Below are 144179 nucleotides of genomic sequence, written 5' to 3'. Positions count from 1 at the left end.
TCCCAGACCAGGGCTCGAACCTGTGTCCCCTGCCTTGGCAGGTGGATTCTTAACCACTGCGTCACCAGGGCAGTCTGGAAAGAGAGGTTTAAAGAAGCTTTTTAAAAATTCTAGAGGCTTGTAGGAAGTGGGCAGGTAAAATAGCTTATTAGAGTGGCATAAGCATTATTTAACTTTTCTATGTTAGTATAAAAATAAAGGTTGCTGGTTAAAGATGGAAAATGAAGCACATAATTTTACTCTGTTCTCTACCAAGTCCTCACTAAAAGCTACCATAAATGGCTTTTTTAAAAAATTGTAAACCCACGAGGACAAAGAGAATAAGAAAGAGAAGACTGAAACCTAATTTTCTGAGCTGAAATGTAGAAAGATGAGCAGTAGTTGATTGCGAGCCACTGCTATAAACTAATGGAATTGTAAGCATTTGAAGCCTACAGCAATGAAATGACCCCCCCTTATATCTTTCATGTTTCCTAACAAAGGCATTGTCACATAACAGCTTACTAATAAATTTTTTTAATGAAAAATATAGTTAAAGAGGGAAAAGTAAATACTAGTGGAATTCAAAAGCCTAGAAGAACTTCCAGAAAACCAGGGTCTGGAATGAGGAGGAAGTGCTGTGAAAGTAGAGAAACTTGACCAAGCCGGTAAAAGTAAAGAGAATAGAAGGAATGAGCAATTGAAATAATTAATAATTCTAAAATGAGGTGACAGGGATGAAACCAAGTGAGATATCATAATGAAGAAAATGATGCAGACCTGGCTTAAGATGGAGACACCAGTAGAAGGTAACAGTCAAACACATCATGTATGCCCTGTAGGGAATGGGAAGATTTCTTGGAAAACCCATGAGTAACTGAAATTTCCTTTCCAGTATACCTTCTAATCTTATGTTCATTGCTTATTTACAAAAATTGGTCATATAATTGATCAGAAAGACAACCTTAATAAACTCTGAAATATATTGTTTTTATAGATTAATTTCTCTAACTATAAGCTAATAAAATTATAAGTCAACAACAAAATTATGACTAAAAAAACCTTAAACAATTGGGAACTTTTAAACTCTTTTGAAAACAAAACAAAATTAAACACTTTGGTCAAAGAGAGAAATCAAAACTGAAAAATTACATGGAAATTAACAACAAGGAAAATATATCATATCCAAGCTTATAGGCATAGGTAGTGTTATACTCAAATGGAAATGTATAGCCTTAAATGCTGTCACTATTTTAAAAATCTGAAAACAAATGAAATATGTGGTCAGTTTTAAGAAACTAGAATGAGAATAAAATAAAGTAGGAGAAGGTAATTAATAAAGATAAAAGCTAAAATTAATAAAATAGAAAATAAAAGACAATAGAAAGTATTCTAAACTTATTTTTGAAAGAACATTAAATGTTAATAAATAAGTTAATTAAATAATTAATTATTAGCAAATCAAATCCAGTTGTATATTGAAAGGATTGTTATACCACTTCCATGTCAATTTTATTTCAGCATTGCTAGAATGGCTCAACATTATGAAATAATATATCAGTAAAATTTATTGCATCAATTTAAAGAAGAAAACTATAACTATATCAATAAATGCCAGCAGGACTGACCAGAGACACCAGACTGCATTCAGCACTCCTCTGGTTTTGAAGCTTATTTATCATACCTAATTCTGTTCTACAAGTGAGATGACAATTCTCCTAGTGATAATAAGAGCAGAATGCTTGTGACTGCAACCTCCCTCACTTTCCCTTTCCCACCAGGAATATTTCTTATAAAACAATAAGTGCATATTGTTTTAATTTAAATGCTATCTCCTCTAGTTCCTTCATCATAAGTCATCTCAGGCATGCAGTGAAGCATTCTCCTGCAAATACAAATCACCATATGGGCCCTCTGACTTGTGCACAAGAGATTCTAGAAATCTATAAATGGGGAGAATGTGTATCTCAGTAAACGACACCACCATTCATCCATATACTCAGGCCAAGAAACTAGTGAGCACCGCGCCTTGACTCTCTCCACCCCAGCCCCTCATCGGACACATCAGTGTCTTAGCTCCGGCTGCCATAGCAATATACCATAGAGTGGGTGGCTTAAACAGAAATTTATTCCTTGCAATCTGGAGATGGAAATCCAAGATCAGGGTGCCAGCCTGGTTGGTTAGGGTGATAACCCTCCTCCTGGCTTGTGGAAGGCTCACTTCTTGCAGCTTCCTTACACAGTGGTGAGAACAAGTTCCTCTTATAAGGGTATCAATCCCATCATGGAGGCTGGACCCTCATAACCTCATCTAATCTTAATTACTTCTCAAAGGCCCCACCTCCTAATACCATCACACTGGGGGTGGGGGTGGATGTTAGGGCTTCAACATATGAACTTGGGGAGACATAAACATTCAGTCCATAACAATCAGCAAGTCCTAAAGCTCTGCCTTCAGAATACATCCCCAGATCCAGCTACTTCTCACCACCCTCACACTGGTCCAAGTCACCATCAACGCTCTCCTAGATCACTGTAGTGCCTCTTCACTGGTCCCCTGCTTCCACTCTTTCCCCAACTGCAGTCAGAGTGATCTTTTTAAAACAAAAATCAGATTCTGTTGCTTTTCTGCTCAAACCCTTAAATGCTTCCCATTGTGCTCAGACACCCTTCTGGGCCTCTGATCTCACCCCCTATCGCCCGTCACCTTGCTCACTCCACTCTGCCATCCTGGCCTTCCTGCTGTTTCTCAAAAACCCAATGCTCATTCCCACCTTGGGCCTTTACATTTTAGGTGACTCTGCTGGGAATGCTCTTCTCCCAAATCTTTGCACTGCTGACTTCCCTTGGGTCTCTGCTTTATGTTGCCACCTCAGAAAGGCCTTCCCTGAAGCATCCTATGGCAGCCCCACCCACCCCAAAACTCTAAGCTTTCACCCTGCTTTGTTTCTCTTCAAGTGTATATCTCTGCCTAATATATTAAATTGTTGTTTGTTTTTGTCTGCCTCCCACTAGAAAGTTCTCCAGAATGTAGACACTTTTCTTCTTCACTGCTCTATTCTTAATGTCTAGAAAGGACTTGGCTCATAATAGGTGCTCAATAAATAATTGTTGGATGAATAAGTGGAGATTTCTCCATTGTCATTTCCATAGATTGCCAATCCTTAGTTAGGTCTCCAGTTCTGAGGCTTGAGTGGTATCTCAGGTTAGGTTCCCCAGGAAGCAGACTCTGAGATGGAGATGAGCATGCAGGTTGTTTATCAGCACCAGTGGGAGGAAGGGAAGAAAGCAGGATTGGGCAGTGGGAGAAGTTGAGCTGTGATGCAGTCTTAGTAGGAGCTTCAGCCAACCCTATAAGAAGTTCTGAAGACAGATGGACCCTTGGAAGCTTTCCCAAGGGGACAAGGCAGTCCTCTTAGCTGATGCCATCTCAACAGCTGAGGATTTAGTCATCCATTTCTGAGTGGCACAGCAAAACATCTTCCACAGATGGGAGGATATGTGGTTTAATCATGGTAATGCCAAGGAAATCTATGACTCTTTACCTAGAGACCTCATAATGTGGCATCTGATTCCTTGGCGATGTTACAGCCCTCCAGGGACTGGTTCATGGTCTGCCAAATCCAAAACCCTGATGCTGTGAGCATATAGAAAATGGACCTGTCTCAGAGGTGCACTCACATTAACTCAGGTTCACAGATAGCAGTGCATACAACTGGATGACAATATATTTTACGACTGACGTAACTTCCACTAAAACTGCAGGTATCAGCAAGACTTGTCCCTTCTTTCCAGAGCCACCTACATACAGCTTCCCAGGCTGCGTAGTGCAGAATGCTAGGGGCTGCCATTCATGCAGACTGCAGTGAGACTGGTGCAACCTCCACTCCCACAGCTGTGCAGTGCACCAGCCCTGAATAACCAATATGTTGGTTGTTAAACATGCAACCAGGTGAGGAGAGTCAGGTAGGGAGACTTTAGAAGTGGCCCTCCGATAACAAGGGAGGGAAGAATGCAGTGAGGAGACAGTCCTCCTCACTGCAAAGATAATCTTGCCAGTAGAACCACAATATTACATGAAGTCTGTTGGCCAAGGTTCCATCCCAGGTGTAGCTTTTGAATGAGACCTCCCTTTAATCACGTTTATAACCAAGAGAAGAGGGTGCACTCCACAAGCTAATTCATTGCCTCTCTGCATATAATACAGTTTAAATAACTAAATACTAGCTAACTAAATAACTAAAATAAGCTAAAGCTTATTTTAGAATATTGTTCCAATAAGGTTTAAAAAATATTTTTGTATTTTTCAAAAGGCAACAACAAATATGTCAATATATACTATATTCCTTATGGTCCTTGGTATGTAAAACTCTTCTGTGCTAATTTAGGTAATTAGGAGATACAAAAAGTTTGCATTTGGTTTATGAATGAAAACTCTAGTTCAGTAATCAGACAGTCCAGTTCAAGTCCCATCTCTGTCACTTAGCAGCCTTGTGATCTGGGGCAAGGTACTTGGTCCTCTAAGCCTCAGTTTCCTTATCTATAAAATGTCAATAATAACAATCAATAACAACTAATGCAGAGTGTAGCTTTGAATATAAAATAAAATTACATGAAACAATGCATACAGAACGACACAACATCTAGTACTTATGTTCAAAAATGTTAAATATTATTGAGTAGAATCAGGCAAATTTTTTCTGTAAAGGGCCAGATAGTAAATATTTTTTGGCTTTGAGGGCCATTATGTCTCTGATCCAACTATTCAGCTCCATTAGTGTACTGCAAAAGTAGCCACAAATAACATATAAATGAATGGGCATGGCTATGTTCCAATAAAATTTTGCCTACAAAAACAGGCAGTGGACTAGATTTGGCCTAAGACCATAGCTTGCCAACCCCTGGACTGGATAAACTGATTGATTTCGTGGCACAATAGTAATATCTATGCAATACTTTTCCTATCCCCTTTGTTGCAGACTCCTGAATTGATACTCAGTGATTCCAAGAGAATCTGCCTCTCCTTGCTTCTTCCTTAATGAACATGAAATATCAACAGCTCTAAGGGGAAAAAAAAAAAAAAAAAAAAAGGCTTCTAACCCTACTCATTCAACTCAGGCCTTCAAAGCCCAAGAGAAAAATAAAGTTGCCGATTGTCCTTGCTGGGCTCAACATATCCAATGTATTTGAATGGCCATTTTGCATTTTCAAAAGTGCTAACAGATACCACATAATTAAGTGTATTATCCGTGATATCACATGTTATTCTGCATTTTGTGTTGTTACCTCCGAGCTCTGCCAATTGTGGATCTTAGCAACCAGTGGGTGGTGGCATCTCCATTTAATATTGATACTGAATACTCACCTAGTCTCAGCCCCTTACTTTAGGAAATAAGACCCCTCTCAGGCGTTTCAAAATAGTTATTTGTAATTTGTAATGACAAAATAATCATTTCCCCTCTTAGAATTCCATCCAGATCGCATTTATAAATGTATTTAAATTAGTCTATGGTGGATTGAATTGTGCATCCCCCCAAAAAAAAGTTTTATCCACACCCTAATCTCTGCAACCTATGAATGTGACCTTATTTGGAAAAAGAGTCTTTGCTGGTGTAATTAAGTATCACAAGATGAGATCGCCATGGATTATCTGGGGAATTACCTAAAACCATTGACAAGTATCCTTAGGAGAGACAGAAGAGGAGAAGACACAGGGAGAAGAGAAGGCCATGTGAAGATGGAGGCCAAGATTAGAGTGATGCAGCCCTGTGCCAAGGAAAGCCTGGAGCCACCAGAAGATGGAAGAGGCAGGGAGAGATCCTCCCCTAGAGCCTTCAGAGGGAGCGCAGCTTGCCAACATGTTGCTTTTGGACTTCTGGCCTCCAGAACAGTGAGAGAATAAATTTCTGTTGTTTTGAGCCACCAAGTTAGTGGGGATTTGTTATGGTATCCCTAGGAAACTAACACACAGTCCAAAAAAATCAAATGGAGTCAAAAGCAAGGCAGATTGTTTAACAAAATCATGGCATTTCAAACTCAACTACTTAACTAAAATATTCAGCCCACTAAACTATAGATCTTCTATGCATATATCACTTTGAACATGGATGTTCTTATCATTTGTGAGATAGAATTATATTGGAAACCTGTATTTTGATTTCCCCAAGGAAAACAAACCTTGTCTCTTTTCTAAGATCATACCCCTCCCATACATCATTCAGGAACAATGAGGTATTCAATTGTCCACGACAACTTTTCCAAGTGCAATGTTAGAAACCAAGCAGGGACCACATAAAGGCACAATACAGCATCTCTGAATAAGCCATTCTTGTCTTATTTATTATGACCTCGCATAGGACTCATTCAGATGCATTCAGCAAGCACTTACTGTGTGCCTAGCAGATGCTGGACTCACTGCTAGGTGCTGAGCAGTCAGAGATGAGTCAGATATAGTTCTTGTGGTTTAGTTGAGAAAATCAAAGTTGACTGAGACAGACAAATAAGGAGTCAGGTATGGTGTGTGTGACAAGTGAGAAAGCATAGTGGCGATGGGAGGCCAAATAGAGGTGCCCCTGACACATGGGCACAGGAGGAGGAGGAGGAGATGGAACCTGGACTGAATTTTGAAAGCGTGGTTGACTGGATTCTGGGCTGGGACACATAGCATCAGGGAGCAGCGAGTGAGAGCATGGAGGCCTGGGAAACTGCCAGAGGGTTGGTATATCTGGATTAGAGAATTTATTACAGAAAGGCTGAAGACGCAAACAGACCTGTGATGGTGAAGGGCCTTGGCGAGGGTTCAGATTTCATCCTTAAAAACATTAGAGTGCCATTAAAGCAGCAGTCCGCATCCTTTTTGGCACCAGGGACCGGTTTCATGGAAGACCGTTTTTCCACAGATGGGGGGTGGGGGGGGATGGTTCAGGCAGTAATGCCGGCGATGGGGAGCAATGGGGAGCGGCAGAGGAAGCTTTGCTCGCCTGCCTGTCGCTCACCTCCTGCTGTGCGGCTGGTTCCCAGCAGGCTGCGGACCGGTATCAGTCCACGGCCCAGGGGTTGGGGACCCCTGCGTTAAAGGCTTTTGCATCAGTTACTGAATGATAGGATCAGATTGCTTTCTGGAAATGTTCACTTTCTGCTGTGAGGATGTTGGATCCGGATGGGGCAGGAGCGGTCAAGGAAACCATGTAGAGAGGCTGTTGCCACTATCCATCCAGGCTTTCAGAAAACCTGGCAGTAGCAATAGGGGTGGAGAGGACCACAAGGTCTGGAGAGGGTATTAAAGGGCTAGTTTTTAGGGCTAGCTATAGGGTCGGGGTAGGCGAAGGAAATGTAGTTTTTGAAAATTACTCTCTCTCTCAAGTTTTTGAACTCCAGAAGGATTAAGCACTGTCTTTTTATTCATCTCTGTACCAGCCCGGCCACCTGTACAAAATAAGTCTTCAATTTGTTAGTAGTTGAATCAAATTTCCCAGGTTTCTATTAGAAACTGAGGTTCCAGGTACTTTCCGCAGTGCTCTCAGAATACCCTTCACTTTCAAGTATATAAAGCTATTATGAGAGATAATTTATGGCTCTCAGAAGGGCCTCCTGTTTTTGTTCATCTGCCCATTTAGCAGCCTCTTACTGGATTAATGGCCTGGTGCATGAATCATGGCGACAACCCGCACAGAATTAAGCGCTAACAGGAGTTTCCAGGAGAGCCATCTCTGATGCCTCCTAGAGCCCCAATCAAAGGCCAGCTGTGGTTGAAACCCCCATCCCAACCCAACCCACCCCCAGGTCTCTCATTGGCATCCGTAGCATACACATTTATACTCATTCTGTAGAAAGGCCCATGTTCATGTCTCCCTAGCTGCAATCTCTAAAGAAATTCCTACAGCACTGCCTATGGAAGCCTTTTAAAATCATTTTATGCCTGACTGAGCAAGCAAAACACTGTGCTTCTGAAGTGCTGGATACAACTGAATAGCAGACTGGCTTCCTGAAGGCAGAGTGCCTCCAATATGCTTCGACAGATAGGCTTTTACATCAAGAAGAGAAGGAAACCAGAGAAAGTAAGACTGAAAAGCTACTCAGGAGTTGGCGGGGTAGCAATGGCATGGAGTCATTCAAGAGGGAGAGGTGACTTGGGGCTGGGTTGCAGGGATGACTTGAGCTGCGTCTCTAAAGACAGTTAGGATTTAGCCAAAGTTTTGGAGGGAGTGCTGTTGACAGTTTGGGGCTGGATGACTCGTTCATGCTTCATGCATGGCATAATTCTTAGCACCCCTGACTCCTGCCCGCTACGTACCAGGGATCCAAAATACTCCCCGACATATACGTTTCCAAATACCCCCTGGAGGGCTGAACTTTACTGGGTGTGTGAACCACTGATGGATAGCGAAGGGGAATGTGAGAGGGTGATTCAAATGGAAGAGACCAAGGTGTGGAGAAGGACACATGAGACATTCTCAGACCACTGGTAGAGCATTGTGACCGTGGTAGAGGATTCGAGAGGAAAACAACTTTTAAAACAAGCTAAAAATGAGGTTTATCATTAAATTCTATTCACAACATGTCCAAATGGCCCCCAAAGACCATGTTAAACACTAATGTCGGATTCAGTTAAGAAGTCAAAGGCATGTAGTAGATGGAATATGAGCTCTGGCCTCAGACCTAGTTTGAATCCCAGCCTCACCACTTACTAGCTGTTTCCCTGGGCAAGTTACTCATGGTCTCTTGGCCTGCTTTAACAACTTCAAAAGGAAGATCATACTTCCTCAAAGCATTGTTGGAATCTCATCATGTTTGAGGAGGTCATTAAGAGGACATGACCCCAGTTGACCTTCAAGCTGGACCCAAGCAATCAGAGGCTTCTCACTCCCTGCTCCCCTGTCCTTGGAATGTACATTCTGCCCACTGTACCTGCACTAGGAGCCACTTAAAGGACACAGCTTTGACAGAGCAATGTATTATTGAGAACATCTAGACAGTATACATGACTGAACCCCATTAAGGCTTCTACACAAACTCTTAAGATTCTGGTGGGTAGGTGGAGAGATCTACTCATGTTGCAGCCACCCAAGACAAACCTCGTATGTAAGGTCTCTTGCTTATTAAAACCGCCATCTACCAATCTGCAATGATCTGCCTCTTTCTTTGGTCTCTCTTTGTTCTCCACGTGAGGATACCAATTCTGAATTTTACCAGGGAACTCCCAAGGATGCAAACCAACACATCAATCTGACATTAAAAACATTTGAGCCTTGAAATAACTACTTTGCAAATGAATATATGTTCTACCAGTGTATCTATTTTTTTTGTAAGTCCTCTAAATTTTGGTTGTATGTTGTTCACAGTTAGTTGGAAGTTTTTTCCTCCTTTTTGTTAAGCAAGGTAATATTTACACTAACTTCAAGTGTCCAATTTGGTGAACTTTTGTAATTTTGTACAATCATTGAACCACCACCACAATCAAGAAATAGAACGATTCTCTCACCCTAAAAAGTTTCCTCACCTCATACCCAGCATCTCCCCTCACCCTGGCTCAGGCAACCATTGTATCATTATAGTTTAGCATATTATAGAATTTCATATAAATTGACTCATACAGTATGGAATCTTTGTGTTTGACTTCTTTCACTTAGCGTAATATTTTTGAGATGTATCCATATTGTTGTCTATGTTAGTATTTCCTTCCTTTTTATTGCTGAGTAGTTTTCCATGGTATGGATACAACACACTTTGTTTATCCATTCAAAGGCGATGGACATTTGAGTTATTTTCAGTTTGGGGCTATTACAAATAATGCTGCTACAACCATTCATATACATGTTTTGTCTGGACATATATTTTCATTTCTCCTGGGTGAATACCCAGAAGTAGAATTTCTGGTTGTATGGTAATGAATCTTTAACTTTTTAAGATAATGCCATACTGTTTGCCAAAGTGACTATATTCCCACCAGCCATGTCTGAGAGTTCCAGGTGCACCACATCCTTGCCAACACTTGGTAGCGTCAGTCTTTTTCACTTCCTCCATTCTAGTGTATAGTGGTATCTCACTGTGATTTTTAATTGATATTTCTCTGATGACCAATAAAGTTGGACACTTTTCGTGTGCTTATGAAAATGTTTAATCAAAATATCTATCAAATGAAATGCCAAAATGCAGTTATTGGAAGCAATAACTTCACGAGCACAGGAGCTACTGAACAAATTAAACAATGAGCCCCTAAATGGTATACAATATTGATATTGAAATTCTGTAATTGCATTTTGGGATATCTCAACTTGCAGAATGAAACATTTGCTGAAGTACCTATTTTTAATTGGGTAAATTTATGTTCTATACTGGAATGAAATGAAATTTAGGAGGCCTATAATTATGCAGAATCATAAGTAGAGACAACTTATTTGATGAGGTTTTTCTTATGAAATATTTGTTGAAGAAAGTCACTCTGAATGAAGGCAAAAAAAAGTCAGCATCTGTGAAAATATTTGGGCTGAAGTATTTACACATTTCAACATGCAAAAACTTAAAATTGTGAATTTCCTTGTTTTAGTTTGCTAATGCTGCCATAATAAAATACCACAGACAGGGTGGCTTAACAGAAATTTATTTTCTCTCAGTTCTGGGAGCTGGAAATCTAAGAGGAAGGTGTCGACAGGTTTATTTTCTTCTGAGGCTTCTCTCCTTGGCTTACAGATGGCTGACTTCTGGCTGTGTTCTCACGTCTTTTTTGTGTGTGTGCTTGTACCTCCCTGGTGTCTTTCTGTGTCTAATTTCCTTTTCTTATAAGAACATCAATAAGATTGGATTAGGGGCCATTCTAATGACCTCAACTTAACTACTCTTTAAAGACCCTATGTCCAAATATGGTCTTGGGTGTATTTGGCGCTAGGGGTCAAGGCTTCAACATAGGAATTTTAGGGGGATATAATTCAGCCCACTACACTCTTCCATTAAGCAGACCAGTTCTGACATCCCTTTTACTTCCACATAACACAGGACAAAACATGAACGCTGGCATCTACTGAAGGGTATAAATGGGCCAGAGAGTAAACACCCTCTGCCCTGTAATCTGCAGTCACCCTCGTGCTCTGTGCTTTCCACGTGTCAGCATGGACCTGCCAGGCTCCAAAGTCCACCTGTTTAGGCCAATAATATCTACCTGACCCTCTCACACTGGCACATTTAAAAAAAATAGTTCTGTTTCTTCTGTTTATAAAAGTAATATATGCTCATTGGGGGAAAAAAAAAAGATCAAACACTGGTGAAGTATATAGAAGAAAATAAGATCACCTCCAAAAATACACACCCAGAGATAGCCACTGTTAACTACATTCATTGTATGTGCATCAGAATGTTTTGTCTATGCAAGGACTTGTGTGCTTTTTAATATAAAAAGTAGAAATCATAACATATATAATTTTTCAGCTTTGTTTTTTCTACTTAATATATTCTGGACATATTTCCCTTTCTATAAATAGCTATCTTAAGACCTGTCAAAATTCAGCCTGGCCAGCTGTGCCGCCACCCAGGCCTAGGTTTTACTTAGACTCTTTGGAATGAGGTAGAAGTTTCAGGGCCAAGAGAGTCAAAGACCACTCAAGTTTAAGCAAAGTGCAGCCTTTAGTCCCATACTGTTCCAACCTTCTTCCTGAAGGTGGGATGCACAGATTACCAAGTGATGCTGGGCCCAAGTCAGGGAGGCTCGGGGAGTGATTTGGGAGCTGATGTCAAGCAGCCTCTGATGTCCTGCAGGCTTGAGGAGAACTGCCTTTCTAAGGTGGAAGCTGCCCTTACCTCTTTTATTAACCTTCCTCCAGGCTGAAATTGTGACCCTTAGCCACTCCCAATCACACTTCTGTTCTCTCATTTGGGACACTGAGGGGCATCTTTCTTCCCCCAGTTCCCAAATAGACAACCTAGAAAGCAATTCAGCACAACCTCCAACAAACAGAAACTATCGAAAAGAAATTTACAAGTATCACACATTCTCCTCCTTTGCTTCAAATACACAGTCCATCTTCTGGGAATTGGGCCCGGAGGTGGATAAGAAATATAGATGTTTGTCCTAGTCTGTTCATTCAATCTCCACAGGAAAGAAAAAAAATTACAGTGTAAGAGAGTCATCAGCCCAGCCACATAATATCCTTTTAAACAAGTGCTAGGAATTCCACTGCCTAAAAGAAACCATATCAGAACTTATTTCCTATTAATAGATATCATAGGTTATTTCCAAATTTACTAAACAATACTTCAATGAACATCTTAGATATATATTTTGTACTCTTGCCTTAATATGTTTCCTTAGAATATATTCTGAGGGGTGGAATGTATGGGTTGAAGGGTATGTATTTTTCAAGTTGTGATAACTATTTCTAATTTGCTCTCTAGAAATGTTATTGCAGTTTATATCATTTCAATGACCTTGGTTATATACCTAGGAGTGAAATTGAGTCTCATTTTGCAAACCTATGTTTAACTTTTAGAGTAACTGTCAGATGGTTTTCCAGAGCAACTGCACGTTTTTATATCCCATCAACAATGTATGCAGGTCCCAGTTTCACCATATCCTCATCAACACTTATTATCTGTCTTTTACTATAGCTGTACTAGTAGGTGTGATGTGGTATCTCAGCGTGGTTTTGATATGCATTTCTTTGGTGACTAATGCTGTGAATATTTTCTCATATGTTTACTGGCCATTTGTCTATATTCTTTTAAGAAATGTCTATTCAAATCCTGTGCCCATTTTTTAAATAGGTAAATTTTCCTTTTAATGTTGAGCTATAAGTGTTCCTTACATATTCTGGATAGTACTAATTCCTTATCAGATATATGACTTGAAAAAATTTTCTCCCATTCTATGGGTTGTCTTTTCACTTTCTTAATAGCGTCCTTTGAAGCCCAAAAGTTGTAAATTTTGATGAAATCCAATTAATCTATTTTTTCATTGGTTGCTGAGCTTTAGGTTTCATGTCTAAGAAACCATTGCTTAATGCAAGGTCAAGAAGATTTACCCCTATGAGTCTTATAGTTTAAACTCTTACATTTAGTGCTTTGGTTCATTATTAGTTCTTTTTTGTATATGGTATGAGGCAGGGGTCCAACTTCATTCTTTTGCATGTGGATATCCAGTTGGCCCAGCACTATTAGAAAAGACAAATCTTGGGACTCCCTGGCGGTCCAGTGGTTAGGACTCCACACTTTCACTGCAGGGGACACGGGTTCGATCCCTGGTCGGGGAACTAAGCTCCCTCATGCTGCAAGGTGCGGCCAAAAAAAAAAAAAAAAAAGAAAGAAAGAAAGATGAATCTTTCCCCCACTGAATTGTTCTTGGCACTCTTGTCAAAAATTAATTGACCATAAATTGGTTTATTCTTAATTCTTTTCTATTGATCGGTATTCTATCCTCATGCCAGTACCACATAGTCTTGATTAAAATAGTTTTGTAATAATTTCTGAAATCAGAAAAGGTAAGTTCTCCAAAATAGTTGTGTTTTTTTTTTTAATGAGTGTTTTGGATGTTCTGGGTCCCTTGCATTTCCAAACGTATTTTTCTACTATTAATTCAAAAAGTACTTTCTATGTTAAGGATAGTAACCCTTTATTTATTAAACATATTACTATTTTCCCTTGTAAATTGTTTATTTTTTCTATTTAGTAGTTTTAATGTTTAATTAGTTTATTAATCTATGACGCTTTCATTCACAGTTTGGGGATTTGGCTATAGCTAACTTTTTGGAACCTCAATCTTTATTCTGCCTAGACCTACGACAGTCATTTAATCCTCCCATCACTGATCACTATGAAACTCAGACTCGACTCTACCTGAGTCACAGTATTTGTTAGTCTCTTCTTATGTAAATCGCGTGAAAGATTGAAAACGGCCAAGAACTCTTTGACACTCCTCTCATCAAGCGATAGGGTTTGTGTCCCCTCCCCTTCAATTTAGGTGGGCTCTGTAACTGTTTTCCTCAACAGAATATGGCAAAAGCTCACTCTGTGCCTGGGCTTAGGCATTAAGAGACTGGAAGCATTCACCTCCTGTCCTTGGAACATTCTCTGGAAGCCCTAAGCTGCCATGTAAGTCTGACTGCCCTGAGACCACCATGCTGGAGAAGCCCTGTGTGGGAGCGTCCCACAGCCAAGGGTCCCAGCTAAGCCCAGCCTTTCAGTCATCCCTTCCAAGAAACTGTACAAGCTAGTGAAGCCTTTCAGAGCAGTCATCCACAAGCTAAACACCATCAAGTGACCCCAGTTGATACTCACGATGGAGAATTATCACCCAACTAAGCCTGCCTGAATTCATGACCCAACGAATCATGAGATAGAATTAAATGGTTGTTGTTTTAATTGTGGCAGTAATTTGTTACAAAGCAATAGATAACCAGAAATTAACCTGGGCTAATAGCCACCCATGTACTGGTAAGACAGGTGGAGTAAAAAGAAGCATATAATCCTTAAAAGAAAAAAAACTTTTTCCTTTTAGAAAAGAGGAGGAAAAGTAATGGTTGAAAATCAAATGTGGAAACTCTTCGAGCTCTGTCCTCTTTGCAGATTCTGGATGAGAGATTAAGACTATATAGGAGGTGAGTGGTATAAAAAGATGAGGCTTTGAGGAAGTCAGATAAGGGTATGGCTTACTCCTTTATCATGGTTGATCTCTCTGAATAGTCCTCCCCCTATATAATCGAGCAAGAAGATCCTTCTTAGTGCCCACATTTCTATGATGGAAGAGATAATGGGAAGAGTAGACCATGGCTAAATTTTAAAGTGCCCCTTGTGAGCTTTCAATGCAGAATCTATTTTAAAACTGCTCCAGCTGTTGGTGAGAATATGAAATGATGCAGCTGCTAGGGAAAACAGTATCGTGGTTCCTCACAAAATTAAACATGGAATTACTATATGATCCAGCAATTCTACTCCTGGATACATATCCAAAAGAATCGAAAGCAGGGTCTTAAAGAGGTGTTCGTATACCCATGTTCAGAGCGGTACTCTACACGGTAGTCTAAAGGTGGAAGCAATCCAGGTGTCCATTGATAGGTAAATGAATAAACAACATGTTAGGTGATTAGGTAGAAAATCATTATGACACAGGCTACAACATGGATGAGCCTTAGGACATTATGCTAAGTCACATTAAGCCAGTCACAAAAAGACAAATACTATCTGATTCCACTTATATGAGGTATCTAGAGTAGTCAAATTCATAGAAACAGTAGAATGGTGGCTGAGAACCAGAGAAGCTCATTAGGAGACCACCTGAGGCCAGATTAAAGGAGTGCAGGCCCTGCACACGCCCTGATCCTTATCAGCAACTCCACCCTTGAACCATTGCTATAAAACTCCTCAGCAAATCCTCCCAGGTGGGGACACACAGTTTTCTAGAGCACAAGCTTGCTGTGTCCCCCTTTGCCTGGCAAAGCAATAAAGCTATTCTTTTCTACTTCACCCAAGACTCTGTCTCTGAGGTTCAATTCGGCACCAGTGCACAGAGGCCAAGTTTTCAGCATCAATACCCAGAGGTAGCCAAACTAGAAAATTTGAGGGCACAGCCCCCAAGACTGTCCTCACTTCTGACATCAACTGCAAGTTCAGGGGTCCCCCAAACTAACCTCAGGTTCAATAATTCACCGAAGGACTCAGAACTCACTGAAAGCTATTATGCTCAGAGTTACTGTTTATTACAAGGAAAGGGTACAGATCAAAATCAGCTAAAGGAAGAGACATGTAGGGCAGACTCTGGGAAGGTTCCAAACACAAAGCTATGCTGTCCTCAGGATGCATTCCTCTGCCGGCATCGGTATGTAACAATACACACAGAATATTGCTGACCAAGGCAGCTCACCTGAGCTTCTGTGTCCAGACTTTTTATGGGGTTACAGAGGCATGATTGAGGGAATGATTATCCACACGGTTGAACTCAGTCTCCTGAGTTGAGATAACACATGACTCAAAGACACCCCCCTGAACCCCATGGGTGGTCTTTCTGGTGTGACTAGCCCCTACACTAACCAAAGACACTCCTACCCGGTATGACATTGATTACCTCCTAGTAGCTGATGGCAAAGTCAGTTTTTTCTTTGGGCAAGGCCAAATTCCTTACTACATAGCATATGTCAAAACACACATTGGCTTTTAAAGCTTCTACTCAGAAGTAACACGTGGCATTTGCTCTCACATCTTTGGCTAAATCAAGTCACAAGGCCAAGCTTGACTTCAAAGGGGGTGGTGAGGTACATTCTTCCCATAGCTGATTAGGTATAGGTGATTAGAAATCCTGTCTACCACGTAAGTGTTTTTATGTGTATTAATTCATTTAATTCTCTCGACAACCCCCTATTACTACCTTCATTTTCCAGATAAAGAAACTGAGCCACAGAGAGGTTAAGTGACATACCCAAAGTGGCACAGGTAGTAAGGGAAGAGCTACGATGCCAGGTTTCAAGCCCAGGAACTCTACCTCCATAGCTCATGCTTTTTAAGACAACTAAAGGAGAAAAAATCCTATAGCTTCTTCAAGTTTCTTTTTTCCTACATTCAAATAATACTTGATGAATACTTCCGAAGCACTCCAGGCACTGGACTATGATGTGCTGGAAATTAATGGTGAATTAGACGTTAGGCACTTGCCCTAGTGAAGCTGAAGTTTTTCCTACTTTCTTCTTGGACAAAGGGATTTGTGGTGGAAAACAGGAGCTGGAATAACCAGGCCCCACTCCTCAAACACACAATCACCACTACTACAACTACATCACACTCATTCCCCCAAACTAAGATCAAATCTTACCCACCCACTTCTTGAGACTTTGGAGGAGCAAAGAAAGAGGTAAGGGAAAAATAAAAATGAAAATGGATGAAATGAAGTAAAAGCTATTAAAAACCCAACTGGATGACTCTTTGCCACTTCTCCTTACTTCAGATTAGTTAACAACAGGTACAGCATAGGCACTGCCCAATTGATGGCAATGATAAACTGTTGTCCCATCTGTAAGCATCAACCCTGTCCTTACCCCTCATCCTCCAGAGTGGACACATTCTCTTGGAACTATTGAAGAAAGAATGTGTTTTTTTCTGTTGGGTTTTCTGAGAAGACAAAAGGTTGGCAGCTCTCTTGTCAGCACTAGAGATCAGCCTGTCTGAGAATGGAGCCACTATAGAGGAAAGCAGGCAAGACCCGAGACATGTGAATCAAGCCTTTGACAGCATTTGAGCTCCTGGATCCAGCCATGCCTGAAGTCAAATGGCCTAGACTTTTCAGTTATGTGAGTCAATTAATTCCCTTTTTATGGCAAAGAAGTTGAGTGTCTGCTACTGAAGTCAAAAAGTCTTAATACACCTATATATTTATCCTCTTTTTAAAGTTCCAATGCCAAAGAAGCCATCTTGTGCCCTTCACAGGAAGGGGAAAAGTTCGTCTTTAAGAAATGAGAAAATAAACCTAAGGAAGGCTGGTGTGGAAAGCTTGGCCTCTCTGCACAGGTGCCAAATTGAATCTTGGAGACAGAGTTTTAGGTGAAGTAGAAAGGAATAGCTTTATTGCTTTGCCAGGCAAAGGGGGACACAGCAGACTCCTGCCCTCGAAAACTATGTGTCCCAGTGCTTGAGGATTTGATGAAGAGTTTTATAGCAATAGTTCAAGGGTGGGATTACTGACAAGGTTAGGGTGTGTGCAAGGCCTGCATTCGCTTAATGTCATCTCAGGTGGTCAGTCTCCTAATCTTGATCAGCTTCTCTGGCCTCTTTAATCTTTTTTTAAAAACTAATTAATTATTTATTTATTTTGGCTGCGCTGGATCTTAGTTGTGGCACGCGGGATCTTCATTGCTGCATGCGAACCCTTAGTTACAGCATTCATATGGGATCTAGTTCCCTGACCGGGGATCGAACCTGGGAGCGCAGAGTCTTAGCCACTAGACCACCAGGGAAATCCCTGGTCCCTTTAACCTTGCCTCGGGTGGGAGCTTGGCTGCTCCTTCCCTGATTAGCAACTGTTCGAATCCGCCCTTTGGAACTCAGGGAAGGTCGTGGAGGCTGGAGTCTTGCCTACAAGAAACGGGGGACAAAAAGGCTTCTGTGCCCAGGAGTCCCACAGGGTCCTTCTTGGTTTCAAGTCAAATGAAGCTCATGGGGGATGATACCAATTTCCTAGGCACCAACTGCTGAAACTGTCCCCCTTCTACCAATACTTATAGCCCGCAATTTCTAGGAAAGCATGAATAGCAACAGAAGGAGGAATTGGCTACCAGGATGCATGGAGAGACACCAGCAAACTGAGTATCGTATCTCCACTAAAAAGATTTAGTACTAGAAAGCTGCAGTGAAGTCTCATATCTCTAAAATTCATTGCAGCCATAAAAAGCACCACCATATTTTCACAAGCTATTAAAACAGTTAAAAATAAAGCCCATTTGGTATCCAGTATCCTTCACATGATCATATTTTTTCATGTATTTGTGAAGCAATGAAATTTGGTTAACTGCAATACATCTCCTTCTAACTGATTCAGATTTCCACATTCTCTTTTGCATCCTAAAATAATAAGCTACAATTTCTCTAGCCATATAATTTATAAATTACATAGACATATCACAACAGGAAATACATGTTCTTTGTTTTTCCTCTTCACCTTTCTCAACTGGTTTTTCATTTTAACAATTCTTGATGAAATCTCCACAAACATTGAGTGGCATGGGCATAAGGATAGTATAAACGGAGGGCCTTAACATTTATTCGGAACCTATTATGTGCCCATCTCATCATATTTTATTTCATTTAATACTAACCCTAACCTTTAAATCAGGTGTCATTGCCCCCATTTTTCTGATGGGAAAGCCTCAAAGAGGGGAAGTCATTTACCCAAGTTTAAATAGCTATAAAATATCTATGGCAGACACTGTTGACTGCTTGTGCATAACTATTTCCTTCCTCTTTGCTGCTTGAACATACTTCTCATTAAAGAAGTTGAAAATGCTGAATACACTTTATCCCAGACTTCTTTGCTGCTAGGGCATGAGCTTTGATGCAACCTAGCCAATGGGGCCTGAGGGGAAGTCTGCTGGGGATTTGGGGGAAAGTTTTCTCCCTGATTAAAAAAATAAAAAACACATGCACAAGAAGGAGGCTCTTTCCCCCTACTTTTTGTTTATGGATAAGGTCTTATAGTGATGTGATGCCTGGAGCAGTCACAGCCTTCTTGAGACTATGAGGACACAAACCTGAGGATGAAGTTGAATACTCTAAAACACTCTAAAGATGGTTAAAAGGAAAAGTGGTCCTTAATGACATCTTTGAACTTCTCCTGCACCTCAAGACTTAGAACAAGTGCCTGGTGCGTATTAGGCACTTAACAAACAGCTATTGAATGAATAAATGAATTATTTTAACTTTTCAAAATTTGTCTTCATAAAAGATAAAAGGAATATCTACCAAAGCTTAATCTTCATCTACCTCTGACCCAGCAATTCCACTCCTGGATATATATATGTAAAAGTGTTATGTGTCCACAATAGACATGCGAAACAGTGTTCATAGTAGCTCCAAACTGGAAACAACTCAAATGTCTATCAACAGAAGAACAGACAAATAAATGTTGTAATATTCATGCTTTGGAATGCTATACAGCAACATAGAAGAGCAAACTGTTAATACTCACAATGGCATGAATGAATCTCACGGACATACTATTGAGCAAAAGACAATATACACACAAGTACATACTATTTGCTTGCATTAAATAAAGTTCAAGAACAGAAAAAACTAATCCATGGTGATAGAACTATCAGTGGTTACCTCTGGGAAGGGTGAATAATTATTGAGGAGTAGGGACATAAGAGAATCTCTTGAGGTGATGAAAATGTTCTACATCTTGATCTGAATTGTGGTTATACGGGTTTATACACATAAAAAATTAATCTGGGGCTTCCCTGGTGGTGCAGTGGTTGAGAGTCCACCTGCCAATGCAGGGGACACGGGTTCGAGCCCTGGTCTGGGAAGATCCCACATGCCGCGGAGCAACTGGGCCCGTGAGCCACAACTACTGAGCCTGCGCGTCTGGAGTCTGTGCTCCGCAACAAGAGAGGCAGCGATAGTGAGAGGCCTGCGCACCGCGATGAAGAGTGGCCCCCGCTTGCCGCAATTTTTTTTTTTTTTTAAATGAAAGCTTCTTTCTTTCTTTCTTTCTTTTTGGCTGTGTTGAGTCTTCGTTTCTGTGCAAGGGCTTTCTCTAGTTGTGGCGAGCGGGGGCCACTCTTCATCGCGGTGCGCGGGCCTCTCACTATCGCAGCCTCTCCCGTTGCGGAGCACAGGCTCCAGACGCGCAGGCTCAGTAGCTGTGGCTCACGGGCCTAGTTGCTCCGTGGCATGTGGGATCTTCCCAGACCAGGGCTCGAACTCGTGTCCCCTGCATTGGCAGGCAGATTCTCAACCACTGCGCCACCAGGGAAGCCCATGTGAACATATTTTACATGAAAATGTGCCACCAATAGCACTGCTGAGAGCAGGGTCTGGACACATGAGTAAGTGTGTATTGAATGAAAGAATGAATGACTATATCCTACAAGATAACATTACCCCCATTTGTCTTAGTCCTTTCAGACTGCTATAACAAAATACTATAGACTGGTTGGCTTATAAACAACAAGCATTTATTTCTCACAGTTCTAGAGTCTGGGAAGTCTAAGATCAAGGCACTGGTATATTCAGCGCCTGGTGAAGTCTCACTTCCTGATTCGTAGATGGCGGTCTTCTTTTTTTTTTTTTAATTTTTATTTATTTTATTATTATTATTATTATTTTTGGCTGTGTTGGGTCTTCGTTGCTGCGCATGGTCTTTCTCTTGTTGCAGTGAGCGGGGACTACTCTTCATTGCGGTGCGCGGGCTTCTCATTGAGGTGGCTTCTCTTCTTGTGGAGCACAGACTCTAGGTGCGCAGGCTTCAGTAGTTGTGGCACGAGGGCTCAGTACTTGTGGCGCACGGGCTTTGTTGCTCCGCGGCATGTGGGATCTTCCCGGACCAGGGCTCAAACCCTTGTCCCCTGCCTTGGCAGGTGGATTCTTAACCACTGCACCACCAGGGAAGCCCCGATGGCAGTCTTCTTGATGTAACCTCACATGGCAGGCAAGATGAGGGGGATCTCAGGGGTATCATTTATAAGGGCACTATTCCCATTTGTGAGGGCTCTACCCTCATGACCTAATCACCTCCCAAAGGCCCCACCTCCTAATACTGTCATATCGGTGGTTAAGATTTAACATATGTATTTGAGGGGAAGGCCACAAACATTCAGATATATAGATAGAACCATTTTACAGGGGAGGTATCTGAAACTCCAAGAGGGAAGGTGACACTCCTGAGGTAACAGAACTTATGCCAGACAGAACTGGAAAGAAAGAGAACTTGGGACAGCCAACTTTGTATTTTTACCCACCATACTAAACTACCAACTTTTGCTGTATTTAGAGACCAAGCCCCAAGGACAAGCCCCTAGAGATAATTTATGTGACAGCTCTTCTCTAGATATTATACAAAGATGCTATAATAGGAGGAATATTGAATAGGAGTTGGCAGCAGTGATTTGCTATTATAGTGTTTTATTGAAAACAATTCATTTTACTGAAGACTTACTTCCAGAATCCTTAGTCTGATTAATGACAACCTTCTGGAATGATTTTTTTTTTTAATAAAAAAGATTTTGCTTCCTTAAAAATTCACATAATATAGTATGTGACAGATCACCATAGTCATATATTTAGATCCACAATTACTAGATACAAATATAAGAGAGCTGGAGAGAAGACATCATACATGCTTTTAATCAGGAAAGAAAAAGACCTCTCTAATCAATGTCTTGCAAAATCATTAACCAAAGTCATAAACTGAAGCTCAAATAATTGAAAAATGAAAATGATCCATCTACTCATGACAGGGAGATTGCAGTCTAATAAAAAAGTTGAATGCATATATGGATGAAAAGGATTGACACTGCCATTTGGTTAATTGGCTAACAGTCATAAACAAATGGAAGAAATAACCAAGTTGAAAGCAGACGTCAGAATTTTCCCCATCATCTTTAAGAGGTCACAACACATTGATCTAGAATTTTGATGCTCAAATCATTAGTTATGTGGAATAGAACTGACAATGGCAAAAGGCATTACAATTCATCCATCCATCGTCATTCATCCATCCATCGTCTGTCCGTCCATTCATTCATCCAATCATCCATCCACTCATCTATCCATCCACTAGGTTTAACAACATGAAATTGCCATTATTTGATCATTTTTGACTTACAAGAAATGCAACTTCTTGTGGTTCAATGTAAAATATTCAATTAATACTTATTGAACATACTGCCATGTTCAATGCACTATGCAAGGCTTGGGGAGTAAAGGTTGAATAAGAAATACGCCCCATTTCTGAAAATCTCTACTGGGAGAAACATACACCAACTACTGTTTATAAGAGAGTTACAAAGTGCTATGGGTTTATATTGATTACTGTACATGCATAGAAAGAACATACAGCAAATTGTCAGTAGAGACGTGGTTGGTGGGAGTTTATAAAATTCTTTTTCCTTTTGCTTATTTCTACTTTAAAACTTTTTATTCAGTGAACATGCATTATTTTCATAATCAAAAGTTTTTTGAAAATGTACCATGAAGGCTGAAAAATTGATGGATATTAATAGATATGTATAAGATAAAGGATGTAAAACTTAAAATAGATGAAGCAACCTAGGTAAATAATAAGTGAGAAACTGAATATACAAACAGACAATGGTCAGACCATATACAAAAATAGAGCTCTGACCCACAACCTGTAGCAAGCAGCCTGGGAAACCAATCTATTATTTATAGTAACCAGACTGGAAAGCCAGTCTTCTCTCTATAAGTCAGACTGCTATCTCTATCAACCAGCCCAGGAAGCTAAATAATAATCGCTATAACGGTTGGCCCCAAATCAAGCCAGGACTTGATTAATAACTGAACTTTCCTAATATTTGTCCCCACTTTGAACTTAGGACCAATCAGACACAGCCCAATATGCACCCCTAACCAATCACACAGGATGCCCCACTTCTAGTTAGCGCACCTCCAGGTTCTCCAAGCCAACAGGCTCCGATCAGGGCATACCCGAAGCCTTCGCTTTGTTTCACTATAAAACTTTCCCACTCCTCTGCCTGCCTTTCAGTCTCTGCCAAAAGTCAAGTAATGGTGGCTGACTCCCTTGCTATAGCAAACTCTAAACAAAGACATCTTGCCCGTTCTCATTTGGTTGGTCTTCATTTATTTCCACAGAAGAGAAAGAGAAATGAACTTGGGAATGAGCTTAGCGCACAGAATGCCAATGACAAAGGCATATACATTTATGAAAAATGAGCATTACAGCAACTGTCCGTACCCCACTGATCACAGGGACTAGCTGGGTTCTGGTTAAGCTGCAGGAAGATGAAGTTGTTTTACTTCTTTGTATTTCCTTTTCCACACCCTCTTTCAGCATGCTTTACTCCCTACTCCTTAACCTGAAAAGGAAAATCTAGAGCTACCGTATGCCTCTAATTTGGTTTGACCTTTGAAGGCTGGCTCTGAATCAGGAAGACCTTAGGCACCAGATTTTATCACTTAGAATATCAACTCCATGAGGGAAGGGAGCAAGCATGTCTGTCCAGCCCACCTCCATGTGCCCAGCTGAATGACTGAAATAAACATGTGGATGCATTCAGGGTATAAGCACTATGTGGTACATGCAGGAAGACAACTCAAATGAATAGCTTGTGTCAAAAACCTATTTTGCTTCCCTGAAGTTATTGAACCAAAGCACATTCAGAGAACACCTATGGTCCAACACACCAAATGTGGTCTAAATAGACTAGCCACACAGGAGCGGAAGATTGGGGTCATCACTCCATAGTAATTTGTCCTATGATGTTCAGTGCTTAGTTGGATACAGCTGCATTTCTAACTCTTTCTTTCGTGTTCACTGGATAGTAAACATGACTCACTATTAATAATAATTTTCCACCGCACGTCCAGAACAATCCATCCAGAGAAAATTGGAACTTCTTTGCTGAGGTCCAGTCCCATCAATTTGATGCTCATTTTATAGAAAGGCCATTGAGCAAAATTAATGTACCCAAACAAATAGAGTTTGTCCTTGTAACTGATTCCGAGTATGACAGGAAACAAAAGGGCTGCCTTAATGGCCTCCTCTGAGAAATTTATTTTCAGAACATTGAGTTATTTTCTTCTACTTGACCAGATTGGATTAAAATTTTTATAAAAAAAAAAAAAAAGAAAGAAAGAAAAATAAAACTTAGTTGTCTGTTTCATAGAAATCATTTAGAGATCTAGCTTCATTTAAATTCACTTGTTATTGTCCAAATCAAATAATGTTATAATCTTCGGGTTATTTTACTTCTTTCCATTTGACACTGTTTTCCCCATTTCCTTCACACTGCCCCCAGCATGTTTTACTCCCAGCCTCTTAACCTGAAAAAGAAAATCTAGAGCCACCATATTGCCAGAAATGAGGGAGACTGAGCCTCTTTAAAATACTACTATACCTTGCCAGGAGGTAACACTTTATACTATTATCCAAAAACTCTGGCCATCCTTTTTCTGCGGTATTGGACAGATCAGTGAGGGTACCTGCCTCACTCTCAGATCCTGGGGAAAAAAAAAAAAAAAAGGCCTCCCCCACAGCCTCTGGAATGTTCTTTTCCATGTGATCTGCCTGTCTCCTGACCTCCTCCATCACAACCAGTTGGACCAATTGGGAAGCTCTATCCAAACAGGAAGGGTAGGAAGAAAAGACGCCAACCAGAGTGCCTTGGTCAGAAATTAGATCTAGAAAGTATGAAGAGAGAATCAGCTGGGTTCAAGAAGAGATTCTGAAAACTTGCAAAGAGAAGGCATGAGTGAGCCCGTGTTACTCATAAACAGCTGCCACAAGGTCAGGAAGGTGTGGACAGATAGGAAGTTGTTCGTGGGTAGTAACAGGAGAAGAGCAGAAGAGATGGGGCAGAGCTGAATCAGCAGAATGGCAGGGAATTGGTGACTCCTTGCTCCTGAGGTGCAAGGAGAGAAGCTAGTTCCTTATCAGGTTTCCCTCCAGTTCAGCTGGACCGCAGCTTGTAAACTCAAATAACATTTCGGATTATATAATAAGTATCATGGGAAGCCACAGAATATATAAGCAGAGGGGGAACACAATTGGAAATGCAAGTTAGGAACATCACTCTGGCTGCTCTACAGAAAAGAGATTTGGGTGGAATGCCTGGCTGATACCTTTGGTTGCTTGTCAAATACCTTCTCCTCCCTTACCTCTTGCAGACAGAATTATAATTTGGTCTGGTGTACATCTATTCAGGGTGATTCAGGATAATGGGATTATATTCCCAACTCCAAGGGTAACTTCTGATTGGTCCAAGTCAATATGATGGTCCTATTCTCCATGTCAGTGATTGGTTCCATAGTAGACATGTGAACCAGTTCTGACTTATGAGCTTTGAGGGGAGGCCTGTCGTGGGAGACTTCTGGGAATGGCATCTTCATTTGTAGGAATGCACTAGGAGACAGTACCTTTCTGCTTCTGGATGTGGCTGTGTCTGGCTATGAAGCTGCTGACAACACCTGCAGTCATCATTCACCCATGAGAGTGGCAGCCTGAGAGTGAAGCCAACAAACTAAGCGTGGATGAGCTAAAGGATGAAAAGAACCTGGGTCTCTGGTGACCCTGAGTGAACCAGCTCCCAAACGTGCCCTCTTGTTGGCCTTTCTCCTAAGTCAGATAATGAATTTCTTTTAAACCAATTTGAGTTAGGATTTCTGTTTTTGCTGCTTATGACTTCTTAACTATTTAGGGGGCTAGAGTACAAGTGAGAGTCCAATTAGGAGATTGTTGGAGTGGTCAAGACAGAGATGATGATGAACAAGGGTGGCAGTGGTGAAGAGAGAGAGAAGTTGATGATTCAAGAGATATTTCAGAAGTAGAATCAATAGGGTGAGGGGTGGATGAATGGAAGGATGGTTAGATTAAATCATTAAGAAAGTTCCGTGCCATATCCCATGTTGACAATGTCTGTCTTAGTCTATTTGGGACGCTGTAACAGGAATACCATACGCTGGTGGCCCATAAACAATAGAAATTGATTGGAGGCTGGGAAGTCCAAGATTGTGGTGCCAGCAGATTTGGTGTCTGGTAAAAGCCTGCTTCCTGATTAATAGGTGCCCATCTTTTCACTGTGTCCTCACATGGTAGAGGAGGGCAAGAAAGCTCTCTAGGGTCTTTTTAAAGAGTATTAAATCCATTCATGAGCGTTCCACGCCCACAAGCTAATCACCTCCCAAAGGCCCCACTTCCAAACACCATCATATTAGGGATTAGATTTTAACATACGAATTTTGGGGGAAACACAATCTATGGCAATTACTTAATAGTTTAATATGCCCTTTGAAAATTTCTTGTGGACCAGAAATGATTGCAGTTGTACTTCGGAGGTTCTTCTGCATCTCATTCATTGGCCAACAGTACAAACTCTGTGATAGAAGTTAAAAATAGTATCAGCATATAAGTTGGTTTGTTTGTTCATTTGTTTTTTAATCTGTGCCAGAGTCCAGAAGTGTAATTCTGGGAGCAGAAACGACTTTGCAGCCACTCTCCAGTGTTTTCTCAGAACCAAGAGTAACAAATTCCAATTGCTAGAGCTTCCTTAAACAAATAAAGATTTCCTTTATTCTGAGGCCAGCTTGACAGGAAAGCCTAGCAGAGAAGCAGTCTCCAGAAGCGAGTGGCCAGAGGTCATTTTAGTGTAGCTGGGGCGTCTTTGTGGGTGGCTTGGACAGTTCTGGATATGGTTACATGCATGTGCATCCTGTCATCTGACTGCATCTGGATCCTTGCAGGTGGGCCTGTCACACACCCAGTGCGGAAGGGACTGTGTGAGGAAGCTCAGAGCACATTCAAGACACCCCAAAGAGTTAGTGGAACCACATTCAGCATATGGTGCTTCATAGGCAGATTTTCTGGCAGATTTCCATCAACAAAGAGCTTTCATTGTGAGGTTTGGAATCATGGTCTTTTCATCCATGGAAAAGCATTAAATCTGGTCATGTATAGGAAGAAATTTTCCTTATCTTTTTTCTGACCACTTCTTAGGTTTGCTCAGTGGTTTCCTTTTTTTGATAGTCACAGATTCCAGGAAAGCTATGCTAATAGACACATTGAGGTTTTGGTAGGGGACCTTCCATCTAATAATGACAGATGCAAGTTACTGCAATGGGGTTTTATAGTGAGTTGAATAGTGTCCCCTGTTTAAAAAAAGAAAATATCATGTCCATTCAAAACCTCAAAATGTGACCTTATTTGGAGATAGGGTCTTCACAGATGTAATGAGTTAAGACGAGGTCATCCTGGATTAATGTAGGCCCTAGATCTAATGACTGGTGTCCTTATAAAAAGAGGAGAGGACAAGCAGAGATACACAGAGAGGAGCAGGATATGTGATGTTGAAGCAGAGATTAGAATGATGTGTCCACAAGGCCAGGGATTTCTGGGAGGTACCAGAAGCTGGAAGAAACAAGGATGGGTTTTCCCCAAGAGCCTTTGGAGGGAGCATGGCTCTGCTGACACCTTGATTTCAAACTTCTTGCATTGAGAACTGTGAGAGGATAAATTTCTGTTGTTTTCAGGCACCCAGTTTGCGATGGTTTGTTCGGGCAGTTCCAGGAAACTAATACAGGCTTCAAAGGCTGAGCCCCAGATCTCTTTGCAGGCCCACGCCTGCTGACCCCATTTCTTCCTCTCCACCAGGGGCTTAAGGATGACCTATTTTCCTTTTCTTTCAGCAACTGTAACCACCCGCTCGCCTCCCCTCACCCAAGCCCAGCAGCGGAGTGGTACCCAATTTTCCCAGGTCCTCCTTTTCCTGCTGATAAGCTCATAGTCCTCTCTTTGCTGTCATTACTTTTTTTTTACTAATTACTACAGACAGGCAACCACACAAGTAAGAATGTGGGGGTAATTGCAAGGTTTATAAAACTTGTTAAACCACTGCTCTTCTGGTCTATCTTGTTCCTGGAGTTAGCTAGCGTCTGCAATTAAATTGGCACTTGGGTATTTTTCCTTTCTGTTAAAACAAAAAACAAACAAAAATTGAATTGTATACTTCTCTACAGTTATAAAATTTTTAAAATATTTCCTAAAATTGATATAAACTGCACAAATCGGAAGTACCAATGCATTTTCATCAAGTACCTATATTTTTAACCACCACCACAGCCTTGTATGCCATGAACCCATCCCCATCTCCAACCAGGATTTTGGAAAAGAAAATCTGGCAAGTTTTTGCTTAACTCTCTTCTGAGATGGCCTCTGAGGAACTAGGCTTCTGTCCTTCATGTTCATTCTGGAGTGTGGGGCTGGCCAACCCTTTCCCTCTTTTCTTGTTGAGATGTACCCTTTCCTTTGGGAGCTCTTCTCATTTGGCAGATGTGATCATCACTGAAGAGGTCGTCATGGCCCTTGACTGACATCTGGGAACTTTGGTTCCCACCATTCCTGATAAGAGTGGCTCACTATGCCTAAAATGTTTGTGCAAACAATATGGTTTATGCTGAACACGTGCTTTGTTTCTAGGGATGTGGAATTTTGGTAGATGCTAGGCAGGGGGTGCCTGCATGACTAGCCCCAATAAAAACCTCGGACACTGAGCCTCTAATGAGCTTCTCTGGTAGACAACATTTGACACGTGTTGTCCCAACTTGTAGTCTAGGGCGGTAAGAGTGTCCTGTGGTGCCTCTACTGGGAGAGAGCTCTTGGAAGTAAGGGCCTAGTTTTTCCCAACTTCATCTCAGGTGCTTTTTCCCTTTGCTGATTCTGCTTTGTATCCTTTCGCTATAATAAGTCATAGATGTAAATATGACTATATGCTGAGTCCTGTGAGTCCTCTTAGTGAATCATCAAACCTGGGGATGCCCTTGGGGACCTCCCAACACAGGCTTTCTCTGTGACATTTGGGGAGCAAATATCAATACTATCAAAGAGAAGCGGAGGGTTGATGGCTTTCACTACAAAGTTTATTTACATAACTCCTTTAAATCTAATTTTACTTATTCATTCATTTGTTCATGAATTTATATGCTTTGTCAAGCACACATTATGTTCTACTCACTCTCCTAGGAACTGGAGGGAGTGAGAGAGAAATACAGAGAGAACATCACATCCTTCCCTGCAAGGAGCTCACAGTTTCACAGCACCTTTGAATAGAGAAATAATTAAACTTCAGTGGGAGAGGTGCCACTGGAGGAAGTCAGAGCAAGGATTTGGGGAGAATACAGGACAGAGACATGGTGATCTCTGCTTAGGAAAGTGGGGACAGTGTTCCAAAGGAATTGGCATTAAACTGGGATTTAGAGGTCAGGTAGAGGTTGGCCAAGTGGAGAAGAGGGTAGGGATATCCTGTCAGCAAGAATAAAGCCACAGAGGCATGAAATAACTGGTCCTAGGAATAGGGAGATGCTCAGGATGGCTGCAGCTGGGACGAGGTCAACCGTGGGGTTGATGTGAGCAGTTAGAGCCCAGTCTGGGAGGAATTACATGCAGTGATAATTTTTTTTAAAAAATAAATTTATTTATTTATTTATTTTTGGCTATGTTGGGTCTTCGCTGCTGCGCACGGTCTTTTCTCTAGTTGCAGCGAGCGGGGGCTACTCTTCGTTGCGGTGTGCGCGTGGGCTTCTCATTGCAGTGGCTTCTCTTGTTGCAGAGCGTGGGCTCTAGGCGCACAGGCTTCAGCAGTTGTGGCACGCGGGCTCAGTAGTTGTGGCTTACGGGCTGAGTTGCTCCGTGGCATGTGGGATCTTCCCAGAGCAGGGCTCGAACCCGTGTCCCCTGCATTGGCAGGCGGATTCTCAACCCCTGCGCCACCAGGGAAGTCCCTGCAATGGTAAATTTTTAGGTTTGTTTTTGTTTTTGTTTTTCGGTGAGCAATGGGATAACATTAGAAGTTAGTGACTGTCCATCAACAGATGAATGGATAAAGAAGATGTGGTGTATATATATATATATCTCAATACAATGGAATATTACTCATCCATAAAAAAGAATGAAATAATGCCATTTGCAGCAACATGGTTGGACCTAGAATTTATCATCTTAAGTGAAGTAAGTCAGACAGAGAAAGACAAATATCACATGATATCACTTATATGTGGAATATTAAAAAGAATGGTACAGATGAACTTATTTACAAAACAGAAATAGATTCACAGACATAGAAAACAAACTTATGGTTACCAAAGGAGGGGAGGGATAAATTAGGAGTTTGGAATTAACAGATACACACTACTGTATATAAAATAGATAACCAACAAGGACCTATTGTATAGCACAGGGAATTATATTCAGTATCTTGTAATAGCCTGTAATGAAAGAGAATCTGAAAAAGAATATATATATACATATATATAACTGAATCACTTTGCTGTACACCTGAAATTAACACATTTAAAATGAACTATACTTTAATAAAAAAAAAAAAAAAACTATCTCCTAAAAAAAAAAAAAAAAAAAGAAGTTAGTGACAATGATCAGACCTGTGATTTAGAAAGAACCTTCCATTGGTTTCCTAAGTGAAGAGAGGCTGTATAATAGAATGGCTAAAAGGGTGGAGCCAGACCACTGGCGTTCCCACATTAACTCTGCCACTTACAGCTGGGTGATCTGGGACAAATCACTTCACCTGTATATACCTTAGTTTCCCCATGTGTAAAGAGGGGATAATAAGAACCCCTGCCACAGTGAGCTGTTGTGAGGGTATATAAGCTAATAAACTCAAAGCATGTGGAACAGCATCTGGTTCTCAATAAGCTGTAGCTTTCATTATCACTGCATAAAAGCAGCATTTGTTTCACAAGCATTTTATCTGCATGTAAGTTTTTGGGAACAGATTCTGCTTAAAGCAAGATCCAGTATTAGTGTAAGATAAATTTGGGAAATGACCGAAAACTGGGAATCAGGATTTTCTTTAATATATCTGTATTCAAATCACAACATATACATGTAAATATTGAAGTGGAGCAGAATACAAAGATACAAAGTGCTCTTCTGGAGGATCTTTGTGTTTCTTCAAGACAATGATAATTCCCCATGAAGTAAAAGCCCACTGCAGCTAGCTAAACAAAGCCAATATAGATTATCAACCAAGTGGCTATTATCAGATTTATAATATTATGGTATTTATAATATATCAGAAAGGCTAGTGTTCCTTCTGTTTTCCATGGTTACACATGGCATATCAGTTGAATCATAACCTTAAAAATCAACCTCATCTAATTAAGACATTCACCTAAGTCAAGTAGTCTTTGTTTCTTTTTTCCCCCATTGCTATAAAAACCTTGTAATGCACTAAAATCATTTTAATGTAACTTTTTAGTAAAAAAAAAAAAAAAAACACAAAAATTGAAACATTGCCAAAAACATATACAGAAGTAGAAGCTCCAGAATTTTCATATAGAAGGGATTTAGAAGTAACCAGGTATTCGGAACATTCTTATCCCATAGCCTAATAGCTATCACTTTCACCCTCAATTCTGTCTTTGAGCGTTTGACTATTGTATTAGTTTCTTGCCGTTGTTGGCATTCCTTGGATTCCATGGCTTGTGGCCACATCACTCCAATCTGTGCCTCATCTTCACATCTGCCTGAAGTGTGTCTTCTCCTCTTCTGTCTCAAACTTCCCTGTGCCTTTCTTTTATAAGGACACTTGTCATTGGATTTAGTGCCATCTGGGATGATATCATCCCCAAATCCTTAACTTAATTACATCTGCAAAACCTTTTTTTCCAAATAAGATAATATTCACAGTTTCCAGGGATTTGACAAGGACATTATCTTTTGGGGGAAATCACCATTCAACCCACTTCAACCACCCTGTATGAAATAGCACCCACCCATTTGTACTACCATCATTCTGTACTCCTCACCCTGCATTATTCTTTTTCATAACATTTGTCATCATTTCACATTCTAATATTCTCTTGGCTACTTTTTATCGTTTATCTCCCCCAGGAGAATGGAAGCCTCATGAGAGCAGAGGTGTGTTCACTCCTCTCTTCCCAGCACTACAATAGCACTTGGCGCAATTTATTTGTTGAATGTATGGAGGAACTAGGAAACTTTCTTGAGTCCATGTTTGCTCAGTAAGGATGGTTTTCTACTTAGGGGTGAAAATAAAGATCATTTGGGGTACCTTGGAGGGAGGAGGGCTGTTGATGGAGCCCAACCAGTACCACTAGCGAAAAGCAGCAACCAGATTGCTGAAAAAAAAAAGATCGGAAATTTCAGGTGGGATTTTACTCCAGCCAAGTCTCTTCCCTGCCCCTGGATTCTCTTTCTTAACCCTTTTTCCTGATCTTGGCCCCTCTTATATGCTCTCATAGCAGCCTGTACTTCCTCCACATAGCTACAGCATACTGTATTGTAACTGCCTGTTTATTTGTTTGTAATTTCCATCTCATCATACTCTCCCTTACGGCAAAAACCTTGAGATCTTTGCTGAGTTCTGTGAGTTGTTCTGGCAAATTACAGAACCTGAGGAGGTCATGGGCCCCCCAAATTTATAGCCAGTTGGTCATAAAAGGGGGTGGCCTGGGGACCCCTGAAGTGTAGCTGGCATCTGTAGTAAGGACAGTCTCATGGAGAACTGACCCCTTAACTTGTGGGATCTGTGGTAACTCTGGGTGGTTAGTGGCAGAATTGAATTGTAGTATGCCAGGTGGTGCTGGAACGCCTATCCTGAATCTTCCAATGGCTCCTTGCTCCGGGGTGTTAGAAAACCTGAGGCTCTCAACAAAGACTGGATTTGAAATACAGATGTTGACACAGCCTCCATTAACAAAAGCCCCATCAAATAGCAGCAGCGCTCTGTGTCTTTTCTTATTAAAGGAGCATTATTTTACAGGTGATGGTGACATTGGACATGGTGCATTTAGGCCTGTGTTAGGATGTTCTGAATACATAGGTATTGTAGAGTGATGTTGTACGAGTGATGCCAAGTTTCATTTAAAGATCTTGCATCTTCTAAACCCTGACTCTTATTGAAGAATGGACTCCTAAGGGAATATTCCATGGGAACAAAATTAAGAAATATCTGTGAGAAACACTGGAGGCAGCAGAGCCTTAGAATTCAAAACTGAGATGCTGACACAGGGATATATTTTACCATGTTTACGAGAATTGAAAAAAAGTCTGCTTTGTCTGATTGATTTGGTAATAAACATTGGCTTTACCGATCAACTTTTAAGTTAGATTTTTTACATACATTGAATGAGCCAAATCTGCAGTTCTAAAGTTTTGGCAAAAATATACCTAAAACTCATGATAAGATAAAAACATTTTAACAATAATATTGTATTGCCAAAGGTCTATAGAAATGTTAATGTTCTTATTTTCTCAATTCTGAGTTAAAAAATAAAGTGCCTTGAAATGAAAGGGTTACAGTACAATTATTAATTACTGATAAGTCTTTTAAAAGCCTTTTTGGTATACTTCCCAGAGATTGACAAAGTGAATAACTCAAACAAAGGAGGACCTAAATGAATTGCCTTATGATAGATCATAAAAAATAATTTTTGATGATAGAGTGCTATATGACTTTTAGCATTTATCTTGGAAGATCAAAGATCTGAGTGACATTGCTATTACAAAGTATTCACCATAAGCATCTATTTATTTGAACATATTTTCTCAGTGTTTATAAAAACTAAAACTATGAATAGAACTGATGCTGAATCCTGTCTTATCTAGCAATAAGTAATATTCCTCTACTAACATGTGAACTATGGACAAAAAAATAGCACCATTCACCTCACTAAAAGATACATTTCCATAAAAATATGTTATAGGAGATTATATCAGACTAAGCCTTTTATAGATAAAAGTTATAAACTTTGGATAAAATATAAAAACAATTATTTGAAGACGCTGGAAAGTAACCAAAAGCTGGCAGGCAGGATTTTAAGGGATGGCTACTCTTCAAAGAATTGAAATATAATGAGTGTGATTTATGCTCATACATCTTTTTATCTGAGGGCACTACGCTGTCTGCACTGTGAAAAGCAGCGGGAACTCAGAAAGCCACAATCTTAATGGCTTAAGGAATTAGAGAATGGAGCCTGGGGCTCCCAGAGCAGCTGAAAGTTGAGGATGAAACTCCTGAAAAGGAAGGAGTAATAGAGGGAGAGAGCTCCAAAATCTACACATACACTCTGCCCAAATCCTTGGTTGACTCCTGAACTCTGTGTGCATAGGATAAAAGTTAACTACAGTAAGTCCCCTACATACGAATCTTCAAGTTGCCAGCTTTCAAAGATGTGAACGTGTATTCGTGTCCAATCATGTAAGTTAGTTCACGTGTCTGCTGTACATTGTCACGTGCGTGCATCCTCTACAAGTGGTTGCCCTTTTGTGTATTTTACTGTACAGTACTGTATAGAGTACAGTAGTACAGTATCTTTATTTCAAGCCCAGGATGTCCGGAAGCAAGCGTAAAAGCAGTGGTGATGTAGCTGGTACCGCTAAGAAGCTCCAGGAATTGGAGGCCCAGAGAAAGGATGAAGAGAGACAAGAGGAAGAAGTAACTGCAGAACCGAAGAGATTCACAATGCAGGAAATGGCAAGGGGATTTTCTTTATGTGAGGAGGCATTGTTACTTTTGGAGGCACAGGACCTGAACGTAGCACAGTACACAAAGTTTCCAGTAGCCGTTCAGAATGCAATCCAGTGCTACCGTGTCATCTACAATGAGAAAAAAATAGCTACCCAGACATCACTGGATCGTTTTTTTCAAGATGGTAGATAGAATTGTATCCAGCTAGGACCCAGAACATGTGCCATCAACGTCAGGCGTGAGTGAAATTGCACCTTGCCCTCTGTCTCCTATTGCTGATGATCCTTCACCTCTACCATCCCCACCTCCTCTTCCTCCTCCAGTCAGTAACTCTTCTTGCCTGTTCACTCGATGCCAGCCCTGTATGCCAGCTGTTGTTCTATACTACTGTACTTTTCAAGGTACTGTACTGTAAGATTAAAAATGTTTTCTTTATATATATATTTTTTTTTTAATTTATTTATTTATTTATTTATTTTTATGGCTGTGTTGGGTCTTCGTTTCTGTGCGAGGGCTTTCTCTAGTTGTGGCAAGCGGGGGCCACTCCTCATCACGGTGCGCGGGCCTCTCACTGTCGCGGCCTCTCTTGTTGCGGAGCACAGGCTCCAGACACGCAAGCTCAGTAATTGTGGCTCACGGGCTTAGCTGCTCCACGGCATGTGGGATCTTCCCAGACCAGGGCTCGAACCTGTGTCCCCTGCATTGGCAGGCAGATTCTCAACCACTGCGCCACCAGGGAAGCCCTCTTTATATTTTTGTGTTTGTTCATGTATTATTTGTGTGAGAAGTATTATAAACCTATTACAGTACAGTACTATATAGCCGATTGTGTTAGTTGGGTACCTAGGCTAATTTCGTTGGACTTACAAACAAATTGGACTTATGAATGTGCTCTCGGAACAGAACTCATTCGTATGTAGGGGACTTACTGTACATGCAAGAATACATCAACAATTATCAGAGGAAGATAACAGAATCTAGAGACTCTACAATGTATCACCTACAATATCCAGTACACAATAAAAAACTAACAAGAATATAAAGGAACAGGAAAGTTTTGGGGTTTTTTACTTAATTTTTATTGGAGTATAGTTGCTTTACAATGTTGTGTTAGTTTCTGCTGTACAGTGAAGTGAATCAGCTATACATATACATATATCCCCTCTTTTTTGGATTTCCTTCCCATTTAGGTCACCACAGATCACTGAGTAGAGTTCCCTGTGCTATACAGTAGGTTCTCACTAGTTATCTATTTTATACATAGTAGTGTATATATGTCAATCCCAATCTCCCAATTCATCCCATCCCTCCTTTCCCCCCTTGGTGTCCATATGCTGTTCTCTACGTTTGTGTCTTTATTTCTGCTTTGCAAATACGTTCATCTGTATCATTTTTTAGATTCCACATATAAGCAATATTATACAATATTTGTTTTTCTCTTTCTGACTTACTTCACTCTGTATGACAGTCTCTAGGTCCACATCTCTGTAAATGGCACAATTTCGTTCCTTTTTATGGCTGAGTAATATTCCATTATATATATGCACCACATCTTCTTTATCCATTCCTCTATTGATGGGCATTTAGGTTGCTTCCATGTCCTGGCTATTGTAACTAGTGCTGCAGTGAACATTGGGGTCCATATATCTTTTTGAATTATGGTTTTTTCCAGGTGTATGCCCAGAAATGGGATTGCTGGGTCATATGGTAGTTCTATTTTTAATTTTTTAAGGAAACTCCATACTGTTCTCCATAGTGGCTGTATCAGTTTACATTCCCACCAACAGTGTAAGAGGGTTCCCTTTTCTCCACACCCTCTCCAGCATTTATTGTTTGCAGATTTTTTGATGATGGCCATTCTGACCAGTGTGAGATGATACCTCATTGTAGTTTTGATTTGCATTTCTCTGATAATTAGTGATGTTGAGCATCTTTTCATGTGTTTGTTGGCCATCTGTATGTCTTCTTTGGAGAAATATCTGTTTAGGTCTTCTGCCCATTTTTTGATTGGGTTGTGTGTTTTTTTGATATTGAGCTGCATGAGCTGTTTGTATATCTTGAAGATTAACCCCTTGTCAGTTGCTTCGTTTGCAATATTTTCTCCCATTCTGAGGGTTGTCTTTTGGTGTTGTTTATGGTTTCCTTTGCTGTGCAAAAGCTTTTAAGTTTAATTAGGTCCCATTTGTTTATTTTCATTACTCTAGGAGGTTGGTCAAAAAAGATCTTGCTGTGATTTATGTCAAAGAGTGTTCTGCCTATGTTTTCCTCGAAGAGTTTTATAGTGTCCAGCCTTACTTTAGGTTTTTAATCCATTTTGGTTTATTTTTGGGTATGGTGCTAGGGAGGTTCTAATTTCATTCTTTTACATGTAGCTGTCCAGTATTGAAGAGACAGTCTTTTCTTTTGTCTGTTCTTGTCTCCTTTGTTGTAGATTAGGTGACCATAGGTGCGTGGGTTTATCTCTGGGCTTTCTATCCTGCTCCATTGTTCTATATTTCTGTTTTTGTGCCAGTCCATACTGTCTTGATGACTGTTGCTTTGTAGTATAGTCTGAGATCAGGGAGCCTGATTCCTCCAGCCCCATTTTTCTTTCTCAAGATTGCTTTGGCTATTTGGGGTCTTTTGTGTTTCCATACAAATTGTATTCTAATTCTGTGAAAAATGCCATTGGTAATTTGATATGGATTGCACTGAATCTCTAGATTGCTTTGGGTAGTATAGTCACGTTCACAATACTGATTCTTCCAATCCAAGAACATGGTATATCTCTCCATCTCTGTTTGTGTCATCTTTGATTTCTTTCATCAGTATTTATAGTTTTCTGAGTACAGGTCTTTTACCTCCTTAGGTAGGTTTATTCCTAGGTAATTTATTCTTTTTGTTGCAATGGTAAATGGGATTGTTTCCCTAATTTCTCTTTCTGATCTTTTGTTGCTAGCGTATAGGAATGCAAGAGATTTCTGTGCATTAATTCTGTATCCTGCAACTTTACCAAATTCATTGATTAGCTCTAGTAGTTTTCTGGTGGCATCTTTAGGATTTTCTATGTATAGTATCATGTCATCTGCAAACAGTGACAGTTTTACTTCTTCTTTTCCAATTTGGATTCCAAGGAACAGGAAAGTTTGACTCATAGTTCAGAGAAAAGGTAGTTAGTAGAAACTGACTCCAAGATGACTCAGATGTAAGAATTAGCAAAGACTTTTTTTTTTAATTGAAGTACTGTTGATTTACAATGTTGTGTTATTCAGGTGTACAGTAAAGTGATATATATTCTTTTTCAGATTCTTTTCCATTATAGATTATTATAAGATACTGAATATAACTCCCTGTGCTATACTGTAAGTCTTTGTTGTTTATCTATTTTATATATAGTAGTGTGTATATGTTAATCCCAGACTCCCAATTTATCCCACCCCCTTTCCTTTCCCCTTTGGTAACCATAAGTTCGTTTTCTATGTCTGTGAGTCTATTTCTGTTTTGTAAATAAGTTCTTTGTATCATTTTTTTAAGATTCCACGTGTAAGTGATATCATATGATATTGGTCTTTCTCTGACTTACTCCACTTAGGATGATAAATTCTAGGTCCATCTATGTTTCTGCAAATGGCATTATTTCATTCTTTTTTATGGCTGAGTAATACTCCATTGTGTATATAAATATATATACCACATCTTCTTTATTCATTCATCTGTTGATGGACATTTAGCTTGCTTCCATGTCTTGGCTATTGTAAATAGAGCTGCTATGAACATTGGGGTGCATATATCTTTCCAATTATGGTTTTCTCTGGATATGTGCCCAGGAGTTGGATCGCTGAATCATATGGTAACTCTGTTTTTTCTTCTTTAAGAAACTTCCATACCGTTCTCCACTGTGGCTAGAAAAGAGTTTTAAACAGTTATTATACATATATGCAAGGACATGAAAAAGTATATGGTCAAAATAATGAATTAACAGAAAAACTCAGCAGAGATATAGAAATTCCAAGAAGAGAGAGAGAGAGAAATGGAAATTCTAGAACTGAAAAGTACAAAATTTGACATAAAAAATTCACTGGGTAGTCCTAACAGCTATTTAGAAATGGCTGAAGCGTTGGCAAACTTAGAAACAGATTAAAAGAAATTATCCAATATGAAAAACAGAGATAAAAACTGTTGAAAAAAATGAACAGAGCCCTAGTGGCGTTCAAGACAATATTAAAGAGCCTAACATACATGTAATAGGAATCACAGAAAGAAAGGGAAGAGAGAATGGGGCAGAAAATTTTTTGAAAAAATAATGACAGATTTCCCCAAATTTGGTAGAATACATAACTTTAAAAATGAATAAACCCAGCAAAACCCAAGCAGGATATATAAAAAAAGAAATTCATACCACAAACATCATGGTCAAACTATTGAAAACCAGATAAAGAGAAAATCTTAAAGGCAGCTAGGGAAAAATGACATAGTAGAAATTGAGTGGGTGGGTAGAGGGACAGGATTCAGAAACAATGAAAGCTAGAGGACAATGGAATCATATTTTTAAGAGCTAAACTTGGAGCAGGGGTAGGGGGCAACATCAATCCAGAATTCTATATGCAGAGAAAATATTCTTTGAAAATGATAGTGAAATAAAGATGACTTCAGAGAAACAAAAACTTAGAATTTATGAATTACAAGAAATGCTTTTTAAAAATTATTCAGAGGGAAGGGAAATGATATTAGATGAAAACTCAGATCTATGGGAAGAAATAAAGGGCATTGGAAATGGTAAATATGTAGGTAAATAGAAAAGAATATACATTTAAAAATTTTATTTAAAAGACGTAATTGTTTAAGGCAAAAATAGTTCACTGCATTTAAACATCGGTGGGGGGCTGCCCTGGTGGTGCAGTGGTTAGGAATCCGCCTGCCAATGCAGGGGACACGGGTTCGTGCCCCGGTCCGGGAAGATCCCACATGCCACAGAGCGGCTAGGCCCGTGAGCCACAACTACTGAGCCTGCGCGTCTGGAGCCTGGGAGAGGCCGCGACAGTGAGAGGCCCGCGCACCGCGATGAAGAGTGGCCCCTGCTCGCCGCAACTGGAGAAAGCCCTTGCAAAGAAACGAAGACCCAACACAGCCAAAAATAAATAAATAAATAAATACATTTATTAAAAAAAAAAAAAAAGAACATAGGTGGGCCTAATGTATATGAAAGCAATCATGTAAAGGATGGAGGATAAATAGAACTACACTTTTGCAAGGTTCTTACATTTTACATCAGTTACTACAATATGAGGTCATGTGCATTGAGACACTTTAAGCATGCATATGCTAGAGTAAGCACTAAAAATTAATGTAAAGAAGTTTAGTGGAAGGTCAATAAAGGAATGAAGATGAAATATAAACAAATATTGATTAACCCAAATGAAAGCAGGAAAGGAGAAACAAAAGAACAAAAAAGGGATGAAACAAATAGAATACAAATTGCAAATAATAATAGACTTAAAATCCAACAATATTAATCTTACGTTAAATGTAAATAGACTAAAAACTCCAATTAAAAGGCAGAAATTATCAGACTGGATTTTTCTTTTTTTAATCAAGAACCAACTATAGGACTTCCCTGGTGGCGCAGTGGTTAGGAATCTGCCTGCCAATGCAGGGGACACAGGTTTGAGCCCTGGTCCAGGAAGATCCCACATGCCGCTGAGCACTAAGCCCGTGCGCCACAACTACTGAGCGTGCGCTCTAGAGCCCGCAAGCCACAACTACTGAGCCCATGTGCCGAGACTACTGAAGCCTGCATGTCTAGAGCCCATGCTCTGCAACAAGAGAAGCCACCACAACAAAGAGTAGCCCCCGCTCGCCGCAACTAGAGAAAGCCTGCTCACAGCAAGGAAGGCCCAACATAGCCAAAAAAAAAAAAAAAAAAAAGAACCAACTAGACTCTATCTACAAGAGACACATATTTAATATAAAGATACAAAGAGATTGAAAAGAAAAGGAAAAAGATTTACCAGGCAAACAGTAAACATAAGAGAGGTGGAGAGGTTGTATTAGGTGGAGAGGTTGTATTATTATCAGACAATATGGAATTCAAGCCAGGAGTATTAAGAGAGATAAGGAGGGGCAATTCATGAAAGAAGGAAAGGGGGGGGGGAGAGAGAGAGAGAGAGAGAAAGGAAGGAAGGAAGGAAGGAAGAAAGGGAGGGTTAAATCATCAGGAAGACTTGAAAGCCTAACAGAAGACATAAAAATCATACATATATATGCACCTAATAACACAACTTCAAAATGCATAAAGGCAAAACTCATCAAACTAAAAGAAGAAATAGACAAATCCACATTCACAGTTAGATTGTAATATTCTCCTTTCGGAGAATGATAGAACAACTAAATTTAAAAATTCATAAGGATATAGTTGATCAGAATAACACTATCAATACCGAACTGAATTAATATTTATAGAAAAAAACTGACAGTTACATAACTACTCAACTGCAGAATACACATTCTTTTTTAAAGCACACATGGGATGTTCACCAAGGTAGATAATATGGTGGGTTATGAAATGAGTCTCAATAAACTCCAAAAGGTTGAAATTTTAGTGACTCCTTTCTGTCTACAACAGAATTAAATTAAAAATCAGTAATAATATCCAGGAATCATTTTGCAATATATACAAATATTGAATCATTATGTTGTATACCTGAAAGTAATATAATGTCATATGTCAACTACACTGTAATTAAAAAATAATATCTAGGGCTTCCCTGGTGGTGTAGTGATTAAGAATCCGCCTCCCAGTGCAGGGGATGCGGGTCCGAGCCCTGGTCCGGGAACATCCCACATGCCACGGAGCAACTAAGCCTGTGCGCCACAACTACTGAGCCCGCGTGCCACAACTACTGAAGCCTGCGCGCCTAAAGCCCGTGCTCTGCAACAAGACAAGCTACCACAATGAGAAGCCCATGCACTGCAACGAAGAGTAGCCCCTGCTCACCGCAACTAGAGAAAGCCCGTGCGCAGCAATGAAGACCCCACGCAGCCAAAAATAAATAAATTAAAAATAAATAGTGTATATGTGTCAATCGCAATCTCCCTAAAAATATATCTATATAATAATTTAAAAATAATATCTAGAAAATAATATCTAATCAGCTAGAAGAAGAGGAAGTCAAATCCCAGTTAAGTAGGAAGAAGGAAATAATAAAGAACAAAAGTCAATAAGCTAGAGAATAGATAATCAATGGAACCATAGATGGCTTTTTGAAAAAATTTAAAATTTTTATAAACTTCTGGCCATATTAGTCAGTAGAAAAAAAAGAGAAAATGCAAAATACCAAAATCAGGGATGTTTGAAAAAATGACAAGGTCCTGGCTCTCGTGGACTTCTAGTGGGGGAAACATGTACATTGTCATACAAAGAAATATACAGGTATAGACTGTGGTAAACTCTATGAGAATTCTGCAGGGGAGGGAGAGGCCGATTGGGGTTGGAGAGGGGAACCTCTGCAGAGGTAAGTTAACTTCGACCCCTGCGCTCCACGAGGAGTAACGTCAGCCCCTCCCGCCGTCTTTCCGGCCCCTAGGAAGCAGATGGCGGCCCCGCCCCGCGCGCCGCGCCCCCCCCCATCTCAGCCGCCTCGGCCCTTCCGCGCAGGCGCGGGATGGGCGCGAGGTGGGGCTCGGCCGGCGGCTGGGCGGGGCAACCGCCGGGCGGGCGCCGAGCGGGACCACACACTGGAGAGGTGCTTTCGGTGCCGGTTCCCAGCGATGCCGAGGCCAGATCCGGACGCCTCGCCTCTGTGAGTCGGTCTCAGCGCGAAGGCACAGAGGGAGGCCATGGCGGAGCCCTCCGAGCCCGGGCGGCAGGCGTCCGCGGGCGGCGGGAGCCTGGAGGAGGAGGACGAGGAGGACGAGGAGCGGGAGCCGCTGCTGCCGCGGATCGCCTGGGCCCAGCCGCGGAAGGGCGCTCCGGGGGGCGCCGTGAGGCTGGAGAAGGCTGCCGGGGAGGAGGGCGCGGCCTCCCCTAACCAGGCCAGTGACCGGGAACTGCTGCTCCTGCCCAGGGATGCGTCTTTCTCTTCTTCCCTGAGTTTGGAGCGCCTGCGGAGCTCGCCCACCAACCTGGACCGGAACCGCCCCGTGGGTTCAGGTGCGATCCGGCTCTTCCCTTCCCCGGCGCCCTCCCAGAGCGCCTGTCGCCGCCGCCGCTTAGCCCCCCATTCAAGCCCCTCCTTGGGTCCCTACCCCCGGCTTCTTTCGCTGTCTCCCGCTAGCCCTTGCCTAGTAGGAAAGGCTCTTCGCCGGGCATCAGGTCCGGCGCACAGGCCGAGGGTCAGCCGCTGGTCACACCTTGGACACCGCGCCTTTCTCTCCTGCTTCCCCGTTTACTCGCACCTTTTCCAGGGTCTATAAGCTGCTTCACCTGAGGCCCGGGGTTGTCATTAAACACTGATCCTTGAGGCCTCCCCTAAGAGTGAGCCTAAACTTTTGGAATCAGACAGGAAAATTTAACACTGTAAAATGACGTAAGTTGTTTGCTCAAGTTTGGACTTGAGTTTTGGGTTAAGAACCCTGAACTACCAGGAAAGTTGGTGAATTTGCAAGGTGGATGACAGCCGAGAGACAGAGAGCAAGAATATCCGGTTGCCACTGGGACACGTTTCAAAAACTTTTTAAATTAAATATTGTTACTGTAACATTAGCCAAAGGGGGCAGAAGCAGTTGAATTTCTGTACCTGCCCTCTCTCTTGCAAAGTTTCCTTTCCTGAGTCATTTCTATTTTTATACTTTAAAAAGAAAAAGAAAAAAATTGTTTCACTCTTAAGCAGACTGACAGCCTCACGTGAAAGAGAGGATAATTGAAATGATGTTGAAAGGTATGCGACTTGCAGGCATTGATATTTATTGATAAATCGAATTTTTTGGCATGATCGAGTCGAATAAGACTAATTGGATAGTAAAATAGAATAGGCTTGTAAGAGTCCTAGGTAGAGCTGAGACAGGCTAGTTTGTAAAATGGCCGTGATAACACCTACTTGCTGGTGGTAAGGATGGTTTAAATGACCAGATGTGTGCATTGTGCCTGGAGTTCATTCCACATGTGAGCTTAAAGAAAAGGCACAGAAAATGTAGTTTTCATTAATGCTGCTTAAGTTTTTCTGGAGTGGTTAGATTTTACATGTCCTGCTATTAGTACACTAATGGGGCTTCTACAATTTAAAGAATTCTGGATAGAGTAGGTTATTCTAGTTGTAGTTGAATTTATGGTCGAATATTCTAGAGTAAATAAATCAGAGCAGCCCAAGGGAAGCAGACTTTAATGAATAAAGCTTTAACAAACCTGTCTAATATACAGGTCGGCTAGCTACCATTATGTTAGCTTTTGGATGCATTGACAGTACAACATTTAACAGAACAAACAAACATGCATTTGCAATCAAATCGCAAATGGATCCACATTCACCCAGCTACATTGATAATATGGGTATATATTACCTAGAAACCGATCTGTGAAGATTTGTGCGGCTAGCTTGCCTTTTTCTACCCAAAGTTACCTGTGTAGCTAGATTTTAAAAGAGCCTAAAACCTTGAAAATATATTTATTCTATGAAGGTGAGGTTTTGTAAACAAATGATATTTAGGCTAGGGAAAGTAAAAGTGGAGATAGAGTATAATATTTGAATACAAATGGATTATTACAGAGAATTCCAACCTTTTGAATGGCAGTAACTTACTTATATCACAGTTTACAGTTTGCTAAGATCTTTTTTTGTATATTTCATTAATTCTCACAATAGCACAGCAAGTTAGTTGTTATTTACCCCCATCCTGAGTGTGAAGACTGAAAATGAATGAAAACTGTAATGACTAGTAGTTGATAGAACTTCAGAGGTAAGCCAAAGTCAAGGTCCAGGAAGTGGAAAAGCCAGACTGAACCTAGTTTTTTCATGTCCTACAGTTTTTCCATTTTGCTGTAGATCCCCAAGTGTTATAAATAATTGTTAACTTTTGTTTACTTATTATGGAGGTCTTATTTTTAATGGATTTAAAAATAGTTTTGAACCATAAAAACTATTTTTAAAATTTCAAACCATTCTCCTAGAAAGTTCATAATTAATTTAACTAGATGATTAAGTTTAGTTATTTTTTGAGTCCATTAACTTGCTTTGTCCTTTACCATCCAATTTCCATGAAGCCACTTCTCTAGTTCCAAGATATTCTTGCCTTTAGATTAATATTAACGTCATTTATGATGCTTAACTATTTTGTTTATGCAAACAGGAGCTTTATGTACTTTACCCAGTGGAAGAATGTCATATGTCTGTTATCTTTACTTGAACAAGACATGTGACAAAGTCTAGAACCAGCATAAACATAGTGTTGTTGGATCAATGTCAAAAGGATTAGTGGCATTCCTTGTTCCAGCTGTCATTTTAATCAGTGAGTTGAAGAGTAGTAAAGATGATAATAGTTAATACCCACAAAACAGTACGTGCAGGGCATAGTTCTATGTGCTTCACATGTATTAATTTATAACCAACCCTATGATGTAAGCACTATTTTTTATTTATTTTCATTTTAAGGAAGCACAGAGAGGTGAAGTGAAGGTCCCAGTTAATATAAACCAGAGGCACTTATCAATTTTGTTGGAGAGCCTGGCAATTAGAGAATGGTGTTAGAATTCACAAAGAGCTTCCAAAGTAAAAGAAAGTGTGTGTTTATAAGCCATTTAACGATTCATGGTGGCTTATAAATGTACGAACAAAATAAAATCATTTAAAAGTAAGGAAGAAATATGAGAATGGGAAATAAGAGCAATGAAATAAATAAGATGGAGGCTGGAATAAGAGTACACAAAATTAACATCACACACTCGATACAGGCAGCCCACAAATTTGATATTTAAGATAGTTAAGATATTTAAGATTAAGATTACTGAGCAGCCAACTTGAGAGAAACACAGTCACTTGCAAGACAATCACTCTGTCCATAAACAGACTAGTTATTTGAACCAAGACAAAACTGGCAAAGGATAAACTGTCATGTATTCTCTTGGAGAAGAGATTATATGCTGAGTAATATCTTGGTAATAAAAGTGTTGAATTTCACAGGAGTGTTTCTCACAACTTCCCTGAAGTTCATTTCAGTAGAAGTAATTCTAGTGGGTGGTGGTATCAGTATTGCTAGGTCTAGATTCAAGATGCTGATAGTCTGGCTTAATTTAGAGGAAGGTGTTAGAAGAGTGGATATCCCATGGATCTTGACAATCCTCCAAAGCTGAACTTTTGAAAGGTAGTGAGCAGCAGTGTGTTGGAGATATTCCTCAGCCAATAATTAGAATACACTTATTCTTGTTTTCCATTTATTGCAGAGATCCGTCATTCAGCAAATGTTTCAGTGTCTATGGGGTGCCAGTGGAAATTGAGGCCTTGGGGAAACCGTGGTGGCCAGATATCAAATGGATGTCCAGTCACGAGCCTTGTCCCCATGTAACCTTATAACCTAATGGAGGAAAGAGTCAATTAAAACAAACAGTTCTAACAGAGGGTATATGTGCTTGCATGGGGAAAGCCAAGGCTTCCATTGAGCCATACCCTGGATTTAGGGGCCAGGGAAGATTTAGCAGAGGAAGTAGCATCCAATTTGAGACTTGAGGATGAATAGCACTGGAACCCCTGAGGGTTCCAGTTTGGGTCAGATCACCAAACTTGTGAGCCAGCTACTTTTCTTTTTAGAAAATATTCTTGCCAGTGGGTAAGATATAGTCCCAACCCTTAGGTGAGGAAGAGTTCATTTTGATTTATTTATTTAAAATGAGAACTTGATAAGTTACCATGCACACTTATATAAAACTAAATATAAGAGGTTATACAAGGGGTTCTCTTAATCCATTTTCCATTTCTGCTTATCAGAGGATCAGCTGTAACCCTTACGTGTGGTTAAGGGTTTGTTAATAAATAATTCGCAAATTTATTGAGGGTTTACCATGTGCCAGGTACAGTTTTAAGCACTTGGCATATATCACAGGGCAAAACAAAGCTCTCTGCCCTCCTGGAACATAGATCATTTTGTTATAGCGTTGCAAGGTGATCAGATGAAGTCGAAGGATGGATAAGAATTAGCCATAGAAAGGAAACTTGGCTTATACATCAGAACAGCATGGGCAAAGGTTCAGAGGGTGGGCTGGATGCCTTGTGAAAAGTGTGGAGTTTGAATAGGACTGGAACTTGACTAGAAGGCCACTGCTTCTTGGAGGAGTGCCAAAGAGAGTATACAGAGATAGAACTCACATTCTCAGACAATTTGAATATTTTTTGTTACAGGGACAAATAAAAATCTCATAGTTTATTTCTTAAACGGGAGAAAGTAATTTTAAAAATTTAAAGAAGATATAGCTAATTAAGCCCTCAGCTATTAAAAATCAAACCAAACAATGACAACAGACCTTCAAACCAAATCTCCATGGCACATTTATCTTGAAGTGGTGTAACTTTAGGGTGTGTTCTCCAAGTTAAACTCATTGCTAAATACACATTTAGGTAAATAAAATGAAGAAAGTTGTAGAATGTAATTGTGAGTTATGAATCAGAAAAATTACTAAAAAATAATTACTTTGATTTTTAGAATAGTTGATATATAGTCTTTTTTTTTTTTTTTTTTTTCCTGGCGGTAGTTAGGTAGGACCAGTTGTTTCTTAAGTGCCTTTCTGGATTGTGATAGTAAATCCAGACCATTTTCAAAGAATGCCAGTTTTCATGTAGGGAGATAATCTCATTTATCCAAAAGAGTTGCTCAAAAAAGGGACAAGTTAAAGAAAAAGGGATTGAGAACATCCAGGCTGATTTTATAGGAATCGTTCTGATCTGATTTTGGTTGAAGCTGAATTATTAAGTATTCAGAGTATGATCCTGGGCTCCGTGAGAGTAACAAAGGCAGGTTCTATGGTGAACTCATAAAGCTTAACCCATAAAGCAATTTGATAACATCTAATAGTAATGTCAAAGTCTGCACATAGTTTCCAAAAGAATTGGAACAGGATGGGAGAGACCAAAAGGGGTCCAAGAGTTTAGCCATTTCAACATGAATTAGTATGACAGGACTCCTAAACAACGATTGTAATACTAGAGTGCTTCTTATTTTGGTATAGTGTCAAGACTGAGAGATATCTCTATTCTCTGCAATGGGTTGCCTGATTCTGGAGACCATATTTTAAAGTGGCACATTGAAAACTGAAGCATGAAGCAGGAGGGCAACTCGGATGCTGAAAAGCCTGAAAATACTTCCATATGGAAGGAGGCGGAGAATAGAGGAGACTTAGGGGAGCATGAAATGATCTTCAGCTATTTGAAGGGCTATCCCTGGGAAGAGAGGAGTAAGTAGACTTTTGTTTTGCTCCAGATGGCAGGTCTAGGACATTGGGTGAAAGTACAGGAAACCTATTTCTTTTTTTTTTTTATAGCTACTTTATTTATTTATTTATTTATTTTTGGCTGTGTTGGGTCTTCGGTTCGTGCGAGGGCTTTCTCCAGTTACGGCAAGTGGGGGCCACTCTTCATCGCGGTGCGGGGACCGCTCTTCATCGCAGTGCGCGGGCCTTTCACTATCGCGGCCTCTCTTGTTGCGGAGCACAGGCTCCAGACGCGCAGGCTCAGTAGTTGTGGCTCACGGGCCCAGCTGCTCCGTGGCATGTGGGATCTTCCCAGACCAGGGCTCGAACCCGTGTCCCCTGCATTAGCAGGCAGATTCTCAACCACTGCGCCACCAGGGAAGCCCAGGAAACCTATTTCTGAAAAAGAAAGTTTATATTTGTTTTCAAACAAACACAAAAAGTATGGAAAAAGGAGTGATCTCTCTTTGGAAGTGTTTAAACATTGGTCCAGAGACCACCTGCTTGGTGATGTATTATGGAAAGTACATCAGTACTGTGAGCAAAGCTGAAATAAATAGCTTTTCAAGTTCTTTCTTGTTAAGAGCCCTGATCTAGAAGAAATATCATTTGACTAATTATAATTATTGTTGGCCTATTCTGCCACACAACTAATACTTCATTTAATTCATTTAAATGTTTATGAAGAACCCACTAAACGCCAGTTCCTCTTCCAGGTGCTAGGGATGCACAGTGAACAAGAAAGACAAAGTTTCTCCCTTCATTCTTAAGAATTTTCATGGAATAGATCTGGAAATCGTATATCAATTGTATAGACATGACTAAAGTACTTGGATTATTTATTCTTTTAAGTAGGTTAAATATGCCCAAGGGCCCTTTTTGTAGTATTTTTCTCAGCATAAACTTTTAAAAATTAGTAAATAATAGTTTTATTTATGTCTGAATTAAGGAAAATTTTAAATTAAGGAAAGTTTATAGTTTGAATTTTCATAAGATTGTTGTGTAATAGCATTTAAATGCCTTTCAGAGTAAAATGTGAATAATTTTTGGCTTGTCTACCACTTTAAATGATTAATTATTAATTCTGCAAGTGTTTATTGAATGCCTTTTATGTTCCAGGAACTATAAAAGTTCTGGGTATATAGCAGTGAGAATCCTTGTCTTCTTGGAGCTCACAAAATAAATAAGTTATATAATATGTTAGGTGATAAGTGCTAACCAGAAAAATAAAGTGGAGGTTAGGGGAGATTGGGTAGGGTCTTGGGGGCCAATATAAGAACTTAGAGTTTTTCTTCGAGTGAGATGGAGAACCACTGGGCTGCCCTGTGTGTGAAAGTGCTGAGTCCTAACCACTAGACCGCCAGGGAATTCCCTGATTTACGTTTTAAAAGGATTACTGTACCTTCACTGTTGAGTGTAGAGGGGAGATCAGTTAGGAGACTCTTGTAACAATCTAGGCTAGAGTTGATAGTGACTTGAATCACATGGAAGGAATGGAGGTGGTAAGAGGTGGTTAGGTTCTGGATATTCATTTAAGGTACAACTACACAACTTGCTGTTGGCTGTGGGGGGCTGAGGGTGTGAGACCATGGATGATTCCAAGGTTTTTTGCAAGAGCGCCTAGAAGATTTGGAGTTGCCAGTAACTAACACAGGGAATACTGGGAGTGAAGCAGTTGAGAGGAAATGAAGAATTGAGTTTGAGGCAGTAAAGTTTGCACTGTCTACTAAACATCCAAATGGAGAAGCTGAGTATAATAGTCTGGGGTTCAGGGCAGAAGTCCAGGCTTGAGATATAAATCAGGGAGCCATCAGTGCTGATGAGGGAGAGAAGAGGGCCATGAACTGAACCTGGGCATTCCAAAGTTAAGCGGTCAGGGAGATGAAAATGAGCCCACAGAAGATTGAAAAAGAGGAGCTAATGAAATGGAAGGACAACTTGGAGAAGTGGCATCTTGGAAGCCAAGTGAAGAAAGTGTTTTCAGGAGGAGGGAGTGACCGACAGGGTGGAACGATGGTGTTGGTCAAGGAAGATCAGTTCTGAGGTTGGATTTAGCAATGTGGATGTCACTATGGACCCTGACAAAAATTGTATCAATGGAGTGGTCAGGTCAGAAGCGTGATTGAAATGGGTTCAAAAGAGAGTGGTAGAAGAAAAATTGGAGATGGTAAATATAATTATAGAAGTCTTCTGCTATAAAAGGGAGCAAAGAAATGAGGGGGTGTCTAGGGGGACTTTGGGGGCTAAGAGAGATTTGAGATGAGAAAAATTACACCATGCTTTGTATGGTGGCGGAAATGATCCAATAGAGAGGGAAATATTGATACAGGAAAGAATTGTAGAAGAAATGTCCTGGAGAAGTCAGGAAGAGATAGGTCTAGTATACAAAGTGGAGGAGTTGATCTTAGAGCTTGGATCATCCATCTATAGTAATAAGCAGGAGGCAGAGGTTGTGGATGGGTAGATATGGTGCTGAGGGCTGATGATAGTTTTTTCTGCTTGCTTCTCTTTTCTTCTTGAAATAAGAAGATCATCTGCTGAGAGGAAAGTGGTGTTGGGAATTTGAGGAGAGGGGAGGGTATGAGATAGTTGTCCAGAAGAGTGGGAAAGTCTGTGTATTAGGGGAGTCGTCCTAGTTTAGGCCATTATAATGACATACCCTAGCTGGAGTGGCTTAAACAACAGACATTTATTTCTCACAGTTCTGGAGGCTGGGAAGTCCAAGATGAGGGTGCCAGCATGATCAGGTTCTTGCTAAGGGCTCTCTTCTTGACTTGCAGATGGCAGCCTTCTCACTGTGTCCTCACATGGCCTAATCCCATCATGGGGTCCCCACCCTCATCTAAACCTAATTACCTACCAAAGACCCCACTCCCTGTATGATCACATTAGGGGTTAAGGCTTCGACGTGTTTTGAGGGACACAAGCATTGAGTCTTTAACAGGAATGTAGTATGCTCCCAGGGCAACATGAAGGGTCCACCTGAGGATTGTGGTGATGAATTTAAGGGGAGACACCAGGCTTTGTGTTTATCTAGTCAAGTTCAGCTGTCCAGGCATAGGCATAGTCAGCAGACAGTTGGGTTTATCCAGGATTGGGATTTTTCCATGTAACCATGATGAGGGGTGGGAGGAAGAGAGTGATTTTTTTTTTAAAGGAATTCCTTTATTTTTATTATTTATTTATTTATTTTTGGCTGTGTTGGATCTTCGTTTCTGTGCAAGGGCTTTCTCTAGTTGTGACAAGCGGGGGCCACTCTTCATCGCGGTGCGCGGGCCTCTCACTATCGCGGCCTCTCTTGTTGCGGAGCACAAGGTCCAGACGCGCAGGCTCAGTAGTTGTGGCTCACGGGCCTAGTTGCTCCGCGGCATGTGGGATCTTCCCAGACCAGGGCTCGAACCCGTGTCCCCTGCATTGGCAGGCAGATTCTCAACCACTGCGCCACCAGTGAAGCCCGAGAGTGATTTTTTGATGATTAACCATAATTTACGCTGGCCAAGGAGGGAAGTAGGGACACAAAGGGGGTGAAGACCCTTGAACAGTATATGGTAAATTGGTGCTTTGAACGTCCTAGTGGGATGGAAGAATTTTTGGACTCAGGGTGCCAGAGGGAGTGAACTAGGAAAAATAGAAGATGCTTGAAGTGAAAAGTAGGTAGAGATTGCAGGTATTGGTGATGACAGATCTGAGGTATGACTGCAGTCAGAGGCTGAGGTGGGATGAAGAACAAAAACACTGGGAGGGAGGAGTTCAAGTTAACACAAGGCATTAGTGTCATTATTTCAGTATAGGAGATCTTGTTTTTCACATGTCATAGCTTGAAGTGGGGTTAGAGAAAGAAAAAAAAAAAAACATCAAACCAGCCCATACAATACTTAATTACATTTTTCTGTACCTAAATGTTTTAGTGCTAATAATCTAATCCAGTATTACAGGTCCATATTGTGAGCATGCTCGTAACTGGTCTTTCTTCTTAGCATTCTATTTAACACTGATTTTTCTTAATGCAATAATTGTTGGTTCTTCAGAGTTGAATACATTCTTGGATGATCCAGAATTTGCTGATGTTATATTGAAAGCAGAGCAAGCAATAGAATTTGGAGTTTATCCAGAAAGAATCTCTCAAGGTTCAAGTGGAAGTTACTTTGTGAAGGATCCTAAGAGGGTGAGAATTTCACAGACCTACTATACATAACAGACATTTTGGAAAACACTAATTTAAATGTGAAGTCATTGTGAGTTTCTGAAGATATTTTCCTAATAAATCTGATTGCACCTTCTTTTCAGAAATAAAGGTCAGTTTACTATTAACTAAAGCACTCTACGACTTAAAAATTGAGCTATTCATTTTAAGCCATAGTTTTCTGTTTTATTATTTTAATATTTGGTTTCAAGTATTTATTGAATACTCAACATTTAGCTGTAGATTTGTTGGGTTTATATTCACAAGTCCTTACCATACAGAAACCAAGCAGAGTTTTATTTTACCCTCAGAATATTTTTTCCAGCATTATACCAGAGAAGGAGCCTGGGCAGTCTGAAGTTTGAAGGCGTTGGAATGTGACAAAGTGAAATGAACCAAAGTATAATTCTATGGCAGAAAAGAGAAGTTGATATGGGACTTTGTTCCACTTAGTCTAGAATTTTTCAGAAATCTGTATTATTTCTAAAAGCTTTCTGAATGATGCATAGCCAGCAGTTCTCTTTTTCAGGAGGAAAAAAGATTACAATTCCATCCAAATATTTTTTGCAAAGACTGAAGTTATATTTTAAAACATAGTCTTTTTTGAGATTTAAATATATATATGTAGGTAATGTCAATCTCTCAATCTTTATTCCAAGCTTGATTTCTTAATTTGTTCTTGTTGACTTTTTTATTAGTGACTCAGACTTTATTGCATTATAAAACAATTATATACTTATAATAAGATTTTTATTTCTTGTCTAAGGATAATTCAGCTTCTAAATTTAATATTAATGTATTTTATCAGACCAGTAATAATGAGTATAAACTTTTAGACATCCATGAGCAATTTTTTTTAAGAGGAGAGAATTTATTTAAAAATTGGTTCATAAAGAAATAACTGAAAAAAGATTTAGGGTAGGAGAATCTGGCAGCATAGATGTCACTATATCCTATCATTTCCTTTGTATCTTAGAGATGACTTTTTGTCATTGGATTTATTCATTTAACAGATGCTTGAATGTCTACTGTGTACCAGGTACACAGTACTTAGGATATAGCCCTAACAGAGAAAGTCCCTGCCCTTTTAGAATACACATCTACTGGGAAAGTAGACAATAAATAAACATAGAATTTGGGTATTTAATAGATATTGAATAATAACACTGTTTGACCTAGGTCAGTGGTTTTCAAACATTTTAAAATCAGTGGGACCCCTTCTTAACTAGGAAGTCCAGTACATAAAATGCATGAAATCAGTGGATGGGGTCTTAGAGCCCTGCCCTCCCCTCTTCTCTCACCTTCCCTAGAATTTCTCAGAGCACGGTTTGAAAACCATTAGCCCAAAGGATTATTGATTTTAGATGGTTGAATGAGAATGCGTATAAAACTGTTATTGGAATTAAACCTCTTAATAGTTAAGAGTGATGCCCAAATTTGTGGTGGGAAGAAGTAGAAAATGATCAGAATGCGTTTTGTGGATTATTATCTCTCTGTATTAAAAGTCTAATAAAATTTCTACTTTTTTCCCCCTATAGAACATTATTGGTGTGTTTAAACCCAAATCGGAAGAGCCTTATGGTCACCTGAATCCAAAATGGACCAAATATGTTCATAAGGTCTGCTGCCCTTGCTGCTTTGGCAGAGGCTGCCTGCTTCCTAATCAGGGATACCTTTCCGAAGCTGGTGCCTCCCTTGTGGATGAAAAGCTTCATCTGGGCATTGTACCAAAAACAAGGGTAAAGCAGAAATTGTTTTTAATCATGTACTTCTAATTTACAGCCCACTTCTCTGTGAACACTTTAGTAGTATTTGTAATGACAGAGCCTAAAGTTGAGCCCCTTTTTTTGTAATCCAGAGTCACAAATGACTAGTAAGTTGATTCTAGTGTAGATCCACAAAGTATCCAAGGGAATATCTCTTGCTCAGGTGAGCTGAGATGATGCTGACAAAAAGAGGAGAAAGAACTAGCATTTAGAAAGCAGAAAAAAACCTAGAAATTCTTTTGAAGGTAGAATAACTAATATGCTCAGAAGACTGACTGCTATCTTTTTCTTTCTGACCTTTATACATTTTTACTTGAAGTTCTACTTGAAATGTTCATTCCTAATTCTACATTTCAAGACTATTACTTCTTTCTTCCACTGGCCAATTTTAGGCTGCCTCTCTCAGAAAGAAATACATGTGTGCCATTTAACCAACTTTGCCAAATCCCTTAGCCTTTCTATTTTAGATTCTCAGGAGCATTTAGTATAGTGTTAAACTTTGCTAATTTACAGCATTAGAGTGAGTGCCATGGTGTATGTGAATAGAAACACTATAATGCAAATTCTAATAGCCATTTTTCTACACTGTACGTTTCTAGGTGGTTTGGCTTGTCAGTGAGACATTTAACTACAGTGCAATTGACCGTGCAAAATCTAGAGGCAAAAAGTATGCTTTAGAGAAAGTGCCAAAAGTAGGTAGAAAATTTCATCGGATAGGACTTCCTCCTAAGGTAAGTTACTGCGATGAGCTTTATTTGGGGGGAAGTTCATCACATATTACCTGAGCTCTGTGCGCTAGGCACTGTGCTGTGGACTGCGGATATATGTTAGTAAAAACGGTTTTCTCATCTTCAAGAGCTTATAGTAACAAGCAGTCTCAATGCAATGTGATAAAGCTGTTGAGGATGGTTAAGTGCAGGGAGCCCAGAGAGGGTAGAGGAGGGATATTTAACCCACTTTGGAGGGCTAGGGAATTTCCCAGAGGAGGCTGCACCTAAGGCTTTATAAAGTACTGGCTGAAAGTGCAGGCTGAGCATTAGACCTCGGTTTTATTCCAGCCCTCTCCACCAGTTAGCTCTGAGACCTTGGGCAAGTCCCTTACTCTCCAAGCCCCAGTTTCTGTAAAACGGGGATAATAAAAAACTACCTCTTAAGGTTGTGAGAATAAAACGAAAAAATATATGTCAAGTACTTGGTACAGTACCTGGCACATAGTAAATGATAGTAGCCGAGTTTACTCACTACATATTAGATTTTGTTTTTTCTTATCACTTTTAAATAAACCTAAGGGATGATTAGCAACTAGCTAAGCAAGGGTAAGGGAGAGTTAATGGGACAAACATTCTAGAAAAAGCACTAGGCTTTATTTATTTATTTTTTAATTATATTTAACCTGCAATTTTGTTGTTTTGTTGTTGCTGTGCATTTATCTATATAAAAGAATTGGAGTAGAAATGCATGGTTATCCTAACTTGTCTTTAATATTGTACTCCAAGTAAGCAGGAAGTTTTGAAAAAATTTACAAGGCCTGTTACTCCTTGCATATGCTGAAATAGGTGTGACTAAAGAAGGATATTATTTCCGTATTTATGACTACTAGGACTTCATTATGAGTGCTTTAGAGAAAACATTTAGGAAATCATTAAAATTTCATGCCAACCATAACATAAAGTGTTAGGATAAGTGACAGATTTTTTTTTTTTTGGCTGCAACGCCCAGCATGTGGGATCTTAGTTCCTGGACCAGGGAGCCAACCTGGGCCCTCGGCAGTGAAAGCATGGAGTCCTAAATAGGTTTTCTTTGTAGTGATTTGTTTGTAAATATTTATGAGGCCAACTAGGTTACCCATTACCTATGTGTCCTGTGCTGTTTAAATTTGTATTTCCGTCTTTAAAAAATTGTTTAATATTAACAACTAGTAATTTTAGCGATAGAAAACTTTATAAAATAGACATATCTTCAAGGAAAGGACTTTTTTAAAAAACCACTATAGAGGTTATGATTAATTGGTTACTTCTTTAAAATTTATGACAGGATCTTTAAGCTACATAGTCAAAGAATTCATTCTTTTATAAAAATAAAGTCATTTTCTGTATCTTATGTTGTAAAAAGAATCCTGAAGTATTTTTTCAGTAAGATAAAATTATACTATTATTAAATAAATAACCAGGATAGGTGTAAAATTTGGTCTTCAAAATTAACTTCATGTTAATGAATATTTTTAGAAAACAGCATTCTTGTTGAGAATATCACCTTAAAGGCACGTGTGTATTTTGTTTTTTAGTTATCCTAAAATAGCTGCTATGCTCCTTGAAAGTCTAGGATTGAGCGTTTTTAATTTGCTATGTATTCTTTATGTGATTATTTTAAATTAGTGTATAAAAATAGTTTTCTTGATAAATGTGGCTTATCTAAATTAGTGTTAACTTCGATTTTTCTTATTGTGTTCATATAAAGTATTTTATGACAATACTGCTGAGAACTTTAAAAAGTAGTCTCTTTGTTCTTATATTTTCTTTTCTAACTATAATTCTTAAAATTATAGATTGGTTCCTTTCAGTTATTTGTTGAAGGTTACAAGGAGGCTGAATATTGGCTTAGGAAATTTGAAGCTGACCCTTTGCCGGAGAATATTAGAAAACAATTTCAGTCACAGTTTGAAAGATTAGTTATTTTGGATTACCTCATCAGAAATACAGGTACTGAAGTTCTCTCATTTGTTCACTCAAATCTTGTTAACTTTCAAATTGTATTCAACTCTTGTTTATCCAAATCAAAGATGTAAAATTTTGATGCAGTAGTCTTGAGGCCACTTTTTCTTTACGTTCCTTAGAAAACAGAGATGTAGTACCAACTCTCCCAGGCAGAATTAATCTCGTACTGGATATTCTGACTCAGAGCAGGCGCCTGCCCAGGTGATAAGGATCAGTTCCTATCCCTCGGGAGCGGGGAGTTTCTTGGCAACAGGACAAAGCCTGCTGGAAATTGGAAATGTTGTAACATCTTATGGAAAAACCCGAACAAACTTTTTGGCCAACATAATAGATAATCTGCGACAGTGGTTCCCAAATGTGGTTCCCTGGACTGTCAGGGTCAGTATTATGTGGGCATTTGTTACAGATGCATCTTCTGGGAGCCCAGCCCAGACCTGCTGAATGTGAGGCCAGCAGTTCGTGGTTTAATAAGTCCTCCAGGTAATTCTCATGCACCCTGAAGCTTGAGAACCACTGGTTCAAAATCTTTGCTCATTTATATTAGTTTCTGGAAAAGCATTATGTACCTTTTTAGATTTACCTTTATTAAATCATATGGTCTTAAGTTAATGTTAAAATTAGTGTAGAGTCCAATGGAATATTGCTCAGCCATGAAAAAGAATGAGATATTGCCATTTGCAGCAATATGGATGGACCCAGAGAATATTATACTTAGTGAAGTAAATCATACAGAGAAAGACAAAAATAATGTGATATCACTTATATGTGGAATCCAAAAAAATAACACAAATGAAGCTACATACGAAACAGAAACAGACTCATAGACATAGAAAACAAACTTATGGTTACCCAAGGGGAGAGGGAAGGAAGGAGGGATAAATTAGGAGTATGGGATTAACAGGTACAAACTACCACACATAAAACAGATAAGCAACAAGGATTTACTGTATAGCATAGGGAATTATATTCAATATCTTGTAATAACCTATAATGGGAAATAATCTGAAAAAAATATGTATATATAACTGAATCACTGCTGTACCCCTCAAACTAACACAATATTGCGAATCGACTATAGTTCAGTTTTTTTAAAAATTAGTGTAGAATCTAGAATACTCCTATAGAGACATTAGGTAAGAGCCTATCCAGGAATTTGCCTGGAAATGGGGGTGGATGCTTTTTCTTCCCAAGGTGAAGAGAAATTATCCTTTTTAATAACCTTGGTTTAAGAGTTCTTGACAGTAATCGTACCTACCACAGAGTTATAAGAATTCAGTGAACTAATACATGTTAAGCACTTACAACAATGTCTGGCACAGAGTAAATCTCAATGAATGTTAGCTAACATTTATGAGTATTTTTAGTCTGTATGTGCTAAATTGGAGGCTTTAATATGTCCATATGCTACAGATAACAAATGAAGGTCTCAAAAAGTGATGACTAAATTTTTCCCCTTGATTAAACTATGATATCCATAAAAAAATGAAGTAACAGATTTTTTTGTTTGTTTGTTTTGAAAGATAGGGGAAATGATAACTGGTTAATCAGATGTGAAAACCAGAAACAAGAAGATGAAATTACGGTAAGGAAATTTTAATATATATATGTATATACACATACACACACTATCAATTTCTGTAAAAAATTCCTTGACGTTAAGTTATTCTTCATCACATCCTCTCCTTCACCTAGATCCTTGGTTTTTATCTCCTTTTTCTGTTTTTATCCTCTTTTTTCTTTCCTTCACCTGTTTACATTGTATTTTTTATTCTATTTTCAAAATCTCTGTGCAGTTTTATTTTTTATGTTGTATTAGTATAGAAGAATGATATCAGCTCAGTACTTTTTTTAGGGCTTTGGAAATTTGTTGTATAACCACCATATTTATTTTGCTTTTATGTAATAAAGAAAGGCTTCTAGTATTTTTTGCCAAAATGTTTATATTTTACTAATTCACTTCTTTCTGAGCCTTATGACTCAGGATTAGATAATGCAGAATTACCCAATAAAATGGAACCTATGTGCTTTACCTGTGAATTATAGCCATTGAACTTAAAAAAATATACTTCTAATGCTTATAAGAAGCTGGTTTTCATGTACATAATAGACTGTGAAGACCCTCAACACTATCAGGATGATAGATTTTAGATCCATTCCTATCAACTTTGACTACCCAAGTTCAAATTTTAGATATTTACATGAGAGATATATTCAGAATAATTTTACTAGTTTTAATCAGTTTAAACATTTAAGAGAGTTTTAACTGATTAAAAATAAATTTCTCCAATGTTTACAGTCTGTGTATTCTCATCACTTAAAGCTGTTGCATCACTTTAAAAGTTTGTAGTTTTCCGTGTTCATCAAAGAAATTTAAAATTACATATTCATAGTACTCAGCAATAAAAAAAGAATAAGCTTGATATATGCAATAATGTGAATGCAGCTCAAAATCCTGCCAAGTGAAAGAAGCTACACAAAAGGGAAGATACTGTCTGATTCCTTTTATATAAAAATCTAGAAAATGCAAACTAATCCCTAGGGACAGAAAGCAGGCCATGGTTGCCTGGGGTGGGGTAGAGGGAGGGAGGGGACTGCTAAGGGACACAAGGAAACTTCTGGGTGGTTTCACATCTGTCAGTGCTTGTCAGATTGTACACTTTAATATGTAAAGTTTATTGTGTGTAAATTATACCTCAATAAAGTTGTAAATAGAAAAAAATGATAGAAATACAAATAAATGGCAGTTATAGCAGAAATGGGTTTTAAAATACACATATAAAAATATTCATATTTATAACAGTTCCTAAATATATTTTATTGGTATATCTTAAGCAATTGGATTTTACTGAAAACCTTATTCTTCCGCTCTTAAGTATTTTGTGCATTTTCATCGAGATACTTGATATAAACTAACAGGAACAAACCTGGCATATATCACTTGGACCTTCACTCTAATACTTTCAATTTAAAAATTATCTTTTTCACGTCTTGTTATTTTATCTGGGCCACTTAATAATGGCAACCGTCTATTTTTTGATAATAGGAGGTACTGTTTAACATGAAAAGTCTCTTGTCCCTGAGGTCTTCGTTTCCGTTACAGAAGAATGGAGAAGTTAGGAATGGCCTACATTCTGTAATCAAGAGTTTCTTGAAGTTCCTTCTACTGGACCTTATTATATTTAGCTATGGTCATTGGGGAGTTTTATTTAGAAACATTTTGTGTTTGAACTAATTATTTCTATGAGACCGTAGGAAAGACTTGATTTTAATAAGGTAACTTTAAGTTGTTATCTTAAAAATATCAATATTTTGCAAATACCATACATTTAAGCAATGTATCTAACAATAAATTATCCAGAAGTACACTTTTTAAAGTCTTGATAATTCCCAGCCCTCTTCCACAAAGAGGAAAAAAATGAAACTATTAATGCATGAATTTGTAATACCAAATTTAAAAAAAAATAGTGATTATGAAGTTTTTACTGATTCTTAAGACAGTCTCTTCCCTTAAAAGGTAAATTGGTACCTTCTGGCAACTTTATTTTTATAAGCTCTTCAGATAAAATGTCTTTAAGCCTCAGCAATTGTTATAAATTATCTTTTGGAAATATGCATATAAATTTTTTTATCAACAGACTATTTTTCTCCCCTTTAGGAAACAAAACGGACTGATTATAAAGAAACGCTTATTAAAATAGCTGCAATTGATAATGGTCTAGCATTTCCTTTTAAACATCCTGATGAGTGGAGAGCATGTGAGTATTTAGAACTTTCCATAGATTCTGTAGTTACCCCTTTTCCAGAATAAGAGGGGATGAAATTTATGGATATCACAATAGCAGAGGAAAAACTGGGTGAAATACAGTCATTCATTAGGGCTCAGTTCTAGGCACTAGGGATGCAAAAATGTGTACTACACTCTGTGGGTCTTGCCATGTATTGTTTGCTTATTTTTGGATGACTGTGTCTGATTTTGATTTTTTGGCTTGTATTAGCCTTGTAAAATAAGTTTGATAGCTTTCCAATTTTTAAATGTATGTAATATGGGAATTATCTATTTTAATATTTTGGTAGAATTTTATTTTCATATTTGGGTAGTATTCACTTCTAAAACAATTTAGGCCTACCTCCCCCTTTTCTAGTGAGTAGTGGCTTAACTGCCTTACCAGTCTCTTCTACAGTTAATGGTCAGGTTTTCTACGTCTTCTTGAGCCAGTTTTAGACGTTGTTATTTTGCTTAAAATTATCCATGTTATCTTGAGTTGTAATTTATGCGTATAAGTGTTTTGTAGAATTCTCTTATGATTTAAGAAATCCCCTCTGTGCATATTAAATATTTAGGGGTGAAATGAAATGGAATTTGCTTTAAAATACTTAGGGGGAGGAAAAACAGGGATAGATGAAACAAATTTTATAAGAAATTTGGGAATAATTGAATTAGGTTATTCAGAATATGGGAATTCATTGTACTAGTTTTTAAAATTTTTGCATATGTTTGAAATATATGTAATAAATTAAAAAAATAATCTCTGTATCTATGACTATGCCTCTTTTAAATTCCTACTGTTTATTGGATTTTTTTTCACTAGACTTGCCCAAGATTGTCTATTATAAAGCACTGGCCCATATATATATAATATATATGATTATATATAAATATAATATACAAAACAAATATAATATACATAATTATATTAATATATTTTATATATAATTTTTTTTGCTTTTATCAGATAATTGGCCTTCTATTGATCAGGTTTCCAGTTTGTTTATTTGCTTTTTCTTTTTCATAATTTATGTTTTCCATTATTATTTTCTTCTATTGTGTTCATGCTATTTTTTTTTCCTATTTTTTTTTTTCTAGGTATCATTTGGCTAAAGCACAGATTGGCTAGGTGTTGCATTGTTGTTCTGCTTTTACATATTCATACTTCCCGATTTTATTTTGACAGGAATAATTTAGAAGTATTTTGTTTGGTTTTAAATTTCTAGGGCAGTTGATTTAAAAAAAACTGTCCATTGTTATTTTCAAGTTTTATTGCTTTGGGATCTGTGAATGTTAACTGTGTGAATTCTGCTCTTTGAAATTTTTTAGTAATTCTTTTGTAACTTTTATGGCCAGTCTGAAGGACTGTATTTGAGAAGAATGCGGTTAGGCACAAAGTTCTGTGTCTGTCTACTAATGAAAGCTTGTTAGTCAAATCATATTCTTGATATATTTTTTGACCACTTGATCTGTTAATTTTTGAGAGACAAAGTTCACTGTGATTGTGATTTTGTCAATTTCTTCTTGCATTTCTATACATTTTTTGCTTTGTATTTCACATACAAAGGCCCAGCGTTTTATCTTGCTGTTGGCGTGTTCTTTTCATTAGTGTAAAATATATCCCACTTTATCCCTCGCAGTGTCTTTGGCATTTCTTATTTCGTCTGTTGTAACATTGCTGTACCTCGTTTCTTTTTATTAGTATTTACCTGTATTATTCTATACTTTTATTTTCAACTTCCATTATTTTAAGTATATGACATACGAACAGCTCTTAGCTGAATTTTTTTTTTTTTTTTTACCCAATCTGAGATCCTTTTAATAGGTACACTTAACTCTGTAGTTTGTCTCAATAAACTACTGATGTGTTTGAACTTTTCCTGCCATCTTTTTTTTTTTTTCTATTTACCATGAATTTCAATTTTTTCTTTTTTTCCTTTCCTATCTTTGGTTGAACTGACTTGAGATGTCTTTGTTCTATTTTTTTTTTTCCTCTGATGGTTTGGAATCTATATGCAAATTGCATTTTAAAAGTGTCAAGTTTAAGATGCCTACAGTACACCTGGAAAATTTTACCAAACACACAGTTGGGGATTAAGGGTCTAGAACTTGAAAGATTAATTGGTATTGAGGATGTCATTTTTAAACTGTCACCTTGGTAAGTGGAAGCCGTGGTGGTGTTGCTATCACCTGGGAAAATCATGGTGAACAAATGTCATCACTAGGACAATGTGTGAGGTACATAGGTACTCAATAAATGTTTCATGAATATTTAGTAGATGAAGGAGAGGAAGGACTAAGTATAGAACCTGGGAATGGTGACATTGAAAATGAGAGGAAAAGCCAGCCAACAAGAGAAGTGGCTTAAAAGACAGAAGGTAAAGTTTGAGAGAGTGGTATCTCCAAAACCACATAGAAGAGAATTTCACAGAGGGAGATGATAGAGAACAGTCCTGCTTGCTGCAAAGACACATGAAGTAGCATGAGGGCTGAAAATGGGCTTTTTGAGAAACCCTTATGAGATGACTGGTGATCTTAGGGGAGAGTTTGAATGGTGATAGTAGAAGTTGAGGGATAGGGATTGGAAGTAGAGGCAGGCATAGAATGAGGGCTTTTCTTTTATATAATTGGTCAGGGAAAGGTCAAAGGGAAATTGGACATAGCTTCAGAGATGTAGGCCACAGGAAAGGCTTTCTTTGGAATGGACTGTACTTCCCACAGTTTTCAAAGAGATAGATAAAAGAGAATTCAGAAGGAATGACTCTAAAGGCAGAGTTTTTTCCTCAGGGCTTTCTAAGTGGTAGGAGCTGGAGGTTCACATTGGATGTACCCACTGGAGTTCTATGGGTGATCATATTCTCATAAGCCTTACATTTTCTTGCAAGAATCTGAATATGTACCCTATCTAGACAATCTCACTACGTTACAAATCTTTCTAGTCCTGGCACTGTGTATATTTAATGGTCTTCTTGGGAGAGAACTAGAGTTAGCCCAGAATCATGGATCTATTATCCCTCAAAGCCAATTACCTGATTACCTACTAATGATTTAAAATTTTGGAACATCATACACACACACAGACACACATATACAAATATGAGTGGTCAGTTCCTGATAATTTGTGGCTGAAAACGCAGGGAGACCTCGGCCATGGTATCTGGGGCTGTGAACAAATTATAGATACCCCTCAGTTTCCAAACACAGAAACCAGAGATTCAGATATATTTTTTGATATAGGGCTGTTTGAGATAGACTCATTATCAAAACACTTAGTGTTTCGTATTTAAAACTCAGAAACCTAACCAGTTCAGGTAATACCTTACTGTGCTTTACCGTCTGAATTAACCATCCAAACTTAGAAATATGAATAATTTAGATCGCAAAAACTAATTGTTCTCTCTGATACCTCCTTTCTCCTTTTTTTTTTTTTAACATCTTTATTGGAGTATAATTGCTTTACAGTGGTGTGTTAGTTTCTGCTTTATAACAAAGTGAATCAGCTATACATATACATATATCCCTATATCTCCTCCCTCTTGTGTCTCCCTCCCACCGTCCCTATCCCACCCCTCTAGGTCTCCTGTCTTTTTTTTAACCTAAGAACTGTAGGGAAAAAACAGGGTAAATTTAGGTCTAAATAAACCATTAAACCATTTCCCCTCACTGATAAGAATACTTTTTTTTTTTTTTTTAGATCCATTTCACTGGGCTTGGCTTCCTCAAGCAAAAGTTCCTTTTTCTGAAGAAATAAGAAACTTGGTTCTACCATATATTTCTGACATGAACTTTGTGCAAGATTTATGTGAAGATCTTTATGAACTTTTTAAGGTAAATAAGTTTTTAGTTTTAATTATTGCAGAAAATGAAATAAATCTTAAAAGAGATTTTCTTAATAGAGCTAATTTGCAGTTTACTGCTTCTGGTATCACTGCTTGCAGTAGAACCTGACATAACAGAAAGGAATTAGCAGTTTTACTTTATAGGAGCATAAATTTATGAAGTTACACTATGAGTATTCTTTGGAGTGAAATTACATTATAATCTGAGAAGTTGTTTTCTTCAAAAGTTGAATTTTTACAGAATTACTCTATGAATTATAATAAATGTTTGGTGATCTGCTATGATTCAATTTTCTTTTTAAAAAAGCCTAAACCCATTGGCTGGAAAGTCATTTTAAATCCTTTCTGGAACAAGTTGGAGTATAACTACACTGTTTATTGTCATTCTGGAGGAATACGAAAATACATCAAGTAAAAATAATCTTTTCATGCTATTTTTTTCTATTAGGAATGCTTTCTAATGACCTTATGTGCCGAGTTGAAGAGTTCATTTGTTTTCAATTTTTTTTTTTCAAAGATCCTGATTTTTGGAATTATAGTAATGTTTTCTTTCCTTTTTGTGATAGACTGACAGAAGATTCGACAAAGCCACTTTTGAAAGGCAGATGTCTGTGATGAGGGGTCAGGTAGGTCACCTTTTTAAGATCTTGTTCATTAAGGAAAAACTCTCTCTTTGAAACAGTAGTCAACTTTTTTTTTTCCATTGTGACCCAAAGATGCAGCTCTCAACACTGTCCTTTATTCTGAACCAAAATAGCTCAGATGATTAGAAATGAAGTTGATTTCAATACTCTTTTGTCTTCTGTATTAGATTTTTTTACCTTGTTGTGTATTGTTTAGTTAGCCAGTCTCCTCCTACTGCTAGTTCTTGTCCTCATTTTGATAACTGTTTTCCTGAGTGTTGGTATCATTTTCCTCCTCAAATCCACTTGCTTGAATGTTTCAATACCACGTTCTGTTTCCTGTTGATTATTTTCCTCATAAAATATGTTTGGCCTTTGCTAGAGCAGTCAGTAAATAACCATGTCACCATGGTTGAGCACTAATTGGGACATACAAATACTAGTTGTAACTCAGTCCTCTCACTCCTTTTCACCTCCTTTAATTAGCAATACAGGGTATTAGTTACATCTGCTGGTGTGGACCTGCAGGCTGGACTGACCTACAGGTGATGTCTGGTTCTTCTACTCTACTAATAGTATTTAGATTCCAAAAGGAAGACTTGAAATGAAAATAAACTGTAGTGTAAACATTGTCTTTTAGTGACTTACTAATTAACTTTTTCTTCCTAAAATATGCATTTCATTTAAGGTAGCTATTTGCTGTATACCTGTGACAAAGAAGACAAGTCTAGGTTTTGCACTATTTATTATATAACATTAACAAATAGATATAGTTAAATTAGATAACTATGTATTCATCATATATTTATTGACAGAACCAGAGCCAGAAACTGTCCTAGTGATTGAGATACAGCAGTGAGTAAAAACCAAGTTACTACTCTGATGGAGCTCTTGCTCTGATGAGGCTGGGGGTCAGGAAAAGGGACAGATTATTAGCATGTACATCTCTCTGTGTTCTCTTGCGCTTATACAGTGCTTTGCTAGAGTCATAAGTTTTAAATAGTAAGTGAAATGGCTGGAGAAGCAGGCTAGAGCCAGATTTTAGAGGGCCTTAAGTGCTAGGTATAGATTCCACATGGAAGGGGTTGGAGCAGTTGTGATAACCCAAGTGCCCATCAACAGATGATTGGCTTAGAATACAGTGGAATATTACTCAGCCATAAAAAAGAATGAAATATTGCCATTTGCAGCAACATGGATAGACCTAAAGAATATTATACTTAACGAAATAAGTCAGTGAAAGACAAAACTTACATGATTATCACTTATATGTGAAATCTAAAAAATAATACAAATGAATTTATATACAAAACAGGAACAGATTCACAGACATAGAAAACAAATTTATGATTACCAAACGGGAGAGGGAGAGGGGAGAGACAAATTAGGAGTATGGGATTAACAAACTACTGTACCTGAAATAGATAATCAACAAGGATTTACTGTATAGCACAGGGAATTATACCCAGTATCTTGTAATAACGTTTAATGGAGTATAATCTGCAAAAAAAAAAAAAAAAAAGAATCACTAAGCTATACACCTGAAACTAATGCAATATATTGTAAATCAACTATACTTCAAGTTTTAAAAAAGGGTTGTGATAATGACTAAGTTGTCTATTTACTAGTATGGAGAGATCTCCAGAATATATTATGTTATAAAATGTAGTGCATAATGGTATGTATAAGCTGCTAATATATTGTATATAATAAAAAAGGAATCAGAATATTTTTTTAAAAGAGAGAGTCATGATGAGACGTACATTTCCTGAGAGGAGACCTTACCCTGGGGTTTCTCCTATCAACTCCCTGAGATTATGTGCTAAATTCTGTTTATATGTGCGTCTTGGGCATGGAGTGGGCGATAGAATTTATATCCCAGCAAAAGGTGTCCATAACCCAACAAAGAACCCCTGCAGATTGGACAGTGGGGTGCAGATTGACTCAGCAGATGAGTCTAGAGCCAGGGAGCCTTGTGGGGAGGTGTTTTCAGTAATTCAGGTATGAATGATGGGCTTAGATGATTGATGATTGTAATTATGTTGCTGAGTGTTACCACCCTAAACTATATTTGAACTAAATTTTCAGGCATAGGTAATTATGCCCTAATTTGGCATTTTTGCTTGAAACAAATCTATTTGACTTAACAATATGCTCCATCTTCTGGAATTCTCTTATCCCTAAAGATGTATCTTTATTTCAGAAATATTTGTGTGTTTTTTTTAAATAAAAGCTGTAAATAATCTTGTAAGCTTTAATTGTAGATTAAAGTTAGTACGTGAGAAATTTTAATTTTAATTTTAAAATGCTTGTCTGAACAGATATGGGGACATTCTAGTTCTGAGGTCTATTACAAAGATATACCAGTGGCTATCTGCTGTTTTAGGTTTATTTATTCATATCCTGTCTTGTTTACAAAGGAGTAAAGTATTATACAAATGGGTGTAATAGAATATAAAAGTGACAGGATCAGGATCTGGGAAAGAAAAAATAAAATAAAACCTTATATGTTTTAATTTGATTTTGTTTTGGTTTTTTATTTTAATTTGGTTTTGACCTTTCTGATAGCCAAAAAGAGTAAGGTACTCTGACCGTGTACATGATTGTGTAGCTCTCTGGTTTTAACCCTTTTTTTAAAAAGCTGGTCTGAAAAAAATCAGGTATTATTTTATATTCTAAAGTAAATCAGTGCTTTGAAACCAAGGCTTAACAAACAAAAACGAATACCTGTGTTTCAAGCAACAGAATTCATTATTCAGCCAGTTCCTTAATTGAGTCAAAATGCTTGTGTTATTGAAACCGAAAGTGGGATCCGGCTGCTCACTGCTCAAAAACCAAAAAGAGGCAAGGTTGGTGGAAAGGAAAGTTTGCTTTATTTTAGATGCCGGCAACTGGGGTTGGGGGAAGGGCGGACGCCTGTCCAATGGCCAACTCCCCTCCCCCCTCCTACAACCAGCGGGCAAGAGCTTTTATAGATGGAGGGAGGGGGCTACATGCAGAAACAGCACAGTCAGCTCTGACAGTCGTCCTGAAATTGGTCATGCGGTGGTCTGACCAGCGTCATCTTGGTTGTTGTAAGTACAGTTACTCTTCACTTCCAGGGTCGGTTTGTTCGCATTTCCTTGAGGCCAGTTCTTGGAATTGTGGCAGCTTAGGTCATGGCTACAGTCTGGTCATCATGTAGTTAACTTCTTCCACTTGATGGGGGTTTCAGTATCTATAAGACAGCTCACAGGATATGGCCCAGAATATTATCTATAGCCCTTGAGGAGGAACTAAAGGTCTTTGACTATGCTTAGTGACTAACCTGTTATTATTTGGTCTCCTTTGGCTGTCTTCCTTTGTTTCCGCATTTTCTCATTTCTCTGATTAAACTTATTCTCCGGCTAAGGTTTTTCCACAGACAAAAGGCAGGCAGAGGACATAGGGTCCTGCTCCGTTTCATTATTTCAGTCATTTATAATTATCCCTTGAATCCCTCTCCCTTCTAATTTTACCAATTAACATCATGATTTGTGCTTCGTACAACCAAGTCTTTTGTCCTAGTGTATAGTAAGTTTTTAGTTTTGCACACATAATCAGTGACAATTCTCATTCTACATATAAAGATGTGGACTGGAATTAGGAACTAGTATGAAGGCATTTCTTTTAAAATTTGACTAGAAATGTTTATTCAGTTAAAATTTTTGAATTTTACATTAAATAGCAGTAGGGTCACGATCAAGCTCAATAAGAGCATTCATTTTATATTCTACCTGTGCCTACTTGGAACACTGGACCTCAGAAGTACTTATTTATTTGAAATATATTTTATATACAATCTGAAAAAAGTGGCAGAAATGATTAATAAAACAGTTTTATTAATACAGGGTGAAATTCTATTCAGTGATATATAAACCAGAAGCTCATTTGCAGATTCAGTAAAAATTGATGTTAAAGAAAATGAAAGTGACGCTTTCGTACCTCCTGAGTACTTGACTCTTTACTAGATATTTTTATGTTTGTTATTATTTTTCCTCATAACAGCTCTACATAGTTGTCTGCATTTTGTAACTTGGCTCAAATGGGTTAACATGTTGCATCTGTTTAATAAGGGAGTCTAAGTCTGGCAAATCTGCAACATTTCGGCATTGCCTCTGCCTGGGGTCCTTATCATCTCTTCTCTGGATTTAATGATCTTCTAAGTGGTGTCCCTACCTCTTTTCCCATCCTTCTTCCACATTAGACCAGAACAATCTCTCTCAAAGCAGATAGGATCCTCTCTTTTGTGATTTAAAACTCCCCTGATTTGTCAGTCAGTATAGGCTTAAGCCCTGACTTTGAGCACCTTTGCAGTCTGCCTCCGCCCAACATACCTGCCTTAATCTCTTGTCATTTTCAGCTTCCCCTAAGCCTAGGCACTCAGAACTGTTCTTCAGTCCCAGTTCACATTTCCCAGTGGTGCCCTTTGCATGCTGTCGTCTCTCCTTGGGTGCCTTTTCCTCTTCCTCTGGAGAACAGTTTTTCCTTCAAGCTCCAGCTCTGTCTTCCTAGGCTTCTCCTGCCACTCAAGGAGTTCTGATTTCCCTAGCACTCCATGGGAGTACTGGGGTCACATTTCACTCAGAAATTGGATGTTAAGACAGCACATTGGGGGAGTTTCCTGGTGGCCTAGTGGTTAGGATTCCGGGCTTTCACTGCTGCAGCCCGGGTTCAATCCTTCGTCGGGAAACAGATCCCACAAGCCATATGGTGCAGGCCAAAAAAAAAAAAAGGACTGCAAATTGGGCATAGTACAGTTGAAAAATAGCTTAAAACCAACCGGGAAGTAGAATATATGTAGTTTTATGTAGATAGTACAGTAATTCTCATGCCCACTAAAATTTGAGGACCAGTGAACTAATCCAAAGGAAAGCAAAGTCTATATGCAGAAGTCTGTGAGTTCACACCATCTGCCCTTGACCTATCGCACCCCTACCATGGTATCAAATGTGGCATAGATGGAGCATTCTAAAATGTTTTTCCTTGCCTGCAATGTTTAGTCTATTTCTAAAAATAATCTTCTCTGATGTAAAGATGTAGTAATAGATGTGTTTATTCTTTGGGAAATGAAAAAATGAGTGGTATGTAAAGGAGGGGATCAGATTGTAAAGTCAGGGCATAGATCCACTGTTGCTGAAGTGTTTGTCACACTACATTCCAGTTATTTGTTCGTGCGGCTGTTTGTTTCTAGAATGTGTGCACTTTAAGGCTCAAATGGGTTTTTTCCCTCGTATTTAGTCTTCTCCCCAACACAGTGCGTGCTCAGTAAATAAATGCAAGATCATCAAGTGTCTTCTCAACTCCCAAAGAAATACTAATATTTTGGATAGCTTTAAGACTGAATAATTTTTGCTATTATATATTTGAAATTTTTTAGTCTTGTAGAATGACTCTCATTTTCTTTGTACCATTCCGCTTCTAGATTCTCTACAACAATCATGTATTGTTTTTAGAGTCAGGAAAACATTAGGTGTTACTTAAATTAGTGTGTTTAGATTAACATGTTTAGAATAGGATTTTTAAAATCAAAAGAGGAAACTAACTGAATATTTCATTCCTTAGCCATGCTGGTACCCACATTTATTTTCATGGTAAGGACAATGCTTATAAACATAAATTTTGTAAATTCTTTTTGTCTTTTCATTCAAACATAACCAGCCTAGAAGATTTTAAGGGAAGAGCTTAAAAGGAATCCTAAACCATAAATACAATGAGTAACTACTATTACTAGTAAAGGTTTATTTCTCTGATGTATTAAATACTTCAGATCTTCCAGGATCTAAACCATCTAGTTTATACCGTTCAAGTATTATGACATTTATTTATTAGTATGGCTTTATGTTGAAACCTTTATGCTTATCTCACTATTAAACAGTCTTTACAACAACTAGTAAAATGCACACCATCTGTATATTAAATATTTTCAAATACCTGAAGGAGACATCCTTATTTCTAAAGTACACAACAATGGGAATTTTTTACCTGATATGCAGGGAAAAAAAGAAAATGAATTATTAAATTTTTATATGAACAGAGTAGAATAGGCTGTAAGCTATGCATTGTTTCATAACCTTATTTATATGCTCAAGTAGCAATTCCAAGAGTATGTTCAAACATGGAATGTAATATAGTTTACTTTTCCTAGTTTTACTTTTCCTACTTAAGAATAGACTCTTAAATAAAACTTTACTTTAAATGCTACCTTCTCCAGTTCTCTTAACTCACTTGCCCTGCGTCATGCTTCCCCATAGCACTTTTTCATTCTAATACTTGGTATAATTTACTTGTTTGTGATGTTTATTGACTCCTCCTCTGCTGAAATACGAGCTCTGTGAAGGCAGAGATTTTGTTTGTTTTCTTACTGTTGCATCCCCAGCACTTAGAACAGGGCCTAGCACGTAATAAGCATGCAATAAATTTATTTGTTGAATGAGTGGGTAAGGCAAGTATTTAGTAAAAACCAGACTATTTAGACCAGTATTTGTTTAGGTCCAGTGTCAAATGGGGTACGTATGTGGAACCATTCACTTCATTCAGTCTCTGACTCCATTGCTCCTGGACATAGATGCATTCTAGAATATTTCAAAGTTACCAGTTGGCAAAAATTATTTGATTTTAATCCTGTGCATTTGTCTGTGTATATGTATGTGTGTGTATAAGCATACATATGTCCACATATATATATTGAGAGCAGTTACTCCTCATCACATTCTCTGCTGGGCATAAATGGATGAAATAAAAATTGTAGTTATGAATAGATGGTTAAAATAATGTCAATGAACGGAAGGTTTTTATCTTTTTTGAACTGATGAAAACCTCTCTTCTTTCCACAGATCTTAAATCTTTCTCAGGCATTGAGAGACAGGAGGAGTCCTGTCCAGCTAGTACAGATGCCTTGTGTGATTGTGGAGCGCAGTCAAGGTGGAGGTCAGGGTCGGATCGTCCACCTCAGCAATTCATTCACCCAGACTGTCCACTGCAGGAAGCCTTTTTTTTCCTCCTGGTAGCAGATGTGAGAGAAAGAAACTGTTTGGCATTATTGTGTTGTTACAACATTACCGCCCTGTAAACCTGCTGGTAAGAGCTCCAGTTGCCAAAACCTCAAATAATATAAGTTTCTAAAAGGTTTTCTTTTGAATGTAATTGAAGTTTACAGTTTTTTGTCCAAATATTAAATTTCTATTTCAGGGAAGAGGTGATATATCTCCTATATCGTATTTTTGTAGAAAAATTGTATTTTATGTTGTTGATGTTAGTTTCAGAGGTAATTTCATAGTTTACACATTCTGGAATGACTATAATTACTCTAGAATTCCAAACAGAAAAATAAGGTGTTTGTTGACTTTGAATACAATAACTTTTTATATACTTTTTTAATATTGAGAAGAATGGTCATGTTAACTCTTCTTACATTATAAAAGGCCTTTGAGGATGAAACTGCTCTTATGAGCTTTAATAGAGTAGTTAATAGAAAATAGTTAAGAATAAAGCAATGTTGCCTTAATTTAAAAAGCTGCTATTTTAGAACTTGAATAAATGCTCCTAAAGTGACCATTATTAGGGACCAGAAAATTATATTTCAAGTTACCAATGACTATTTTCTTTTGTGTACTTCAGAATATTTTTGGCCAATTATTTTGTTATAGTGAGGGGAAAAAAAATCTAATGCTATCTCCCCCTTTAAAAAAATGGAAACACTCAACTGAGACTTGAGGGGAATAATATGAAATTAAGATAGATCCCCAGTATTTTGAAATTCCAGAATAACATTAAAAATTCCCTCTGTTTCTTGCATGGGATCAATACTTAATCAGTTAGTACCTCAGAGTACTGATCTCGTTCAATTTAGTACTTCAATTAGTATTAAACTTCACTGAAAGGTAAACCATAACTCAAACTGTATACTGGGTTGCATTTTCAGGTCCTAGGACATAACCTCTTAAAAATAATAGTAGTGTGTAGGGTACTTGAAATTACTGATGTTATTATAATTACAGTCAACTTTAGAATACTAGTCCCAATTAAAGGGGGACGTAACAGAGATAACCATTAAGTCATTTTTATTTGATTTTGAATATCAGTATTTCTGGCATCCTGGGAATTTGTAGTACTTTTAACTTACCAAGTGATTGAAATTGAGATGAGCCCGATACGAAGATTTGATCCCAAAGAAGCAGGAGCTTCATTCTCTTCTTAGGCTCCAAACAAATAACATCACCACTCAGACTAAACTGGGCAGTTTGTGGTCTTGGCCTTTTGTTGTTAAGCTTTCTGTCCTGTAATTTTTTAAATTAAGTTATTTTTATGTAAAAAGTATTTCCTGAAGGTTGAATTAGGATGGAAGTCAGATCTGCCGTTCTCCCTTCCTTCACATCTTTCTCTTGGTCTTCGTGGATGTGATGAGTGAGGATACTGCTGTCCTAGTGGAAGTCCATTGGAAACCTGTGTTCTCCTACCTCCTCTGACCCTCCATGATCTTAATGTTGAGATAATGGAAAATTGACTGGAAATTCAAAACTCAAGCTAATATCTTTAGATAAATACCAGTAATTAAAATGTGCCTTTTGAAGATGTGTTCTTAATGAAATAAGTTGTTGTGATGTGGGTACTGCTTTCATAAAACAGGTTTTTCAGTATTTTGAGAATTTCTATATTAATTTTAAAAATGGAAACTTAGTAAGTTGCTACTGTTTTATACCCTAAAATTAAAATAGTGTGGAAATATTTTTAAATGGTCTGACCAGGCCAGAAAAGTAGAGTTGAAATATTTAAGATATGATTACAAGTCAGTACATTGGTTTTATTTTATAAATTTTCATGAACTTCATTTTTATTTAAATATTGTGTTAATATTTTCAGTGAGTATATTTATAGTGTCAAACATGGTAGACGAAAGGTAATAAAAATCACTGTCTTAAGACTAGATTTCTCCTGAAGTATGTATATTGAATATTTAGAATGTTTGTAAATACATTTATGTTTATAAATGATGCCAAACCACCATTTTCTTACTGCATATATTAGTAGTATAGTTTAATACTTTATCATTCCAAAAGACATAATTAACTGGAATCTTTATAATTAGAGACATTTTCATTTTTATTTGAATATAAGCTGCCTTACTCTCCCCCAAATTTGTCAGCAGTTGAAGACTACGGAAACATGTTTTTTGCAGTCTTGAAAACGATTTGATTCACAAAATTTTTTTTTTTAAGTTTTTTACTAATGGAATTAAAACCTTATGAAAAACAATGGTGACCAGTTCTTTGATCAGATTACATCTTAAATCCTTTTACAGATATATGAAGAGACAGGCAGCATCTTATGTTTTATAGTCTGCCTTCTTTCCCAAAGTTGCCTGGGCAGCTGTACAGAGTAGTGGCAGAGATCCTCAGTGTGGCTTTGTCTCCAGGCCTCTCTCATGGTGAGTTTGGAGCCATGTAACCGAGTTCTGGTCAGTAAGATGTGCGGATGAGGGATATATGGGGCTTCCAGACCTGGCAGTAAAACTCACTGCGTCACAACCAGTGGTCACCGTTGACCACTCTCTTGCCTTCCCGTTTGGCTATAAACAAAGAATTTGCAAAGTGGAAGCAGCCAGGGCATGTGAGTCACTGCTTGGAAACCTACCAGGAGAGCGTGCTGACTGCATTGGACTGTGACATGAGCAAGAAATAGTGCTTGTGTTTAGTCACTAAAATTTTGCATTTATTTATTAAAACTTACCATAGTCTGTCCTATCCTGGGCGTTAACAGTGTAAATAGAAAAAAAATCATTTTAAAATAAAAAACCAATTATAGAAGGCTGAATGGCAGCAGCAATGAGTATTTAATCTCAAATCCCCATAGAACAACTAGGATAGCAAAAGAAAAATCACAGTGACACCATCTTCACTAAAATTAGATGATAGAATATCCCTGTGGATCCCAGAAATGAGCAGTTTGGGCTAAATCCATCAATAGCAAAAGGATCACATGGGAAGAACAGCTTTGGAGGAGTGAATGGAGGGAAAGTGAGGGGGACCTGTGATGGTACAAAGAGCCCAGAATCTGCTGACATGTCGTCAGCCCCAAAAGGAGGCGCCCCCAGTCATCGTGGCAGTCTCAACTGGTGCATCCAAAACCACAATCAAAATTGGGAGAGGGCTGTCCAGCATTCAACTGGCAGCTGTAAAGGGAGCCTGCAGGAAGGTATGAGGGTGCCAGGGCAACCTGGTCTTCAGGGTTCCCAGAAGTAGCTGGTGAGAGCACATAGGCCTGCCCTGAGAGAAGCTACTGGATATAGAATAGACATTGACAAGGGAAGGACCCTGGGGATAAAGGAGACAAGGTTCTGATACAGATAGAAAAGGGGACCAGATGAGACAATTCAGAAAGTACTAAGAAGGTTCATAAAAAACTATGTCATCTGGGAATTCCCTGGCGGTCCAGTGGTTAGGACTCAGCACTTTCACTGCTGGGCCCAGGTTCCATTCCTGGTCCAGGAACTAAGATACTGCAAGTCAAGTGGCATGGTCAAATAAATAAGTAAATAAATAAATAAATAAGAATAAAATATCAGCTATTACAAAAATAATAATAAAAATAAAAGTTATCTTAAAAAAAAAATGTTGGGCTTCCCTGGTGGCGCAGTGGTTGAGAATCTGCCTGCTAATGCACGGAATACGGGTTCGAGCCCTGCTCTGGGAAGATCCCACATGCCGTGGAGCAACTGGGCCCGTGAGCCACGACTACTGAGCCTGCGCGTCTGGAGCCTGTGCTCCGCAACAAGAGAGGCCGCGATAGTGAGCGGCCCGCGCACCGCAATGAAGAGTGGCCCCCGCTCCCCACAACTAGAGAAAGCCCTCACACAGAAACGAAGACCCAACACAGCTAAAAATAAATAAATAAATAAATAAATTTATAAAAAAAAAAAAAAAAAATGTTATCTAATACTTTGTAGTAACTACAGAAGAGAGAACCGTAGAACTACAAAACCAGGAAACTCCAGGCCTACCTCACCACCTACCCAGGAATCTTCTGAAAATATAGGAGGAAAGTATGACAAAGTCCATTTCACTTAAACATGACCACATCATACAATATGCTTTAAGAAAACAGGATAACAGCGTGTATAACATACCCACAGAAAATGAAGATATCCTAGAAACTTTTACAAAGCAGAAGAAAACAGTAATATTTGTTAAAATGCTGAAGAAATTCAAGACATGATAGAAGCCAAGAAAGAACAATATAACATCAAAATCAGAAAAGCTCAAAAATTAGATGGACAAGCAACAGGAGGAAATAAAATGAGAGCTGACAGAGCTCAGAGGAAATATTGGAGTTAACAGTATGTTTCAGAAATAAACTAGAAGGAACCCGAGAGCAAATAGACAACATATCCACAGACACTCTACAGCAAACATCATACTTAGTGCTGGAAAATCTAAAGCTTTCTACATTTGTTTTCTGTTGCTGCTGTAATAAATTACCACAAACGTTAGTGTTTTAAACAACACAAATTCATTGTCTGACAGTTCTGCAGGTTAGAAGCCTGATACAGGTGTCACTGGACTAAAATCAGGGTGTCAGCAGGGCTGTGTTTCTTTCTGGAAGCTCTATGAGGGAATCTGTTTCCTTGTCCTTTCTAGTATCGAGGAGCCTCACACATCCCTTGGCTTGTAGCCCTCTCCATCTCCAAAGCCAGCAACAGCGGGCTGAATACATTTCTCATCACATCATTCTGACATTGACCATTCTGCCTCCCTCTTGCACTTTTAAGGGCACTTGTTATTACACTGGGCCCACCCGGGTAATCTAGAATAATCTCCCTATGTTAAGGCCTGCTTATATGTAACCTTAATTCCATCTTCAACTTTAATTCCCCTTTGCCATGTAATATATTCAAAAATTCTGGAGATTAGGACATGGACATCTTTGGGGGCCAGTATTCTGCCTTCTGCACTTTCTCTCTGAGATCAGTCAGGTGACAAGGGTGCCTGCTTTCACAATTCATATTCAGTATTGTACTGGAGAGCATAACCAGTGCAGTAAAGGCAGGGAAGAGGTAAAAGGAATGAGGTTCAGAAAGAAAGAAAGAAAATTGTCATTATTTATAGATGACATAATTATGCATGTAGAAAATTAAAAAGAATCTACCAATAACTGTTAGAATTGATAAGTGAACTTTGCAAGGTTTATATACCAGCAACATTAGTTAGAAAAAGGAAATTTTAAAAGATACCATTTATAGCAGCACCAAACACATCAGATTTCTAGGGATAAGTCCAACCAAAGATGTGTAAGCTCTCTACACCAACTATAAAAAGAGTACGGAGAAAAATTCAAGATTTAAATAAATGGAGGGCAACACCATGCTTATGTATAAATAATATTAGCATGTTGATGCTCCCAAGTTTGTCTATAGTTTCAACACAATCAAATCCCATCAGGATTTTTTTTAAAATTGACAAGCTAATTCTAAAATGTATATGGCAGTATTCTGGCCAACCTATGAGACAAGAGCAAAAGTTGGAGGACTTATATGCTACCTGGTCTCAGAACTTATAAAGCTACAGCAATCAAAACAGTGATAATTGGGGTAAAGATAGACATAAGATCAAGGACACAGAAAAGAGAATCCAGAAATAAACCCTGCATACATGGTAAACTGATTTTCAACAAAGGTGCCAAGGCATTTCAATAGAAAGGGAAGTCTTTTCAACAAATGATACCGTAATACACACACACACAGTGAACTTTCACTTTCACCCCATACAGAGACCTAAGTATGAGAGCTAAAACTTCTAGAAGAAAACAGGAGAAAATCTTAGTGACCTTGTTTTTACAGAGATTTCTTAGAGCACAAATGGCACAAACCATTAAAGAAAAAATTGATAAATTGGTCTTCATCAAAACTAAAAACTTTTGCTCTTCAAAAGACACTTCAGAAAATAAAATTTCAAATCATAAACTGGGAGAAAATATTTGACAAATATATCTGATAAAGAATTCCAGAATATATAAAGAGATTGCACAACTCAGGAATAAGAAGTAAAATAACCCATTTAAGAAATGAACATAGGGGCAGGACAGGAATAAAGATGCATACGTAGAGAATGGACTTGAAGACACGGGGAGGGGGAAGGGTAAGCTGGGACAAAGTGAGAGAGTGGCATGGACATATATACACTACCAAATGTAAAACAGATAGCTAGTGGGAAGCAGCCGCATAGCACAGGGAGGTCAGCTTGGTGCTTTGTGTCCACCTAGAGGGGTGGGATAGGGAGGGTGGGAGGGAGACGCAAGAGGGAGGAGATATGGGGATGTACGTATATGTATAGCTGATTCACTTTGTTATACAGCAGAAACTAACACAACACTGTAAAGCAATTATACTCCAATAAAGATGTTAAAAAAAAATGAACAAAATATTTTACACAGACACTTCACAAAATAAGATAAATGAATGGCCAATAAGCACATGAAAAGATGCTCAACATTATCACTAGGGAAATGCAAATAAAACCCACAATGAGTAAAGTTAAACTTAACACCTATCGCACACCCAGCCATTCCTTTTCTTTTACCCACCCAAGCAAGAGAAATGAAAGCAAACGGCTACATAGAAATGTTCACAGCAACCTTTTTTTTTGTAATACCCTAATCTGGACACAACCCAAGTTCACCAACAGGTGAATGGATAAGCAAAAAAATACATCCATACAATGAAAAGGAAAAGTCTATGTACTGATAAACCCAACAACATGGATGAATCTCAAAATGATTATGCTAACTGAAAGAAGCCAAACACAAAGAGAACATACCATATGGTTCCTTTTATATAAAATTTGCTAAAATGAAAACTAATCCATTGTTAAAGAAAACAGTCCAGTGATTGCTTGGGGACTGAGGTGGATTACTGGGTGGGGGCGGCGGGGATGGTTTGCATGGGGGCCTGAGGAAATTTCAAGGGATGATGGAAATACGTAGTGTCTTGAGTGTGGTCCTGATTTCATAGGTGAGTACATTTATCAAAGATCATCAAATTGCACAGCTCATTGTATGTAAAGTATTCTCATGAAACAATAAACAATGAATTACCACTTCAAACCTATCAGATTCGGGCAAAAGTTAAAGCCTGATAGTTGGTAGAATCATTTTGGAGAGCAGTCTCTAGTAAAATTGAAGATGCAAGTACCTGGTAGTATATGCATTCAAGGAAACACAAGATTGGTCAATGCTGTAGTGTTTATAATACTGAAAAATTGAGAACAACCTGAATATTAACAGGAAATGGATAAATTGTGGTATACCCATACAATAGAAGACCACAGAGCACTAAAAATAAACTATAGCCACATGTATTGAAATGTGCACACAAACTTGAAAACGATGTTGAAGGAAAAAAACACTTAGTTGCAAAAGTATTTACACATCTCATTTATGTAAATACAAAACAGTACTACGGTACTTTTTTATAGTTGCTTTTTGACATATGCATACATGTAAGTATATTAAAAAGTGGACAGGAATGTCCTTCTCCAGCTTCAGAATAGTTGTTACCTCTGGGCTAGGAGGATATAGAAGCAGATCTAAAGGTTACCAAGTACACTTTAAGTATAAAATTTTATCTCTAAACAAAATCTGAAGCAAATATGACCAGATGGCCACATTTGTTAAAATCTGGGTGGTAGGTGAGTTTTTATACGTTATTCTCTGTTATTTTCCGTATGCTTCAATTATTTCATTTTTAAAAATAAGCTTTTATATGGGAGCACATTTATGTGAATGCTTTGTTTGCCACCTTTCTTGATTTGCTATGGCTGTCATGAAAAAATATCACAGGTGTGGCTTTAAACAATGGAAATATATTTCCTCACAGTTCTGAAGGCTGGGAGTCCAAGATCAAGATGCCAGCAGGGTTGTTTTCTGGTGAGGACTTTCTCCTGGCTTACAAATCGCTGCCTTATTGTGTCCTCACATGGCCTTTTCTTATCGCACTCACATCCTGAGGACACGGTTCTATTGAATGAGGGCCCGCCTCATTTAACTGTAATTACCTCTTTAAAGGCTGTATCTCCAAATGTAGTCACATGGGGGCTAGAGCTTCAGCATATGAATTTGGGGGAGGGGTCACAATGCAGTCCATAGCACTACCCAAACTAAAAACCTATTAGGCACCTCCACATGCATTAGGCTCTCTGAATGCGGCCAGGCTCAGCCTCGACCTTGGCCACTGCTGCAGTCCCAGCCACCTCTTAGTCATATCCTCAGTGGAACACTGAAATAATAAGAACACCCATCTGTAAATATTTTCTGAAGTGAAGTCTGAGAGGCTTTCTTCTTAGCAATGTGTAGGACTTTTCAACCTGAATTCGTAATAATTATTTTTACAGCTGAGATAAATGTCTTGCTTACTGCCTCGCTCCTGGTTCTGTTCTGCATAGTTGTGAACCAGAACAGCTCCGTTTCTCAATCATGGCAGATACATGAATTTGCTTTAGCCTTTTCTCATTTGCTAAAATCCCAACACCTGTATGGACAACAGTTTGTATGATAGATAGAAGTCACTCACCGAGGGCTTCCCTGGTGGCGCAGTGGTTGGGAGTCTGCCTGCCAATGCAGGGGACACGGGTTCGAGCTCTGGTCTGGGAAGATCCCGCGTGCTGCGGAGCGACTGGGCCCGTGAGCCACGATTGCTGAGCCTGCGCGTCTGGAGCCTGTGCTCCGCGGCGGGAGAGGCCGCGATGGTGAGCGGCCCTCGCACCGCGATGAAGAGTGGCCCCCGCTTGCTGCGGCTGCGGAGAGCCCTCGCACGGAAACGGGAACCCAACACAGACATAAATAAATAAAATAAATAAAAATAAAATTAGAAGATAGCAATAGCAACAACAACAACAACAAAGTCACTCACTGAATTCAACAAACATTTATTTATGGGTACTCACTGTATGCCAGGTTCTCCAAAAGGCAGTAGGAAGACAGAAATCAGTAAAATACAGTTTCAGCTCTTGGAGTCACTCTTCAGATACTGCTCAAAGGCAGCAGGAAAACCGGAAAATGGTGATAGGTCTAAAATGAAGTATTTTCGAGGGAATAATGTCTTAATCTTTGATCGTGTGTGCACATCTCTACCTTTGCCTCTTAGACTGTGAATTCTTTGCCTACAGGGGAGGGAAATGAAATGCTTTGTAAACACAATGCTTCACTGGCTTTGACCTGAGCTCTCAACATTTTTCTTATTTATTAATAAAAGCATATTTTCAATGTCTAGGTTTGTATTGTGGAGAGCGTGGCTTTCATTCAACATCTCAATATATTTAATCCATTCTTTGGAGGTAAGGGAGTAGATAGTCTCCAAAGATGGCTGTCATCACTTCCTTCCCTCTTTGCAAGCATGTAGTTTTCCACCCATGAGGAAGCAGAGTCTACCTCTCCCCCATTTCTATCTGGGCTGGGCTTGCAACTTGCTTTAATCATCAGAATGTAACAAAAGTGCAACTATGCCAGTTTGGGCTTAGTCTTTAAGAAGACTGGCAGTCTCCACTCACCCTGGGAAATCAGCTGCCATGTAAGAAGTCAAATGGGACTTCCTTGGCAGTCCAGTGGTTAAGACTCCATGCTTCCACTGCAAGGGGCATGGGTTTGATCCCTGGTCAGGGAGCTAAGATCCCGCACACCATGTGGCACAGCCAATTAAAAAAGAAAAAAGTCCAACTACCCAGAGTCCACCATGCTGTGAGGAAGCCCAAGCTAGTCATGTAGAAAGACTACAATGAAAGAGAGGAGAATAAGACCATTCTACTTACCATAACATCATGTCTCCTAAATTAACAAAAAATTCCTATTATCTGTTATATAGACCGTATTCATATTTCTTTAATTATTCACCAAATATATATTTTCTAGCTAGGTTTCTTTGAATCAAGATCCAATCAAGTTTTATACATTGCATTTGTTGTTCTAGCTTTTAATCTAGAATAGTTCCTTCACTTTCCCCATGACGTTAACTTTTGGGATATTCCCCATACTGGATCTATCTCATTATTTCCTCTTAGTGTTCAACTTGATTGTCTATCCCCTGTAGTTCCTATACATTGGAAATGAGATCTAAAAGCTTGAATAGGTTCAGGTTAAACATTTTTGGCAAGAATATTTCACAAATGATTCTGTGTACTTCATATTGCATTTATATCAGGAGTTAGAAAAGAGAGATTTAATTTTTATCAACGAATTCATCATGTTAGGAGAGGAAATCCCAAAAAAAGCCAGAGAGCTGTGGCAGCAGGAACTCTTTTAACAAATCAAAACATATTCTTGTCTATGGAGTGTGGTTAGATTTCCTCCTACCCCCATTTCTTTGAAAACTTAATTCTTGTCCCATCTTTTTTTATCAATGAGTTTTTCTTATTTAGCTCTTTTTTGATGATGATAATGATGATGATGATGATGAGTTGGTTTCCATCAAGCAAGTCTACTAATCTGTCATAATATCAAAAAAATATTGTCATGAATGGTAGTAATTAAGCATAAAATCTGAGGAACAAAATACATAACTTGGAACAAAGTCGTGTATGACTTCTGAGAGCTTTTATTCATTGCCGTGAGCTATTTTGCTTTTACTCAGTGTTTCTCATCTGAAGATCCCCAAATGTTAAGTGGGCCCATGGATTGAACTGTGAAAGTATATAATGAAAATACATTTATCTAACAAATTGCATTATTAATCAGCATCATCTTATTCAGTAAATTTTAACCTGCTTCAGATTCCATGTAAAGAGTTCTCTGAGAAAACAAATCCTTAAGCTTTGAAGTTTTTATTCTAAAGCTAAATAATACAATAGGTTTAACTATTGTCTTTTTTGAAATACTGCAAACTTACTTATGTTCTAATATTGCTTATCTTCAATAAATAGAAGATAGGCCACAATTCTCTTTTGGCTGAGTGTGAGATTGGAATAGACCTGTAGTTAAGTCCTGGCTCTGCTCATTAGCTCTATGCCCCTGGGCAGATCTTACAATCTCCCAGACCAGCTTTCTCTCCACATGTAAAATACATGAGCTAATGCTAACTTCAAAGTTTTGTAACAAAGATGACATATAATGTCATTTCACGTATTTTGTGAAAAGTGTGGTACAAATTCTGTTATGGATTCAGTTTTTTATCGGAGCAGCTGTCTGTGTGTGTTAGTGGCACTTTGGGATTTTTGGTTTTAGATGATGAAATAAAGCAAACATCTGTGTTTATGGGTTTGGATTATTGCATAAATTTTTAGATTGGATATCATCTTTCCTGGAGCATGGTGACAGATTTGGAATCAAAGCCTATTTTAAAGTTTTCTGTTGTGTGACACCCGGGGTTGATCTGGGGTTGAGAGGAAAAGGCACCTGAGGTCACTGGGTAATAGTGAGAGATTTGTCCGAACATGACTCCCTGAGAAACTAAGTGACTTTTCAAAAAGGTATTTGTTCAGAATCCTGACATCTGGTTCCAGCTGGTGAAATGCTAATCTGGCAGCCGGTGGCTGGTACCTCTGCAGGTCGCCTTGTGGGTTTTTTAAGACCTGAAAATGGAAAGCGTGTGATATCAAAAAGAAGCAGCTAATCTCTGTATGCAAAGAGATGTGTTTATTTTTCCTTTGACTCCAGGAACCCTGGCTGCTCCTCACCTCTGGTTACACAATTCCCACCTGACTGTTAAGGCTTCTGAAACTATTGAAGCTTTCAGAAACAGTAGAAAAATCAGGTAGCCTTGCCTTTCCCAGGAGTCAGAAAGTTGTGTAAACATTTAGGGCTGATCCCCTGGCTGCCGGAACTGGTTTAACCAGGTTCAGCGATGCTTGTGCCCAAAAGTCTGTCAGGGTGAATAAGACTGCCTTTAATCTCAGTGTGGCTTTGGGAACAATCCAGAAAACTATTCTACCCTTCAAGTGTTTGTTTTAAACTGCAGCACTTACAGGTAACTGTATTTCAACCAAGGCACCGGTTTAGACCAAGGTCGCCACTGCCCTGGCATAGTTTCTAAGCAATGTAACATTCAGCTACGCCTACTCTCCGTGCTGTAGATGAGGAATTGGATACGCTTAATTCCCTCAATCTCTTGCTTAAATGCTGCTCAATTACTGGGACAACATCCCCCTTAATATGTTTTGAGGGCAAATATTACTATCTTTATTTTAAAGTTTCAAAAATCTGTGGCTCAGAGAGGGCAAGTTGTCATTGCTGACGTGGAAATTTGATATAATCTATAGAGGAATGCAGTAGAAAAAGCCTTTGACTCTGAATGAAGGACGGAAAGGTAGCAGAATATGCCACTTTGGTTTAAGGATGATTTGGAGCTGAAGGCAATTGAGAATCAGCAGATATAAGAAAAGCTCTCTGCCCTCCCCTTATTTGCCTAAATGCAGAACATAATTTGTAAAGATACCCTCCTCCCCGCCACCTCCCCTCTCGATCAAGAAGAACAGAAATAAATCACTATAGACAATTCTAGACCCTTATTTACCTTTAGTAAATAACTTGGATCACCTCTATGGTCCCAACCCTTTCCCCTTGTCCTCGCCTTCCCACAATTTGCCACCTGTAGGAGCTCAAAGTCCTTCTCATGTCATGTCTCTAAAAATATACTGTTCTTTTGTCAAGATGCTGTGTAAGCCTAGGTTCTAACCACCTCTTTGAGGTACTCACCTCTGAGTGCTCCCATGTGTATGCTTGACACACATGTTTATAAACGTCTGCTTGTTTTTTTTCTTATTAATCTGTTTTTTTGTTAGTTTAATTTGTAGGGCCTCAGCCAGAGAACCCAAGATGGGTAGAGGAAAGAGATTGTTTTTCCTTCCCTACAAGATCAACTAGATTCTAGTGGAGGTTCCATTCATACTTTGGGGAGGTTATTTGAGTTTCCCCTGTATGTATGTGTATATGTATGTGTATATGTATGTGTGTGGGTGTGTTTACTTATTTAGTTAAATGTGCTACCACTTATAAAGTTCTTACTTTGCCATGTTCTGTGTTTTTCATGCTGTGTAATCATCCTCTTTTTTCTCCTCCAGATCTGCTCCCCGCTTTCCCCTTCTGCTCTATGCTCTGGGAGGCTGACCTTTATGGACGCCATCAAAAGTCACCTCCACATCTCATCTCTGGCTGTTGTTTTATTTTTTCCAGTAGGAGACACTGACAGACGAAAGATCTGAGGGCCAAAGGAGGAGACTGAGGCTGGATATTTATCCCCCAGCTTCTTCCCTGTGGGCCTGTCATGGTTAGCTGAGGCCCTCTGCTGAAGGCCATCGCTCTGTAGGGCTGTTCCTTCCATATAATTATTCTCTTTGGGTTTCAAGTAACTTCCCTGGCCCTGTAGACCTGGGGTGGAAATAACTTCCTGCTAGTAATAGCCCTAAGGGAATGCACTTTCCCTGGCAGTTTAACTTAACTCTGCCCACAACCTGGTAAACAGCCCCCTTATGAAGCTTCCTTCAATTACCCCATGTGAATGTGCCATTTGTTTCCTGCCAGGATCCTGAATGTCACACATGTGTGTTCATTTCATTCTTTCCGCAACCCAGAAGCCACGTGTATTATTACACATAGTACACCTGAGAAAGGCTCAGAGATGTTAAACAACTTGCCTGAAGTGACATAATTAATTTGTGAAGGGTGGAGCAGGATTCAAAGTGGGGGTCTGTACGGCTCAGCTACCCCCCGCATCAGGCTGAGCGGTATTGGATCACCTCTATGGTCCCAACCCTTTCCCCTTGTCCTCTTCTCGTAAAAAATACTTTGCCGATCCTCTTGACCCTCTTAAAATGAAATTCATAGATAATGTAATCTAACTAAACACCTAATTTCAAATAAAATACACAAAATATTTTAAATTTATTTATTTTATTTATTTATCTTCGGTGGTGTTGGGTCTTCGTTGCTGCATGCAGGCTTCCTCTAGTTGCGGCGAGCAGGGGCTCCTCTTCGTTGCAGTGCACGGGCTTCTCATTGCGGTGGCTTCTCTTGTTGCAGAGCACGGGCTCTAGGCACACAGGCTTCAGGAGTTGTGGCTCATGGGCTCTGGAGCGCAGGCTCAGCAGTTGTGACACACGGGCCCAGCTACTCCACGGCATGTGAAATCCTCCTGGACCAGGGCTCGAACCCATGTCCCCTGCATTGGCAGGCGGATTCTTAACCACTGCGCCACCAAGGAAGCCCACAAAATATTTTAAAATAAAAGGATGGTTACTTACAATAAAATATACGTTTCACATGTAAATGCTCAGCATGACCACACTGTTACATTATAATGAAGTTGTCAGGTGCACGTACTTTCTTATAATGAATACACTTGGATTCAAGATAAGTAAGACAAAACTGAATTTTTCTTTATATATGACATTTTGGAATCAGAGCTAAATTAGGATATTTGTGTAAAATCACTGAGGTGTATTAGATTTTGCTCAAAAATATTCACTCTTTGCCCTCCACCTCCATGGGAGGAGTGTACTTTTACTTTTCCACCCCTTGATTTTGGGCTTGCCAGTGTGGCCTGCTTTGGCCAAGTGGGAGAGCCAGGCAAGACTGAAATAAGGCGTGAAACGTGCTGTGCAGTGGGACTTGCCCTCTTGTGCCTCTGCCATTATCATGAGAAGAACGGCTCCCAGGTGTCTGCTGCCCCTCCAGCCTGGGCCCACGATGAGACACAGTGAGCACACCTGAGCCAACCCAAGCCGGGAGCAGGCTCAGCTGACCAAGTGTGAAGCAGGACCACCCCGCTGAGCCCAGCCAAATCAGTCAACCCCCAGCTAACCCACAGATGTATGCGAGAGAATGACTTGTTTTAAGCCACTATGTTTTAGAATAGCTTATTATACAGAAATTGCTGACAGATAAGCAATGAAGGTAACAGCTTTAAAGGCAGATACAGATGGGGTGTACTGGGAATTCAGATTACATGAGTCACGTTGTTGTTGATCATGTGAGTTTTCCACAGTGGTGAAGAATTTTTTTTTTTTTCTGGACAAAGCAAAGTATAATTGCCCCCTGATATACACAGCTGTTGCATTCCTGGCATATTCAGATATATTAAAACTGTAAGAAACTACTTTGTGTAAATTAAAGTTGGAGTGTAGATTCAAATAACTATAAACAGGTTACTCACCTACATAAGTGTCTTTCCAGACTCTAGAAGAACTTGTGCAGGATTGAGAGTAGTTAATTCTTCATTGCACAGGACTGTCCTAACCATTACAGATCATTTAGCACAGCCCCTGCCCTCCACATTCCAGTAGTGTCCCCCAATCACTGTCACAACCAAAAACACCTCCTGCTATTTCTAAAATGTGCCCCTAGGAGGTGGCACGGCCCTTGTTGGAATCACTAGATGAGATGACACAATGGTTCCTTCCAACTCAAACATCCTCAGATTTTTTTTTTTTTTTAAATATTTATTTATGGCTGTGCTGGGTCTTCGTCTCTGCGCGAGGGCCCTCCCCAGTTGTGGCAAGTGGGGACCACTCCTCATCGCAGTGCGCGGGCCTCTCACCATCGCGGCCTCTCTTGTTGCGGAGCACAGGCTCCAGACGCGCAGGCTCAGCAATTGTGGCTCACGGGCCCAGCTGCTCCGCGGCATGTGGGATCCTCCCAGACCAGGGCTCGAACCCGTGTCCCCTGCATTGGCAGGCAGACTCTCAACCACTGCGCCACCAGAGAAGCCCACATCCTCAGATTTTTAAAGTCTGATTTTAGTTGTCATTTAATCAGTAATATGTACTAAATGTCTCTTATGTGCTAGCACTGTGGATATAAGGATAATATGTGCTCATTGCTCTCAAAGGGCTTCCAGGGTAAAGGGTAACAGAAGCCAGCAATCAGGCAATTACAATGTAGAGCGATCATCAATACCACTGATGTACATTCAGTGTGCACACAGTACGCAATCTCAGTAGCTTATGCTACAGGAGGACATAAGAGGAGCGTCTAACCTAATCTTGGGGCCCAGGGAAGGCTCTCCCAGAGGAGGTGATGTCTAAGCAATCATGAGAGCGGACTAGGTGTTAACCAAGCAAACAGGAGTAAGAGGTGAACAGATGAGGAGCAGGCAGCACGCGCTTTCCCGGAAGCAAGGACTAGGGTGGCCTATCTGCTGCAGAGGTTGCTGAAGGGGCCTGAGCATTGGAGTTGGAGGGATCTTGGTTCAAATCCTGCCTCATCTCTAACCCTGAGCCATTAGAATAACTGCTCACTACGTTCCAGGCACTTCGGTAAGTGCACTACATGAATCGTCTCTTTTTATCCTCCCAACAGGACCCTCTGTATACAGAATGAGAAACTGAGGCACAGAAAGGTTAAGTAACTTGCCTGACCTAGCAAGTGGTGGAGTGGGATTAGAACCAAGACCATCTGACTCCAGAGCCAACTTTCCTCACGATTACCCTACACAGCCCAACCTCCGATCCTGTTTCCTCATCTGTAAAGTGCATATAATAGTATAGCTCCCGCGAGTTGATATATAAATGAAACATTTATATATTTAAGCACCAGACACGGTGGTAGAATATTCTTTTTTAAATAGCTATTCAGATTGTAATCCTTCCATTTTCAAAGGAGGAGCATCATAGTCTGGAGAGCATACAGTACATGATTTTAGTTACAAATAACATTTTTGAAACCTGAAGTGCCATTACAAAAAAAAGAAAACCCTATTTTAAAATTAAGTTTAAGTATATATCAGAGAAAGCACAAAAAACAAGTGGCTTAAACAGACAAGAATTTACTGTCACATAAAAGGAGTTGAGTTTGATAGTCCAGTTTCTCCTATTTGGACCTCAGGGTCCAAAATGGCTGCTGGAGCTTCCATCATTGTATCTGCATTCCACCAGCAGGGAGGAGTAGGGGGAAAGAATAAGGAGATAAACCTCCCAGTTGAGTTGGTTCCCTTAAGAAGGACTCCTACTTAGTCTGGGCTTGGGACTGACAGATGGCAGGGTACAATAGCCCCCATCCCCCGCCAAAGCAGGAAACACCACGGTGCCGTCATGCACCATAGCTCCCTGTGCATCAGGCTGAGGCTGGACTCTGCCTCACTTCTACCCCTGCCTTCTCCTGCTTCTCTCACTTCCTTACAGCTTTCTCTTTCAAAAAATCACTTTCACAAGAATCTCCATCCCGGGCTCTGCTTCTAGAAACCCCACAGTATGTTCTTTTTCAGCCAAACTCTGCCTCCTTATAATTTCACCCAGGTTCTACCGTGTTGAGTAATTCAGAATAAATGGAATTCTCTTCCACAGAGTAGCACCTTTATAGGTTGGAACATAGCTGTAAAAGAGGAATGTAATAATATGTACATATCATTTGGCTGTTGACAAAGAGCTCTTGTGTTCATTTCCTCATGTACTCGAACACTCCCTCTCCTTGACGGTAAATAGTGCTATTTTTTTTTTTTTTTAATTCACTTTTGGCTGCATTGGGTCTTCGTTGCTGTGCGCCAGCTTTCTCTAGTTGTGGTGAATGGGGGCTACTCTTCGTTGTGGTGCGCGGGCTTCTTATTGCGGTGCACAGGCTTTAGGCACGCTGGCTTCAGTAGTTGTGGCTCACAGGCTTGGTTACTCTGCGGCATGTGGGATCTTCCCGGACCAGGGCTCAAACCTGTGTCCCCTGCACCGGCAGGTGGATTCTTAACCACTGCGCCACCAGGGAAGCCCAATAGTGTTATTTTTACAGACGAGGAACCTGAAGCTTAGATAGTGACTTCTCCAGTGTCACCTGGAAAGTAAACGGTGGGGCTCTCAGCAAGAAGGTCTCAAGACAAAGCCTCAGACAAGGTGCATTAGTTTCCTAGGGCTGCTGTGACAGAGTGCCACAAGCCAGGTGACTTCAAACAACAGAAATGTCTTCTCCTACAGCTCTGGAGGCTGGATGTCCAAAATCAAGGGGTCAGCAGGGCCATGTTCCCTCCAAAGTCTCTAGGGGAGAAGGAGCCTTTCTTGCCTCTTCCTAGATTCTAGTGGCCCCAGGCGTTCCTTGGCTTGTGCCAGCATAACCCCAATCTCTGTCCACCTCTGTCCTCACGTGGCCTTCTTCTCTATGTCCTCTCCCCTTCTTATAAGGACATTCTCATTGGATTTAGGGCTCACCCTAATCCAGTATGACCTCATCTTGATCATTAACTAATTACGTCTGCAAAGACCCTAATTCCAAATAAGGTCACATTCAAGGTTCTGACTGGACATGGATCTTTGGGGGACACTATTCAGCCTACTACCCATAGGATTTTAACTTTCAGAAGATTTATTTATCTCCAGGTTTCATTTGTATGTGTAGACAAGGAATAGTCACTTTCACGCACATAAATTCATACTCTTTTTTGCACCTTGCTCCTGGTTCTCTCACTGGAGGGACATATGCAGGCAGGAAGAAATGTGGAGGGCCAGCCCCTTCAGCGTGCTGATGGTATGCCTGACGGGGTCCATGTCCTCTGGTCTGCATTGGCTTCTAAAAGGCCTCCTCCATCAGGGCTGCTGTCTGTCGTGTCCTGGGATGCATGCCAAGCCCGGTGCATCAGAAATGACCAGTGAATCTCAGTAGCTTATTGAAAGGTGTCCTTACTTTCGGGGTGTTTGGTTCAGCAGGGTTGTTGCTGTTTTTCAAAGATGTGCGGAAGGCTACACAAAGCCCCTCTGTGTCCAAGTCCTTCCCCAACCAAGTTGTTACAGTTAAGGCTTTTCAGAGGTGGGAGAGGTCTGCTCTCAGAATTTAAAGCAGAGATCAGAAGTCAAGGGGCATAATGAGTGTCTTAGTCAGTGCAGGCTGCTATGACAGGATTCCGTAGACTGGGTGTCTTAAATAACAGACATTTATTTCTCATAGTGCTGGAGGCTGAGAAGTCGAAGATCAAGGTGCCAGAAGATTCAGTTCCTGGTGAGGATACTGTTCCTTGCTTGTGGATGGCCCCCTTCTTACTGTGTCCTCCCTCACATGGCACAGAGAGAGAGAGAGAGAGAGAGAGAGGGAGAAGGAGAGCATGCGCATTCTGGTGTCTCTTCTTATGAGGGCACTAATCCCATTTTGGGGGCCTACCTTCACGCCTTCATTTAAACCTAATTATCTTCCAAAGATCCCACCTGTAACACCATCACATTGGGGGGCAGGGCTTCAACATATGGACTTTGTGGGGGGACACAATTCAGTCCATAGAAGTGACCCTGTCAGCAGGGGAGTCAGGATCCAGAACAAGAGAGCAGAGACTGACATGGTAAAGTCTTTTGTAGGATTCCTTTCTTGTCTCCCCTGACAGTTTTCCCCTTAAAGAGAAGTGGGTCTGTGTGCTGATTTTTGGGCAGCAAGGCAAAAGGCAGCTGAGGAGACTGGGTTCCACCACAAGGGCCGGAAGGGCCAGATTGGATGGAGGGGAGCAGAGCAGGCAGACTGACAGGGATCGTAGCAGGGAGAACGGAGAGCAGGGTTAGCTGGTCTTGACTGGAAAAAGGGAATCCAGGCATATTCATGAACAGATATATCCACCCAATATGTGCTGTGACCACAGAGCATTAGTTGACATTCTTGGCTGTGATAGATAGAACCAAACTCATCTCAAACTGTCTTAAGCAGACAGAGGAGTTTGTGACTCATGTAACTGGAAACTTCAGGCATGGTTTGATCTAGGCGCTCACATGGTATCGTCACACATTCCTACCTCCTAGTTTTGCTTTCTCCTTATTGTCTTCTTGCTAAGGCAGGTGCTCCGTAGGTGGTGGGAAACAGTACCACCAGACACTTGGCTGCCCCAGTGAAGAGTGCTTTTGTGATAGACTGTGTCATTGGCTCCAATTCTTCACCCCTTTCTGACCTATGCCCTTTGCCATGTAACTTTGCAATGTTTGACCACATGACTTGCTTGAGCCAAAAGAATGAGGTAGAAGTGACAGTGGCAGCTCCGAGCCTAGGCCGTAAGAACCTTGTCTGTTTCTCCTAGCTCTGTTGTGCTTCAGTCACTCCCATGAAAGAAATGTGCCCAGGCTGGCCGGCTGGTTACAGCAGGAGGATGAGAGACACATGGAGCAGAGCTGAGTTACTCTTGCCAAGGTGAACCTAGATCAGCCGGTCACTAGACACATGACTTAGCTCAGGTAAGATTAGAGAGCTGAACCCCTCAGATACATGAGAAATCACTGAGATGACAACATGGAACTCTTACGGCTTCCTTCTCAGACATTCCAGCAGAAGTTGGGTTTCGGGGCGTGACCTCTGCCCCAGTGGCCGAAGTTCCTCCTAGGAGAGAGGGGGCGCTCTGAGTCACGACGGGTCATGACGGCGCTCTTTCTCAGCCTCTTTGGTTCGGACTGAGGCTTTCGGGACGGCGGCGGGAAGATGGCGGCCCCCAGGGAGCCGCTTGGAGCCGTAGAGGCAGAGGGGAGCTCGGGTCGCCAGGGGAACTCGGGAGTCGAGGTGGTGGTTTTCTCCGATCCCGCCACGCCCGCCCCGCTGTGCCCTCACGGTGGGTCCGCGTCTGGGCTCAGCCTGGCTGTCGGGAGCCAAGGGGCGTGGGTGAGCCTGAAGGTGCCATGGGCTTTTAGGGCTCCCGGATTCAGATCCGCCTCTCTCTCTCCCACCGAGTGTGATATCTCGAAAACGCTCCTTCCTCGGGAAGTTGTGGTTTTCCACTTACTTAAGAAACCGTCATAGAAAGTCCCCACTTTTGTGGTTTTGGCTTTACGGCTGTTACATGTTTTTTGAAGGGACGAGGCAGAGGCTAGGCAAAAAGGATATGTGTTATTGAGTAATTCCCGTTGCCAAGTACTTGGAAGATTTCATTTGTTGATTTACTGTCTTTTCCATTAAGATTTAAAAAACGTTAGGGAGCACGATAGAATGAATTCTTGCTTAACTAGACCCAGTTTTTCTTGGGGAGAGAGAGTGTGTCCAACTCTAAAAGTTCAGATTTTCACTGAAAGGATAACTGAGCGGAGGTGGCAGAGTGCTCAGTTGTTTGGACTCCGTCTTTGTTGTTGTGTCAGGACCCAGGCCGTTCACCATGTGGGCTGCAACTGTACTGACAATAGCATTTTCCTTCTGGAGAGACCAGTTTTCAAAATTTATTTCTTAAGTAGTCTTTGCCTGAATGTTGTGACTTTGGGGAAAAAAAATTATTAAACAGAGTAGTGCATTTAATTGTGACAAATTGTGCATAAAACTGAAACAAATTTTATTTAAAGGGGATGAAAACTAGGAACTTGAGGTAGATGACTGTTTGACTTATTTTTTCCTATTCTGGAACTAGGACCCACTCTTCTGTTTGTGAAGGCGAACCAAGGGAAAGAAGAAACACGGAGGTTTTATGCCTGCTCAGCTTGTAGAGATAGAAAAGATTGTAATTTTTTTCAATGGGAAGATGAAAAGGTATATCAACTTTTTGGTTATGTATATATATATATATTTTAATTGTTGATGTCTGTGACATTTCATTGAGAATGTATGAGATAAATCTCTTAAGAGATGAAGATACCATGTTTTTTTGGTTTGAGAGACTGGAGTTTATATTTACTCTGAACTTACTCTGATTACTGATGTCTTAAATTACTGTCTCAAAGTCTGAGTTCCCTTTAAGGCTTTCTGAGGTGTTAGTATTGGTTTTGCCAATATAGATTTCTCCCTAAAGAGTGCAGGTCATGATCATTCCAGGAAGTGCTTTAGAAAAACACTTTTTGGGAAGCATTTGCATTGACCATCCCTTATTGCGCTACTGGATGACTGATGAAAGCACTTAGAGATACAGTTATGAGCTTGGAATTCTCTTGGACTCAGCTCCAATTAAAGTTTCTGAAAGTTTTGACTAGAAAACTTTCAGCTTTGTTAGGTTTGTTGGAAAACAGTCTGTATGCCACTCTTCTGCAGACTCGTTAAGATCACTCTCTGTGAATTAATCCCTCAGTGCTTTAATATGTTGGTTATTGTTTCAAACTGCTCTAGAATTTTCCCAGGTTAACGTGTTTTGTTTTCCCGTGGAATGAATGCTTGTTTACAGCTTAGAGTTGCTCGAATTTCTGGCCTCTTGATGGCAGAATGCGATACCAGTTTTTCTAGGATAGTAGCAAGTTGATGGTTTATTAAGTTTATTTTGTACTCTGTTTCAGTTGTCAGGAGCCAGACTTGCTGCCCGAGAAGCTCATAACCGAAGATATCAGCCTCCTTTATCCCGTTCGCAGTGTGTGGAAAGGTACTGATGCCGTGTCATTTTAATTTATTATCCTATTGTTGTTTTTTCCCTCTGTGCCTTTAAGTTTACTTTCAGTAATTAATTTCTTTTTATTGTGGTAGAATATATATATAAGATAACATTTGCCAATTCAGTGGCATTAATTACATTAACAGTGTTGTGCAGCTATCACCACTACATGTTTCCAAACTTTTTCATCACCCAAAACAGAAATTCTGTCACCAGTAAGCAATAACTCCCCATTCCACCTTCCTCCCATCCCTGGTAACCTCTAATCTACTTTTTGTCTCTATGATTTGACCATTCTGGGTACCTCAGATAAGCGGAATCATCAATATTTGTCCTTTTGTGTCTGGCTTATTTCACTTAGCGTCGTGTTTTCAAGGCTCATCCATGTTGTAGTATGTATCAGAACTTCATCCTTTTTATGGCTGAATGATGTTCCTTTGTATCCATGTACCACATCTTTTTATTTTCATAAATTTATTTATTTATTCATTTATTTTTTGGCTGCATTGGGTCTTCGTTGCTGTGCGTGGGCTTTCTCTAGTTGCGGCGCACAGGCTCTAGGCATGGGGGCTCAGTAGTTGTGGCTCGCGGGCTCTAGAGCGCAGGCTCAGTAGTTGTGGCACATGGGCTTAGTTGCTCTGCGGCATATGGTATCTTCCCGGACCAGGGCTCGAACCTCTGTCCCCTGCATTGGCAGGCGGTTTCTTAACTACTGTGTCACCAGGGAAGTCCCTGTACCACATCTTGTTTATCCATTCATCCATCAGTGGACACTCAGGTGTTTCCACCTTTTGGCTATTGTGAATAATACTCAACACATGTTGGTGTATAGATATCTGTTTGAGCCCCTGTTTTCATTTCTTTTGCATATATACCTAGGAGTGGAATTACTGGATAATATGATAATACTATGCTTCGTTTTTGGAGGAACTGCCAACCTGCTTTCTTCAGTGGCTGCACCATTTTACATCCCCATCAGCAATGTATGAGGGTTCCAATTTTTCTATGTCCTTGCCAACACATTATCTTCTGTTTTTTTGATTATAACCATCCTAGCAGTTGTGAAGTGGTATGTCATTGTAGTTTTGATTTTCATTTCCCTCATTATTAATGATGTTGACCATCTTTTCATATGCTTTTTGGCCATTTGTATATCTTCTTGGAGGAATGTCTATTCAAGTCCTTTGTCCATTTTTAATAAGGTCGTTTGTCTTTTTGTAGTTGAGCTGCAGGAGTTCTTTATGTGTTCTAGATATTACACTCTTATCAGATGATTTGAAAATATTTTCTCTCATTCTGTAGATTGTCTTTTCACTTTCTCAATGATGTCCTTTGATACACAAGAGTTTTTAACTTTGATGAAGTCCAGCTTTCAATTTTTTTGTTGTTGTTGCTTGTGCTTTTGGTATCATAGCTAAGAATCCATTGCCAAATCCAATCTCATGAAGATTTACTGTAATCTTCCTTTTTGAAATACTAAACCAAACAAACAAACAAAAACTTTTAAAAGCTGTAAACATTTGTTTTTAAAAATCTTAATTTAAAAATTTTTTTATTTTTTTAAAGATTTTTTTTTTTTTTTGATGTGGACCATTTTTAAAGTCTTTATTGAATTTGTTACAATATTGCTTCTGTTTTATGTTTTGGTTTTTTGGCTGTGAGGCATGTGGGATCTTAGCTCCCTGACCAGGGATTGAACCTGCACCCCCTGCATTGGAAGGCGAAGTCTTAACCACTGGACTGCCAGGGAAGTCCCTAAAAATCTGCATTTTTTAAATGTTTTATTGGGTGAACTGGAATTGAGTCCTAGATTTAATTTTTTGGCAAACTTGTGAAAAGAATTCATCCCTCTCCTTTGTTATAGGCGTTGTGTTCTGTGTGCTGGGAGAGACTTCTTTTTTTTTTTTTTTTTTTTTTTTTTTTATTCATTTATTTAATTTTTGGCTGCATTGGGTCTTTGCTGCTGCACGCGGGCTTTCTCTAGTTGCAGTGAGCGGGGACTACTCTTTGTTGCGGGGCGCAGGCTTCTCATTGCGGTGGCTTCTCGTTGCAGAGCACAGGCTCTAGGCGTGCGGGCTTCAGTAGTTGTGGCACACGGGCTTCAGTAGTTGTGGCTCGCGGGCTCTAGAACGCAGGCTCAGTAGTTGTGGCGCGTGGGCTTAGTTGCTCTGCGGCATGTGGGATCTTCCCGGACCAGGGCTCGAACCCATGTCCCCTGCATTGGCAGGCGGATTCTTAACCACTGCGCCACCAGAGAAGCCCTGGGAGAGACTTCTTAAGAAGCCTCTGTCTGGGTTGCTGATGACAAATAGTTTTTTTTTTTTTTTAAATTAATTAATTAATTAATTTATGGCTGTGTTGTGTCTTCCTTTCTGCGCGAGGGCTTTCTCTAATTGTGGCAAGCGGGGGCCACTCTTCATCGCGGTGCGCGGGCCTCTCACTATCGCTGCCTCTCTTGTTGCAGAGCACCAGGCTCCAGACGCGCAGGCTCAGTAATTGTGGCTCACGGGCCTAGTTGCTCCGCAGCATGTGGGATCTTCCCAGACCAGGGCTCGACCCGTGTCCCCTGCATTGGCAGGCAGATTCTCAACCACTGCACCACCAGGGAAGCCCCGACAAATAGGTTTTCACTCTCATGATAACTCCTGCTGGTTACCTGGGCTGCTGTGTTTAGAAGGATTCTGAGGTCATATCTAGGCTAAGTGTAAAGGAATACTGGGATCTGTTAAAAATGTCTTCTTGAGCTTCTTAGTAGCTTTTAAAGTCCTTTGATAGGGGAGGATTTTCTTGAGATAACTTGATTGCCCTTTAACTGCAGTACTTAATCAGTGATTAAGTCTACTTAATTTATGGGAATTAAATCAACAACAAAAAATGTTGAAAAAGGAATTAATGTAAATTGAGCACCACTGAGCTAGGCACTCTGCGAGGTGTTTTCCATGATATATTGTTTAAATCCTGCCAAGATGGTTTACTTAGATGAGAAAATTGAGGGCTTGGAGAAGTTAAGTAACTTCATCACCTTCATACTATTAGAATGAATGAGCAATGACTCAAACTTATGTCTCCCAGATTCTAAAACGGTATTTTTAAGCATATAAGCAGATAGTAATTAATATATGATGTGTAGTGATTTAATTTAAGGAGATATAAGGATATAAAACAAAGAGTTATATAGAGATATATTATTATGAGATTATTATAATGAGATAGGATATCGAAGATGCAGAAAGTAGAAAAATAATCACTAATGGTTTCTCCCTTTGAACCCATCACCTTGGTCATTTTGTAGTCTTCCTTCTGGCCTTTTTTCCTATGCAAAGTTTTGTTGTACAAGATTGTGGTCATAATGTGGACATAGTTTTGTACTCTGCCGTATCACTTTTAGCTGATAAGCATGTACTTCATATTATTACATAAGGATATTGGTGATACAGTTACACTCTATAAGAAAATTTAGATGATCTTCTTTCCTTGTGTAATAAGATTTTAGTCTGGAGCTAAACCACTGTGCAAGTCTTTGTACTACCAGAGTATGGTTTTTGATACTGAAGAATTTTTGAAATTCACATTTCATGTTAATTAGAATTTAAAAACACTGGCTAGACTATGGAATATTAAAGAATTTTCAAAAGGTTATTTCTTGGGGGCCATAATTTCATCTGTTATTTAGTGTTGATTCTTGAGAGCATGTCTTAATAAAGTCATTTTCAACATCCTAAATCATCTGTGACCCAAAACCTCAGCTTTTGTTGTCCAAGCCTCCATCCATTCCATCCATGCAGTCATTTATTCATTCTTTGTTGAGGGTTCAAAAAGAACTTAAAATGCTAGTAATGGAGTTGAGATATATTTAAACATAATACAGTGCAAAAGAAGAATGGTTTGTGTTGACAGTATTCATAGAAAAGATTGAGTACTCTGGAAGATCAGAAACTTTACAGCTAACTTGTGCCTTAGCTGATCAATTCAGTTTAAGGATATAGTATGCGAACAGGTTTTGGAGGATGGGTAAAAGTTTTTGCTTTTGAAATGTAATATCATTGATTTCACTGGATCACTTTATAATTGATGCTCTTATGCTTTCTTACATGCTTTCTACAAGAGTGAAAGGTTTGAAATCAGTCATTTCTCAAAATTAAAAATTTTGCCTTTTTAAAACCAAAGGCTTACTAAATTACCTATTCTATGTTATTAATTACTTACTCTCTTAGTGTGTCTTCAGCTTGAGACTGGCAGATTATTCTTGTGTGTAAATGGACGTAAGGATGACGTACTGTTACTTGAGATTATAATTGTTTTCTAATTTAACTTTACACAACTCATTTATGTTATCTTATTAAATAACTACTATATTTGAAAGTGTTAAAATGCATTAAAACATTATACCCATTCTATAAAGCAAACTTTTTATCTGTTACTGTGACATAACGATAGCTTTTCATTGACTGATTTAGTTTTGAAATTATTAGAAAGGAATAATGGTAGCTATTGAGATAAATTGACCTTTCTTACTTGATTTTTATTATGGACCTGGCAGTGCTGCACAGACTTCTAGGTTCTACAGAATAGGATTTGATATTCATTTTTCTAATTTCAACCATGCTTTATATTCCATATGTGTTCAGTTGACAGATTTACATTTTGTGCCTGAGACTTGACTTTCCTTATAGTTTTTAGCTGCTTGTTATGCCCTGACATGTGTTATTCTATTATGTAGTATGTTGACATCTTTATCGTGACCGCTGAAGTCTTAGGGAAGATATATTTTAATGCTAAAATCAGCATTAATTTATGTGCATCCCGATAGTTTTGTTTAGTTGATATTTCATTCGGTTATGTTTTTTTCAGAGCTCATTTAAACTCAGATTTTCAAGGTCTGCTATTAGGGAAATGCCATAAACATAATTTGTCTACTCCCGGAAAGTCAAATGGAACATCAAATGGAGATCAATAAAAATGACATTTCAAAATGCTAGCCTGCAATTTGTGCGTCATGCTGAGCCATGCAGCAGAATGAATTTCTTCTCCCCGCCGGGTGTGTGTAGTAAGTACAAATGAGGAGGGAGCACTGAGTAATCCCGAGTTCCTGGGAGTCTCAAGTTCTTCCTACCAAACTTAAAAAGAACCCCTTGTGTCTCAATGTTACATTTAAAGCCATGCAGTTGAATGATAATGATATAATTTTGAATAGAAATATATGCACAAGATCTCAGTTGATCTTTTGTCAAGAGAAGGTTAATAAACTAGCAATAAAAGCTTTCTGAAGGACGGTTTTGACCAGGCACAAAATACATCAGTGGAGGTTCATTTAACATTGTTCTTTTTTTCCTTCATTTAAAAATAATTAAGCTTAGTGCCTTAAGATAGTCCCATGTAGTGAGTGAATTGCCACACTAGCCCCTCGCTTTGAACTCTCATCTCTTCCTGGTGATTTTGCAGCTTCTGCTGCCTTCAGTTGGCTTCACTTGGTGTGTGATAGGCAGTCCTTTTGACCATATTTAAGTAGCAGAAGCTGGCACAGCGTCATCTGTTTGGGGAGCTTCCTTTCTCCTTTTTCCTATAAAGCCCTTGATTGTTTTCATCATTCATTCAATGACACGTGTTTACTTCTCTAATATCAAAAGTGTGCTTCTGCTCCGTTTCTCTGTTTTGGTCTCTGAGTGTATGTACAATAACTTTGTGTTCTGGGACTGAGTCATAGGATAATGGCAGTGACACTCCACCTACGGTCTGGCTGATGGCAGTTATAAGTCATGTCTCAATATCCTAGATGCTAAAATGTGAAAATGTTTGCATCTTAGAAGTGATTGGATTTTGCTTTGTGATCCAATCTGACAGGCTCTCTTTTTTCTCTTTTTTTTTTAATTAATTAATTTATTTGTTTTATTTTTGGCTGTGTTGGGTCTTTGTTGCTGCCGGCGGGCTTTTCTCTAATTGCGGCGAGCAGGGGCTACTCTTCGTTGAGGTGAGCAGTCTTCTCATTGCGGTGGCTCCTCTCGTTGTGGAGCGTGGGCTCTAGGTGTGCGGGCTTCAGTAGTTGCGGCACACGGGCTCAGTAGTTGTGGCTCGCGGGCTCTAGAGCGCAGGCTCAGTAGTTGTGGCTCATGGGCTTAGTTGCTCCGCGGCATGTGGGGTCTTCCCAGACCAGGGCTCGAACCCATGTCCCCTGCATTGGCAGGTGGATTCCTAACCACTGTGCCACCAGGGAAGTCCCCAGGCTTTCTTTTAATGGGTGGGTTTAGCCCGTTTTCATAGCGGATATGACAGATATGCTTGGTCTTAGTTTTGTTATATTATTTTTATACTTCCTGTTTTTATTGCTTCTTTTTATTCTCTTTCACACTATGGTCTGTTTGTTTTTCTTTTTTTAATGTGTGTTTCTTCTGTATTTTTGTTCTAATGGTTGCCTTTGTAACTTTTTAAACCATATTTAATTTTTTTTTTAGATTGCCTTCCTCCATCTGAAAATGAGAAATGATTACTTAATATGTTTCTTCTTCCTCTCTCTTTCCTTCTCTGTAATTACTATCTGATTTTTTAATTAATAATATTTTAAAAATTTATTTATTTATTTTTATTTTTGGCTGCCTTGGGTCTTTGTTGCTGCATGTGGGCTTTCTCTAGTTGCGGTGAGTGGGGGCTACTCTTCCTTGCGGTTTGTGGGCTTCTCATTGGGTGGCTTCTCTTGTTGCAGAGTACAGGCTCTGGATGCGCGGGCTTCAGTAGTTGTGGCACTCGGGCTCAATTACTATCTGATTTTAGTTGATTATTTCTTTTTAGGGTTAACCTTTATGCCTTTGAATATTGCTTATAGCTCTTTTACTTGGTTTTTCTGTTTTAAATTATATCTTTTGGCCGATGGCTCTAAAACATGAGAAAATCAATATACTTTTTGATTTCCCTTTCCCTTCCTCTTCCCATACCAGTTTTTTTTGGTTTTATATTATTTACATTTTGTATTCTAACTGTAATACCCATAATTTTTTCTGTTTTTAGTCTGTGGTCAAATGGATTTAGTGCTGACTGATAGCCCCTTTGCTGTAGTTTCTTCACTCATCTCCTATTTGGCTGAAATTCATCCTCTAGCAGTTTTACTTTTTTTAAAAAAGGCTTTTATTAATCAAAAAAATTTAAATCAAAATATCTGAGTGGCTATTGTATGATTCCATTTATATAAAATATGTAAATCATAATAACTTCTTTCCTACACAGCTTTTTATTTTCCTCCTAGTTAATAACAGTTTTGAATTTGTTTGTTGTTATAGTGACTATTTGCTTAATTATTTATGTGCTTCAGAAATGATTCAACTGCAAACTCTCTGCCTGTTGTCTGAATCCTTTCAGAACATTCAAATGTAGCATAATCTATTGGTTTCATCTTCTTGGAGAAATTTGTCCTAGAGCTTTCAGAAATGTTCCCATCTGTAATGGTTGCCCTTTCTCCTTGGCATCCAGCTGTCCAGCAGGTTCTTCATGAAGGATCCGGGTGATATAACTATATAACCTGAGTTCTTCCAAGTCCAGAAATATTTAATTCCTTTATTCTTTTTTTTTTGAAAATTAGAAATTTGATCTCTTTATTTTTTCTTTTACATATATATTTTTTTAAATTGAAGTATTGTTTAATTTACAATGTTGTGTTAGTTTCTGGTGTACAGCAAAGTGATTCAGTTCTCTCTCTCTCTCTCTCTCTCTATATATATATGTTCAGTTATATATTCTTTTTCAGAGTCTTCTCCATTATAGTTTATTATAAGATATTGAATATAGTTTCCTGTGCTATACAGTAGGACTTTGTTGTTTCTGTTTTATATATAGTAGTGTGTATCTGCTAGTCCCAAACTCCTAATTTATCTCTCCCCACCCATCTTTCCCCTGTGGTGACCATAAGTTTGTTTTTTATGTCTGTGTAACTCCTTTATTCTTGAATGGCATGGTACTTAAGTATAAAATTATTTGGGTGTATGTTTTACTTGGGGACTTTGCAGGATTGCTTCATGTCCTCCAGAGCAGTACTTCTTAAATGATCTGTGTTAAAGGGTCAGTCTTTTGCTTGTTTGCTTGTTTTATGTTTTTATTTTTATTTCTAGTCCACTCGGATCAGATACTTCTGTAAATATAATAGAAATAAATAACTAGAAAATAAAATGAAAAAAAGAGAAGACATATAAATTATAAGCCCACATTTTTTATTATTAGATTGAACAGACCTAAAAGTACTCTGTCTAATTGGTATAAAAGTTTCTAAACACGTACTCTGGATGTCTGTCTTTGTCTCATCAGGAACTGGAAACATTTGGCGGCCAGCTCCAGTGCATGGCCCTCTTTGCGGAGCACTGTCCTAGAGTTAAGTAGGTACTGTAGATGTCTGGGGCCAGTTTGATTTTGATCACCCAGCAGTTGACTTGATCTTTTTCCTGAATGCTTAAAAGGAAGTAAATATTTTGAGATCTTGCATTTCTGAAAATACCTTTATGCTGTTACTTGATTGATACCTATACAGATGATAGAATTCTAGGTTGGGAATATCTTTCCTTCAGGATTTGGAAGGCAGTGCTCCATTTTCTTCTGTCTTCATTATAGCTGTTGAGAAGTTCAAGTTCAACAAGTTCATTCTTGATCTCTTATGTGTGACCTGTGACTTGTTTGATCCCTCTGTCAGTTTTTTAGAATCTTTTTATTCCTAAGGATGTGACATGTCATGATGATCTATCTGATGTAAGTCTGTTTTATTTTATTTTGCTTGGTGTTAGGTAAATCCTTTCAAACTGGAAACTCATGTTCTTGGGTTCTGAGAAATTTCCCAGATTATGTCTCTATTGCCAAAGAATGAAAAACCAAGTCTCACATGATTTTAGGACTGAGTACAACCCGGGTCTTGCTTAGTGATCTTCTGGAGTTGTCTTTGTTTTCTTTGAGTTTAACTCTTCCCTTTACTTTAAAGCACTTCTTAATACCTTTCATTTAGGAAAATTTCAAGCATATACAAGAGCAGAGAGAACAGTATACTAAGAACCTCCTGCACCCACACCCAGCTTCATCAGTCATCAGTACGAGGCTAATTTTGTTTCTCCTGTACCCTCTACCCCGACCTCCAATCTGGACATTATATAGTTCTACCCGGAAACACTTCTCTATGTATCTTAAGAGATAAGGCCTTTAAAAAAAACATGATCATGATACTATTAAAATACCTAAAACATAAACAATTTTTTAATATTACGTAGCATGCAGTTAGTGTTCAGTGTTTCTCTGGTTACCTCATAAATGCCAGTTTATAATTGGTTTGTTCAAATCAGGATCCATAGAGGCTTTACACATGGCAATTGGTTGATATCGTTAATCTTTTATTCATTGAAGAAACAGAGTCATTTGTCTGATAGAAATTTCCATATTCTGAATTTGGTTGATTGCATCCTATAGTGTCAGCTAACATTTATTCTATCCCCTGTATTCCTTGGAAAGTAGAGGCGTCCCCAGAATCAAGTTCAGTTTTAGGAGCAACACTCTTCTGTAAGTTGTGTGGTCTATTTCCTTTTATACCACATCAAAAGGCAGATAATGTCTGGCTGTTCACTTAGTGTGTTATAAGATTGGTTGTGTGTTCAGGTCATATAGGTATAGGCCAGCCTATACCATCCATTATAAAGTTCTATGTCGCTGTTTCTTTTAATGATTTCAGCAGTAATTGACGATCATTGCCTAGAGTTATAAGGGTTTACAAATTCCTGTCATCACTCATGCATTTATTAGCTGCCATTCTTTAAAGAAGAACTTTGTTTCATCAACTGTTGACTTAACTGTGTTACAGTTCATCTGGGAAGTCAAGATAAATGTTTAATTCTTCCCCTCTTATTGTTTGTTTTCAGCCTGTTTTCAGAATAATGATTTGGTACCCCAGCAACTTACAAAGTTGACTTATCAGGATCATTGTTCTTTTACTTTTAAAATCACTATGAAAACATGTATTTTAAAAATTTAGTTTTTTTTTTAGTTAATTGAAATTATTCTTTTTGGTATAGCACTTTTTGAATTGGATTTAATTTTTACAATATGATGGAAGTTATAGGTAGGGTGCCCATATAATTTTAATCCAAACCAGAATACTTTCTGAGAGTAAAAGGGGGCACTAACTAGATGGAACTCCAGGACAACAGATGTGAACTGGGACTGTCCTGGGCAAACAGGGATGTATGGGCACCCTGGAGGAATGTGGGTTGTTAGGGGAAAATTAACATTTTTTCCCCAAATTTTTCAGCTTTACTGAAGTACAATAATTTATGTACAATAAGTTGCACGTATTTAAAATTACAGTTTGATAAGTTTTGACGTGAAACCATCTACTCATGAAACCATCACCACAATTAAGAATATGAACATATCCAGTACCCCCAAAAGTTTCCTCCTCTACCATTGTCCTATATTCCTCCATCCCCAAAGGCCGCAGATAACCACTGATCTGCTTTCTGCCACTATAGATTAGTTTGCATTTTCTAGAATTTTATATAAAGGAATTATACAGTATATAGTATTTTTTGAGGGGATGTGTGTCTAGTTTCTTTTACTTAGCATAAATATTTTTGATGTTCATCCATGTTTAAGTGTTTGTATCATTAGTTTATTCCTTTTTATTCCTGAATAATACTGTGTTGTATGGATATATTTTCACCTGTTTGTAGACATTCAGGTTGCCTCCAGTTATTGCCTACTACAAATAAAGCTGCTACAAACATTTGTGTATAAGGGTTTGTATGGAGTCATGTTTTTATTTCTCTTAGGTAAATACCTAGGAGTAGAATGGCTGGATCATATGATAAATGTGTTTAACCTTACCAAACTGTTTTCCGAAGTAGCGGCATCATTTTACATTCCCACTAGCAATTTATGAGGTTCTGGTTTCTCCCCATTCTACACAACACTTATTATTACTTTTTAAATTATAGTCATCATATTAAGTGTGATGTAGTATCACATTGTGGTTTTGATTTGCATTTCCTGTGATTGCTAATGATGTTGAACATCTTTCCATGTGCTTATGGCTATTTGTATATCTTCTTTGGAGAAATGTCTATTCACTTTCTTTGCCATTTTTTAGTTGGTCTAGTTCTTTTTATTGTTGAGTTGTAAGTATTCTTATGTATTGTGGATGCAGTTCCTTTACCAGATACACGATTTGCAAACATTTTCTCGTTCTTGGGTTGTCTTTCCACTTTCTTGGTGGTATCCCTTGCAACACAAAAGTTTTTAATTTTGATTAAGTCCAATTTATTTTTTCTTTTGTTGCTTACGATAAGGGTGTCTTTTGAAGAAAAGTTTAAAATTTTGATTTCCAATTTATTGGGTTTTTTTTTAATACTTTGTGCTTTTTAAGTCCTATTTAAGAAATCTTTGCCAAATCCAATCATTATTATTTTCTCCTATGTCTTCTCCTAGAAGTTTTATAGTTTTAGCTCTTAGATTTAGGTCTATGATCCATTTTGGCTTAGTTTTTCTTTTTTTTTTTTGGCTGTGTTGCGTGGCATGTGGAATCTTGGTTCCCTGACCAGGGATTGAACCCATGCCCCCTGCATTGGAAGCATGGAGTCTTAACCACTGGATGGGGAGGGAAGTCCTTGCTTAGTTTTTAAATATGATATGAATAGGGTCAGGCTTTTGAACCTTTTAAAATCAGTTTTTCAGTATCTGCAAAAAGTCCTGCTGAAATTTTAATTGAAATTGTATTGAATTTATAGATAAAATTGGAAAGAATTGACATCTTAATAATACTGAGTTTTATAATCCATAGCCATGGTATATCTCTCCAGTTACTAAGTCATCTTTAATTTTTCTCTATGACATTTTGTAATTTTCAGTGTACTGTACTGGGGTTATATGTCTCTTGTCAGATTTATTCCTAAATATTTTATATTTTTAATGCTATTTTAAATTGTTATATTTCAGATTTCAGTTTCTGATTGTTTATTGCTAGTCTGTAACAATAGAGTTGATTTTGTATATTATCTTTTATACTTGATAAGCTTACTTATTTAACAGCTTTTTTGAAGATTTTCTTAGGACTTTCTATATACATGATCATGTCTGTGAGTAAAGAAGTTTTAATGTTTCCTTTCTAATCTGTGCCTTTTATTTCTTGTCTTATCAAAGTGGCTAGAATCTCTGGTCAGTGCTGAGTAGAAATGGTAAGCGTAGACATCCTTGCTTTATTCCAGTCTCAGGAGGAATGCTTTCAGTCTTTCATCAGTGGTGTTAGCTGTAAGTTTTTCTTAGATGCCCTTTATCAGGTTATGGAAGTCCCCTTCTATTCCTCATTTTCTGAGATTCTTTATCACAGATGGATGTTTGATTTTTGTCAAGGGCTTTTTTCTGCATCTAATGAGATCATTTTTTTTTTTTTAGATTTTTAATACGGTGCATTGCACTGATTGAATTCAAACATTAAAGCAACCTTGCATATCTGGGGTCAACTACACTTGGTCATGATGTATTACCGTCTTTATATATGTGTTTTTGATTGACTAAAGTTTTGTTAATAATTTTGAGTTTGTGTTCATGAAGTATATTGGTGTTTAGTTTTCTTATAATTTTTTTCTGGTTTTGGTATTGGAGTAATGTTGGCCTAATGAAATGAAGTGGGAATTATACCCTCCTTCCTGTTTTTTTGGAAGAATTTATACAGAATTGGTATTGTTCCACTGTTTTCTAATTTCCAGTGAGAAATCTGGTATCATTCTTATCTTTGTTCTTCCGTGTCTTTTTTCCCTCTGGTTTCTTTTAAGATTTTTCTCTTTATCAACTGATCTTCAAATAATTTTATTATAATGTATCTTATAGTTTTCTTCATTTCTTGTACATGGGGTTCACTGAGCTGCTTTGATCTTTGAACGTAATTTTAGAAAATTTTAACCATTATTTTTTCAAAAAATTTTCTGCCCCCTCCCCCCTTTCGGGGGTCCATTTTCATGTATTTAGGCCCTTTGGTGTTTCATTTTGGATAGTTTCTAAGGCTGTGCCTTCGAGTACACCAATTTTTTTTTTTTTTTTTTCTGTAGTGTCTGAACTGCTGTTAGTCACATCAAGGGTATTTTTCATTTCAGACAATTAAAAAATCTTTATAGGTTTGATTTGGGTCTTTTTATATTTTCCATGGCTTTCCTTATGCTCATGCTTTCCTCTACCTTCTTGAACATATGGAATATAGTTATAATAAAATGGCTTGAATGTCTTTGCCTACTGATTATATTATCTCTGTCATTTTTGAGTTGGTTTGAATTGATGGATTTTTTTTTTTAATTTTCTCTAATCACGGGTCATGTTTTCTTGTTTCTTTGCATACCTGGTTATATTTGAGTCAGTGCTGGCAGTGTGATTTTTACCTTGTTGTATACTGGATATTTTTTATTCCTTTACCTATGTTTGAGCTTTGTTCGAAGATACAGCTAAGTTACTTGGCTAGTGTTTGATGCCCTTGAGCAGGAGCTGGCCAACGACAGTCTGCAGGCCGAGTCTGGGCACGCCTGTTCATTTCTGTTCGGGTTTGCGCTGCTTTTGTGCTGCAGCGATGGAATAGTCGTGACAGAGAGAATGGACGGCCTGCCAAGCTCAAAGTATTTACTGACTGCTCCTTTATAATCCCTTGCTTTTGAAGGCTTATCTTTAAGCCTGTTGGAGGACCAGAGCAGCCTTGGGGTAGGGCTGATTTCTTCCCACTCCTGAGGCTGTATGTCCCGAGCGCCCTGCCTGATGCTCGTGGATTCAGAGGTTTCTCACTCTGGGCCCTGGGTGATTGTTCTACCTGCTCATTTCCAGCAGTCCTCTCTCTCTTGGTAGGTAGTCTTTTCACGCACCTGCTAATCAGTGCTCAGCATAGACTGGAGGGGAATCTCAGCAGGCCTTGGAGCACTAGCTCAGTGTCTGCTGTCTGCCTTCCGTGTACTCCATGCGTACCATCCAGTGCTCTGCCTTGTGGATCCAGCTGCCTCGGCCTCCACGATTTCTCAGCTCTACCTCATCAACTTGTTGTGCTATGTTTGGGGCCTCCATCCTGTGCAGCCAGCTCTCCACGAGCAGGAAGCTGAGCAGCTGTACTGCTCACTCACCTCTTCCCTTCTCTCGGCATTCACTGTTTGGGCTGCCAGTTGTCCAGTATCTTTTTTTTTCCTACTTTTTTCTTTTGTCCAATATCTTAAAACTGTGGTTTCATATATTTTATCAATTTTTTGAGGGCCAGGATGGTAAATCTGGTCTCTGTTGCTTTTTCGTGGCTGAATGTGGAAGTCTTCAACAATGAACAGCTACTAATGAATGGTAATAGTAGTAAATTCAGTGTGTCTGTTGCCAGGGAGGGTGCTGGTTCCTTCCACTTGCATCTCATGTCTTAGGGGCCCTTTTCTCTACTGACCCTCTTACTTTGAATTACTATTAAAGTTTCTTCTAATATCATGCTCCTTTTTCTTTCCAGTCATAGATAAAGCTGTCAAAAGAACAGTTATCATAGAAATAGAAACATTTAAATTACCAGCATGATGAGCTTATTTCTTGCTATAGCCATTCAGAATATCTATTTCTCACTGCCTTGGGTGCTTTGAAGTGAAACTGTGCTTATATACAGAAAGTTTTAATACCCACTTTGATTCTATGCTAAGTTCACAGTTTTTACAATGCAGTTCAGAGTTTAGTTCAACTGAAATCATATGACTCTTCTCAAACTCTAAGAATCCTTTAGTGCACTATTTGACATGCTTAGATCTAGACATTTCTGACCCTCTATGAGCCATGATAATCTTACTTATTTTTCTTTTGTTTTCTTACTCTGCTTTCTTTTTTTAAATTTTTTAAAGTTTATTTATTTATTTTTGGCTGCTTTGGGTCTTCATTGCTGTGCGTGGGCTTTCTCTAGTTGTGGTGAGCGGGGGCTACTCTTCGTTGTGGCACGTGGGCTTCTCACTGTGGTAGCTTCTCTTGTTGCGAAGCACGGGCTCTAGGCACATGGGCTTCAGTAGTTGTGGCACGCAGGCTCAGTAGTTGTGGCTTGTGGGCTCTAGAGCGCAGGCTCAGTAGTTGTGGCTCACGGGCTTAGTTGCTCCGCGGCATGTGGGATCTTCCTGGACCAGGGCTCGAACCCATGTCCCCTGCATTGGCAGGCGGATTTTTAACCACTGCGCCACCAGGGAAGTCCCATCTTACTGTGATTTCTTAGCTGGATTGCATATACAAAATCAGCAGTTTTAAAAACGTACTGTGATTGTCTTCTCTCTTTAATCATCAGTAATAAAATGAAAAGAGAGGGGAAAAAACCCCAAAGCAGTGACTTTGAAATCAGATATAAAGATGACTTGAAAGGGATCAAATAGGCTATCTGGTATCGTATTTTTTAAGGCTTTGACTATTGTTTTGCTGCTTTGGGGGTGAGCTTCTCAGAACTGCCTCCATCAGTACTGCTAAGAATAGAGGAACTTTGTGGGAACATTTTTTCTTTTAGGAGGTAATTTTTCTTGCTAAGTATGCCATAAGAAATTGAAGAATGATCTTAATTTCTCATTTGAAAATGACTGTCTTACTGAGCCAGACTGTTTAACACCTCCAAGTTAGAACACATGGATTTGTCAATAAATTTAAAGGTGATAGTAGTCTCCGTTACTACTAAGTTGTTTGAATAATATATTATATTCACATTTTAAATGGATATTGATCTTCAGCCAGTGACTAAATTGGAGCATCTCAATTTTTAAGAAATCGCTGATTCTTTTCCACTTTGTAGGTATGCAGCCAGACATAAATCCTAGCCAGCGTTCCACAGATTGTTTTGCACCTTTGCTTCTTCATGCAGTACTCTTTAGGAAGTAATGATACTTTTTGCATGTTAAACCTGGCGAAAATCAATTGTCTTTAAAGCAACAAACTTAAAGTGTATTCCTTTGTGTTTTGTTGTGTCTTGAAGGTACTTGAAGTTTATTGAGTTGCCCTTGTCTCAGAGAAAGTTTTGTCAAAGATGTCAGCAGTTGCTGTTGCCAGATGATGAGGAAAAGCATCGCAAGCATCAGATAGTGGGTGATATTTCTATCACCCAGTTAAAAAGGCCCAGTCAACTCCTTTATCCATTGGAAAACAAGAAGACAAATGCCCAGTATTTGTTCGCTGATAGGAGCTGTCTGTTCTTGGTAGACCTACTCTCTACCCTTGGGTTCAGAAGAGTACTGTGTGTTGGGACACCGAGGTATGTTATATGGTATTTTAAACATTCTCCCATCACCACTATTTAAACTGTAAGAAAATTTATTAAGTAGTTATTTATTGGGTTGGCCAAAAAGTTCGTTCAGGTTTTTCCGTAAGATGTGGAAAACCCAAATGAACTTTTCGTCCAACCCAATACTATGTGCAGGTTATGGCATGAAGCTTCAAGTATACAAAGGAAGTGTAAAGCATGGTCCCTCTCTGAGGAGTTTGTAATCTTTATTCCATTTGAGAGAAATCTTTATAGATTTCTGATATATGATAGGAGATTCTTTCTGATTTGATTCTTAAGTTATTTATTATTTTAGAGTTTTCTGTTTCAGATGAGATCCATCCAGTGTTTTAAAAATATTTGTGAAATTTAAACCTTGCTTATACTTGCCAAATTTTCTTCAGTGTTTCACTGAAATATTAGAAATATCAGGAGAACATTGATGGCTTTTTTGTTTGCTTGTTATCTATGGCATTTGTAATTTCTTATTAAATTTGCTTTCACTAATTGCTTTAGGTTGCATGAGCTGATCAGGTTGAAAGCATCAGGTGACAAGAAGTCTAACATTAAAAGCCTTTTATTGGATATTGATTTTCGGTAGGTTTACAAAGTATAATATTTATTCTCCTTCATTGTGTTCTGTTTCTTTTTAATGTTTTCGTCTTATTAATCCTATTACAATCCTTTACTTAACATTTAGAAGTAGTGATTGGTTATAAGGTATCATTTTAGTCATATAGACTCAACATGTAATCTTCCATATTTCAAACAGGGAGGTGGTAGATTTCTCCTTTTGCTAGTGTGCTTCCTAAATGTTCTCTGTGAATATGTCTAGTTGTCTTAGGCTTATAATTTAGAGATACATTTCAATTGAGTGAAACTTCTTCTAATATACTTATTTTTCAAGGGTAATTCCAAATTTCCTCCAGAATTTTGTTTCATCATGAGTTTTAAGTGTGATAAGACATGTATTTTAATATTTTTACTGGATGATGTGCATACTGTCTTTCACTGGACATGACCTGAAGTGAAGGGAGCGCTAACTAGGAAATAGAAAAGTCCCGAGGCAGAGGATAAACAAACAGATAAGCTTTGTGGGAGAGGGTCAGAATTAAATGGCACCTGATGTGTTGGAACAAACAGGTGAGACAGTGGACCACATCTTGAGTCCCCCCTCTGGTGGTAATTGAGAAGATACAGACGTTTGATTTACAACACAGGATGGCAAATGTGTCCATCCTCAGACTCTCTGATTCTGTAAACTTGAAGTACTCTTCCTAGTTTCTGTGATTGTTTGATTTCCGGGAGTTCATGGTGAGTCTGTAAGACACTGTGTTCTTAGTATATTTTACTTGTTCTTGAGTGTATTGAAGGAATCGGGCTTTGAGTTTCTTTTTATTTAATCGGATAGAGTCTATTTGGCCAATATTCCAGCATTTGCTGGATTCTCTCTAGTATTATTACTCAGGTTCTCTATGAAATTACATATGCTTTTTCTCCCTAAAAACAGGCAGACAGATTTTTAAAGTGTAGAAAGTCACAATAAAAAGTACAGCTTTCGTTATTTATTTTTCTTTAGATTTCCAAGTCAACTTTAGGTTATCTAATATAAGCACATATATTTCTCAGAAATAACCCACACTTTCTGTAACACTCATCCCTTATTAACAGGACTAGCACACACTTTACAAATACCTGCTTGATGTGAGTAATCCTCGGGAAAATGGAATTCCGTAAGTGATAATATGGACTTCTTAAACTCAAATTCTTTTTTTAAATTGAGGTATAATTCACTTGAAATTCACCATTTTAAAGTGTGTATTTCAGCAGTTTTTGGTATATTCACTAGGTTTTGCAGCCATCACCCATGATTCCAGAACATTTTTAATCACACTAGAAAGAAACTCCTTACTTCCCCTAATAACCATTAATCTGCTTTCTGTCTCCATGGATTTGTCTATTCTGGATGTTTTATGTAAATGGAATCATACAATGTGTGACCTTTATGTCTGGCCTCTTTCACTTTAGCATAATGTTTTCAAAATTCCTCCATGTCATAGCATATAACTGTACTTCCTTTTATGGCTGTATAATATCCCATTGTATGAACATCTCAATTTCTTTTTTAACTACCATGTTTCTTTCCTAAAGTATTATTGTTAAATTATTATAAATGTATTATTTTAAAGGTAGAAATTTAACTTTTGAGGTCTTATAATAACAATATTAACAATAACTAGTATTTAGTGAATACTTGTCACGTGTCAAACCCTATTCTAAATCCTTTGATCCTCACAATAGCCCTATAGGGTAGATACTATTAACATTCTCCTTTTCCTCAGAATAGAAAACTGAGGTACAAAGAAATTAAATAACTTGACCAAAGTCACAGTTTATAAATGTCCAGCTCAGGATTCAAACCCAGTCAGTCTGGCCCCCAAAATTAAATTATCCTCTGGAAATAACTTTGCTTTTGGGAGTGTACATAAGCCTTTCTTATATAGCCTATATTTCTCTCTTGTCATCCTTCTAGCTTTCCCTTTTTCCACCTATCCCCCTGCTTTGTTCCACAACAGTTTTCAAATGTGTTAATAACTGGTTTCCCTGTTATTCATGTATTTAGAGTCAGGCATTCATATTAGGCAGGAATCTTTCTTTCATTAGAGTCCCAGAAATCCATTTATGTCACTGTGAATGTATTGGCTCACACTGCTGGAGTCTAGGGTATAACAGGCTTCAGTCCAATTGAGATCCTGGGCCTCACATAATTTTTTAGAGCTCTGTCTTTCTCTCTCTACCTCTCATTCTGTGTTTCTCTCTGTACTGGCCTTATTCTGCAGACAGCTTCCTTCATTCTGCCAAGGACTTTGGTGGGCAGCAGCTTTAAACTTACATAGTCTCAGCTGAACTGCCCAGTAGAAAAAGAATCTTTCCCGAGAGCTCCAGCAGCAAAACTCCAGTGAGTACTCTGCCTACCTTGCCTGGGGTTACATAGCCATTCCAGAACCATCACCGTGGCCTGGCAGATAGGGTGCTATGGAGTGGGTTCTCCATAGGAAATAGGTGTTTGACTGAAACGAGGGGAGGTATAGGTGCTGGAAAGACAAAAAAAAGACAAAAAAAAAAAAAAAAAGATGTCCACAACAGAATTATTCAAGACAATATATGTCAGCAGCACATACGTTTTCATCTCTCTTGGGTATTGTATTAATTTGCTAGGGCTGCCGTAACAAAATACCACAGACTGGGTGGGTTAAACAATAGAAATTTATTTTCCCACAGTTTTGGAGGCTAGAAGTCGAAGATCAGGGTGTCAGTAGGTTTGGTTTCTTCTTTTTTTTTTTCCTTAATTTATTTTATTATTTATTTATTTACTTTTGGCTGTGTTGGGTCTTCGTTGCTGGGTGCGGGCTTTCTCTAGTTGTGGAGAGCAGGGGCTACTCTTCGTTGTGGTGCACGGGCTTCTCATTGCAGTGGCTTCACTTGTTGCAGAGCACGGGCTCTAGGCGTGCGGGCTTCAGTAGTTGTGGCACACGGCCTCAGTAGTTGTGGCTCACGAGCTCTAGAGCGCAGGCTCAGTAGTTGTGGCGCATGGGATTAGTTGCTCCGCGGCATGTGGGATCTTCCCAGACCAGGGCTCGAACCTGTGTCCCTTGCATTGGCAGGTGGATTCTTAACCACTGCACCACCAGGGAAGTCCCAGGTTGGTTTCTTCTGAGATCTCTCTCCTTGGCTTGCGGATAGCTGCCTTCTAACTGTGTCATCACATGGTCTTTCCTGTGTGTGTGCACATCCCTGGTATCTCTTTATGTGTCCAGATTTCCTCTTCTTATAAAGACACTGGTCATACGCATTGGGGCCCACCCTAATGACCGCCTTTTAACTTAGTCACATCTTAATACACCTGAAACTAACATAACATTGTACATCAATCATATTTCAATTAAAAAAAATTTAAAAAGGATAAATGCTTAAAATTAATTTAATTACCTCTTTAAGGGCCCTCTCCCCAAATACAGTTACCTTTTGAGAGACTGAGGGATCAGTGCTTCAGAATATGAATTAGTTTGGGGGACACAACCAAGGCCATAACAGGTATATACCTAGGAGTAGAATTGCTTGGTCATGTGGTAATTCTATGTTTAACTTCTTGAGGGACTCCCAAACTGTTTTCCAAGGTGACTGCACTGTTTTACTTTCCCAACAGCAATGTATGAGAGTTCCAATTTCTCCACATCTTTGTCAACACTTGTTATTGTCTATCTTTTTGAAGTAGTGTCTCATTGTGGTTTGTTTTGCATTTTATTGGTGGCTAATGTTGTTGAGCATCCTTTCATGTGCTTATGGCCAATTGTTTATCTTTTTGGAGAAATGTCTATTCAGTCCTTTGCCCATTTTTAAAATTGGTTATTTGTCTTATTGTTGAATTGAAAGAGTTCTTAACATATTCTGGATACTAGACCCCTATCAGATATATGATTCGTAAATATTTTCTCCCATTCTTTGTGTTTTTTCACTTTTGATGGAGTCCAATCATTCTGTTTTCTTTGGTTGCTTGTGTTTTAGGTGTCATACCAAGAAACTATTGCCTAATCCAAAGTCATGAATATTTACACTTGTTTTCTTCTAAGAGTTTTTAATTTTAGCTCTTACATTTAGGTCATTGATTTCTTTTGAGTAATTTTTATATATGGTGTGAGGTAGGGGTCTAACTTTATTCTTTGCATGTGGATATCCAGTTGCCTTGGCACCATTTGTTAAAATGATTATTCTTTTCCCATTGAATGGTCTTGGAACCTTATTGAAAACCAAATGACCATAAATATATGGATTTATTTGTAGACTTTAAATTCTATTCCATTGATCTATGTCTGTCTTATGCCAGTCCCACGCAATCTTGATTATTGTTGCTTTGTAGTGAGTTTTGAAATTGGGAAGTGTGAGTCTTTCAACTTAATTCTCTTTCAAAATTGTTTTGGCTATTGTGGGTTCCTTGCACTTCTTTATGAATTTTAGAATTACCTTGTCAGTTTCTACAAAAAAGGCAACTGGGCTTTTTATAGGGATTGCATGGAATTTATAGATCAATTTGAGGAGTATTTTCATCTTAATATTAAGTGTTCTGGTTCATGAATATGAGATGTCTTTCCATTTATTTAGATATTCTTAAAGTTCTTTAAACAATATTTTGTAGTTTTCAGTGTGCAGGACTTGTACTTCTTTTGTTAAAATTTGTTCCTAAACACTTTATTCTTTTTGTTGCTATTGTAAATAAATTGTTTTTTTAAATTTTATTATGTATTGTTCATTGCTACTGCCCTGTTTACTTGTTTTTAAAAAAATTGCAATAAAGTACACATAGTAAATATAAAATTTACCATGTTAACCATTTTTTAAGTGTATAGTTCAGTAGTGTTAAGTAAGTGAAGTACATTCATATCGTTGTACACATTCTCCAGAACTCTTTGCATCTTACCTGATGTACTTTTAATTTGAAAGATTTATATGACCCTTTAACTCTTTTGCCTTAAATGCCATGCCTTGTAGTTTTACCTTTCTTGAGCCTGTAGTTCAAATCCCCTGGTCAGAATAGGGAGTAGGGGATGTGGATAAAGTTGTTTTATAACCTATGGAATACACAGATGCTTTTTTTCTTTGTGTCTATAAACCTCTGTGTGTGTGTTGCAGACAAAAGCTGAAGGTATAGTACTATGGTATCCTAGCATAGGTTCTTTGATAGCTACTCTGTTTCTGAGTCAGTTCTGTAAAAGGTCAATATTGGGTGCTAAGATAGAGCTGGTTTATTGACATATGTTAGTAGCCAGAATGAACTCAGCCTGTTGCCTGTATTTACGCTATGATGGAGTGTGGGGTTGGTTCAGATTTCTCACAAGGACCACAGTTAAATCAGGGAAACATTCCTTTGTGGTGTAAAGTGGTACTGAATAGTTCCTTCTGGCACTTTGACTTTGGCTTGTTGTTGCCCTACGTAAGGTCTGTGCAAGGACGCAGAGAACTGCCTCAACACCAGGGCTGTATGTAGATGTGCGGTAAATGTCCTTTTCTGGGGTCTAAGATATGAAGTTAACATTTGCTAAGATGGATTTCTATATGCTCTAATTTTAGCATGAAAGATATGAAACTGTTTGGCAAGCTATCATCCAAATAAAGTTGTATCAAAAAAATGTATTTCTTAGGCTCATTTCATGAACTAGTTTAATTCAGCTCTTGATTACATTTCCTTTGTGTAGAACATGTTTCATACTTGGTAACTGACTCTGATTTAAAGAGAATGAATGGCCAAATTAAATGAATGTCCTTTTGAGCAGTTTTCAAGTGCATGCATTTCTGATTGGTTTTGTTTGCCTTATTCAATGGAGAGAATAATTCTTTGTGGCCAATTTCATTCTAAGAGGGTGATGTTGAGTGATTTTTCATAATTTAAAATATGAATAATTATGCTTCCTTGTTTGTGTTTGATGGAAACTTAGAACTGAAATCTTGGTTTTTTTCTCTCTCTGGCTCTGCCCACTGCTGCCCAGAACATTTTGGATGAGTGTGCTATGCTGAATTTTATGTAAATAAAATTTTTTTTTAATTTTAAAAAATGACTGTTGCATCATGAAGCAATGAAAATAAATGGAGGAGGGTAGAAATATATTTAAAAAGAGATTGTATTTCCCCTTGCTCACACAAAGCAATGCAAGAGTGAAGAACACTCTCAAATGATGGTTGATCCACAGCTGTACTAGTATTAACATATATGTGTAAATTAAGTAACTGATATAGCTGTATTATCAGCTATTTGGGATTTGGTTAAAGAGGAAGACATTTGTTTATTAATGGTAATTTACATTGTCCCACAGTGTTTTGGAATGTTCCTTGGGTTACAGTATATAGTTTAAATATTTTTCAGTTATTCGAACCTTCTGTTTATTTCTTCAGTGCAAATTTGTTTTATGAAATCAGCAGATGTACTAACAGTATCTTAAGTGATATTAAGGGATATTGTACTGAGAATGGCGAACAGCTGTTCTTCCATCTCCACAGAATAACAAGAAACGGATTTAGATTATAGGAGGAGATATTTTGATTGGGCATAAACATAATTTCCTAACATTAGAGTCACTGAGACATACATCTTTATAGTTGGTATTTATTAAAATAATGATACCTGACATTTCAGTATATGCTTTGTAGCTGGCATTGTATTCAGCACTTTACATACATTATCTTATTTATTCTTACCAAGTTCTATGAGGTATTATAGAAACTATTTTCCTATTTTGTAGATGAAGAAACTGAGGCTCAGATAGGTTAAATAACTTACTAAGATTACACAGCTAATAAGTGAGAGACCCAGAGTTTGAAACCAGACCACCCGACTGTACAGCTGTACTCTTAGCCTCAGTGTAATAGGAAGAGGATAAACTAGGCTTGTCCATTGTATGAAATACTCAGCATGGTTGGTGATCAGTTATAGACGGTCAAGAGTAACTGCGAGTAGAAGTAGAAGCAAAGAAGCACCGCTATCGTGATTTGGTTAAAGAAGCTGTGTAAGTAAGGATGTGTCCCTGATTTTTTCTCAGTCTTTCTACTAGGTTATGAATTCTGTAGAAGGATGGTGTGGTTCATATGTGAATTGTTTATGACAAAACTGTGGAAGTTCAAAATCCTATTGAGGTAAAAGAGGTTTCTATATTATACAAAAAAAACCTCAGAAGTCGGCAAGAAAGACATTAAGGCCCATAGACATAAATGGGAAAAACAGAGCTAGGCAATACAAATAAAATTAAGGAATAAAGAAAACTCAGTTTTGTAAGAAGTCAAATAAATGCAAATTTAAGCCATAATGTGGTATGAATTTTGCCTAGTAAATTAGCGAAAATTTATAAAATGTTAATACCCAAAGCTGGTACTCTCATTCATTACTGACTGCATTTTAAAGTAGTATGTTAGAAGAATAAAATGACTCAATCAGTAAATAAATATCCTCTTTCCTGGCACTAATTCAGTATATATGAAATGCGCATACTTCTTTTCTCTTACATATTGAGAAGCATATTTTATTAAGCTAATTCACAATAGACAAGAAAAACTCTGTATTAAATACCTTTTTTTGTTAACCATGGAAGAAAATAATTAACAGCTGTTGAGAAGAAATGCTGATTCAGTATTTTCCTTAAAATTATTAACTGTGAGAGATGTATTTTAATTGCCAGCCCATCTCAAGCTTAAGTTGCATAATAATCTATCAGGAACATGACTATTTATGTAGACTCTTCTGGTCCATAGGAACCAGAAGATTATATGTGTTTTTTATATATGAGTGTTCTGTAGTTTCGCCACTGGCTTATTAAACTTGGGACCATAATTTAAGTTTGTTATTCATCCACTGTTGCTGACTTCTTGAGATTTTGGGAAAGTATTCTTTATTTCAAAAACTAAAGGATGATGAAATTGATTTTATTAAAGGTGTGATTTCATAGTTTTAAAATTTAGTTTACATTTATTTATTTATTTATGTATAACTATGACCAGACAAGTAACTGCAGTAATAAACAAATTATCTTACAGGTATTCACAGTTTTATATGGAAGATAGTTTTTGCCATTATAACATGTTTAACCATCACTTCTTTGATGGAAAGGTAAGAATTATGACCATTATCTCTTTCTTTTATTGTATTTCCTTCATTATTTTTCTAGGGTCCCTCAAGAGCAAATGGTGGCTTTTCTACCATTTATTGATATTTATTTTTGTTCGTTCACTGAGTGTGTATTGAGCGCCTAGAGGTGATCATGTTATTCATCTTTCATGACTTTTCACTGCTTCTTGGGTGAAGAGCCACTTTCTCACCAAGACTCACGTAGCTTTTTGTGATCTGACCCCTGCCACTCTTCAGCCTGTCCTCTCCCTGTTCCTGCTTTGCTGTTCGTGTTCAGGACATATGACCTTCATCTCAAACTGGCCTTTCCACCACAGGGGCTTTTGCCCATGCTGTTCCCTCCACCTTCTACTCTCTCTTTGCCTTGCTCATATCACCTCATCCTTCAGAACCCTGTTCCAAGTCACTTTCTTTAGCCTCCCCTGACCCTCAGACAAGGTCAGGTTCTCCTTTGTAGATTTATGATCCTGTAATTAAATAATTCTGTGGTTAGTTGTTTGCTGTCTGCCTTCCTGATAAATTTCATGTCCCAGTTAAGGGGATTTATGGTTTTATTAAACTAATCCTTAAAAAATAGACAGTGTCAAGAGTTAACTCCAATCTATGAACTCTGGGTGATAATGTGTCAGTTTAGGTTCATCACTTTTAACAAATGTCCCACTCTGGTGGGTGCTGTTGATAGTGGGAGCGGTTATCCATGTGTGGGGCAGGGGCTATGTGGGATATCGCTGTACCTTCCTCTCAATTTTGGTGTAAACCTAAAACTACTCTAAAAAAAAAATAACCGTATAAAAAAGGGAGAGTGGTTTAAAAAAATCTTCTTTCAATATGATGTTAATAACATCATTGTGAATAACAACATAGCAGAGCTGATATTTCTACTCCTAATTTGAGCTCTTTGTCAGTCCCATTACAAAATAAAATCTATGACCAACCAAGTAATCACACCTGACAGGAGGTTGGTCAAAAATGTTTGAAATTATCAAGACTACTTGAAGCATATCCATACATATATGTGATGAGTATATATCAATTTTTAAAGAATTGTGAGCCATGTTTAAGTATATATTGTGCTTTAAGATATTAGCTAATGATAGAATGAAAACCAAGCAAGACTAAAAAACTAAGCATTCAGGAAATGAAAATAGATTCTAAATTGTTGGTTGGGATTGAAAAAATGAGACTCATTGAAAAATGAGATTTTAGTAAGTATAGCCAGTGATGTACTCCTTCCATCAGAATCCATTTAGCATGGGGATACATATTTTTCAGCCGTGCAAGCTATGAAAACCAAGTATTGAAGTAAATAACAGTTAGAATTAGACTTCACTGTTTCCCAAAGCACTTGTGTGGTTGATAACCACTAGAATTTGAGAACTGATTAGATGAGCATGAAGGAGAACGAGGAATTGACAGATCGCTTGACAGTAGATGAAGAGGGGCTTCTCACCTCGGACAGTGACAGTGGGGAAAAGAGAGGAAAGAAGTGGATTCTGAAGGCATTTCACAGATGGAAACCAGAAGACTGGGTGTAATTACTCTGTGTACACCTGAAACTAATATAATGTTATAGTCAATTATACCTCAATAAAAAAAAAAAAAAAAGAAGACTTGGTGATAAGTGTACCGGGAGTGAAGTCAAAGATGACATGGGGCCGTGACCTGCATTCATCTTCCATTCTTCAAAACAGAGAGTAGGGAAGTGTGGAAGTGACGTTTGGAAGTGTTGAGTCTGTGGGGCTGGCACGACATCGACGTGCAAGTGTCTAGTGTGGTCTCTTGAAACTGGGAGGCTTTGAGCTCAGGGGGGTTGTCAGCACTGGTGACACAGCTGAGGGAGGAACTGAGTTCATATTACTGCTTGATGCTGCAGTAGTGGGTCAGGTATTTGTTTATTTGTTTTTAATACCAACCAGACCATGATTTTGCTTTTTAATTTGAACAATAAAGACAAGAGTAAAATTACATTTAAATACCAAACAGTTGGCTAGCAATTTCATATATCCTAAGAAAGTAACATGTAAGTAGCCTTTTCTAGGAAATTCTATGTAACTTTTATTGAGAGTTTCTAGAATTACCTTACAAGTTTCTAGAATAACGGTTGGAATAAGCTGCCAAGACTGAGCTCCATGTTCTGTTTCACAGAAGAAAACAGGTGTCCAGCTCAGGCTCTCCTTTCTCTATATTTTAGGAGCAGCCACTAAATAGCACTGCAACTGTAGAGAATGATCTACAGAAAACTATTGTTTAATGATTTTACTGTCTCCCCTTTTTCTACCTACTTACGGAGTCAGGGTTTCCAGTAGAGATTACCATCTACTAATCAATCACCAAAGTATTTAAGTGTCTACTAGGTGTCTGTCTGTGAAGGCATATAAGCCTTTGAGGTACCATGTGCCTTTGAGGATCTAAGCCTCTGCCACTGCGCAGAAGCTCTTCACAGTTCATGGGATTAAAAAGTAGGAGTTTTCTGCACAGGATTTTTTTCATAGCAAATAATATAGTCTTTTGGGTAATAAAAAATGTCATATGCCTTATTGGTAAGGTGGTTAAAGTGTGTACAGAGGGTGGCTATTTAAAATGCCGAGCGCTTTTTTAGTGATGACTGAGATGAAGAACAGAGTTAAGTTATTGTCAACCTTGGTGGCATAAGCAAGTGTCTGTTTCCCATAGGTGGTCAATATTAGGACCCTCAGCAACCTAGGATGGGACATCCCACCATTGATTCTTACCTGGGAAGATATTCTTTAATTTCTTTTTTAATTTGGTTAAGGGTTCAGGTCTCGTTCACTTACTTATTTTCTTTTTTCTACTTTTAACTCTAAGGGGTTTTAATTAATTTATTTTAAAATTTGTATTGGAGTATAGCTGATTTACTCTAAGGAATTTGAAGGTTTTTCAGTCACATCATCTGTACTTTTAGTCCTTGTTCGTGTAGGCAGGTTAAGGAAGTGCCAGGCAGCACTTGAAAAATGATTAACCTTCTTGACACCATCCTTTGCTGTAGGACTTTCAGGAGGAAGTTTAATAAAGACTTTACTAGAGAAAAGGGATTAGGATGTTGTGATTTTTTTTCCTTTCGTCAGTTGGGTCTTCTAAGTTGATTTAGTAGTAGAACAATATATATTTTATTATAAAGTACATATAGGTTTATTAAAGTTTAAATGCCATTAAGCTTTCAAATCTTCTGCCATTTTGTATACTGTAAGTGTTGATTTGCTTTTATAGGTAAGTACTTGAAAGCAATTACAAAGTCAGTAGATTAGAGCTAATATTATAGGTCTGTCTCTTACTGACTTCTCCCAAAGCAAAAAAGTGATAAATATCCTAGACAGTTTTTAATGTTAACTTTGCAATCACTAAAAACACGTCAACTTATTGGGAAAATGTGTTAATAGCATGGTTTTATGGCCTGGATAAGCTTTATTTGTGAGCTTTCATTTATTTACTTTGCATGTTCAAATATGCCTGTCATTTACCTGGCACTCAAAAACATGTGCATGTTTAACTGGTAACCTGGCTCTCATTAACCTGAACTTATGGTGGTGGACAAACCAGACAGGAAAAAATATGTCTTACTCGTCTTTGTGTCTCCAGTGTTTAGCACAGTCCTTGCTTCTGTTTGCTGAATTGAATTTAGCATTTTAGATAGTCCTCATGGGTAATGAGTTTCTCTCTTTTAGGTTACTAAATTTAGTTTTTTAATTTAACCATTTGAATGTGTAGTCCTCTGATAGTGATGGTGTTTGAATTTGCAATTTTAAAAACCCACTTATCAAGGAACCCAAAGATAAAATCTTACGGGGGCTGAATGAGAGAGGCTTCAGGATGTCACTGAGGGACTCTGGGGTGGCAGGATGGGTGAAGTTCAGTACGAAGAGTGAGACTGAGCCTAATGCATTCTCCTCCCAATAGGATGAAGTACCTCCCTTTAGTCCTAATTTAGAAATGAATTTCTGTTTGTTCCAGGCTGCCCTTGAAGTATGCAGAACATTTTTACAGAAAGATGAAGGTGAAGGAGTCATTATGGTGACAGATCCTCCTTTTGGTGGCTTGGTTGAACCTCTGGCTGTTACATTCAAGAAGTTAATTGCTATGTGGAAAGAAGGTCAAAGCCAAGGTGTGTAATTTATTACTTACTGCAAACTAAACATGTATCTAGGTATATACTTCCTGTCACATATTAGCAGAGCTCAGTGAATCAGAGCACTGATAAAATACCCATGTCTTGCATTCTCGTCTTTTTTTAAAAATGGGCTTATTTGATAATAACTTTATCGTCATGATGCACTTCGTATTATTCTAATCATGTGTTTTAAAAACGGCTCATAGGTAAAGTATTTGTTTTTGGTGGGCATAAGGGGACATTATGAAGAATACCAGTGAACTGTTGGCATTTCTTCAGTAAATATTTCCTGAATGGCCACTATGTTCCAGGTACTGTTTAGGTGCTGGGAATGGAAGGGTGAACAAGACAGACACTTAATCTCTGCCCTCATAGACTTTACATTTCCTCTTCCAAAAGTCTTGCCCAGAACTCTAGGAGAGCACCCAGCCCCTGGTCCACAGCTCTAAACTGTGCCAAGATTTGTGTGGGAAGGTTGGCTGTCCAGTAGCGTAACAGTGGTCATCAGTGTCACATGGATACCCAGCCCTAGAACTGGGTTAATGACTGAGGGATATTCAGCTTAAAATGGCTTAGGACTTCAAAGTGTTTTATGTAATTATCTAATTAGTCAGTATAATCATTTTTCAGTTTCTAACCTGCAAGTTGATAAATGTAAGAGTGTCAGGAATTTGTGATCAAGCTTCTCCATTAATTGTGCTATATAAATAGTGTGCTTTGGGGACGGGATGCAAATGAAATTTAAAACATGACTCACAGTGCTAAGTATTCCACTTATTTTTGGTTGTGAAGTCTACTTATCAGAGTGGATAAAGTCATTGTTGTTGGGAAAGCAATAAAAAGCTTTGTGAGCTTGAACTGATTCTGCTGCTTATTAGCTGCATGAATTTGAACAAATTGCTTAAATTTTGCAGCTTCAGTTTCCGCATCTGTGAAACGAGATTACTATATTAACATCTAACTCCAGGGGTTATTTAAGGAGATAACATACAGAAAGTTCCTAGCACTGTACTCAGCCTGTATCAGGTGCTCTGTAATTAACAGCTATGTCCCCTGTCTCTCATAAAAATTAATTTGGGTAAAATTGTTCATAAGACTCTTCCATGATTCAGAAGAGATGGATTCACCCTGCAAACTGGCATAGTGAGTTATGGCAGAGCTAAGATTCAGACCTAAGGCCTTCTGCCTTTTGGTCCAGGATTCCTAATACCATATCACAACCACCTTTGTGCTTCAAAGTGATGCTCATTTTTTATCTCCCACTTTTTTTGTAATATCTTTGCCTTTACCTAGACTATAGTGATATGCATGTAAAGATAACTTTTACATACCGTGTGTAGCTGTGTTTAGATATAAAAGAATGTTTCCATTGACTTTTGGGAAAGGTCAAGTTGTAAATGGTACTCTGGTAAATCATCCTTTCTTTTGTATGATTTAAATGTATTGAAGGATTACAATTTCTCCCGATACCATATGTTTTTCAGTCACAGCTTTCTACTTTATTTTTTTCTTTAATATCAGTTTCTTATTTTCTTTTCTCTTTTTTTGTGATCCATTAGATAACAGTCACAAAGAACTACCCATATTCTGGATTTTTCCCTATTTTTTTGAATCTCGAATTTGTCAGTTTTTCCCAAGCTTCTGCATGCTGGATTACCAGGTATAGTAAATATTCTGTTTTCTGACATGGTTGGGGAATGGATATTCTGCTTAAATAAATATTCTGATAAGATGATTCATCAATTTTAGTAAATGCAAACACTATAAGCTGTATGAAACACTAAAACTATATCATATGTAACTTAGTGCAGTGGTTCCTAAATGTCTGTAATCTCTAGGGTGCTTATTAAAAATATAGGGGCTTCCCTGGTGGCGCAGTGGTTGAGAATCTGCCTGCCAATGCAGGGGACACGGGTTCGAGCCCTGGTCTGGGAAGATCCCACATGCTGCGGAGCAGCTAGGCCCGTGAGCCACAATTACTGAGCCTGCGCGTCTGGAGCCTGTGCTCCGCAACAAGAGAGGCCACGATAGTGAGAGGCCCGCGCACCGCTATGAAGAGTGGCCCCTGCTTGCCACAACTGGAGAAAGCCCTCACACAGAAACGAAGACCCAACACAGTCAAAAAATAAATAAATAAATAAAAATAAATGTACTAAAAAAAAAAAAATGTTAGCTATTAAAAAAAAAAATATATATATATATATAGATTCTTAGGTACCAAAATAAACCTACTAAATCAAAATCAGAGGGTAAAGCCCTAAGAAAAAATATTTTACCAAGTTTCCCAGGTGATTCTGAACTGTAGCCAGGTTTTAGACCAAATGATCTGATCTTTCATCATCACCAGAAGATTGTGCAGCACCCCAGGGTCATCATTATGAACATGGGTTTTCTCCATTCAGAGGCTGTAGAGAAATAAATTGCTTTTTCGGGTGGGTGGAATGCCATGTACACTTCACTTTGCTGCTCAGAGGATGCCAGGAGCGCTAAGAAGGGGTGTGCCCAAGGTTGTGGTGTGTCAGAGGAGCAGAGATGCTGAGGTGTGGGTGTGCTGATTCAGGGCAGACTGACTGGACCTCCTCCTTTGCATCCTTGTCCTTCACCTTCTGTTTCAGTGTCCACTCTCCTGGATTCGTTTCCTTGGGTTCTGAGGTTAACGCTGTTGTCGCCATCACTATGTGTGGTCACCAAGTGGGCACTGCTTCCACTTTTGTAATGACATTTTTCTATTTGATTTTTCTGAGCAGTTGACTAGCTTCTGATTAAGGCTTTTCAGCTCTAGAACTGTAACCGTCTTCACTAGTTGTTCCAAGGTAGCACTTGTTTCTTTTTTTTTTTTTTTATAGTTGATTTACAATATTGTGTTAGTTTCAGGTGTACAGCATAGTGATTCAGTATTTTTGCAGATTATATTCCATTATATGTTATTATAAGATAATGGGTATAATTCCCTATAGCACTTGGTTCTAATCTTTCTAGTCTTGAAGATACACACTATTATGAAAATTATTTAGAAATAATGAAACAGTGTTACCAGAAATGAGGGGACAGATCCTACCTGTGATTCTACCTCACATAGCAAATATTATAATTTTGAGGTACAGTTGACTCTTGAACAACAGGAGGATTAGGGGTGCAGGTGGAAATTGTTGTATAACTTATAATCAGCCCTCTGTATGTGAGGTTTCTCCATATCTGCAGTTTCACATCTGTGGATCCAACCAACTTTGGTTCAGTATTTACTATTGAAAAAAATCCACGAATAAGTGGACCTGCACAGTTCAAACCATGCTGTTCAAGGGTCAGCTGTATTCACATCCAGTCTTTTTAAAAAACACTTTTACATATTTGTAATCATAGAAGATGAATTTGAATTCTGCTTTCTTCATGGTGCCTTATATAAGTGTATATTTTAAAATGTAGCTACATAATCTTATGCTTTTAATAAGTAAATTATTCCATTAATAGGCTATGTTTTCATTCTCTTCTTTTTGAACTTAGAGGTTGCTCCCACCTTTAAGGTACTATAAATAACACTGCCATGAACATCTTTTATTCATATAATTTTTCCATATTTTCCATAACTCCCTTAAAATAAATTTCCAAAACTAAAATAGAATTATAAAAGTTACGTTATCAAATGTAATGGACTTTTTTATGGCTCTTGAACCATATTAACAGTGTCCTTTCCAAAAGTGTGTAGCACAAGTCATTGTAACCTTGACTTCTTGAGCTCTGCTTTAGGCAAATCCATACCATATATCTTCTCAAAGCTGGTTTACTTTCCTTTTTCGGGCATCCAGTTTTCTGTTTCTTATCTGAAGGATGCTTCTAATATGGACATTTGCAATGCAGAGATAGCTGACATATCCTAAAGACGTTAACTAAGTAAACTATTTCTGGTTTCCAGGAGCACCTGCTGCCTTTGACAGTGAATAATCATCTAGTACAATGTTTGGCACGTAGTAGATGCCCTATACATGTTGAATGAATATTTGAATGAAAAAGAGCACGAACTCTGGAGTTGAAAAGGAACTGGGTTATCATGCTGGTTCTGCCACCTACTAGCTAGGCCTACACATTTTATCTAACTCTCTGAAACTCATCTTACCTGTTAAATGAGCATAGTAATAATATATCTGCTTCATAAGGTTTTAAGAATTATTTGAGATAATACATTAAAAGATTTAGCCTCATCCCTGACACACAGCAAATATAGAAAAAAGGTTATTGCTATTAGCATTGTCGTAACCATCACTATAGTCATCACTCAGATGGCCCCAGAGTGGGGGTAAAACTTTTCTTCAATTTTAATGTCACAAAACACATTATTTTAACTGCGAAACACATCGTTCCTCAGAAAACTGTTTCATCCACATTTAGAGATGAGTTTTTCACTGTGGGCAAGAGTTTCAGTTGGTGAGGAGGCAAAGAAGGCAGATCCAGAATAAAGCAGATGAGAGCGATTATTAATGTGGAGTAACCAGTTATTGTTCGTTTAGACAGCCTGTCTTACTAGGAAAGAACTTTTGGAAATACTGTAGTTTTAGTTTTAAGGACTAGTTCCGAGGTCCAAGCTTACTGAAAATAATCATATGATTCAGTGCATTGGTGGAAAAGGTTCTAATTAGGCCATGTGTATCAGGGTGAAAAGCAGTCTTTCCAATAAAGAGAAAGCCAACCGTTGAGAAGAAGAATTAGAATAAAACCTATACAACAAAAAAAATCTTCATTTTTCATGATTCCTACTAAAGATAAGAACACTACTGCCCATTATATGCTCAGTGGGAGAAACTGATTTTGCCAGATCTCCTAGGGTATATGTAAACTTTGTTTGTTGTACCTCCCCTTTGATGATTTTTCTACTATTTTTTTTTCTTTTGAAACTCTCTCTGGACTTATTATTATCCTTTCTGAGCCTTTTGCATTCTTTTTTTTTTCCTTTTGTTACTTTAACTTCTTTTTGTGGTAATTTTTTTCCTTTTATATTAGCCACCTTCATCAAATGAAAAATTTGAAAGTTTCCTCTCCTCCTTCACAGGTCTTTCCCATAGACCTTGATTAGGCCTTCTTTCTGACTTTGCCTGAGATGATTATAAGCCCCGAAACCACAATGCAGTAAAAAAAAAAAAAAAAAAAAAAATCACTAAATCTCTTTTTTTGGAAATACTTTTTAGGTAAGAGGAAGGCGGAAATGCTGCAAATCTTCATAAAATATAAATCATGTAGACTCTTCAGTGATAAAGCACTTGATGAGTACAGAATAAAATAGCTATCAAAGACCTAGAAAACCAAGAGCTTTATTAAGGGCAGATTAGAAAGGAAGGATTTGGTAATGAAAAGAAATTCTGATTTAGAGTCAGAAGAAGTTTGAGTCTTAGCACTGCCTTCCAGAAGATTAAATATAATCTTGAGGGAAGTCACTTTATCTTTCCAGGTCTCTGTTTCCTTACCTATAAAATAAAATGACTGAACCAGAAAAGGGATGCCAGATAAGTTTTACTTTTAGACTTAAGCCTGATAAATTGTTAGTGACTTTCTGGAGAATTTGTTGAGAATACCAGGCTCGGTGGCAGAGAGTAGCGTGACTGATTAGTGATGTCTGCCACAGGGTCAGGGTCAGGGAGTGATGGCATTCAGGTCCTGTATTTACCATATCTGAACTAGATCTTCTCACTTCCCTTCCACCTTGAACATGCTATGATCTCTTGTTTCTGCTTAATCTGGGACATTTGTCTGGATTGTTAAAAGTAGAGATCTTTGCTTTTTTTTAAAGCTGTCTTTTAAAAAATCATCCTGTTTAGAAAACTGTTTGTTTTTCGAGTCTGGTTTCATGTTCAGAAATGAAGAGGTTTTGACAGGAATTTCTGAGAAATGATTGTAAATTATAAGGTGACACGTGAAATTCTCAAAATTCAATATACAATAAACATAAAACATTTAATGGATTTGAAGTGATGAGGAATAACACACACACATATGTATGTGTATATCTGTGTATATATCTATACATACGATATTTAAAATAAGAGGTTACATGGAATATGGTGTGACTAAAAAACCTTATTGCTATGGTAGAAGTTGATTGATGGAGCTGAAGAGTTCACTTGGAATCTTTTGAATATATTGAAATTAAACAGAACACACTTTAGGGATTTATGAAAATACAAACATGTACTCTGTTTTATTTAAGCTTTGTTTCCTAGCATGATACCTGGAGCATAGTAGGTGCAGACTAATAAATGTTTGTCAACTTGAATGTCTTGTTTTCTGTATAACTAGTTTCAGTCTCATGTTGCAGAAGAAATTTGTGTATAGATAAAATTAAAAGTTAGGAATTGCAGAGATTTTGTGCTTTCCCTCATTTCTATACAGTACTTCATCACATTAATCAGTTCCATGGGAGAAATTTTCTATTCGAAAATGCCTCTCATCATCATTGTGAGTGAAATGTCAGGGATAATGATGGGAAAATGGTGTATCAGCTCTACCACTAGTGATACGCAATTTGCAAAATTGTGTTTGCTTTACAGCACTTCCATAGGAGGTTTATTTGTGTGGATGAAGCTATGAAATATGGATGTATGTTAGAGGTTCATTAATTTATCCTAGCAGCATGCATTTTACATACCATATGTTTATAGTTAATTAGCACAACAAACCCACATTTAAAAATAATAATAATCTCAATTAGGTTATGCAAAATCAAGTAATCAACCACCTCCCTGACACACACATTCTCTGACTCCTTAGGTAACCATAAAGAAATTCTTTTTTTTCCCCTCTCTTCCATCTGCTATCTATTATATGGCATGGACTATTCCATTTACTAAAAATCTTTCTAAGATACTCTTTTCCAGCATTTGAAAATCTTCATAAGATTCTCTTGGGAAGAATTTTTTTTCTTATGACACTCATAAATGTTCAAAATATCTTTGTTGAATTTAATATGGTACCATATATTTACTGAATACATAGAGAAGGTGCATTAGGGAAAAATTATGAATTTAAATCATTTTAAAAGAAAACTACTTAAGGTACTATTTTACGGTGATTTTGAAGTAAAATCTACTTTTGTATCTTAGCCTCTAGTAGGTAACGTATATTCATAGAATTTTAAAGTTGTAAAGATGCATAGCTTTAACATAGGCTGACTTCCCAATGTAATAATCCTTTCCACTAAATTCATGACAAGCAGTCATCTAGTCTCACTTGAATGCTTTCCCTGAGCAAAGTCCTACAGCCTTACAAGGCAACTCAATTTATTTAATAGCTCTAATCGTTAGAAAATTTTCTCATATGGAGATAAAATATGCTCCCTATTAACTTCTAACCATTGGTCCTACTTCTGTTTTCCGAAGCAATAAAGGATAAGTCTAATTTCTATTCCACATGACACGCCTTCAGTTATAACATAGCTATCAGATCCTCCCAGTCATCTCTTTTCTGAATAAACACCCCCAATCTGTTAAACTATAAGCCCTATTTATTCCCATTTCTTTCAATAGAAATGAACTGGCTTTATTAATGTCTCTCTTAAAATGTAGCAGCTGAATGGAGGGCTTCAAATGTGATCTAACTTCGTCTCCTTTCCTTGTTACGACATTACAGTTCTGTGTAAGCTGGCCGTGAGCCTGCACCAGCTCTTACACCTTCGTGATAGACTGTGGACTCCCCACGTTGGACTGTGCGTGCTCACATGCCGAACGCCCTAGGGCTTTTTTTTTTTTTTCCCCCACTGTCTCTCATTTAGCTGAGTCTCCTCATCCTGTACTTATTTTTTTCCCACTGCTGAAGCTTGTTAATCAGTCTTCCTAAATTTGTTCACCTGTAAATCTAGCAGGCATTGGCATGGCCATGGAGAGAGCTTAGGAATCTCCCTCCCACTAAAGGCCTCTCTTTCCATTGGTCATCGATTCCTTACGTTTTTGTAATTCTCTCATTAAATAGCTACTTTGCAAGTCAGTTCTGTTGTAAATTCTTAAGTGTAACCTTATTTAGAATCTAAAGAATTTATTACAACTTACTTGAAAGTTGCGATCTACCTGTATTAACCTTATAAAACTCTCATGGTATTCTAGTGGGTCATGTAAAGCAGTGGTTCTCAAGCTTTAATGTGCCAGGAGGGCTTGTTAAAAGTAACAGATTGCAGGGTCCCACCTCCAGAGTTTCTGTGTCATTAGGTCCTAGGTGGGCAAGAATTTGCATTTCTAACGAGAGCCCAGGCGACGCCGATGCTGCTGACTTGCTGACGCAGACACTGCGCCTTGAGAATGACTGACCTGAAGACGGATGCACTTAGTGGCCAGGTGGAGTCACGGCAGGCTTAAAACCAAACGGAGAATGTGCACGGATGATAGGGTGGGGGAGGAGACGGGAGCAAGAAGCTAATAGAAATCATGCTTGTTGGCCTCAGTGTACTTTCCAGATAATCTGCAGAAATGGAAGGTTGAGTTAGGGATCTTGAGGAGAGAGGTAAACGTTCGAAATAGTCATTGTGGGGAAAACTATAGTTATAGGTGTCCCTCTGCACTCCATCCTTCTGTCTGTCTCTACCATATGCCGGGTCCTGAATTTAGTGTTTTACATACATTGTCTCATTTAACTTTCATAACAACTCCAAGGTAAGTATCAGTAACCTCCTTTTCCAGATGAAAATGATGCCAACTTGCCTGAGGTCACATCAAAGTGAGTGGCAGAGCCACTGCCTGGCCCCCACACCTGGCTCTGTCAGAGAGTGATGGTGGAGGGCCACACTGAGGCTGCACTGAGCCTTGGGGAACTGAAAACGGACACGCAGTGAATTTCACAGGCAAAAAATGAAAAGCCCTCTACAAGCTGGCACAGATCATCAAAGGTGGAATGTTTTAATGCCCAAAGCTGAAGTCTTAATTATATAAAAGCCTTTCCTGCAAATTCTGTTGCATTGGAAAGAAGATTAGTGTTGTTTTTTGAATCCTAGGTAACATGAATGTGTCATAACAAATTTTACCTTTTTTATGATGAAATTTTACTCTCATAGAGGCCCCTCTGAGGCTGTTGATGAATAAGTAAACTCTTGCTTTTGAGAACTTATTAAATACTCTGATTTAATTTGTATCTTGGCATCAGTTTGTTCATGTATTGGTAAAAGAATCTTAACGAATGTTGACTCATTTGAGAAATTTTTCCTTTTTAATCTTTCTAGGTAGATTATGATAATCATGCACTTTATAAACATGGAAAGACAGGACGGAAACAGTCTCCTGTGCGTATTTTCACCAATATCCCACCCAACAAAATAATCCTTCCTATTGAAGAAGGGTACAGGTAAGAGAGACCTTGAAATACACAAGTCACTGAAAATAAAGTTCCATATATCTAACACCAAATGCCTTTCATATTGACTCATGTAGTTCTTTTATTACTTTTAAATTTGGCCTATAATGTTATATTGAATTTAATTTGAATTACACCAAACTTTTGTAACAAATGCCTTGTGAACTTTTATCTGCCTTGTGAATCTCAATAAGTATATGCAGCTGATTTCTTCCAGTCTTTCTTTTCTCCTTAGATTTTGCCCTCTTTGTCAACGATATGTTTCTTTAGAGAACCAGCACTGTGAACACTGTAATTCTTGCACATCCAAGGTACAGTTTTCTTTAGAATGTGTTTTTACTCAAACATATTAGTTTTATTTTAGGTCACTAGTTTCATTACATTTGTTTAATGTTATTTTGTTAATATTATAATTTGTATTAATGTATTATCATTTATTAATTATACTTTAATATAATATTTTTTCTCTAATTATAAAGTACAGCAGGCTTTTAAAAATACTTAGTTGCCTTCATCATCATTAACAACTATTTGAGTTATTTTTATATGGTACTGTATGACTGCTAAAATTATTAGTGTTTCAAATAAGGCACTAAATAAGGGCTAAATTTTGTTGAGGGCAAAATTAAGGTGTTTCAAATAAGGAATTGAACTATTAGATACCATCACTGTTCTGATGAAGCAATAATTAATAACATGTGCTGTGTATTTACTCCTCACAGCACTAGTAGACAGGGCTTTTTACAGATGAGGAAGGACTACAGGGGACACACCTCCTAGTTATTTTTTTAGGAAGGTGGGATCACCTTTAGGTTACTCGGTTATTTTAACTAAATACAGTCAGAAAGAACATGTGAAGTTTAGTTGGCTGATACGCACATATTATTCTCCAGAGGAAAGGCTATATTTTTATAACTATTGGAAAGTACATTTTTTATAACTTTATAATTATATTACTGGTTATACTGGTTTTTAACTATGGTAACACATCTGATTATATATTTCCAGTTAGTTTAGAAATGTAATGTATTCTTCATTAAAAAAAATTATGCTCAGATCATACAAAGTACAAAATGAGAAAAACAAAATTTTATTATTTAGAGATGCACACGTAAGTGGAAAAAATAAACAAAAACAAGGAAGTGACCATCACAAAAACCAAGATAGGTGTTTCTCAGTGGGGAAGGAGGAATGCTGGGTTGGGAAGGGGCATGTGGGGAAGTGTCTAGGGTACTGATGGTATTGTCTCTTGACTTGTTGGGTTCATCAGTGTTCACTTTATAATACTCATTAAACTGGACGTATGCATCTCATGTACTTTTTTAGGTATGTTTTATTTCACAGTTTTTAAATTACCCAAATAGTAACCTCTATCCTTCTAAATTACATTAAGTTCTCAAATGTGAATGTTATTTAGGATTATACCAGCTAGACACATTAAAAACTATGAATCATTAATTCTCTTGAAATTTTCATTGAGTCCTTCTTTATGCAGATTGGGTTGCTCGATCTGGAGTGGACTTTCAAGATCATTTAGATAAATCCTCCAGTTTTAGAGTTAAGGAAATTGGGGCCCATCAAGGAGGCGTTTGAGTTGAGTAGAGAAATGCATAAATTAAAATCAAAGTATTTAACTGTAAAGCCCAGGAAAGTGAGAAATAAGGAATGAATAATTTACACAGATTTTAATAAGACATTTTAATTTTTAATTGTGGAAATTTGATTTTTAGTGACAAGTTAAACATAATTTAAAAATTGTTTTTGTAGGATGGCAGGAAATGGAATCATTGCTTTCTCTGCAAAAAGTGTGTAAAGCCTTGTAAGTATTTAGACTTAGTGTTTGAGATCTTCTGAAAATATTTGACTTTTTCTTCATCGAAATAGGATTCTTATTTAACTATTTACAAAAGAAAAAAATAATATAGAGACTTGCGTTAATTTACTTGCTTTTTAATTTTTACACTTGCCAAAATGTACTTTCTCTCCTTCAAAGAGAGACATGACTTTACCCTGTTGCAGTGTTGCATTTGCTTTGGCTTGTTTTAACAGGGTTTTGTATCACTCAGCCAGCCCCCATTTTGTCAGTGGCTCTAAGCTCATGACTCATGGCAGAAGGGCTGAATTTGTTGCCATGTATCAGAAAGAAGTTAGCTGGTTTACATGGGATTCCAACCTCTTAACCTTGGCCTCTTTAGCCAAATTATAATTAGCTATGCAAAGCAATCACAATATTTGAAGTAAACACTATTCACGCTTCCTTATCATAAAGGTTAATCAAATGAAAAATTATATTAAATGAACCTCTTCTAACACCTAATTTTTATTTTACAGCCTGGATCCACTGTAACATTTGCAATCACTGTGCTCTTCCAGATCATTCTTGCACGGGCCCTAAAGACGGCTGCTTTATTTGTGGTGAATTAGATCATAAACGGAGTACTTGTCCTAACATCTCTACATCTAAGAAAGTTAACAAGTTAGTTGAATTCTTTTATTTACTAGAAAAAATTTTCCTTGTTTATTTGTACGGAGCAATCCACAGAAGTACACAATAATCAGAGGATCCGGAAATGCTAAATTAATTGTTGCTTTCACTGTTAGGTATTGTTTGCATAGATGGGGAGAGGGAGGATATGAAGGTGAGTCAAAGAGCTTAAAATTTTACAGGTAAGGCATGAAAATAACCAAAATATAAGGTAGAAAGTGACTAACCTCCTATATATTTGTGTAATATAGCTGTGTAATTCAGAGCAAAGTTATACCAATGACAATAGTATATTTAGAAAAACTATTGGTATTTCAACTGGGCTAACTTGAATGTTACACATTTCTCCTTTTAAACTGAAGGGATTATAGCTATTGAGTCCTCTTGTTTTACTGATGTGAAAACCAGATAGCCAAGTTTAACATTACATGACCGTTGAGATCAGGATAAAAATTTTGAGCTATCATATGACTTGTGATGAAAAAAAACATCTATTATTATTAGAAGTATCTGATGGTTTAGTAGCTACTTGTGATTGTATTAGAATTCTTTTCCATTTGTTTTTTTTTTTGGTCAGTAGAAATTATTTTTTTCCATTGAAGCCCAGCCATTTGAATTCTGCCTAGTATTTAAACTACCTTTTCCATTACTTTTTATCAAATTTACTTTAAATAATTATTTCCACTAAGTAATCTAGGGTAGAAGTGGAATTTTAAAAATTAATTAAAGAGGTGTATTGAAGAGTATTATATTTTTTTTATAAAGCTTTAAGAATAGAATACAACCTAATAAAGGATTGATCTGGGGTTGTTGCACTATTACAATGTAATTCTGCTTGCAAACAACATGCTTAGCCTTTGATTCTGTGATCTTATGACACGTGGAAACTGAATTTGCATTTTGGTAATACAATGTAGGCTCTTTATTGGTTCTTAAATAGCCCTGACTAGTCTATTTGATAGTAATATGTTGTTTTTTCATTGAGGGAAATCATGTAGTATCTCTTAGTACTAGATTTTATCAATTTTAATTCAAGACCAAATTCCTTAGGATGTGTTATACCTGATAGTTCTTAAATAGTATCACTTTCTTCTCTTAGAGAGGACTCCTAAACTGTGGACAGTGATCTTCAGATATTGCTTTCAAAAAAATTTTACAATGAAATTGACAGTGCAAAATTTTTTCTTTATAATAGTAAAAAATAATCTTAATAGCTTTTTTATCATATATGGCATAAAAGATCTTTTCATCATATATGTTTTATAGTTGTCATGTTAATTTGGTTTTCCTTGGTATTCATTTTCCTTTGGTTGTGATCTGGAATGGCGCTGGCTCCCTCTTGTGGTTAGAGCTCCTTTTATCAGTTACATAAATACCTATAATTTAGAGGACAAATACTAGGTCAATTTATTTTTAAGGCAAAATAAAACAATCAGTGTATTATACTCAGTTTATCACTGTTGAGAGACTTTATCTCTGGAAAGTTTTATTTATTCATATTACAAATGAATATTTTCTGTTTTTGTTTACTGTATCTTCTAGTGAAATCTGGTTCATGTTTAGTTCTTCTTCTGAGTGGACAAACCAAAGAAAATTTGTTTAAATTTTGTATACAGACATGCATAGCTTCATTGACTTTGCCATCAAGAGATTATACTTCATTAAATTTGCTAAATCATCACTTATCAGGACATTATCCTACTTTTAAAAAATGGCTGGAGGGAAAGGAGATTTATGTAACATGCACAAAACGGTATAAAGATGACTGTTTTATTTTTTATTTTGAACTTATAGGATACCCCAGTCCATAGTGAAAAATCTAAACATGGAAAAATATAAAATTGCCGAGCAAAATTCTGAGTAGTATTCATGTGGAGCTACTAATAATAGCTAATATTTATTTATTAATTACTATATGCTTAGCATTTTACATACCTGAATAATTTATAGTAGAGTATGTAGTATCAAGGTAATTCAGAACACAGTTTCCTGAATCAGACTAGTTCTGCCACTTCCTCATGGATGACTTCATAGCCTCTGTTTCTTCCCCTAAAAAAAATTGGGGGGAAGGAAAGGGAAAGGTGGCATCTGCCTTGTCTCAGTCTCCCAGCTCCTTGAAGTCAAAGACTGTGTCCATTCATTTTTGTATTCCCAACACTTAATATATATACTGAATGAACAAAAAGAGAGGCTGAGTTTGGTCCACTAGGAGATTATATACTGTTTATGAAGCTCCTTTCCCAGGTTTTGGTCCTGGGACGATCAAGAAGAAGCGTTTCCCTAGGACTCGTGGTGGTTTAGGAGAAGTGAATCTAACAATTGATATTGCTGGGCAGCCATGGAAATGCCCAGGTTTGCCACTACTGGCAGCCCCAGCCCATCCCTTCGTTCATGATATGATAAATGGCATGATTCTGCTAGCTTGGAGAAAGTGAATGGATAGACCAGTAATCTTCCTCAGCTATAGATTGCCTGTAATGTAGTTCAGAGAGCACCTGAAACAAAGGATCTGGGTGTTGTTTTTTTTTTTTTCTGGTGTGATTTAATGTTTTTTAGAGAGTGGGTTTCAACTTGTTCATTTTTTTAAAAAATATCTTTATTAGAGTATAATTGCTTTACAACGTTATGTTAGTTTCTGCTGTACAACAAAGTGAATCAGCTATACATATACATATGTCCCCATATCCCCTCCCTCTTGAGCCTCCCTCCCACCCTACCTATCCCATCCCTCCCTATCCCATCCCTCTAGGTCATCACAAAGCACCGAGCTGATCTCCCTGTGCTATGCAGCAGCTTCCCACTAGCTATCTATTTTACATTTGGTAGTGTATATATGTCAATGCTATTCTCTCACTTCATCCCAGCTTCCCCTTCCCACCCTGTGTCCTCAAGTCCATTCTCTACATCTGCATCTTTATTCCTGCCCTGCCACTAGCTTCATCAGTACCGTTTTTTTTTTTTTTAATATTTTATTTATTTATTTATTTATTTATTTATTTATATTTATCTTTGGCTGTGTTGGGTCTTCGTTTCTGTGCGAGGGCTTCCTCCAGTTGCGGCAAGCGGGGGCCACTCCTCATCGCGGTGCGCAGGCCCCTTCACTATCGCGGCCTCTCTTGTTGCGGAGCACAGGCTCCAGACGCGCAGGCTCAGTAGTTGTGGCTCACGGGCCCAGTTGCTCCGCGGCATGTGGGATCTTCCCAGACCAGGGCTCGAACCCGTGTCCCCTGCACTAGCAGGCAGATTCTCAACCACTGCGCCACCAGGGAAGCCCCAGTACCGTTTTTTTTTTAGATTCTATATATGTGTGTTAGCATAAGGTATTTGTTTTCCTCTTTCTGACTTACTTCACTCTGACAAACTCTAGGTCCATCCCTCTCATTACAAATAACTCAATTTCGTTCCTTTTTATGGCTGAGTAATATTCCATTGTATATATGTGTCACATCTTCTTTATCCATTCATCTGTCGATGGACATTTAGGTTGCTTCCATGTCCTGGCTATTGTAAATAGTGTTGCAGTGAACATTGTGGTACATGTATCTTTTTGAATTATAGTTTTCTCAGGGTATATGCCCAGTAGTGGGATTGCTGGGTCGTATGGTAGTTCTATTTTTAGCTTTTTAAGGAACCTCCATACTGTTCTCCATAGTGGCTTCAACTTGTTCATTTTGAAGCTAGTCTTCAAGAAGAGACCACAAAATGTGGGCATCCTGTATGGCACTTGTCAGGACTTTTAGATCTACTGAGGAAAGGAAAATTAGCTGTAGGACTATAAGATGGGCCTCTTTAAGCCTTTTCAGTTTTTTCCATTGTGCTATTTCATTTTTCTACCACGGCTAACTGCCAGTTATCGGTCTTTTTTCTGAAAAATGTAATTCAGGGATTTGGAGATTGAAGTGCTGAGTTGAGCAGTACAGATGTACCAAAAAAAAAAAAAAAAAAAGAAAGAAAAACCAACCAAAAAACCTCCCAACTCATTGGCCTGACTATTTACTTCTGTGGTGTGTTTGTCCTGAATAGATTGTTCTAAATCTGTAGTCACCATCTTTCAAAGAAATTTCTTTTCTCAAACATTTTGCTTGGTCAGGACTCTATCTCCTTGTTATTATGTTAGGATTCTGAGGATTTATGCTTATAATACAGTAAATTCTTTCCCTCTGTTTTGTTATTTGGTTAGCTAGTTAATTAAACTTCAACATAATTACATAATTCACTGTGCTCATTCTACAAAATAATTTAGCACCTTGTTTTTCAGAGCTGTCAGAAAGCAGAAGCAAAGAAGGAGCAATAAGATGAAAATGGAGACCACTAAAGGACAGTCCATGAATCATACATCTGTTACAAGGAAGAAGAAAAGAAGAGAAAGAGCTCATCAATATCTTTGCTCTTAAATGTCCAGTGGCTGGCGAATAAGAAAGATTTATAGTCCAACCTTTGATGCCATTTTCTGAAAGTGCCTCACTGGACTTAAATTCTGTCGCTTTCAAAGGTATGCACCTCTCTAAGCTTGAAAGTAGGCAGGTGGTATTTGCTAGTTTATAGACCTCCTCACCCCCAGCAGCCCCTCTGGAGACCTGGGGAGTTGTTCCATCCTTAGCTGGTTTGCTAGCTCTCAGTGCCTTTTTTCTGTCTTTAAATCTCTTCCAGTCGTATTATAGCCTCTTTTATCTGAAAAATGGGCATAAAGCGTCCTTTTGCAGGAAGAAAGAAGAAAATGAGAATGAAAACCTGAAGTTTTGTTTACATTGAACATGAGTATAAGTTCGATATTTAAAATATTAAAGTATTGTACAGTGGCTTAAACCCCACTTGTAAAGAGAAATACAATGTATAATTTTTTTTTAGCCAGAATCTGAAGATGATGGAAAGAATTTTGACAAAGGCAGTCTAAAGATATAAAGATTATGATTATGGTTACATTATTATTATTAAATATTTATTTTTCAAATACTTTTTGCAGTTGTCCTTTGATGGTATAGAATCACCTAAATGTTTGTTGAATGAGTGAGGTATTTAGAATTATGACTTGCTCTGTCATCTTCGTGTCTCTTAACCTAGGCAGTACGTTTCTCTCTTTGTAAAAGTAGTAGCAGAAGGCAGGATATTTTGGTGATCCTCATTCCTATTCTAACACTTCCTGGCTGTATGTCCTTAGCCAGGTCATTCATTCTCTAGAAGCTACTGTTTCTTCATTATTATAATGGGGACAATAATAGTTAGACCTCAGGTTTGTTTGTGGTGAAATTAAATGAGGCACATGCCCCTGGCTCTCAGTTCTCCTGTTACCCGTGAGAAACATTAACAAATGAAGATGGCTGCGGAGCACTAAGGGTAATCACCGGGTGGTCAGGTATTGTAGCATGGAAGGGAGCAGTTTGAACAAACAGTTCATTATCTCCTTAAGACTTAGTAGTTTAGAATGGCTTGCATTTGCACAACGACTTTTCTCTCTTTCCCAAATGACTGCTTTAGAGCAGGTTTGGAGGCATCTCTGCTTGGGCTTAGCTAGCCCTGAGAGTAAAGGTAGAAGAACTGCACTCCATCTGGTATTTAAATTCCACCTGGTATTTTTTTTTTTTTTTTCACCTGGTATTTAAGTTAGGATGGTTTGTTGCCTGATGTGGAATACGCACATGTGGCCCTGATCAGTGTGGTCCTGGTAGATCAGGCTATATCAAAAGATGAGCTAAGCTCCTGGACTTAACAAGCATCAGAAAACTCTTCTCTTGCCCCCTTTTTAACCTGGGTTCCTGTGGTGACAGGAGGGGCAGATTTTGAGGTGATTGGATGAGATATGAACCTTGTACAATCATTGTGAGAGTTCCCCTCTCTGATTCAGGCATAGATGTGGACATTGCCTGACTTCCATGGTGTCCACGATACCGTGGTTAAAATCTATTGAAGGGCTTCCCTGGTGGCGCAGTGGTTGAGAATCTGCCTGCTAATGCAGGGGACACGGGTTCGAGCCCTGGTCTGGGAAGATCCCACATGCCGCGGAGCGGCTGGGCCCGTGAGCCACAACTACTGAGCATGCGCGTCTGGAGCCTGTGCCCCGCAACGGGAGGGTCCGCGATGGTGAGAGGCCCGCGCACCGCGATGAAGAGCGGTCCCCGCACCGCGATGAACAGTGGTCCCCACTTGCCGCAACTAGAGAAAGCCCTCGCACGAACCGAAGACCCAACACAGCCATAAATAAATAAATAAATAAAAATTAAAAAAAAAAAAAAAATCTATTGAAATCTCCCCAGAAACTCAGACAGCTGAGGGACGATGACTGCTGAAGAATTGGGTCCTGATGGCCAATGGTTTTTATCATCACCATATTTTCTTAGTTTTAAGATACCGTCGATTGTAAAATGCATTTTCGATGTAATCATAGCTTTTCAGGGAGAAAACACCTTTATCTCATTAATGGTATATATTAAATTTTAGATGTATCTTTTTTCAGAAATATTGAAATGTGAAAAAAATGTCCATCTTAGTATTGAGCAAATAGGGTATTACTTATAATCAGGAATTTTGTACTTAAAAACTTTGTTACCTCCTTAGAGAGTTAAAAAAAGGAAATTTGATGGTTCTGCTTTTTTGTTCAATTAATATTAATTTTAAGGACTTAACCTCTTTCTTTTCTCAGAGGATAAACTAATAGAATGTAAAAATGTCTCTGGGAGGTAATGGGAGATGAGGTCATTTGTTCTAATTAGAAATCTGCCTATCTGAACATTAAGATACTTACTCAAAATAGCAATAGGAGAAAATTCCTGAAATTTGACAGATAAAACTTTCTAAGCTTTTTAAAAGGACATTTTTCTTAAATAACTACAGCTAAATTTCATTCTACTTCTTGTTTATATTATAAAATGTAATGAAATACAAAGTTACTTTGTAAAGGCCCTGGATGATCAGATTTCAGTTTTTTATCCTACATTTAGTCTGATATTTAGACTAATTTATTTCTCCAGTACGCCCCAATCTTTTCATCCTATTCTCTTCTTTCTGTTTGGAATATTTCCCTCCATACAGCCGTCTGTTAAAGTCTTATGGAGCCTTTAGGCCCTGGCCCAAGTCCCAGTCTCTCCTGGGAAGCCTCACGTGAGTCCCTGACAGCAGCCAGTACCTTTCTCTCCAAACCCCTTCCTATTCTGCGCCACATTTGAGGCACTTTTCATGTATTATTCTGTGATTATATTGACAGATTCTGTTTCCCCGAAACATGAAAACATGGAATTTTCTAGAGGTTTTCAGGTGGTAGGTGTATTCATTTGCTAGGGCTGCCATAACAAAAAATCACAGACTGGGTGGCTTAAACAGCAATAATTAACTTTCTCACAGTTCTGGAGCCTGGAAGTCCAAGATCAAGGTGTCTGCTGATTCCGTTCCTGGTGAGATCTCTGTGCCTGGCTTGCAGATGGCACCTTCTCACTGTGTCCTCACATGGTCTTTCTTCTATGTGTGTGCATTCCTGGTGTCTCTCTGTGTCCAAATTTCCTCTTTGTATAAGGATACTAGTCAGGTTGGATTAGGGCCCACCCTAATGGCCTCATTTTACTTGTCATCTCCTTTTAAAGGCCCTGTCTCTAAATACAGTTGCTCTCTGAGGTACTGGGGGTTAGGACTTCAACATGCAGATTTGGGGAGACACAATTCATTCCCTAACAGTAAGCATGCCTAAGATATGGAGAGGACTTGCTTTTTTCTCTTTCTTAGAAGGACTGAAAAAAGGAAAACAGACCTAAACAATATTGGGAGGAATTCAGAGCCAACAGGAGGACTATCCCAACACGGAGGGTTTAAATGTTGGGATGTGCTATGTGAGCAAGATTGGCAGCCTTATCTGGAAGTCTTTAAACTTAGAATAATTCAGCTTTCAAGGTTATTTTAAGAAAAACACTTAAGTTGATTTCTGCCCTTTTCAAAGCAGTTTGTAAAATACTAGGCATCTGGGAGAAGCTTGACTATAGGCAGACATCAGAGAAATATCGTGGGTTTGGTTCCAGACCACCGCAATAAATTGAGTATCTCAGTGAAGGGAGTTGCATGAATTTTTTGGTTTCCCAGTGCATCTAAAAGTTACATTTATACCACACTGTAGTCTGTTAAGTGTGCAGTAGCATTGTCTAAAAAAAAAAAATCCACATACCTGAATTTAAAAATACTTTATTACTAAAAAATGCTAAACATCATCTCATAACACAGAGATGCCACAAACCTTCAATTTGTAAAACAAACCACAATATCTGCGAAGCACAATAAAACAAGATATTTAATTTTTAAATATAAAATCACAGCCTATAAAAGGTCCTTCCTTGTCTGATACCACCTCCTTCGTGATGTCCTTGTTGGTGTGTCCAGTGGAACAGTACGTCTCTTACCAGTGAAATAAAAATAGGTGTGTGTTTGTGTGTCTTTTCATTTCTACTTCTTTTCAGGTACTTAAATCATGCCCTGCATTAGAACAACTCTTTGTGCTTGTTTCCCCCAGGTAGATTAGAAACTCGTTGATGGCAGGGGCCTGTGGACATCATCGTGAATGTTCACTGGCTCCCAGAGCTGTGTCTTGCACACGGTGATATCAGAGACAACCAGCTGCAGTATGCATGGCCTCACTCCTCCTCCCACAAGCCTGGGAAGCAGGCGCCCAGGCTAACACCGTTCTCCCCCCTCCAAGTAGAAGCTGCTCCTAAATATGGACCCCGGGTGAATGGAGATGGCCACTTACACCCCCAAACCCAACTGTGCCGCCTGTCAGTTAAGGAGCTGCCCAAGGAGGAGAAGCTTAAAAAAATGCAAAGGAAAATCCAATTTGACCTACCTGATGCGGTTTTAATTGGAACATTAGGACATGGGTAAAATTACTTGAGGGTCAGCTAGAACGGTCACTGCAAAAAAGTGAAGATAAGAACTCTACTATTTGATTTCAAGCGACTTAGTATAAATGTTAACTCAGCAAGACTGGGGGAAAAAAGCACCAAAAGTAAGCAAGCAGATCTCAGAGATCTGAGGGGTGAGTTTTATCCCATTAGCTGGACAGTCACAAGATTCTCACACTACTGTGTTGCTTAGTACCCCTGCAGACTAGCAGTGTGACATCCGGTGATCTCTAAGAAACGAAGGCTGATTAGATGGGCCAGCTTCTTCATCTGAAAATGTGGAGGTGAGGAATGGGAGAAAACTAGAGGTAGACAGCCTAAACATTCCACATGCTTAAAGAGGACAAAAGGAAATAAAAGTTGCTGCCTGCT

General features: G+C 38.5%; 2 protein-coding genes across 6 annotated transcripts; both read left to right on the top strand.

The window, feature by feature from the left end:
* The first annotated feature begins 42315 nt into the window (after positions 1 to 42315).
* Positions 42316 to 74555, top strand: PI4K2B (phosphatidylinositol 4-kinase type 2 beta). 3 transcript variants are annotated; one of them, XR_005019973.1, is made up of 11 exons: positions 42316 to 42774; positions 52041 to 52177; positions 53734 to 53934; positions 54561 to 54692; positions 56507 to 56660; positions 58196 to 58257; positions 60331 to 60430; positions 64136 to 64269; positions 64847 to 64906; positions 71758 to 72001; positions 73239 to 74554. XR_005019973.1 is itself a non-coding variant. In XM_036852875.1 (10 exons), the coding sequence occupies exons 1-10, from the start codon at positions 42462 to 42464 to the stop codon at positions 71929 to 71931; spliced, it is 1467 nt and encodes a 488-aa protein (XP_036708770.1). In that variant the 5' UTR covers positions 42316 to 42461; the 3' UTR covers positions 71932 to 74554. The 3 variants fall into 3 exon arrangements, 2 of the variants coding, with proteins under 2 accessions (XP_036708770.1, XP_036708771.1); XM_036852875.1 differs by having other exon boundaries at positions 71758 to 74554; XM_036852876.1 differs by lacking the exon at positions 54561 to 54692 and having other exon boundaries at positions 71758 to 74555.
* A 17669-nt stretch (positions 74556 to 92224) lies between these two features.
* Positions 92225 to 140490, top strand: ZCCHC4 (zinc finger CCHC-type containing 4). Of its 3 annotated transcripts, XM_036853858.1 has the most exons (13): positions 92225 to 92384; positions 93168 to 93286; positions 94021 to 94103; positions 110053 to 110328; positions 110854 to 110934; positions 118915 to 118987; positions 122975 to 123125; positions 124691 to 124791; positions 132319 to 132440; positions 132685 to 132760; positions 134217 to 134268; positions 134781 to 134925; positions 139193 to 140490. In XM_036853858.1, the coding sequence occupies exons 1-13, from the start codon at positions 92258 to 92260 to the stop codon at positions 139326 to 139328; spliced, it is 1542 nt and encodes a 513-aa protein (XP_036709753.1). In that variant the 5' UTR covers positions 92225 to 92257; the 3' UTR covers positions 139329 to 140490. The 3 variants fall into 3 exon arrangements, with proteins under 3 accessions (XP_036709753.1, XP_036709754.1, XP_036709755.1); XM_036853859.1 differs by lacking the exon at positions 110854 to 110934 and having other exon boundaries at positions 92226 to 92384; XM_036853860.1 differs by lacking the exons at positions 110053 to 110328; positions 110854 to 110934 and having other exon boundaries at positions 92227 to 92384.
* Positions 140491 to 144179: the final 3689 nt, after the last annotated feature.

The sequence above is a fragment of the Balaenoptera musculus genome, chromosome 5 (assembly GCF_009873245.2).
Source record: "Balaenoptera musculus isolate JJ_BM4_2016_0621 chromosome 5, mBalMus1.pri.v3, whole genome shotgun sequence".
Taxonomy (NCBI): Eukaryota; Metazoa; Chordata; class Mammalia; order Artiodactyla; family Balaenopteridae; genus Balaenoptera; species Balaenoptera musculus.
Note: the sequence above shows the minus strand (reverse complement) of the source record. Positions and strands in the feature narration are given on the sequence as shown.

Coding starts and splice junctions, on each gene's coding strand:
- PI4K2B (XM_036852875.1), top strand. CDS start 42,462: ATGGCGGAGCCCTCCGAGCCCGGGCGGCAGGCGTCCGCGGGCGGCGGG. Junction 42,775..52,040: donor GAACCGCCCCGTGGGTTCAG/GTGCGATCCGGC, acceptor TTGGTTCTTCAG/AGTTGAATACATTCTTGGAT. Junction 53,935..54,560: donor GCATTGTACCAAAAACAAGG/GTAAAGCAGAAA, acceptor GTACGTTTCTAG/GTGGTTTGGCTTGTCAGTGA.
- ZCCHC4 (XM_036853858.1), top strand. CDS start 92,258: ATGGCGGCCCCCAGGGAGCCGCTTGGAGCCGTAGAGGCAGAGGGGAGC. Junction 118,988..122,974: donor ATCACTTCTTTGATGGAAAG/GTAAGAATTATG, acceptor TGTTTGTTCCAG/GCTGCCCTTGAAGTATGCAG. Junction 124,792..132,318: donor TCTGCATGCTGGATTACCAG/GTATAGTAAATA, acceptor TAATCTTTCTAG/GTAGATTATGATAATCATGC.